The 144,179-nt window shown below is 37.5% G+C and overlaps 1 long non-coding RNA gene and 1 pseudogene across 1 annotated transcript; both read left to right on the top strand.

Annotated features, from left to right (window-relative positions):
• The first annotated feature begins 25,405 nt into the window (after positions 1 to 25,405).
• Positions 25,406 to 106,684, top strand: LOC150020306 (uncharacterized). Its single transcript, XR_016509342.1, has 3 exons — positions 25,406 to 25,476; positions 39,557 to 39,666; positions 106,073 to 106,684. It is a non-coding gene; the product is annotated as an uncharacterized LOC150020306 (long non-coding RNA).
• Positions 75,864 to 76,329, top strand: LOC150020307 (calmodulin-1 pseudogene; annotated as a pseudogene).
• Positions 106,685 to 144,179: the final 37,495 nt, after the last annotated feature.

The following is a 144,179-nucleotide window of genomic DNA, read 5'->3' as shown; positions in this document are numbered from 1 at the left end:
GTTTTAGGATTTTTCGGGTATAATCCTAGTAGTGGAGTCACTGGTTCAAAAGGCAGTTCCATTTTTAATCTTTTGAAGTAATTCCATACTGTTTCCCACAGTGGCTGCACCAGTCTGCATTCCCACCAACAGTGCAGTAGGGTTCCCGTTTCTCCACATCCTCGCCAGCACTTGTTGCTTGTTGATTTGTTGATGATGGCCATTCTGACTGGTGTGAGGTGGTATCTCATTGTGGTTTTTATTTGCATCTCCCTGATGGCTAATGATGTTGAGCATTTTTTCATGTGTCTATGGACCTTCTGTATGTCCTCTTCAGAGAAGTGTTTGTTCAGGTCCTTTGCCTATGATCAACTAATATTTGATAAAGGAGGAAGGAACATAAAATGGAGTGAGAAGAGCCTCTTTAACAAATGGTGCTGGGAGAACTGGATAGGGATCTGCAAAAAAGCCATGACAGACTTTTACAGTCTTCCTGGTGTCTGCTTCTTTAGCCATATTCATATCCCCTATCCAAGAGTCTCCCTTGGATTTGCTGTGACTATGATTTTTTTTTTATTCCGTCAGTGAATCATGGTTTTTCAAACCTGTATGCCCTGACTCATATTACTCCATCTGTCTAAAATGCCTCTCTTGATTTTCCATCCCAGCTCCCTGCTTTATACTTCACACTGATACTTTATTTTCATATTTCAGTTAAAGCATCCCTTGTAACCAGAAGGCTTCCTAAATCCCTCAGAGTTATTCCAGTGCTAACACCATGTACTTTTATGTCGTCCTGATGTAGACCAATCTTAGAGGTCATTCCTGGTTTTTGTCTATTCAGAATCCATGCCCTCTTTACCTAATTTTCTCCCCCCCACCCCTTGACAACTGGTAAGCTGAAATGAAGATAGGCCATTTGAACTTATCCTCTTGGAAACTGAGATTTTGAGTGGAGAGACACAGGATGGAGAATCGTTACTGCTGATTAATACCAGCCCTGGCAGTCCTAGAGAACCGCGAACTGGTCCCTGACTTTTATGATGGATCCCCTCTGGCTCCTGTGCATGGAAGCCTTGGTTACTCAGACTGCCCTTCAGAACTGTGAGCAACTTCATAGTGCTCAAACAAGTTTCTTTTTGAATCAAATGAACTACAGTTGATTTCTACTGTTTATAACCAATACATCTTAACACATACCGCCCTTCAAGAACTTACCTTAATTTTTTTTTTTTTTTTTTTTTTGGTCTGGCTCACATTATAGGCTGTCTTCTCTTTGAGGGCAGAAAGCAGGCATTAAACATCCTTTTATATTCATCATCCGATATATACATGTCTTATGATCGGTGTTCATAAATAAGTAAATGAATGATTTCACCTTATGGAATGAACATGGGCAAAGAACAGTAATTAATACCAGCCTAGAGGAAGGATCCTAATGTCACCATCCTGATTTACAGCATTCATCAATGACTGGGGAACAGATTTAAATGACATATATATCACATCTGCAACTGGCATTAACAGAGCAGGATAAAAGAAAATACATTAAATGACCAAATCATATCCCAAAAGGATGTAAGAAGGCTAAAAGAATAAAGTGCATTTTTAACAACTATTGAGAAATAAAGATCCCATAAATTTACCCATTCATAGTATATAATTCATAGGTTTTTAGAATAATCACAGAGCTGTAAAACCATCAGCAAAGTCTAATTTTAGAAGATTTTCCTTATTCTAGAACAAAACTCTATATTTATTAGGAATCACTCCTATTTCTATCTGCAGGCAATCGCTAATTTTCTATCTGGCTCCATATATTTCCCTTTTCCTGGAAACCTCATATAAATTTTACACACACACACACACACACATATATAGTGAAATCTGATGTTTGTGACTGATCTGTTTTACTTAACACAATGTTTATCTATGCCGTTTCCTGTATTTACACTTTCTATTGCTGGATAATATTTCACACCACATTTTGTATGTATGTCCATTCATCACTTGACAGACATTTGGGTATTTCTATTTTTGACACAATTATAAACAATGCAGCTGTGAACATTAATGTACGAGTGTTTAATCGATACATGTTTTCTTTTTTATTCAATGTGTACTGAAGTGGAATGGCTGATTCACAGGGTGCCTCTATGTTTAACTTTCTGAAAAACTAGCGAACTGCTTTTCAAAGTGACTTTGCGATTTTGCATTCTCACCACCGACAATGTGTAAGGACTTCGATTTCTTCAAATCCTTACCAACACGTGCAGTTGCCTTTTTTTTTACTGGAAGTAAGCTTGGGTGTGTGAAGTAATACACCATTAGGGTTTTTTAATTGTATTTCCCTATCATTAATGATGTTGAATATCTTTTCATGTGCTTATTGGCCATTTCGTATGTTTTTTGGAGAAATATCTATTCAAACTTTTTATGATTGAACTATAAGAGTACTTTATATAATATTGATCAAAGTCCCCTACTGGAAACATGATTGGCAACTATCTTTTGCCCGTTCTCTGAATTACCTTTTTACTTTTTGGATAATATCATATGCAGCACAAATATTTTAAATTTTTTATTTACCTATGTTTTGTTTTGTCATGTGTGCTTTTAGTATCATGTTTAAGAAACCATTATTTACCCAAGATTTACTCTTCTATTTTCTTCTATGAGTTTAGTAGTCTCAGCTCTTGATCCATTTTGAGTTAACTTTTTTATATGTTGTGAGGTAGATGTTAAACATTATTCTTTTGCATATAGATATTCAGTTGCTCCATACCATTTGTTGAAAACACTATTCTCCCCTCACCCCAACCTCATTGAATTATCTTGGTGTCTTTGTCAAAAATCAACTGACCAAATCTGCATGGGTTTCTTTCTGGATTCTCAATTCTATTGCATTGATCTAGATGCCTATTTAGGTGCCAGTACCACACTATTTGGATTATAATGGCTTGATGATAAGTTTTGTAACTGAGATGTGTAAGTATTTCAACTTTGTCCTTTTTCAAGATTATTTTGGTTCCTCTAGGCCTCTTGCATTTTCATATGAATTTTAAGATCTGCTTGTAAACATGTGTAAAAATAAACAGCTTAAATTTAGGAGAGTTATATTTTATATTATGAGATACAGTATATTCATTTTAAACAACTAAAAGCATTATTAATGGGTAGGAGCTGGGAGGATTAAATTTTCTGTCAATTCTGGGATACAAGATTCTGAAAATTATCCATGTTAAATGATAATATATTTTCTACTAATATAGGTGGCAAAAAACATTAATTTAATTAAATCCTTAAGGCAATAATTTCCTTATCTTTTTGCTAACATCAAGCTTCTGATCCATCTCCTTATTTGTTTATGGACCATTATTATTATCATCATCAGATATTAATATTTATAGATATTGAGGAGTGAGGTACTGGTTTATTATTCTGATTCTAGCTAACTTGTAAGAATTATAATACATTTTATTTTCCTTAGAGAGGTGAGAAAGCTTTCCACTCCTGAGAGGACAGAGACTATGTTCTATTGCCCTTTCCAGAACTAGCATCTAGTATCTTGTATTTAGCACTAGCAGACCTCAGATTGCCCAGGTTAAACCTGATGTGTGAAAAGGTTGGCTTATAGCAGCCCCAAATGACCCTTATGCGGTGGTTTCCACATAGATTATTGCAATACCTCTAAATATTTTCTTAAGACCCTTTCCACATCCTTCACTGACCTTTTACTGAACGGTCCCAGAAAATGCCTCGAAAGTGTCCAGGAGGACCAACATATTGGTTGTTAATTATCATCTGTCATTTTCATATTATCCAGTTCTAACTCATGGAGAAGTGTCTGAGACTTCAAATGCAGAGAATCTGAAAAAAGTCCGCACAGTTCTGGGGACAGTTCTATCCCTTCAATCCACAATTCTATTCCATTTCTGAAGTTCTGCTACTGCTGCTAAGGTCTTCTTCTGCTTCTCTAGGCTAGAAATCTTAATAATAATAGTAAGGATTTTAATACTACTATTAATAACAGTAATTTATTAATTTTTATTTCTATTAATTCCTTACATGTATTAACTATTTTTTAAATCTGTGATTTTCACTGTCTTTTCTCCTTGGCTTGCAGGAGTTCCTTTTATAGTCAATATTAATCTTACATTGACTTTTGATGTTTCAAGTACTTTTCCCAGTTTATTTTCTGTCATCAACTTTATTGGTGGTTTCTTTCATTAATCAGATATTCTTAATTTTTAAGTAGTCTTAATTAACAATTTCTCCTTATGATTGGCTTTTATAAATTAATGTTGTGTCAGATAAATTAACAGACTACTCAGGTAAATCTAGTATTTTATCTTAGGAGTATGTTGAATTTCCTGTACAATTTGTCTTACCTAAATCTTAAAGATAATCTTAACATTTTTAATTTTTTTCCCATCGCATTAGGTGGGACATTCAGTACCATGTTAGATAATAGGCATTATAAAATGCATTATTACCTGATTTATAAACCTGAAGGAATGTGGTTCTAAGTTTTTCCATTAAATAACAGTTGTAGGTTTTAGCTATATGAGCTTTATTAAGCTAGGGACTTTTCATTCTACAAGTGATTTTCTTAGTCTATGTTAAAAACAGACATTGAAATTTAGTACATGAAAAATTTTTGTGCCCATTAAAATAGCTGTATGATTAGTCCTTTGTGTGGTGAAAGATAAAAGGGATCTATAAATACCTTATTTTGTACTCTACTGATCCAATTTAGAAATCAATACACTAGTCTCATAAAAACTTTGGTGTCGGCCTCTCTTTTTTCAGTTTTCCGAAAAGTATTAAGATAAGAACAATCTGCCCCTTGAAAATATGGGAGAACTCAGCTGTAGAGTTATTTGAACCTCAGGCATCTTTGGAGGAGAGCCTGAAATTACCATTTCATTTTCTCTAATTATTTCTGGTCTATTCAGCTTTTTATTCTTCTTGCTCCAATTCTGGTTTTCATGTTTTATACAAATTTCTCTCTTCTTTCTAGGTTTTCAAATATGTCAGTATACAGCTGTTGTAATAAATTGTTATTGTTTTTAAAAGTTTTGTGTGTATATATATATATATATATATATATATATATATATACAAATCAACAAAATATAAAGTGGAAAAGAGGTTTTATATATAAAACCTCTTTTCCACTTTATATTTTGTTGATTTGTATATTCCCTTTATTTTATTTTTTTCCTTAAATTACTCTTGTCAGAGTTCTTTACTATATAGATCCCTAATAATAAAAAAACACACACACATAATTTTGGTAATATTCTCTCCATATTGTCGAGGTTTATTTCTTTGTTAAGTATTTATGAAGTACCGTACATGGTAGACATTCTTATAGGTGCTCTGATTTTAGCAGTGAATAAAGCCGACCCCACCTTCATGGAAGTTCTCTAGATCCAGCTCAGTTCCTGATCGGCTCCCCTCTTGCTTCATTTGCTTACTTCTTTTGTTTGTTTAATTCAACTTTCTACCTTGGATCCTTATTAATTTCCCTCTTAGAAATGCATTTAAATTGTCATCAAGTGCTAAGTATGGTGTGATTTAATTTCCATTATGATTTCTTCTTCATTTACATTTATTTTTAGTCTGTAGTTAATTATGCCTTATTTATCCACTAATTATAAATAACTATATCCCTCTATTCATAGTCTTTGCTTCTTTAGACATTAAACTTGATTGATTTTTTTATTAATGATGATTTTTATTGATGATTATTTACTCACCCCCAATATTACATATATATAAACATTGTACATACATATATTATATCCCCTAGGTTTTCTCTTCTTATCTGAATACTTTCTTCAAAAATATTCTCAAATAGGAAAACGTTATGTGGGGAAAACCTTATGAGAAGTAAAAATAGCTTTATTTGTTATATATATTTAAATAATTTCTTAGCTTATCACAAATTTTAAGTTTGGTGTTCTTTTTTTTCCCATCATCTCAAAAATATTAATATTACCTCATTATTTTTCCTTGTATTGCTGATTAAAAGCTTAATGTTCAATAATTTGTGTTTTTCTAATCTAGTAAATGATAGCATACTTGCAGCTTTTTATTCTTGATATTTATCATAAGTTGTTTACATGTGGGTTTCTCTTAACCATTTGGCACTCTGTAATTCCTTTCAAATTGAGGTCTTTCATTATCCATTAACTCTAGTAAATTGTCAGTTTCATTATAGGTTTACTCTTCCATTTATTATCTTTCTTGCCTTTAAGAAATCATGTAAATATGTTAAAGCTGCTAATTTTATTCTCCATATCCTTGAATACTTTTTTTTTTTGCCTATTCTTTTTTGTTGTCTTGTGGTAACATCCCAAAACTCTGTATTCTAGGTCAGCAATTTATTTTGGATGGATAAATTTTTACTTATTCTTTGTAATACATTTTTAACCTTAATTTCTCTTTTTTGTTTCTTGTGTGTGGATGACACGGATTTTCCCCTCTCTGGTCTGTCTTTTGCTCTTTTCATCAGTTGAAACTACTTTCGACCTCCTAGAGATTGTTCACATTTTTAAAGTTGCTTTTGTGTATTTAAAATTTTTTTTTCTAGTGCGTGGTATCACCAGGGTGCACCTCATAGATAGCTATACTAATTCCCAATCTTGTCATAAAGTAAAAAATGAAGTTGTCTCTTTATATCAAGAGTAGGAAGCAAGAGGGGGCTGTGTATTGAGACTTGAGTCCTAGAAAGATATTCCCCTGGCCAGGCTGGGTCTCATCCGAGAACATCCTAACCATCTACCTGGGACCTGCCAGTACACTGACTGTGTCTAAAGAAGATTGAAGACCTGGGGAGAGTGACATAAAAATCAAGCAACAGGGAAATGAATTCCAACAGCAAATAACATTTTGACTGAGAAACCATTATCACCTTCCAGGGATCGATATTCTTATTTTATACCTACAAAGGCAGTGATTGAAAGATAAAAAGAAAATATTGTCTGCTTTCACTCAGTCAGCCACCCCGGAGGGTTTCAGGAGGGACACAGATTGATCCTGAGCAACTGGAAGCCTTCAGAGCCTGCTCTCTGCCTTCTTCTCTCCTCTTTTTACTACTCGCCCCTTATTTGCACACACACCTGCACACCAATGCACAACACTTCTTTCTTTCTTCCTGAATTCCATGCTACTGGAAAACTGAGTACCCAGGAACAACTTGTTACTATGGATTTTTGTATTTTTTCCTACATTTTCTTCCACCTGTTATAAAGAGCAAGCACCTCTTGTGTATGCTAGAGAAATATACAGTAAAAATAGATTATTATTTACTTACTATATAATGATAAAACATTAAAAATAGTGCAGTATTAACACATAGTATTATACTATTGTATCGTCGTCGTCGGCGGCAGCCGTCCGTCTCGAGAGACGATGGTGTAGCTTCTTAAGAGTCTATCTGCACCGCCGAGAATGGCTGTGCAGTCCGACTCGGGAGTGACACGGTATCTGTCTCCTCCCGTGTTGAATCGACATCTTGCGATGACGCTGGAGTGTCCTCTCCAGTGAAGCTGAAGCTACAGAGCCTGGGCAGGGTGATATGGAGGGTCTGCTGTTGCCCATGCAGCAGACCTCCCCCCTCTTCGCAGCTGAAGGGTCCAAGGGAAAGACGGAGTCAATACAGCTTGGCTTCAGGTGCGCCGCAGGAGCTGCCGGTGTTGACTACAACGTCAAACCGCCTTAGGGACTCCGGCTCCGGATTTTCTGTCGGGGTTTACTCCCTTAGCCTTTCCCCTGAAGAGGTATGGCGCAAGGCAGCGGAGGTTTTTTGGAGTCAGAGTTTTCCTTCTCTGATGTGCCCTGACTGGAAGATCGAACCAGCGACACTTAGCTCGCAGGCCGACGCTCAATCCACTGAGCCAAACCAGCCAGGGGTACTATTGTATAGTACATTATATATTACATACTATGGTATAAAATATATTAGCATATTATTTACTGGACTAATAACAACAATAATGTATTATTAGTCTGTATAATATAGTAAAATCTAAGGGCACCTGTTTTTCTTCTGATGCGTTTTCTAAGGGTCTTTGGGTAGCTATATATGTATATTATAGGAAATAAGGTGTTGAATTCCCAGTAGTTTTCCTCTGTTAACGTGTGTTGAAACTTGCCAGTCCCATATATTCAAAGCCCAAGCCAAGCACCTTTTATATTCTCTGAGGGTTGCAGGGCCGGGGGCAGGGGGTGGGGGCGGAGGGACATAGGGAGAGAAAAGAAGCAGAGCCAACCATTGAGCTACCATTTATCAGGTGACTCTTATTCCACTTGTATCATGCTCTGCTAAAATGATACAGCCTTTTCTTCATGTGTTGCTGAGGCAGGACAAGAGGCAAAAAACTAAATCATATGTGAGGCCAAAGGGGGATGACTGGGCTCAATGTGGGCTAGCATTTGGTCTGCGTAAGGGGCAGATACTATAAATATTATTTCATTTTCTCTACCCAAGTACACTGGTAGATGTGTGTTATTATGAACCTTTTTCAGATGATAAGCCTGAGCTTAATGAGATTCAATATCATCCCAGCTTCACAATAACAATGGGGAGAACAGATTTCCCCAGAAGCATGTCTGAACCGGAAGTTTGTTCTCAGTTCACTCTTCCACAAGAGCAGAGAAGAGAGGATTTCAGCCCCAGAGCAGAGCTTGCTACACAGGGCTTCTTCTTCCCACCCCACCCCCCTTTTTATCGACTTTATTGGAGTGATCCTGATTGACAAAATTATACAGTTTTCAGGTGCACAGTTCCATAGCACACCCTCTGTGGTCACCACCCCAACCAAGTCAAGTCTTGTCCAATCACCATTTATCCCTTCCTATAACCTCCCTCACCCCCACCTACCTCACAATCCCCACATTGTTGTCTCCGTCCATAAGTTTTTTTTCTCTTTTTTTTCTTTTTAGCTTAATCCCTCCACCTCACCTCCCAGCCCCCCAGCCCCCCTCTCCCACAGCTGTCAGCCTCTATTAGTCTGTGTCTACTTTGCTTGTTAGTGGTTTGTTCTTGACTGAATATGAAGTAGCCCAAGGTTGCCTGTGATACCTCCCACATGTAGCATTCCCGTTCTAGACTTCCTTCTGGAGAATCCAACCCCCCACTATTTAAGACGTCCAGTGTTCTTAGCTTACCTGAGATTCCCAGAAGATAACCATCTCTGATAAACTAATTTTCACTTAGGTGTTAACAGAAAAGTTGTTCTTGGTTTTTTTTTTTTTTTGTTTATTTGTTTATTGATTTTTTTTGCCTCACCTACAGAACCATTAATAAAAAAGACATTGATTCTTTAATAGTTGCTATTGTTTAATTCAAAGGAATAAATCTCTATATGTAAAGTTTCATTCTCTTGAACCAAAGCACAGATCATGTGAACGTTAATTTTCTGTCATCACAATGAAGTAAAATCTAGCCACTTATCCATACCCCATGTCCATTTTGCACCAGAAAACCTAGTATCTGAAAACAAGAGAAAGCCAGTCTGGTGGTCTTTAAAACCATTTACTTGAGACAACCAAAGTAGAAATGAAGAAATCTCAAAGTTTGGTATGTGGATGTTTATCTTGCTAGATACTGTCGGTAGTTTTCTGTAGCTGCTTATTGAGCTGCTTAATGTTTAATTTGAGTAACCTTGTAGAAAGACCTGTTTAAGTGGCCCTATCAAACAATAGCAGCAAGGGAAGAGATAAGAAGAAAGTATAAAAGGATTATTAAAGAAATGCTAGGGTGGGTGGAATTTATCTCTCCAAACAAATCAGGGTGTCTGGGCTTAATAGAAAAGTCCTATAATAGGTGGACAGATAGCAAATTATTATTTTTCCGAACTTAGTAGCCTGTGCGTGCTTTTGCTCTGATTTGGTGGCAGGGAATTAGGAAGGGGAGACTGACTTTAAGGTCATTATTTCTTTAATATATTTCCCAAGATCTTGAAAAAAGTTGGGGGATGAAAGTGGAAGAGAGGGACAGGGTTTTGAGAATGCCTCCCTTAATTTTTCATCCATAATTTTGTTATGTAGGCAAAAAAAAAGTTCCCCTTTGCAGTTCTAATATAGCTCATAGCAACATCTGGATAAGCATTGGCCTGTTGCATCACGGTTGTTTTACTAGCAGCCAAGGTATAAAACAGAGGTACAGACTAGAGAAACTAATTACTGAATAGAAGCTGAGTTTTTCTGTCAATGTCTCCATTACCTGGCTGGACAAAGTAAAATCTCCAGCCTGTATTCTTTGCATTTCTCTGTCACAGAAAAGAATTAATAATGTATATGTATTGATTTTTTATTTGTGTAGTTGTTGAAGCAAAAAGGTTGAAGTAAAGAATCCAATATTTTATTTGATCAATCAGCTTGTATTTGTTAAGAACTTAATAAGTAACCACCTCTGTGGGGATTTGGAAAAAGCTACAGAAATAAGGTGACTGGTGACTTTCCTTCAGGTACTTACAGAACGGGGGGGCTGACAAGACATACACGATCAGAAGAGTGGCAAAAGATGCTATAGCTTTGATTGGTTTTATTTTCTCCCCTGTGTTAACTAGCAATACAAAATTACTAGAATTTTCCATAGAAATAAAAGGCCAGGACAAAGGTTTGAACAACAAGTTGAACATCACAATAACCTATGAAGTTCTAAAAATTCAGAGGGACTGGCTTTGCTCTAGAGGAAATAAATCAGAATCACTCTGAGTAGGTATAGGACCTTAATGCTTGCATTTTCCGCAAATTTATATGTCAAAGCCCTAATTCCAAATGCAATGTTTGAAAATGGGGTTTTTGAAGGTAATTAGGGTTCTCATGATGGGATCCAGTACTCTTACAAGAGGAGGCATCAGAGAGCTTGGTCTTGCTCTCTATGCTCCCACAAAGAAGAGGCCCTGTTAGTGCACAATACGAAGGAGTCACCTGTAACTCAGGTGGAGAGCGCTCGCCAGAACCTGACCTCTCTGGTGCCCTGATCTTCTGAGCTCTAGGACTGGAAGGAAGCAAGTTGCTATTGTTTAAGCCACGTGTTCTATAGTATTTTTTTATGAAAGTCTAATCAGACTAATAGAATGAGTCTTGGAGTCAGTGACGAACTGCGTTTTTGGTCTTTCTCCCTCTATTTAAACTATTTTTGCAAGGTAGTCATGGGATATTCTTTCAGCTTTTTCCTTATGGTCTCACTGCCTTCCAACCATGAGAAGGACAAATATGCCCCGGAGGGTTGGGGGCGGGGAACAGACTTAACTGGGTCTCACCAAAGCAGGATAAGGTGAGTTCTAACCTCCAGAAGATGACCTTATTTAAAGTTAGGTTCTTTACAGAGCTAATGAAGTTAAAATGAGCTCATAAGGGTGGGCCTTCATTTAATATGACTTACATCCTTATATAATAAAAGGAAAGTTGGACGCACAGATGTAGCGAGGACACCATGTGAAGAATGGAGTTACACTGGCCCAAACTAAGGAACACCTAAGATCATAAACAAATCACTGGAAGCTAGGAAAGAGACATGGAAGAAATTCTCCCTCTCCATCTTCAGAAGAAACAAACCTTCCTGACACCTTGATTTCAGGCTCTAGCTTCCAGAACTGTGCGACGATAATGCAGTCTGTCTTGAAGCCACCGAGTTTGTGATACTTTGTCAGTGGCACCCTGACCAGCTTACTGCAGGTCATCTAATAGCTAAAGCACTTTAAATTTCTAAGAACCATGATGATGAGGAAAGATAATTTATTTGTTTGTCTAGGTTTTTTATTTTTAATTTTTTTTTGATTTGCCATTTAAGATTCAAAGTCCTGTAACACTTAGACCAAGTTCTTAAGATAGAATGTATATTAAAATGACAAAGTATTTGCTAAAATAGATTGATGGGCTCACCCTCAGAGTTTCCGAACCTGGGATAAACCCTGAGAATTTGCATTTCTAATAAGCAATTAGATGATGCTAATGATGCTAGTTGGGGGACAAAAAAGAATATTAGATGACAAAGGACATGAAATCTGGACCAGTTAGTAGAGGAAAGAATTATGAAGTAAACACAGACGTCATGCCAACTGAGGTACAGGGTTGGTATTAAAACTATACAAAATGAGAGCTTAAGCAGTGGTTTTCTAAAGAGGGTAAAAAATAAATCTTAAGAGTATCACATATTTAGTAGCTAGATTACTAAAGATGGGGTTAGAAGGGTCAGCAACAAGAAAATTTCACACCGAGTGGAAAAGGAAGTAGAATGTGCAACGTCCTACAACTACAAAATATAGCGCACATTCCGGCTGGAAGGCGGCCAAAGTGTGGAGCTCTGATAGGGTGGCAGCTCACCTATGTAACCTTAGAGGTGGAAGAGCACTTAATAGACATGGATGTAGATTATAGACTGAGTGGGTACCCTAGGAAGCATCAGTTCAATGAATTATCTCAGATTGATTATTTTACTAGTAAGAGAGACCTCTATCTCTCTGCCAGCTTTTCTACACCCATGCTAAGCACAGCAGTTGGGATATGATAAGGCTTTCCTCATTGACTTCATGCTATCTCCTGAGTCCAACCTCTTTCGCCACCCTTAGGTCAAAGGTACAGATATGCCCTTTCTCATAGAAAACATTTAAGCTAGGTTCTCTAGGAGCAGACCCTAGGATAAAACTTGTGTGCAAATGATTTTTAAAGGAAATGCTCCTGAGATAAACTGTCAGGAAGTGGAAGAAGCACAAGGAAGGAGAAGCCAGGAGTGCAGGCCTCATCCTGATGCCAGAGGAAAACTCTGCAGTTTCAATTTCATCTTCCAGTTGTCCTGATCTCAATGAAGCCAAAAGCACTTCCAAGAGCTGTCCTTCAAAAATACAGCTGCCTGATAGCCAAAAGAGGCCAAAATACACTGATACTAGGGGAGAAATACAAAAATAAATTTAAAAAAAAATTTTTTTTAAGGTAAAAGGGGCTGTCTTTGTCTGCTCAGGCTGCCATAACAAACAGACTCGGTGATTTGAACCACAGAAATTCATTTTCTCGGGACTCTGGATATTGAGAAGTCCACGATCAAAGTGCTGTTCCGTTTGGTTCCTGGGGATGTCTCTCTCCCAGGTTGCAGATGACTGACTTCTCACTACGTCCTCACGTGACCCTGTCCTCAGTGTATATGCACATGGGGAAAGAAAAAGAGAGAGAGCTCCTCTTCTGATAAGGGCCCTAATTCCATACTGAGGGTCCCACACTCATGACTTAATCCCATTTCCTCCTAAAGTTCTATATCCAAATACCATTACATGGAGCACACAGTTTTAACAAATGAGTTGGGGGTCGTCGTCGGCAGCCGTCCGTCTCGAGAGACGATGGTGTAGCTTCTTAAGAGTCTATCTGCACCGCCGAGAATGGCTGTGCAGTCCGACTCGGGAGTGACACGGTATCTGTCTCCTCCCGTGTTGCATCGACATCTTGCGATGACGCTGGAGTGTCCTCTCCAGTGGAGCTGAAGCTACAGAGCCTGGGCAGGGTGATATGGAGGGTCTGCTGTTGCCCATGCAGCAGACCCCCCCTCTCTTCGCAGCTGAAGGGTCCAAGGGAAAGACGGAGTCAATACAGCTTGGCTTCAGGTGCGCCGCAGGAGTTGCCGGTGTTGACTACAACGTCAAACCGCCTTAGGGACTCCGGCTCCGGATTTTCTGTCGGGGTTTACTCCCTTAGCCTTTCCCCTGAAGAGGTATGCCGCAAGGCAGCGGAGGTTTTTTTTTTTGGAGTCAGAGTTTTCCTTCTCTGGAGTTGGGGGTATGGGCTCAAATATTCAGTCTCTAATAGGAGCCAAGCGGATATGGTTGAAGTATGGACAAGAGTATCTGGTGTAGGGAGTCTTCCCTTGTCTGCTTCTGCTCTTTCCTGATATGGCCTCCACCGGGATAACATCAGTCCATCAAATATGTATGTTCTAAATGTTTGGAAACTCCTAAACTGGTCTGAGGGACTCTTTTATTGATGCAAATTGTCCTGATCCCCAAAATCTATGTTGCTGTGCGTACGGAGGAGCACCAAAGGCTCCTCCAAAAATACCATCAAAGCACCTTACTTCAAAAGAGCAGGGAGGATATTTCTCTGGGAAAGTATTTTCTTTTCTTTCCCCAGATTACTATAGTTCACTTCCTCCCTGAAGCTTATTTCCAACTGAGGATAGAAGAGAATCACCCTACTAGTGGTTGTGTTATCATCAGTCTTTTCTAGAAGAAGGGAACAAAGGGAACTAGACATTGAGCTCAAAAAATGGGGAACATTAGCCTGCTTGCTATCCAGGAAGCTACGGCTTCACACCCCAGGGGATTACAGCATTGTGCTCCAGCGGGGGATCAGCCCTCCTACCTTCCCCCTTCCGTAAAAGATTGTCAGGTGGAAGCAGAGGAAGGCAGGCATATGTACCATAGAGATCAAAATGGTGTAGGAAGTTGCTGGAGCAGAGAGGCCTGCCAATCTAGCTTGAGAAGTAAGCCCATCCCAAGCCTGCAAAAACTTGGAAAGTTAATCAGTTCTTTTGAAAAGGTACCTGGTTCATCCTAAACTCAAGCTAATATAATCCCAGAGGAACAAAGATTCTCACTCTCTCACCCGCTTGGTAATGCACTCCCCCATTCATTCATGCGTGCTCTCTCTCACCCAGGAGCACATGACTGTGTAGGTCTAGTAGGTATTGGGGTCTGCAGCAGACTGCGGGGGCTCCAAAGAGAACAATGGACTGCAGCCGGAAACACACACTAACCTAGCCAAATGCTGGACTGGACTGGACTTTAATATGGAGCAGACACTCTGGGCACCAGCTTTTGTCCTGGCCTTGCTGAGAACTCATTTGGACTTTTCCCACGGATGGACAGAGGATGACTGGACATTGGAAACCAAGGGGGCAGCTTCTATTTCCACAGCAATAAACCATGCTGCACACAATCTCCAGTGAGTGGGTCCTTGGAATGCTTTCCTTGTTATCTCTTGAAAGAGTCCAATTTCCACCTAAAACAGATGCAAACATCATTCCGTGCAAAAACCAGAAGAATCCTTCACAACCAAGTCTTCTGAATGCTGGTTTTGCAGTCTTCAATTTTAAATTGTTTCTGGTCATTACATTTATATATCTACACTGTATAGGTATCTATATAGAGAGAAATATGTTGATAGATGATAAATAGATAGACAGATAGTAGGTTGACTATTTATTTTGCTTTATAAACCTCTGATAATCTTCATACTGACTATAAAATTGAATAAATCATACTAGGACAAATATGGTCACTGGCATCACATAGATCTGGATTTGAATCCTAGCTTCACCACTCTTGAGTGCAGTGTTAAACTCTACTGAAATCCAACATATTTCATCTGTAAAATAAGGTTAATTATATCATATCTCAATGAGTTGTATAAGAAATACATTAGATTACATTTGTAAAACTTTAATCACAGTGTTTGGTATGTAGTTATGAGTAACATAAATATTTACTATTAGAAAAATAGCAATATTTTAAAAAAGGAAGTCTGGAAATATGGTAAATAAAGAGGGCTGAGAAAATAGATGCATATGCCTAAAACAAACAAAAATAATCTGTTTTCTCTTAACTCAACCATGCCATAAATCAATTTATAATTGAGGGAGAGTTCAGTTTGACAATCAAGTTTACAGAATGAACAATTTTTAGTGTTTGAAAATACCTTAGAATCAAGTATTCTTCACTTTCAGATGATCAGATTAAGGCATCAAAGATGCTCTAACTTTTTCAAGGTCAAACAGCCATGAGGGAGAGCCAGCACAAAACACAGTTCTTGTATCACTCTACCACAGTCTATTAGACATCAATTCCTATTTGCTGAAAGAGTGGTTCAATTTAGAATTCATATGTGGATGAATTTACAAAGCTGATTCAGGACAGGTAATTCCATACTATAACATGTCACCCAAACAATTGAGCATTGGGTTTGACACACATCATTTCTATCCATCAAAAAACTTTATGTTGATGCCAGAACACATTCCAGACTCCTGCAAGTGCAAGAGAAGGGTTTGAAAAGCAAACAAACCCTAGTCATATTATTAAAGGACACTTGCTTTGGAATGGAACTCTGGAGTGTTTAATTATCAACATGTGCCTTTCCATCCTGGGCCTATTAAATCATCTGGCCTGCTAATAATAGCCTGTTTAGCCATCAGGAGAAGATGGATGAGTTTTAGTTCCCATTTTCAAATCCAAGGGATCTGCCCTGTTTCTGAATTATCTGCAGATGAAGATTAGTCACTGAGGCATCTGTAGGTTGTGCAGAGGACATTGGAGTCTTGGCCAGCACATTTATCCTCACAAGTGCACCCCTCCCTCTCCTCAAGGGCTTCCACTGGTGAAGAGAGACTAAAAAAGCCAAGGTTAAATGTGGGAAAGGAAACCTTACCAATCAAAAGCTGGTTTTAGCCTTTGTAAACTAGATTTATCGAAAATTACTTCCTGTGTTTAAACCATCTGTAAATAGATCACCTATTTAACTTTGCAAAGGAAATTGTACATGTAATGTGACTGTTTTTACAAAGCCTGCTGGCATTTGTTAGTCTGTTTATTTTTTCTTTTTAATCCATTTCTAATGCTCCTGTTACCTGTTGATGTAACAAACTCCCTCAGAACTTAGTGGCTTAAAACAACAATTCACTTGGATTGTGATTTTCACTTGGATGAGAGATTTGGAATGTTTTCCTGTACCTGTCCTCTCTGTTCCTTGAGATCTAACTGGAGTGGCTTGAGTCGTGCTTGATGACCCACATTCAAGATGGCTCACTTACATGGTTAGTAAGTTGGTCCTTGTGTTGGCTGAGGTTAGGCCTAGACTTTTGGCAAGGTAACTTAGTTGTAATCCACAAGGACCTATTCACAGGTTGTGTGGACTTCCTTATATAGAGCAGCTGAGTTCCTAGAATGACTAATCTTTCATCTGAGTGACAGCTGCAAGACTTCTTTGGACCCAACCTCAGAAGTCCCAGGCAGCCATTTTTGCTGTATTCATTGGTCAATCAAGTCACCTAGGCAAGCTCAGATTTAAGGGGATGAAAAAGAGACTCCCTCTTTAATCTGTTGCATCAAGGAAAACAGTAATCACTAGATTTTAACTACCTTCCCCACTCCACAAATTTTCTGATCTTTCTCAGAAACTTAAAAAATATCTTAACGTATTTCTCAGATCTCTCTCCACTCATGATATTGAATAAATATATTGTGCTGTCTTGAAGTAATGGTTTCAATCTATCAATCAAATTCTATTTATTTTTCTGATGATTATCTCTTTCCTTTACAAGCCCATTTCCATATTGAATGTAATACTGCAAATTCCAATGAGTCCTGCATAAGGAGTCAGTAACAAATAATGAAAGCTTTGACACAACGTTCTCTGCGACAGAGAGCAAGACAAACAATGGAAGAAACAATTAAAAACCACTTTCCAAGATGAAGAAGGATCTTAACAATGGCAGAGCTTTTCAGATAGTTAGGTGGCTTTCCTGCTTTCCTTTCTCTTTTATGCCCCAAGGAGCAAGGATAAGAAAAAAGCAGTTTTGCAGATCTTATCAATAGACCCAAAAGTAGAAATGAACTAGTAGTAAAAATCTCATATATTAAGCCCCTTTTAATTTGCATATGTTTGCATATGAATACCCAACTAATTGTTGTGAAGTAACAATTAAGAGAACAAAGGATGAAAGAAAGGGGGCTTGAGGCTGCACCAGACACCTGGGAAACTTTACTTAAAAAGCTTTTTACATATTTCCATTTTATTTTAATAAAGACAAAGGCATTGAATTATGCACACAAATACTGTCAAACGAATTAAAGTGAGAGAAGATTTCTGACCTAGGGATACCACTTTCTGATAGAGTTCTCTAATTCTTTCATTTTGCCAAACCTTGCAATGCTGTGGTTAGAACCCAAGGTGCTAGAGAGAGTGCTAAACCAAGTTCTGAGTTTCCCCTGCCAAGATCATGAGCTTGCACGACCCCTTCCTCAACTGATATTTTTCAGTAGTTGTTTAATGTTCCTTTAATGGATAACTTTTTTACTCTACTTGGGACAAATTGGCCTTCCTTTCTCTTCTCTGTGGTTCTGAACAATTCAGTTCTGTTCGCAAATTGGCTCGCTCCACTCAGCAAAACTCAGAAAAACCTGCATTAAGTTCTTTCCATTCTTCTAAAAAGCAGTGAGCAAATATTTGTGTTATCTTAAGTATGTATAGTCTTTGGGATTTTCCCCTTTCGTAGGCTTTTGGGTTTAAATTTTGCCTGCCTAACATCTATCCCTTCTTCTGACAATAGCAGAAGAGGGAATTCTCCTTTACACAATGTCATCCCATATTGTTAGTCATTGTGGCTTCTGAAGAGACTTGCATTCTCAGTGGTAAGAATGAAGCCAAAACTGAGGTAGGTGTTATTTTGAAGTAGAGGGAAGTGGGTCAGAACAAGGGAAACATGAGAAAAGGAAAGGGCGAAGACAGAGGGGAGGAAAGAGAGACACAAAGAGACACAGATACGCTCCCCACGAAACACTGCTCTTCACAGTCTTGCTCAGTTTGCTGTATGAAAATGAACTCACCCTGATGTGTTAGGCATGATTAGCAAATATTTTAACTCTGCCGTCATATTCCTCTGACTCCAGGTTTTACAAATATGTAAAATAGGCAACCTTGAAATTGTAACTGCTCAGAAACTTTATTTCTTTAATCTGACCTTTTCTCCTTCTTTCCCTTTGGTTAAAATTGGCCTAGTCCAGTCTAGGAGTACCATGATTCACCCACCTCCCTCTCCCCAGCACATGCCCTCCCTTAAATCATTAAACCATTAGGACGATGAGATTCTTCTGGTCAGTGTCAAATAACCTTAGGAACAAAGCCTTATGTCTTTGACCACAAAGACAGAGTTTTAGCCAAACTAGAGATAACATCTAGGCCTCAGTTGGGTTTCAGCTCCAGACACAGAAAAGCTGACCAACCCTGGTGATTATACCCTTGCAAAACCAGACATCAGGACTAGATGTAAATTATCAACTACCCCCCACTTTAATGTAGACTAAACAATAGAGACCATGACCGTAAACCCCTTAGTCATCATGATTAATGATTTTTCTTCTACATAACCCATTCTCTAGAAGCCATGGGAAGCCAAGTCTTAAAGCAACCACTCACCTGAGACTCTGGGTCTGGTGCCATTTCCTTAAAAATAAACCTTTACTTTCTTGGCTGCAAACTCCTGTTTACATTTGATTGGGCTCTGATGAAAGCAGGCAAATGAATCCCTCTAGTTCAGTAACAAAGCGTTGATTCGTAAAGATGTCGTGGCAATCCGTGAAACCTAGATTCACTAGATCTATTCCTTTGCTGATATTCTCTAAAGCATTCCAGTGAATACAATTTAGTCCATCTTACTCATTGCCAGTGATGTTTTTGAAATTGTTAAGTGGACACAGTTATAGTAACTGTGGCTGCGTAAGAAACCACCCTAAATTTTAGTGGCTTAACCAAAAGCAATTATTTATTATCCCTCATGATTTATATGAGTCAGGAATTTAAGAGTAGCTCAGCCTGTGGTTCTGGTTGAGTGTCTCTCACCAAGTTGCCTTGTGATGGTGACTGGCACTGCTGTCATGAAGGCATCTTCACTTACATATATGGAACCCCAGCTGGAAAGACTTGAATATCTGAAAATAGCAGGGGTCTCTCCTGTGTCTTTCTGTAATACTAGGTGCTGCCTTCTATGAGTTCCAACATGGCAGCTTCAAAACTACTTATATGGCAGATTAGATGTTCAAAGGCACAAGCCAAGAGAGAGAGAGAGATACAAAGAAAGTTATATAGCTTTTTAGAAGTCAGGCACATGTCAAATTTGCCATGCTCTCATAGTTGAAGCAATTAAAAAGTTATGCCCAGGTTTGAGAAATGCACCAGAGACCTCATCTCTCAAGAGAAGATTGTCAACATCACTTTGTGAGAAGAGTGAGTCGGATGGGATTAACCCTGGTGTGATCACCATTGGAAAATCCAATTTGTCAAAGATGCCTTGGCTGCCCTGCCCCTTAATCTAGTTCTGATGAGACATACTGAATCTGAATCAAAAATGTTTTAGCTAAAAGGAAAAGACCAGAAAATAATCTCATGCAACTTTTCCTAATTACCAACTCAAGGGATTTAAGTGATTGACCAAGGTAAGAGAGATAATCAGTTATAAAAATTAGAGTAGGAGTCCCTATCCTGAACCCTTTTCACTAAATCACAGAGCATGATTCATTTTACTGTGCTCTTATTTTATAGATTATAACCATGGTGTAATTAAAATGATAAAAGCTGAATCTCAAGTTCTTTTGAACTAAAAATCAACTGTTATATGCTCTTAAATAATTACAATTTTTTTGTGTGTGTTATTTTTAATTTGTTAGCTGGTAGTGATAACTACTTAAATCATTGATCAAAAAAACAGAATATATATTTTACACCTACATGAAAATTAACACAAAATGTATCATAGGTTTAAATGTAAATATAAAACTTGTAAGAATAAAAGAAAGATTAAATATAAGATTGCTAAAGTACATAAAGTGATACTTGGTAAGATTTTCCTAACATTCTTAGCTCAAATCTGTATGACAAAGCAGAATTAACTCCTTTTGTAAGGACTTTGAACTCAATTCCTTAATAGTTGAAATTCCTTGATAGTTATAGGGTTATAACAGTCAACTATTTTATATTGGGTGAATAGAAGTACTTTGTGTTTTTCAAGAAAGTGGTCCATTTCATCAAAGTTGTCAAATTTATATGTGCAAAGGATTCACATATTATCTTTTTGTATCCCTGCAGGGTCTATCGTGATATTCTCTGCTTCATTTATAATATTGGTAATTTTGTATTTTTGTATTTTTACTTTTTTTATTTTTGAGTCTCACTGGTTGTTTGCAAACTTTATTGATCTTTTCAAAGAATAAGCTCTTGGTTTCATTGATTTTTTTTCTATTGTGTTTCTATGTACAAGTTCATTGATTTCTGCTCTTATGTTTATTATTTCCTTCCTTCTCTTTGTGTTGACTTTATTTTGTTCTTACTTTTCTACACTATTGAGGTAAAAGGTTAATTATTTATTTGAGATATTTTTTCTAATATATGAATTTATTTTTAAAAATTCCAACTTAGCACTATTTTAGCTGTGTCCTGCAAATTTTGATAATTTGAGTGTTCACTTTGATTCAGTTATTTGTACATTTTAAAAATTTCTACTGAAACTCCCTTTTTGAACCACGGATTACTTTTAACATGCTGCTTAGTTTCCAAATGTTTGGAGAGTTTTTGTAATCATTCTCTTATTGATTTCTAGTTTGATTCTAATGTGATTAGTGAAAAGAACTGTATACATCAGTTAGTTTAAATGTTTTAAACTTTATTTTATGGAGTTCTACCTTAGGATATGATTAATGAGCACATGAAAATAATGAGTGCTCTATTGTTGTTGGTGTTCTAAAAATATTGAATAGATACTGTTGGTTAATGCTGTTGCTGAGTTATTCTATATACTTGATTTTCTGTCTAGATTTTTTAAAATAAATTTTTGAGCAAGAGGCAGTGAAGTCCAAGTATAATAGTGAATACCTATTATTTTTGTTTTAATTCTACTAGTTTCTGCCTCACACATTTTATAGCCCTGTTGCCAGATGGACACATATTTAGGGTTTCTGTGTTTTGTTTTGTGGGGGGGGGGGGTGGGAGGATTCACTCTTTTATCATTATATAAAGTCATTCTTTCTGGTAATTATTTTTGTTGTTCTTAAGTCTACTTTATCTGATACTAAGAAATACACTTTTCTGACTGATGTGGCTCAGTAGATTGAGCACCAGCCTGCAAACCAAAGGGTCACAGGTTCTATTTCCAGTCAGGGGACATGCCTAGGTTGCAGGCCAGGTCCCCAGTTGAGATATGCTAGAGGCAACCACACATTGATCTTCTTCTTCCTCTCTTTCTCCCTTCCTTCCCCTCTCACTGAAAATAAGTAAATAAAATGTTTTAAAAAATGAAATACACTTTTGCTTACCTTGATCAGTGCTTGAACAATATATATATTTGAAATTGTTGAGTCATATTATGATTACTCTGCTCATCTCTGCCTTTTAATTTTCATATTTATACCATTTACATTTAATGTAGTTGTTGGTATATTAGGGCTTAAGCCTACCATTTGACTTTTGTTTACTGTTTATACTCTTAACTTTTTATTTCTTTGTTTCTGTTTACTTGCTTTCGTGTGGCCACTTGAATTTATTTTAAAATTTTATTTTGATTTATTTTTGAGTATATGTCTTTGAGTAGCCTTTTAAAGAATCTGTATAATATATGTCACCATCCACCTGTGTCATTATTTTACAAGTTCAAATGTAGTATTACAGGTTTCACTCCCTTTTTCTTTTGACTCCTCTATTTATAATACAATTTAATATATAAATGTATATAAATTTCATATTTTATTTAAAATATAACATAATATAATTTATAAATATGTCCTCAGCATATAAATATTTAGAACTATATAAATAGTGTTGAAATTTTAGCTTCAATCATCAAAAAAAGAAAAAGAAAGAAAACTCAAGGAAAGAAGAAAGCCTAATATATTTTTTCATATTTTCTTACTTTGTTGTTTCCTTTTTCCTGATATTTTAGAGTTGCTTACTTTACAATTTCTATTATGTTAATAGAACTTCGTGTTGTCATTCTTTAAGAATAGGTCTGAAAATGAGATCATCTATTGGTTTTTCTTGATCTAATATTTTGATTTTTCTTTTATCCCTGAATATTATTTATGCCAGTTATAAGTTTCTAGGTTGGTGGTTCTTTTTCTTTTCACCACTTAATAATGTTGTGCCTTTTTATTTTGGCCTTTGTCATTTTGAATGAGGAACCAACTATAAATTTAATTGTTTTTTTCTTTCTTGCAAGGTATCAACCCCCCCCCCTTTGGCCACTTTCTGGACTTTTTCTTTGTTTTTGTTTTTAAAAGTTTAATTATAATGTCTTTGCATGGATTTCTTTGGGTGTATTCTATTTGGGGTTCACTCAGCTTCTTAAATCTGTAGGTTTATTACTTTTGACAAATTTTGGAAGTTTTGGTCATGATTTCTAGATGTAAATGTTTCAGCCCTACTCTCTTTCTTCTCTTTTTCTTTGACTCCAATGGCATAAATGTTAGGTCTTTTATTAAACACACACAGTTCCCTAAAATTCTATTACATTTTTCCCAGTACATTTTCTCTTTGCTGTTCAGAAAGAGTAATTTCTATTGCTCTATGTTCCATTCATTGATGATTTTCTCTGTTCCCTTCATTCTGCAATTGAGCCTATTCACTGAGCCTCTTACTTTAGTAATTGTATTTTTCCATTCTAAAATTTCAATTTAGTTCTTTATAGCTTTATTTCTTTGCTGAAGCTTTCTATTTTTTCATTTATTACAAGTGTGTTTATAATTGTTCAATAAAACATTTTTATCATGGTTGCTTTAAAATCTTTGTCAGATAATTTTAACATCTCTGTTACACCAGCATTGACATCTCATGATTGACTTTTTTAAATTCAGTTTGATTTCTCTCTGGTTCTTGATATGAAAAATAATTTTTTACTGAACCCTGGACATATTTGTATTATGTTAGGTACTTCTTGATATTATTGAACTTTTTCACCTGGTTTCTATGAATGGGGCATAAGACTGTCAGAGATAAACCCACACATTTATTGCCACATGGAGACAGAATTCCAGGTTTGCCACCCAGCCTCTATTGACATCAAAGTTTGGCAGGGCTCTTCATTACTGCTGGGTAGAGGTGTGAGTTTTGATTCCCCATGTGATCTCCACTAATAGCAGAGGGGTGACCTTGTTGCCATTGGGTAGTGATTAAAGGTCCCATTCTCCACTAGGACTTCTCTGATACCACCTAAGTGGGGAGTGGGAACATTACTGCCATGTTGACTGGAAGTCTAGGTTTCCATGTGGTCTGCACTGACTGTGTGTGTGGAGGTCTTATTACCGGCCAGCCAGAAGTAAAATTCTGCCCCCCTCCCTACCTTTTCCAACTCCAGCCAGGGAGGGGTATTGGAGTTCCTTATTACATTCTGGAGTGGATCCCTACTCAGCTTGCTAGTATATGGAGGGTAGGGCTAGAGATTTTCCTGTGTTGTTCAACGGGAATAGAGCAGTTATTGTGTGAAAGTTTTCAGTCTTGCTAGGCTGCCCCTCTTCCTAGTCCTTTGGCTAGAGAGAACAAGCTTTTCTGAAGGCTATTTTTGTCTGTGCCGGCTGGTGTTTCCAGATTGCTGACTTCATCAGCTCCGAGTCAGCACATAAAAGGCAAGAAGAAAACTCAGGTAACTAACCACCATGTTATTCCTTAGATCCTAAGCTTTCTTGTGAGTTTGCCTTCTTTTCTCTATATTTCAGTTTTCTTATATTTGTTTTATATATTATGTCCAGTATTCTTAGTTCTACTGAGTGGGATGATGAAGTAAGTATGTCTACTCTATCTCCAAGAAGCAGAAGTCTCATTAGGAAAGCTTTTAAAAATAATAATTTCATTTATAGTGTTTTTAATGAAAAATACACAGTTCAGTTCATTTGAGAGATTTCCCAGGAAGCAACAGAATCACAAACAGAGTATTTGTTACTGGGGTGAGGCTATCCACACAAATGAATTCAGAAAAGTACTTAAAATATTGGCATCTAGGAAAACTTCAGTCCCCAAAGAGCCAGAAGGCCAATAATATACGTGTGCCCTTAGGTAATTCACAGAGACACTACTTGAACCAGACCCACCTAGGAAAACCTTGGGGCAGATGTTAAGACCAAGCAAGAAATTATAATCACAGGTAAGCAGACTGTCCTGGGAGAACAGACTTGCCAGTAGCCTTTTATTATCTTCTCATCTCACTTTGCCCTGACAACACCTCTGGGAGGTAGGTAGGTACTATTATTGATTTCCATTTTACAAAAGAGGAAAAAGAGACTTAAGGATTCAATACGTTTTTCAAGGTTTTACTGCTAATAAGTAGAAGATCTATTCTCCAAAATTTATTTGTCTGACTCTAGAATTTAAGCTCTTAACCAGCAGACATTACAGACGCTCAGATAAAGTGACTCTAATATTAGTGTTCCAGTCTGGGAAACATAGCAATGATATCCAAGAATCACAATAATCTCTGTTCTCATTCAAAATGATCTGTTGGAACTAGGGTTCCAACAGATGAGCTGAGCCAGCTGAGCCTCAGTAAATAGAACCCTAGCAGAAATTATTTGTAGTTGCTAAAGAGGAACAGATAAGAAACATTAAAAAAAAGTACTCAAGGACAGAAAAACCTGAGTTCATGGATTAGGGTCAGGGTAGAATATTTCAGACCAATCTGAAGTGAAATGGAAACCTAAGAATTGGAAACAAAACTCACAGGGAAAGGGGAGAACTACCCAGGTAAGTTCATCATTGACTTATAATTAATGATCATAATGATAATACTGACTACTAATTATTGAGTTCCTATAATGTGTCAATGGCTGAACTAGAACTGAAATTTTTTCAATAATTGGAACATGCAACAGAGGCTTAGGATTGAATTAAGTGTGCTGGGTTCTATTATCCCAATGGAACATCCTATATGAATATACTTGGGATTCCAGCATTCAGCACCAAAAGTTTTAGAGTCCTTACTAGGAAGGACAATTTTGGAAGAAATTCATGAGAAAGATAATGGAAATTCTTTTAAAAAAAATGTTTTTTTCTTAAGGGGAAGGGACTAAACAGAAGATGGAAATTCTTATGTGCTGTCTGCCTCAAGTCAGGATTGGTCTACAACATAAGATGGAACGAAGGCTGTAGTTGAATATATCAGTGATCTATGAGAATCAGAAATAAAGAATTTAAACATGAGGAATCTCACTAGGGACAGACACATTGTTCCAAGTCTAAGGGGGAAGAAATCAATAAAAGTATCTCCCTTGCAGGACATTTGGTCCTGTCCAAAATGTCCATGGAGACATGTGGTCCATGCCAAGAGTCTTGAAATTTTGTCCTGTTCAAAATACTTATGGGAATATTTGGCATGTACCAAATGGGCCTTGAGATTTTCTTCTGTCCAAAACATTTGTGCTTAGAAAACATCCCTGGGTTCAAGTAGCCCACAACGTTTATTTGTACTTTGGGTTCATAGTTTATTACATTTTTTAAATACTGTACTGTCATGTATTCTTGGTTTAATAATCATGATGTGGCTGTATTGTCAATAATAACTCTTCATGTCTCAGTGCCCTAGCTGGTTACATACAGCACATGAGGTTAGATAGACAGGTCAATGTGGACCAAATGTCTTCATGGACATTTTGGACAGGAACATATTCCAAGGACATTTTGGCATGAACTGAATGTTTACATGCATGTTTTGGACAAGATCAAATGTCCACCAACCTAAAATTTTAGAAATCCATCCTCTCATCAATGATTCATTTATTCATTCAAACTACTAATTACTGAACGTCTGCTCTGTGCCTGGTATTACGCTGACTCCTCCACACACAGAAGACGACAAAGCAGACCTGATTTCTTCTGTTGTCTGCTAACACTAGAGAACACAACACAATGGACTGATTAATGAATCACAAGAACACAGGTTTCACCGGATTGGCTGCTTAAAGACAAGGTTGTCCCTTGTTACAAAGGATGTAACATAAATGTATAGCAGAGATACACAACCTCACCTAGGGCAGTAGTAAAGCCTTCTCAGAGGATGCAACATTGTAGCTAAGGCCTTCATTTTGAGACGTGAGGAAGGTAAATGTTAAGAAGTTCCAGTTAGAGCAGCGGTTCTCAACCCATGGGTCATGACCCCTTTGGGGGTCAAACGACCCTTTCACAGGGGTCTCCTAAGACCATCAGAAAACACATATATAATTACATATTGTTTTTGTGATGAATCACTATGCTTTAATTATGTTCAATTTGTAACAATGAAAATACATCCTGCATATCAGATATTTACATTATGATTCCTAACAGTAGCAAAATTACAGTTATGAAGTAGCAACAAAAATAATTGTATGGTTGGGGGTCACCACAACATGAGAAACTGTATTAAAGGGTCGCGGCATTAGAAAGGCTGAGAACCACTGAGTTAGAGTAAATCACCTGTGCAAACGTACAGAGCCTAGAAGTTACATAGCACTCCAAAGACCAGAGTGGCTGAAGTCTGGACAAGGCAACAGCTCACCTCTGTGACTGTAGATGTGGGAAAGAATTTCTTAGAGGCGGAACATAAGGTATGGGTCAGGTGGGCCTCTTAAGAAGTATTTCTGAAGTGGCCGGCACAGTGTAGTTACATTGTGGGTGACCAGAACCTCTCTCTCATGCTGTACTGCCTTTTCTGGCTTTGTACTACACACAAAGGGTGACAATGTGAAGGGGGCTCTTCTTATATCTTGAAAACCTCATCTTCCCCACAGCAGGAGCTCTCAGATGGCCCCGAGTTGGTATTTGTAGAGCAGTGCTAACGCTGCCCTTGTGCAGAGTCATCTATGAGCAATGGAAGTTATTTCTGTGTCAGCTCCTCAGATCAGAGGCAGCTGGGCAGCCAGGATCCACATGCCCGGTCCAGGGAGTCATGAGGCTAATGAAAAAGAGGTTGGAACTCAGCCATCTATAAGACTTAGTACTGAGCAGCCAAAGGATGTGTTTTACTCTGCTTTGAAATCTGTGGATGTTATTTTCTCCTTTAAAACTCATTACAGCATGGAGCTAACCATTTAGTCATCCCACTGAAGTCTAATACCAAAGAGCAGTAGAGAGGCATAAATTACCAGCCAACTCAAGCACCCTGTTTTGCTGAAACCCACCTCTTGTAAAACTACAAAATACCATATGTTATGTATTCCTTCCACATTTATTTTTGGAAGGATTTGGGTAGGGATTTTTATTTGTTTATTTATGTAAAGGATGGATGTCATAATTTTGGTAGAGTAACTGCCAACCCTATATAAATAGAATAATTAAATTCACAGGCTTATTTCATTCACTCAGTACATATTTGCTGGTTTTAAACATCTATGAAGCACACCTCTGTATACCAGAGATCAGTGGGGAAAGAGATACGCAAAGTTCTTGTTCATGTGGAGTTCGTAATCTAAAGAGTTAAATAGTAACCAAGTAACAAAGAAAAAGATGGAGAGAAGAAAAAGGTAAAAGAAAGGAAGGGGAGAGGGAGGGATTGAGGGAGAAAGAGAGACGAAGGGAGGCCATGAAGGAGGAAAGAAGGATATTTCCAGTGTTAACTAGGAGGATAATGTGACAAATTATACTCTTCATGTGTCTGGTTAACTAGTGCTATGTAAAACACTACTCAAAACTTAGCGACCTAAAACAACATTGTGTCTTGTTTCTTTATGTACTTATTATTAGTTGGAATATTCAGCTGGGTGGTTTGTCTGTGATCCACCTAGTAGCAGCTGGGCCTGGAAGATATACCTCCCAAATCATGTGTAGCCCCTGAGAACCTCTCTCTCTCTCTCTCTCTCTCTCTCTCTCTCTCTCTCTCTCTCTCTCTCTCTCTCTCTCTCTCTTTTTTTTCCTTTTATTTTTTGATTTTTTAATTACAGTTGTCCCATTTTTCCCCCATTGCTCCCCCCACCCAGCCCATCCCTTCTCCCACAATCATATCCCTCCCCATTGTCCATGTTCATGAGTCATTCATATACGTTCCTTGACTAGACCCTTCCCTTACTTATCCCCCTTCTCTCCCTCCCCCCTCCCCCCTACTGACTACTATTCTAGTCTTTGCCTATTTAGTTCGTTTGTTGGTGTTGCTCTTTAGTTTCCTGTATTAGGTGATATCATATGGTATTTTGCTTTCTTTGCCTGGCTTATTTCACTAAGCATAATTCTCTCTAGTTCCATCCATGTTGTCGCAAATGTAAGCCGTGACACCATAAAAGTCCTAGAGGAAATCATAGGCAGGAAAATTTCAGATACCCCACATAATAATATCTTCATGGATACATCTCCTAAGGCAAGAGAAATAAAGGAAAAAATAAACAAATGGGACTACATCAAACTAAAAAGTTTCTGCTCAGCAAAAGAAAACATCAGCAAGATGAAGAGGAAATCAACCATATGGGAAAACATATTTGCCAATGACATCACAGACAGGGGACTGATCTCCAAAATATATAAAGAGCTTATATGACTCAACATCAAGAAAACAAACAACCCAATTAAAAAATGGGCAAAGGACCTGAACAAACACTTCTCTGAAGAGTGCATACAGAAGGTCCATAGGCACATGAAAAAATGCTCCCTCTCTTTCTCTTCTCCCTCTCTCCCCCCTCCCCACCCCTTTCTCCTTTCTCTTTCCACATAGTATTTTATCCCCTACTGTCTTTCCATGTGGCTCAGGCTTCTAACAGTATGGGTGATCAGAGGGAGCTACACGACTTATGTGGCAGCCTGCTTCTAAGTGTAAGTGGAAATTGCCAGTCTCTAGCCAAAGCCTAGAGCATCACTTCTGCCTCATCACCTTGATGTGTGCAGCCACAGAACCCACTCAGACTCAAGGAGATGCTGCATGGACCCCACCTCTCAATGGGAGAAGAGCCCAAGCACACATGGCCACCTCTAACTGACCACAGAGTCCCTGCCATGATGCTGAATGACCAAGGATAGCTTTCCTCAGGAGGCAATGTTTGAACTGAGTCCTGCATGACAATCAAAAAGCTGAAATGTTAACTTCCGAAAGTATACTGTATGCTAGGCAGAGGAAATCGCAGTACAAAGCCCTGAGGCTCAAATCACTGATATATTTGAGAAAAGCATGAAGGCTAGTATAGCTGGAGCTTGAAGACGGAGGCAGAAACTTCAAGGCGATGAGGCAAGAAAAGTAGAGTCAATTGTCCATGGGCAAGAACTTGGATACTATTATTAGTGTGAAGGAAGGGATTGTAAACTTTTGAAATTAGCAGGAAGTAATGTACATATTTAGAATATTATAAAGGTTCAAGAATAGCAGTTGGAAGGCCAGTTTGGAGACTATCACAGTAATCCAAGTATGAGATGATGATGACCTAGACTAGCTTAGATCCTATGAAGGTAGATTTGAGATGAGTACAGACATAGGTTAGGGTATAAGTTTAGGGACAGGTGCAAGTGTGTGTACAGGTATAAATGTGGATATAGATATAGATTTGGAGATAGACCTATATAGGTTTAGACTTAAATAGAGATGGAGATCTCCATACACATATGCATATAAAAATCGAACTACTTATATAGATTTAGAGACAGAGATATGCACATAAAATTTATGTAGAAATAAACATAGACTTGAAGATAAGATATATAGAGATAGATACATTTAGATACAAATAGAGATAGCTATCAACATCGAAATAAATGTGTTATATATACAGACAGAGTGCAGACATAAATACATTAGAAATGGGCATGGCAGAATTTACTGATGAATTAGGTAACAGAATAAAGATGCAAAAGACCTCTAGGATGACTTGAGCAACTGGATGCCCAGCAATGCTGTTGTCTGAGTTAGATGAGACTGGTTTGTGGAAATGTTTCCACTAAAGAAGTAAAATAGTCCCCAAATCAGATGTATTAAGGGAGGAAACATCACATCTGTGTAGTTCCTCACTGCTTTTTCTCTTCTTTTCTCTCCCATGAATGCCTGTCCTTGCTTCTCTCCTCACCCCATCTCTCTCTTTCCCCTAGCATGTCTCACCTCTGGAACAATGTGATGGGAGGGCATCACAGACTTTGGAGCAAACCTGGCCTGCGTGTAAACAAGAGCGGCCATGTAAAGCTGTGGACAGGGGGCAAGTTTGCCCACTTCTTGAAGCTTTCATTTCTCCAACTTCGTAAAGATAATTGCCTATTTCATTGGACTGCTAAGAGAATTAAAGTTAGAAGAAAATGTATAAGATACATTCAGCACCATATTTACACCTAGTAGGCAAGAAATGTTCATCCTTTTCCCTATATTCTAGCCTTTCCAAATCCTACTTGTGTGTCAAGACCCAGTCTTTCTTAGCTGCTTTATAAAACTTTTTCAATCATCTCCACTCCTCAATGCATTATTTCAAAATTATTTCCATTAAGCTAATGCAAGGCCCCAATTAAACTGTAATTTCCTTGAAGCAGTGACTCACTCTTACTCATCCTCTTTTTTTTCATAACATGTAGCCCATCGCTGAGCAGTCCACACCTACTATAACAATCCTTGTTGACTGATTCTTTTTCCTTTCCTTTAGGTAAATTAAATAATTCTTCAATATTGAAGGTCCAGTGAGAAAATGACTCTAAAACAAGTATTGTATTCAATATATGGAGTCTTGTATTTTTTGTTTGCTTGTTCTTTTTAGCTAAACAGTAAAGGAACTTTCGTTATTTTTAATTTTCTTATTCTTTGAGATTGGTTCTCATATTCAATAGAATGTTATAGATGTAAAAACAAAGGTATTTGTAATGATGATTTTCCCCCCAATCCAGTTGTCTGAAAAGTAGACAGTCAATATCTACAAATTACATTGACGTGCCAGACTTAAATTAATTGTATTATGTTACAACATTTGTAAATGCTAAGAATATTGTTTAGTACCCTTGGAGTAAAAGTTAGCTTTGAAAGTGTGACCTCATGAGATAGAAATTATATATTATATATTTGTTACAAATAATTTTTCTTAATTCTAAGTGTGGGTTCTAGATAACATTTCCCATTCGTGCAATAGCTTGCTCTCCTCTGTCTCTGCCTGTGACCACCAACTTGCTGTCCTACACGGATTGTAAAGGCATGTGCAGAAAAGCTGCAGTCTTTCTTATTGCTTAAAAATTACAACCATTTAGAATGAGACTTTATTTCCATTTGTGATAAAAATATAAGCACTGATATTTTTGTCAGACCTTTTTAAAACTTGATTTTAGAGAGAAAGAGAGAGATTTGTTATTCCACTTATTTGTGCATTCATTGGTTACTTCCTGTATGTGCCCTGACGGGGATTGAACCCACAAACTTGGCATATCGGGGTGATGCTCTAAGTAACTGAGCTACCTTCAAGGGCCTGTAAAACTTTTTAAATTGAAGAGAATTTCTTTTTTGGTAGATCTTTAATCATCTGTTTGTAAAATTACGCTTCTATGATTTGAGAATCTTTAAAGACTAGCTTTCATTTTACTCCATTATTGCTTTTCTAGTAACTTACTGATTTTGGTACCCAATAATTTTGTACATTGGATGTTTTCATGAAGTAATAACCCTTAATAACATAATCTCATATAAGATATTTCAAATAATACATGGACTAATAATAACTCTTTACTACAATACTTAAATCCTATTGTTGTTATATCCTTTTTATCAGAATCACAATAATGCTTCACACAACCACAAAAAAACTAAAAAATATTGAACAAAACATTTCTTTTCCTAATACAAATATACCATTTTAATGAATTCTAGATTGTAGCTATTCCTCTATTAAAACATTGGCACAAAAATCTATGCCACAAATGGATAATTCAATAAGTAAATAACTTGTCCCAAAATGCCCAAAGTTTTTTTTAATTTTATCATTTTTCACCTGCACCTGATGTGATGTGGACATCTAGATGTTTATTTCTAGTCCATCCTTATGTCAGGTCACCCCTTGCCTTGCTTGGGATGCTCCAGACACACTCGTCTTCTGATTCCTTCAATGCATGTAGCTAGCTCTCTGAGCTTAAACACTTGGACCCTCATATTTCCTCTACCTTCGGCATTTCCCAAACAGTTCTTCACATGGTGCTATCTTTCCATCCTTCAGTTTAAATATCACTCCACAGTCAGACTTTCTCCACCTATTAAAGTTTGGTCTCTTGTATTCATAGAGCATCTAGATGTATAGCTGCATCTCATAGAACATCTTCTTTCTTTCGGAGTGCTTACCACAATGGTTTACTTTTTCTCCTCCTCACTAGAATAGGAGCTCCATAAGCATGGGAAGTGTGTGTGGGAAAGGAGTGTATTGCTGTGAATCTATACTTTCTAACAAGCCTCCAGATTCTATTAATCAGACAAATTTGAGAAAACATGCTCTTAAGTCCCTTTAAAATATAGTAGTTGCCTAATATTTACTTCATAAGCTATCAATATTTAGCAATTACCTGTATCATTCTGCTGGACGAGTGAATAAACTTGTCAAGATGATGTTCTAACCCAGGATTTGGGTTCTGACGCCAAAGGGCATGATTTTATCACACACTAGCCAGGGTAATGGAAACATAAGAGGGGAACACATTGGATAAGGAGGATTTAGGGCCATGTCCTTGGCACCTGATAATGGGGTCACAGACACCTATCACTTATTTATTTCTATAGTGTAACTGTATGACTCATTTCTAGATGCAGAAAAAAAATGTGTTGGCTATCCACCTTGTGCCAGTCATTTCATAAGCCCCAGAGATATGTTCAATACAGGTCCACTAATGGCATTTGTTGGTGAACCTTCAATAAATAGATGACAATAGAAATCATTATGTTGAACTCTAATATGTGTGAAATAAGGATACAGATACCTGAAATATTTAGTTTCTCATCTACAAAATGGATATAGTAATACCTTCTTTGAAGGGCTCATGTGAGGATTAAATGAGCTCGTGGTCTTCTAACACAAGATAACCAAAAATATTTGAAGGAATATATTTCTTCAACATTTTCAATACAAGGGCTGGGATTCCATATTAACTCAGTAGGATTTAGTTCAACTAATAAGGGTTGAAAGAAAGGACTCCATTAATTAATAAAAATAGTGACTCATTCTGCAATTGTTTATTAATAATGGTGACACAGGATAGTGTTTTTGAGCAGGAGGGTTTATAAATTAATCTAAACAAAGTATGTGAAAACCCTATCAAAAATAAGTAATAATTTCAGTTACTTCGATATCCTTTAGAACAAAATGATTCCCTTAACAAAACTGTATGTATGCAAAACTGATATAATATAATCAGTTTATATTCAAGAGTCCGTTCTGTGCTCCAGCCCAGCATTACAATGATGTTTATTGTCTAGTATTGTCAGGGAGAAAAAAATTATAAGGCAAATTATCACTTGTTAGATAATTAATTCATTTTGTTCATAATTTTGAGGGCATTCTATGAGTGAAGCATGCCTCACCAATGTTGTACGTGTTTTTAGTTAAACTTGACAATCACTAAATGGCAGAGGTTTCTTGCTTCTCAGAAGGTTCTTGCTTCTCTTTCACAGATGTGAAAATGGAGGTTCAGAGAAAGTAAGACTGTTGTTCAAGACACACAGCTATTCAGAAGTACTTGAACCTTGAAATTAGTCTCTGATTCTACTCCTAAGCAAACTAGAATGTACATTTCCTTTGCTCTCAAAAATTCCACTATAAAAAGCAAGGCACTGATTTTTAATCATGGTTCAGCCTCCATCAGAAGTATCTACTGATTATGTGCTGTGGACATAGTACTCTATAAATATAATCTGTGCATGTTGATGCATATAATATTGTCCTTTGCTCATTCAAAAATGAATGAAATACTGACACACACCTTCAAAGGACTTATTATTATTGGTTAGGACTTTGCAGTACTACATATGACAGAATAAGAGTTGTATCTGTCTCTAACTACAACAATTTGGAGGCTAGAGATTTTATCCACATTTGGGTCCCACTTTATTCTTGAACGATGCCTTGTACAGAGTTGGTACCCAACAGTGCTTTCAGGAACTGAGAATTTGGTAAGGACGATGAATTACTGTGATGCTTAGACTCTAAACAATCTATGGATCTGCTCTTCCATTATGTGTGGAGCCAGAGCGGCAAGAGCTGTGTGTTGTTGGTGAGATGAGTAGGATTTACTTTAAAATATTTTAAATATCCCTGTGCTGCCATGGGTTTGTTAACTGGGTAAGCCCTAGCCCACATGCAGATGGCTGCTTTACTCAGGAATTCACACTCAGAGCTGTCTAGTTATCCTTCTAATTAAAAAACTCTTCCTCTAGAATTGGCTTCCCCCTGTGTTTCTGTTATCCATATGTAGATTAATAACAATGCTTCGCTAAGCATTGCGATTGTCACGGAAAAAAAATTGTCAAAATGAGTATCCTGTTAAATATCATAGTTAATATTGAAAACGAGTTCTCACCGGCAAAAATACTCAAAATAAGTGAATTGGCAAAAATACTTTAGTTAAATTTTAATTCTTGCATTAACAGGGTGCATAAATCCAGAAATGGTTTCTAAAGTTTCCGTGCCAGACCACTGGTTAGGGAGTTTTCTGGTGGCCAGATATAGACCATAATGAGCACCACTCTCTACCTCTGGCCTGATATGACATTTACCCTAAGTGAATGTGTCAACTAGGCGATGGTCAGAGAACCTAGGAGAACAAAGAGCTGGAATTTCATTACCCATTATGTGGACTTTCAAAGCCTGCCTCCAAATAAATTTATGAAGAACAAACAAACCCAGTAGTTTATGTGGGAGATATTGATCCAAAACTTACTGTTACTGGGTAGCACGCTTATAGATTAGCCAGCCCTGACCCTTCTCATACTCCTTGGTTGGCCAGTTTTCTACTAGTAAGAAACTACAAGTTACACGTGTTGAAATTAGCTTAAGGCCCTGTATGTAAAACCAATGCATGTGGACCAAAACATGGTGGTGAGCAGTGTTTTTGACTATTGTGAAACAACAATACCTTTCCACCACAAACATCTTCATTTAGGTGTGGGAAAACTGAGAGGCCAACCAGCCTGTCTCCCATGACCCCAGCCTTTCTCTCCTCTGTTTCCTCTAGGGTCAGTCATCTTTCATACGCCCACTAAGACAAGTGTCTTTTTTATACAGTTCAAGGTTCCACGTAAGCATTACAACAACTGCTGGCATACATTTCTGATATAAAAACACTTATTAAAATAGCCCCATATAAAGTCACGCATTTTTCGAAAGTTTTTCAAAACCACTTTTCATGCTGCTGTTTACATATTACAAATACATGTCTTGAAATATTATGATGCTGATTTTCCAAACTAGTTTGCGAGTCTAAAGTGCCTTATTCTGGGTTGAATATAGTTACTAATGAATTTTAACAGGAAATGTGGTCACATGTGTTATGGCACTTCATATCTTTTTAATGTTATACTCACAGGCCAGTATGGAAAATTGAAAGGGGTCTCCAAAATGAAACAAAAAAAAAAAATTACACAAAGTTTTGGCTTAATGCTGTAAAGATATAGCTATATAATATTTAATGGTATTTACACTCTATCTCTCGGGAACACCAATCATTAACCTGGAAAGAATATTTGTGCATGGACAGAGGTTATTCCATAGTATTTAGAGGAGAAACATAATGGAATGTGGTCCATTATTGAATCTATTTTTTAAATGTTTGATTGGAGCACCTGTTAACTCTCTGTCTTTAATTTTGCATATGGATAGCACATTTGGTGCCAAGGCAACTCAAAGTTTCATTTTTGCAAGAGGGAATCAATGTTAGTGATGGAACAGGACAAGTTCATCTGTCTACCCAATACTGAAATATGACCAATGTGGTGAAACTACATCTACTTGGAGGGAACAGAGATATCTGATATCAAAATAAGTGGGATCTTGCCAAAGACCTTTTTTTCCCCCTCCTTCTTCTCAGTGACATCTGGACCAGAACCAGTGTATGAACTATCATGTTTCTGGAATGTTCCAAGGTCACCTTCTGGTAGCTGCTTCTTTCTCTCAAATGAAGTTAATCTAATGAATATGTTTTTTACTAGGAATTGTGCATTTTAAAGCAAAATTATATAATTTAATGGTGTAGGGGAGGAAAGAGACTTTTTTACAAGGCACTGTTCCAAATTTTCTAGTCCTACAAACTACTTCTTCCTCATTTCGAATATATTCTTGACAGAGCCTGAGGTTAACCCCAAGGCATAAATGCACGTTGTTTAAGGGAGAAAAGTTTGCATCCTCCAATGCAGATTTGCATCAAGATTTTTTTTTTTTTTACCTGCAAATGAAGCATTTTTTAAAATGATGCATTAAAAGTCCTTGACATAGCAGCAGGCAAAAATGGGGAATGCGGGCACAGGCAGAGTGGACAGCTAAATATATCTCACCTCAACGGACTCTTTGGTATTTAGGTTTTCAGTGATCTGTAAAATGCTCTGCACATTTAAAAGCTGTTTGCTGTTTGTGGCAAATTCATCACGTAAGGTGGCATAACCAGCAAAGGTTTGGCTTTGCAGAACATGCGTATTTGATAAGTTTAGTTTTGCTTCAGTGAGATATTTTGGCATATTATATTTTTATAACTTCAAGATTTAGAAAAGTTTCTTTAGTAGCCTTCCAATTTTTTTTCTACAAAAGAGTAACAAGTGTTGTCTTTCCTGGTAACCTTTTGAATGGTAGTCTCACAACAGGCTTATCAGGATTCCTTTTCCTACTATAGAGTCCCAAATCAGCAAAATGTGCAGCTTTGCTGCATACTTAAAATAGGTTGGCATGAATCTAGTCCGAGAGTGCTGGCATGTGTTATTATTATTTTTTAATCTGTAAGGTCATCAGAATATGACCAGTGCGTGGAAAGAATCTATCCTCCAGAAACACTTCAGTGTCTGCTGCTTTTCTCTTGCTTTGCCTCTGTGCTCCAAGAAAACATGGCTAACGATTGTGAGTTACGGTGGCCTGGTGACTTGTCAGTGACAGACAGAAATGATGGGCTCCGGAACTAGCTTGGTCTTCACAGCTTCCCAGTTTTGGTTTCTCCTTAGCAATTCATAGTCAAGGTCCCACATTCTTTCAGATGCTCTTAAATAGGCACTCTTAGATAACCCTTTAAAATAACTTTTGGAAATTGGGACAGGATATTGTCATTTGACGGGAAATACAATTTCTTTGGTAAATGAAAAAAAGCTTAGCTTGAAGACATACAAGAAAACAATTCAAACACAAAATAAAACAAGAACCAACCCAGAAGTCTTCCTTTGTTTTATTTCTGAAGTCCTTTCTTTTGCTGAAGTGGTAGGGTTCACTTCTCTGAATGAAGTTTGCTCCGTGGATCTGGGTGGCTGTGTAACATGTGTGTGTGTTTGTGTGTGTATAGAGACATGGGGGTGGTTGACTTTTCATTTGCCTCTTACTCATGGTCTCATTTTGAGATGCTTTCACAGTTTCTGTTCTCTGAGGATGGGAAGCATCATTGCGGAAGGTGCCCAAATGCTGTGGATATTCACTGTGCTGGCTGCCCAGCGTCCGTGGGTGCTTTCCAAAAGCCCTCATTATTTCCTTTAATGAATTCACTCGCCTTCATTGATTGCAATCTGGATGGGACTGTAAATCATTCATTCCCTCCACTGTAGGAGCCAAGGGAGTCCTTGGAGACACTCTAGGCTCCTCTGACGAGCTCTTTTCTCTCCAGCTCAGTACAGCCAGTGGGTAGGTTAGCATAATACTAACGTTTAACCAATCAGATTCTTTCTCCTGGAACTTTGAAACTCGGCAAGAGAGTTTCAGGATCTGAAAACATGGTTAATGCTCATTTATCTTAATGCTGGCTCCCTGATATCCAGCCTGAATAATTTCTCTAGCCCGTATTATTCTTGTTCTGTTTGAAACTGTGTGTGTGCAGTCTAGTTTTCTGTTGTATACACTGATTTTGTGAGCTACCCAATATCTTTCCAGTAAATTTACTTTTGCTCAAATTGCCCATTGTAGATATTTATTATTTGTTACAACAACATCAGAGCAAACAAAACAAAACAGGAGCCCTAAAGGATATATTCATCATATACCCTTTTTGGGACAAGTAGGATATATAAATATCATAATCACTTAAGTATTAAAATAAGCTTTGGCCATAATATATTTCTTTAGGTGCTGGGGCTGTCACTAATGCTGGACATCCTTTTTTAGGGCTGCCAGAAAAAAGTTTCAAACACTCTGTGGTTTCAGACAGTAAGAAAATTTCAAATAAAATGTACTAAGTACCTACTCTCTGTCACATTTCATATGGGAATAGATATGAAAGATGAAATGATGAAGAAGGTACTTGTTTATAATCCAGCCTAAGAAACAAACATAAACAGGTGATTTTAAAATATGAGCACAGTTTAGCTGTAGGGGATTTCACTATGAGCCACTTCACATCAAATTTGACCTAGTATATTTCATTACCTAGACAGAATCTACTCAAACCAATGTGTTTGTCACCAATACAGATCGTGTCAGAGATAACCTAAGAAGGAGTATGGGAGATTGTATATTGCATACCCCAAACAACAGCCTTGCTTACGAGTTTTCTACATGTCTTTTTGATTGAACCTCTTTTTCTGTCCTTTCCCTAAGGCAATGTTTGTCCTTTTCCATGTCTTGTCAACCATTGTATCCATTGACATTTTCTTTTCTCTCATCTACACCTTTTTATCTTGTCTGCAAAAATGATTACTCCAAATTTGCTTTAACCGACCCATCACCCTTCTCAACTAACCAAAGATCTTTGGTAACAGGATCCATCATCCTTCGCAGACATTAATGGAGTATGAAGAAAGGTTTTTGGAGAAGATGATGACATCTGATCTGGATCTCAGACGGTACCTAAAATATGCAGATAACCTGGGTCAGTGCAAATCTCTTATCTTCTCTGAGTTTTATTTTTCCAACCCAATCCAGACCTATTTCCTTCAAGGCTCTGCTGTGAAGATAAAGTACATGCTGTATAAAATATTCTACATTATAGGTATGTAAGGAAACAGAATGCCATCTATGCGGTGGTTTGACAAGATCACCTTAAGTTATCTTATCCCAAGATGTCATCTGTTACATGAATTATTACACAGAAGAAACCCAAGTGAAGCTAAGTAAATGACAAGAAGGGCATCTAAGTTGTCATCACCCAAATTTCCAAAGCAACAATCTTTGCCTTGCGAAGGTTGGTACTTTAATAGCTCCACCGATATCCTCACTTAGAAGGGTTCACTTGGATCACACTAGGCTATCATCACATACTCTGACCCATGGTCACCTCTCCTTGTCTGTTCAGTGGAACCAGATCTAGAAGAAGGAGGTCAGGACCAGGGAGGAAAACACATCAAATACTGAAAACACTCCTGACAACTAAGACCCTCCAAAGAATACATACACAAATTGCACTTTGGTGTCAGAAGCTCTCCTGGGGCTTCTAGGAGCTCATTGTAATGAAAAAGAATCTTTCTACTCTTTTTGAAGACTCACCTTCCAGTAGTGGTGACTTTTACAAGAACCAATCAAACCTCAGCACGAGAAGTACTTAAAATCCAGTGGGAGAGCCACTATATTTACAGTGTTAGACTAAATCTGGGGCAACCAGTTTTTCCCTTTTACTCTTAGAAAGTTTCTAGATTTTGGAGTGACATCAGATCCTATTAAACATTAGGTATAGGGCAAAAGCTTTGTGGTTTCCCAGCCAGTGGACTTGGTGGCACAGAGCAAGCACTTCTACAGCTAATGGACACATAGGCTTTGGTCACAGTTCATTAAATTGCTTTGTCATGGGGTGTGTATGTTAATGATAAACCCTGAGCAATCAATTCCATCTGTAGTGGACTCAATGTGAGTTAATATTTATTATTTGATTGAACATATACACAGTGTACCTCCCTCATATCTGCACTGACATAGGAAAGTAAAAGTGAGGTATTTTGAAACCTCTAAGATAAAAATTCTGGGACCCAGTCACTTTATAAGAAATAATGGTTATGGTAAACTCTGGCCCCACTAGAGAGAATAAATCAAGAAGCTTTAGGCAAACATAATTCTACATGTAGCTTACCAGAAGGCACTCCTAAGTAGACCAAGGTATTCTTTTCAATTACTGTGCCTCAACCTGACAGACTCAACCTTGTCCCACGTAGCAGGTCTGTGTAATGCATGAGACAACTATGCCTTTGTACATTTAAATCTGGTGTCTTCACAGACATCCATCATCTGTCTAAACAAGACTGTCCAGGCAGAATCCCAGGGAGGCTTGTGAGAACAGGGCTGACTGATTCCTTCCCACTGTGTGACCTGCCAGCCCAGAGCCACCCGGTCCCCCACTGGTGTCATCTGTGCTACTTGAATGAAAACCTAAGACAAAAAGATGGCCCTAACAGTGTGACTTGAAATTCAAACAACTCAGGTCTACCAAAGTTTTGAAATGAAGAACAACCTGCCCTCCTGAATATTTATTAAATTACAATATATAAGAATATGTTTTAAATCCTAAGGGATCATTCAGTCAAGAATCAATTTAAGAGACGTCTCCCACACAACTCAGAGTTAGATGGGAAGGCCAGTCATTTACTTCTTGCCCAGTCCCCCACTGCATTCAAGATTCTAGCTACATAGACAAATTTGAAACAACCTGATGAGCCCACCCAAGTGCTGCCAATTATTACAGTTTTCTAATTCCATCAGATTCTGACACTTGAAATAGCAAGAGGGTCACTCCTAAGCTTACAAGTTGCAAATATTTTCTTAAACCCAAGCTGATCTTGGTACACTACAGGTTCTCTTTGCTTCGTAACAGCAGGCACGCAACACAGACCTAGGCGACATGAACTTCCTGGGAAAGAATAAATTCACAACATGAGGAACTATGGATACATATCCTTACATGTGTTTGAAAAGACAATAACATGCTTTTCTGTTGCTTTCTGAATGAACTCAGAAGTGAACGACACAGTTTTATATTAGACATGAGTTACTCATTCCTGCCCTCTTCTTTCTGCCTTTCCTCTGCAGAGGGTTGTGCTGGAAAGAGCAAATTATACAAACCAATTAGTTGGCCAAATCAGCCTGAGGATTACATGCAGATGCTGGTGTTGGCACAAGGAGGTCCTTCACTCTTTATTTATGTTGAAGCATTGAATTAGGTTTCCTGAAACAAAGCTTCTTAGACATCATGTATCCAATATATTTTAATCCCCTTGGGGGGCATTCCCAACCTCACTTTTCAGTTTGCTGTGGGGGCAGTGGGATGGACGTTACTGGTTGAGCGACTCAGTTTTCTATACTTAGACATTCTGGGGTCTCTGACTGTAAACTAGACTTGAATGCAATTGCTGCGGAGTGCGCTAATTAATTACATTTATTACACATCATTGGCATTAGAGCTCTTTGAACAAAAATGTAAATTTATGAAAATTGGTTTAAATACTTATGCAAAATAATACAAAATGGACCCCTAAGTTGTTAGAAAAAGAAGATAGTCTTAATTGAACAGCCAAAAGATTTGTATTTCGATATATGATTTCATCTAGTAAACTCAATTTGAAAAGTAAATTCATTTGCTTTTATCTAAGCCTCCCATATCTTGCTCAGTATAGTTGGTATAATTATGACCAATAAAGGACCAATCTTATTTTCTATCTCTTTTTATATCAAGTGCTGGTTCTGTAAACAGAAACGGAATATGTTATTCTTTTGAACAGAGCCTTGTGCATTACAAATTAGGAAGCATCAGGCCAAAGAGTTGTAAAGAGTTGCTTAAAGGGGACGTGCTGCAGCCTCCCACTTGCTGTGTTGCAGAGGGGATGGCTTTGCTGCAGAACGAGATGGTTCACAAAAGATCCCTTCAAAGCAGTGGTAAGGCAAATGGCTTTGCAATCACCAGAGTATATCTGGCCATGGTGGGCAGGAACGTGTAAGGAAACAGACATGCTGTTAGCGGTGCAATAAAAAACATTAGGATGCTTGTGACATGGGACTTGTGTACCCATCTGTGGGCATTTAATATAAAAAAAAGTGTCAAACACTTTGAAATATGGATAGGTAAACACCCAATGAAAAGAGAGAGAGAAAAACATCATCAGGTTAAAGGACATAGACATTTACATACAATTAACAAGCTGTTAATTATTGATGGGCAACTCCCAAAATTCAGAAATTCAATTTAATATACATTCAACTCATCAAGAAATTAGACTGACCCCCAAAACTAGTGTAGAACTAGTTTTACAAGATGCAGATAAGGATGCAAATGTGTCATCTTTTTTATTAGTATTTTTTTTTTTTCTCAAGGCTAGGGTAGTGTTGGAGCAGATTAAGGTGGGGCTCCTTTCCTGGCGCTATTTTACTGCCTCTACTTGCATAATTATTTCTTATTTCTTGGGATTTCAATTGAATACTTTACTCTTTTTAGCTTCCTACCATAAAATGCAATGAAAGTTTTCCTGAGACAATTTAAAGCTTGTCAACCTCTCATCCAAAAAGCTAGGTGAATTGATCTTTATAAATAGAGGGCTACATTCTCAGACCTTGTTCCTCTGGAGCGATAACTCACTAAAGGACAAGCTTCTTCTAGTAACTTAAAGTGGCTAAATAAAATTAGTAAGACTTACAAATGATTTTCCGAGTCAGATTTTTAAAGCCAAAATGGAGTTGTGATCTTGATTCCTATCATACAGTTTCTGTGATGATACATCATTTCTCCCTTTTTCCTCTTGATTTCTCCATTTAATGTACTGCATGTTTCTTCTTCTCCTACTATGTGCAAAATAGTACAAGTCCTGAGGAGGAATATAAAAATGTAATTTGTGGTTCTTGCTCTTTCATCCACATGCAAAACACAACATATCCGACAATGTATGAAAAGGTCTATAATGAAAGAGGTAAAAAGTGAACTTTAAAGACAATTAACTTAATTGTTTTTAGATGAGATATATAAGAAATCTGACTTAAAAGTTTGTCTTTGTAAAAAAATGTTTGTCGTTATATAACTAGTAATTAATATCATATATTTCACCTAACTATTATGTTGTAGATGGCATTGAAATAATTATATCACATTATTTTTCACCCTCCTTTTTGCCTCTACTTATTTATTTATTGTTTTATTTTTATTTTTTGCATGAAATTTCCAATTTATTTGATAACCCCAATCTGCAATGTCTTTTCTTTCTTTTTTTTTTTTTTTTTTTTTTTTTTGGTTTTTCAATTACATTGTCCCATTTTCCCCCATTTCTCTCCCCCACCCAGCTCACCCCCTCTCCCACAATCATATCCCTCCCCATTGTCCATGTCCATGAGTCATTTATACACGTTCCTTGACTAGACCCTTCCCTTACTTATCCCCCTTCTCTTCCTCCTCCTCCCCCCCATTGACTGCTATTCTGCTCTTTGTTCTATTTAGTTCCTTTGTTTGTGTTGTTCTTTAGTTTCCTGTATTAGGTGATATCATATGGTATTTTCCTTTCTTTGCCTGGCTTATTTCACTAAGCATAATTCTCTCTGGTTCCATCCATGTTATTGCAAATAGCAGGAGTTCCTTCTTTCTTTCTGCTACATAGTATTTATTCCATTGTGTAAATGTACCACAGTTTTTTGATCCACTCATCTACAGATGGGCACTTAGGCTGTTTCCAGCACTTGGCTATTGTAAATAGTGCTGCAATGAACATAGGGGTGCATAAGTTCTTTTGAATTGGTGTTTCAAGATTCTTCGGGTATAATCCTAGTAGTGGAATCGCTGGTTCAAAAGGCAGTTCCATTTTTAATCTTTTGAGGTAATTCCATACTGTTTTCCATAGTGGCTGCACCAGCCTGCATTCCCACCAACAGTGCAGTAGGGTTCCCATTTCTCCACATCCTTGCCAGCACTTGTTTATTGATTTGTTGATGATGGCCATTCTGACTGGTGTAAAATGGTATCTCATTGTGGTTTTTATTTACATCTCCCTGATGGTTAATGATGTTGAGCATTTTTTCATGTGTCTATGGACCTTCTGTATGTCCTCTTCGGAGAAGTGTTTGTTCAGGTCCTTTGCCCATTTTTTAATTCGGTTGTTTGTTTTCTTGATGTTGAGTCGTATAAGCTCTTTATATATTTTGGAAATCAGTCCCCTGTCTGTGATGTCATTGGCAAATATGTTTTCCCATATGGTTGGTTTCCTTTTCATTTTGCTGATGTTTTCTTTTGCTGAGCAGAAACTCTTTAGTTTGATGTAATCCTGTTTGTTTATTTTTTCCTTTATTTCTCTTGCTTTAGGAGATGTATCCATGAAGAAATTGTTAAGTGAGATATCTGAAATTTTCTTGCCTATGTTTTCCTCTAGGACTTTTATGGTGTCATGGCTTACATTTAAGTCTTTGATCCATCTTGAGTTTATTCTCATGTGTGGTGTAAGTTGGTGGTTTAGTTTCATTTTTTTACAAGTCCCTATCCAGTTCTCCCAGCACCATTTGTTAAAGAGGCTCTTCTCACTCCATTTTATGTTCCTTCCTCTTTTATCAAATATTAGTTGACCATAGAGGCCTGGGTTTATTTCTGGGCTCTCTATTCTGTTCCACTGATCTATATGTCTGTCCTTATGCCAGTACCAGACTGTTTTGATCACAGTAGCTTTGTAGTATTGTTTGATATCTGGTGTTGTGATTCCTCCTGCTGTGTTCTTCTGTCTCAAGATTGCTTTTGCTATTCGGGGTCTTTTTTGGTTCCATATGAATTTTTGGAGTATTTGTTCTAGGTCAGTGAAATATGTCATTGGTATTTTAATAGGGATTGCATTGAATCTGTAAATTGCTTTGGGTAGTATGGGCATTTTTATGATGTTGATTCTTCCCATCCAAGAACATGTTATTTACTTCCATTTATTTGTATCTTCCTTAATTTCTTTCTTCAATGTTATATAATTTTCAGAGTACAGGTCTTTTATCTCTTTGGTTAAGTTTACTCCTAGGTACTTTATTTTTCTTGTTGCTATAGTAAATGGTATTTTCTTTTTTGTCTCTGTCTCTGTTATTTTATTGTTGGTGTACAGAAATGCGTTAGATTTCTGTATATTTATTTTGTACCCTGCTATTTTGCCAAATTCACTTATTATATCAAGTAGTCTTTTAGTGGAGTTTATAGAATTTTCTAGGTATACTATCATGTCATCTGCATATAACGATAGTTTTACTTCTTCTTTCCCAATTTGGATGTCTTTTGTTTCTTTTTCTTGTCTGATTGCTGTGGCTAGGACTTCCAACACTATGTTGAATAAGAGTGGAGAGAGTGGACAACCTTGTCTAATTCCTGAATTCAGGGGGAATGCTTTTTAGTTTTTGTCTATTGAGTATAATGTTGGCCTCAGGCTTCTCATATATAGCCTTAATTATGTTAAGATATGTTCCCTCTATTCCCATTTTGCTGAGTGTTTTCATCATAAATGGGTGTTGTACTTTATCAAATGCTTTTTCTGCATCTATTGATATGATCATGTGATTTTTGTCTTTCATTCTGTTTAGGTGATGTATTATATTTATTGATTTGTGAATATTAAACCATCCTTGCATCCCTGGAATGAAGCCCACTTGATCGTGATGTATGATCTTTTTGATGTATTGCTGGATCCTGTTTGCCAATATTTTATTGAGGATTTTAGCATCTATGTTCATCAGTGATACTGGTCTGTAGTTTTCTTTCTTTGTTGTATCTTGACCTGGTTTTGGGATTAGGATAATACTGGCTTCATAGAAAGAGTTTGGGATTTTCCCCTCTTCTTGGATTTTTTGGAACAGTTTGAGGAGGATAGACGTTAGTTCTCCCCTAAATCTTTTGTAGAATTTGCCTTTGAAGCCATCCGGTCCAGGGCTTTCGTGTGCAGGGAGATTTTTGATTACTGTTTCAATTTCCTTCTTTGTTATTGGTCTGTTGAGACTTTCCACTTCTTCTTGATTCAGTTTGGAAAGTTGTATGTTTCTAGAAATTTGTCCATTTCTTCTAGATTGTCAAATTTCTTGCCATACAGTTGTCTGTAGTAATTTCTAACTATCATTTGTATTTCTGTGGTATCAGTCGTGATTTCTCCTCTTTCATTTCTGATTTTGTTTATTTGGGTCTTCTCTCTTTTTTTCTTGATTAGACTGGCTAGAAGCTTGTCAATTTTGTTTATTTTTTCGAAGAACCAGCTCCTAGTTTTGTTGATCTTTTGGATTGTTTGTTTAGTCTCTATGTCATTTAGTTCTGCTCTGATCTTGATGATTTCGTTCCTTCTTCTTGCCCTAGGCTTTGTTTGTTGCTATTGTTCTAGTTCTTGTAGCTTTATGGTTAGGTTTTTTTATTTGAGATTCTTCTATCCTTTTCAGATATTCCTGTATTGCTATGAACTTCCCTCTCAGGACTGCTTTTGCTGTGTCCCACAGGTTTTGGGCTGTTGTGTGCTCATTATCATTAGTTTCTAGAAATTTCTTGATTTCCTCTTTGATGTCATTGTTAACCCATTCATTATTTAATAGCATGTTATTCAATCTCCATGAGTTTGGGTGTCTTTGATTTGTTTCTCTGAGGTTGATTTTTAGTTTCAAGGCATTGTGGTCTGAAAAGATACTTGATATGATTTCAATTTTCTTGAATTTGTTGAAGCTAGTTTTGTGTCCTATCATGTGGTCTATCTTTGAAAATGTCCCATGTGCATTTGAAAAGAATGTATATTTTGTTTCTTTGGGGTGGAAAGTTCTATATATATATAAGTTAGGTCCATGTGGTTTAATGTGTTGTTCAATGCCTGTATATCCTTGGTGTTTCTTTGCTTGCATGATCTGTCTATTGTTTATAATGGAGTGTTGAAGTCCCCTACTATGAGTGTGTTGTTGTTGATATCCTTCTTGTTGTCTTCTAGTATTTGCTTTATGTATTTGGGTGCTCCGATGTTGGGTGCATATATGTTTATCAGTGTTATATCTTCTTAATGGATTGTTCCTTTAAGTATTATGAAATGTCCTTCTTTGTCTCTTTTTATTGTCCTTGCTTTGAAATCTGTTTTGTCTGATATGAGGACTGCTACCCCGGCTTTTTTTTTCCGGTCCATTTGCTTGGAATATTTTTTATATCCCTTTACTTTCAGTCTGTGTAAATCTTTTGTTTTGAGGTGTGTTTCTTGTAGACAGCAAATATGTGGGTCCTGTTTTCTTATCCATTCCGTTACCCTATGTCTTTTAATTGGAGCATTTAATCTATTTACATTTAAGGTTATTATTGACGTGTATTTATTCATTTCCCTTTGTACCTCTGTTCCTCTCCTCTCTTTCTTTTTTTCTTCTTTTTTCTTATAACACTCCCTTTAGCATTTCTTGTAATGCTGGTTTGGTGGAGATGTATTCTTTTAGTCTTCTTTTGTCTGAGAAACTCCTTATTTCACCTTCTATTTTGAATGAGAGCCTTGCTGGGTAGAGTATTCTTGGTTGTAGGCCTTTGTTTTTCATTGCTTGAAATATTTTTGACCATTCCCTTCTGGCTTGTAATATTTCTGTTGAGAAATCAGTTGATAGCCTTATCAGAGCTCCCTTGTATGTTATTTGCTATTTTTCTCTTGCTGCTTTTAGGATTCTCTCTTTGTCTTGGAATGTTGCCATTTTAATTATGATCTTCCTTGGAGTGGGTTTTTGGGGGTTCCTCTTCATTGGAACTCTCTGTGCTTCCTGAACTTGTATAACTTTTTCTCTCATCAGGTTTGGAAAATTTTCTGTCACTATTTCTCCTATCAGTTTTTCAATTCCATGTTCCTTTTCTTCTCCCTGTCTAATTCCGATGATCCTGATATTATTGCTTCTCATGCTATCCTGTAATTCCCTTACATCTTGTTCATATTTTTTCAATCTTTTTTCATTTTGCTGTATTATCTGGGAGTTTTTCTCTACATTATCTTCTAACTCACTAATCCAATCCTCTACTTCGTTTAGTCTGCTTTTGACTGATTCTACTGTGTTTTTCAGTTCAGAGATTGAATTATTCAATTCTTCCTGGTTCTTGTTAACAGTTTCTATGTCTTTTTTTATGCTGATGTAGTTCTCTGCAAGTTCCCTGTAATTTTCTTGGAGCTGTTGGTAACTTCCTTGGAGGTTGTCATAGTTGTTTTCAAGGATGTCGAGTATATTGAGCTTCTTTACCACCATTGTTTTGAATTCCATGTCTGACATTTGGGCTATGTCTATTTCATCTACCTCTCTTTCTGAGGATTCCTCTTTTCTTTTCATTGAGGGTTATTTTTGCATCTTACCATGTTGGATTCTTCTTGTTTTTATTTATTTATTTATTTATTTATTTATTTAGGGGGGAAGGGAATGGTCTGCTTTGACTTCACTCCTTTGTGGTGTGAGATTCTTTAGCGGAGATCTGGGGGTTGCAGTGGTGCAGTCTCTTTGATGTCCTGAGCCTGATGTTCTTGGGTTACCCTTTATGTCGTTTGTTTATGCTGTCTGGTTACATTTCAGATGTTCTTTGGTAGGATCTTCCTTCTGGCTAGTTGATTGAGAGTCACTTTATCCACTTTGTCTTGAGTTCTTTTGTGGAGATGCTGTTAAAAACATAAACACACAGCCCAGGCAGGAGACCCACACCCTCAAAAAATATCCCCCACCCTCTATCCCACTATCGTCAGCCAACGAACCAATATTAATATAAATGTAAAGAGATTAGAGATTTTATACTGTAAGAAGAATAGATAAGAGTTATTTTTAGGGAGGAAAAATATGATTTTTGATAGAGATGGTGATAGATTAATAATAGTTGAGACTATGCAAGCCAGTAGGTAATAGTTACATTGTATGTTAATAAAAATAGAAGAAAATGGTGGAAAATGCATAATATAGTAAGAAAGTGGAATTGTATTGTATTGGGTTTACATAGTAATTATATTCTATTATTTAGAGTGATGGAGGGCTAAACTAGACACACAAACAAATAAACAATGATTGAAGAGAAAGGATGAGAAGGAGAGGTTATATGAAACACATTAGAGATATAGTTTGTTTTTCTTTTCATTTTTTCTTCCCCTGCTCTCCTCTCCTCCTCTCTCCTTTTTTTAAGTAAGGGAAAAAAAAAAACAAGAAAAAAGAAGAAAGAAAGAAAGAGAGAAAAGAAAGAAGAAAGAAATAAAGAAGAAAGAAAGAAAAAAAAGAAAAAAACAAGAAAAAAGAAGAAAGAGAGAAAGAAGAAAGAAAGAAAAAAGAAAAAAACAAGAAAAAGTAAGAAAGAAAAGAAGAAAGAAAGAAAAGAAAGAAGAAAGAAAGAAATAAAAAAAGGAATGTTTTTACTCAGTTCAGCCTTGGTGTGTCGCCTTCTTTTTCTGCGTCGGCAGCTGGTCTAGTGTGGCGGTTCAGAGGTTCTTGTTTCTTTCAGCACTGGTGTGCGCCCGCGGTTGCCGCAATGGTGTGCGCCCCCGGTTGCCTGCACGGCGGGCTCCCTTGCTGCCCGCTGGAGCCAGCTGAGGTGTCCTTGCATGCACGCCCCTGCACGCATGGTGCGGCCCGAGAGCTTGCCCTGCCATTGGCACCTATTGTCCCCGGGCTGAGGTGTTTTCGCGCTCTCATGCCCGTGCCCTTAGTCCCGCTGAGCCGAGCTCCGGGAGTTGGTCTCTCACCTCTTAGGGCGGGGCCCCGGACACTTGTGCTCAGTGGAAGTGAGCGTCAGTTGAGTCGCCGCCTCCCGCTGTTCCTGTGCTGCAGCCGCCCGCCTTCCCGTCTGGGTGGGCACAAACAGAGCCTGCGCTAATGGTCTGCTTTCCGGCCTGGGGCCAAGCGCCCTCGGGAGCTGACTAGGGGTGTCTGTGCACAGTCCTCTGCGTGTTCAGTGGGCCCTCCCTGTGCCCGTTGGGGCACTGATCTTATGTCCGTTGGGGAGTGTCCGAGGGACGCCTGGACTCATGGCCCCGCGCACCTGGGCCAGTGAGTGAGAGCACTTCCCTATGTGCGCCCCCCGCGACCCAAGGGTAGGGTTGGGGAGTGGATGAGCGCGCCTCTGCGCCTGCGCTCCTCAAGAATGGCCTACCACCCCCAAATTGTCCTCCCCTCTCCACCATCCACTAGAGAAAAATACAAAGGAAAATTATATTCTCACATGCACAGCAGCATGCTGTCTCCGTCCTTCAGCGCCAATGCCACTTGGTCGAGTCCCGTCTCTGCCAGCGGGCAGAGGTCCGCTCTCCTCCCGACTCCTCTCCGGGGAAGCCTGTGGTCGCCAAAAAGCCTTTGTGTGCTTCCAGCCGCAGCTCGGACAGCAGCCCCAGACAGGAATCCCGTTTTCATCCCCTTTTCCTCTGCTACCCTCACTAAACAGGTTGTTCCCAGATGGATTTTCTCTAATCCAGCAGTGCCTTGGCTCGACTCCTGCCAGTGTCCAGCTGCTCACTGAGATGTTCTGTCTGCAATTAGCCCAAACTGCAGACGGGTCTCGGGAGCCTGAGAGTGCAGCCTCCCCTCACTCCCCCGCCATCTTCCCGTCCCCTGTTATTTATTTTTAAGTTAAAGCTGTTTAGTTGGTCAATGCAAGATGTCCAGAAAAACTGTCCTCTGGCAAAATCGTGGGGTGTGCAAACCTAGAAAGACATGCTAAAAATCATTGAATTGTTCAGTTCAAATGGGTGAACATTCCGGTATATAAATAAGATCTCACTTAAGCTGCTAAAAGAAAAAATAATAATAAATTAGCTAGTCAATTTATGCTAATAAAATCATCAAAATGATTAGGGTTGGAGTTCACTCATATCACTTACAAATTCATTAAGTGTATCGTTCAGCAAATACTTGTTTTGGGTTGGAATTATATCCTTGAATATAAATCTGTCCGTAACTCCTATTTTCAGTGAAGGAAGAAAGTCAGAAAAGTGTGCAACATGCCCATACACTGAATAGGGCTGAGCATGACAAGAGGAACACCTTCCAGGGTCTGAGGTTGGAGGGTTTCAAGACAGGCTGAGAGTGTCAGGATGGTCAGCAGTATGAAGGAAAAATTCTTCGGTGAGGTGAGCACTGAGCTAGGTTTTGGTAGAAAAAGAAACATTTTTTGGATGAAGAGTATGTACATTGGAATTGGGAGAGTCTACATCAGACACAAAGACAGGAGGCATTAACTGTATGGGAGAATTCAAAGATGTTAAATATTTCTAGAGTACATTTCCAGGAGGTGATCAGCTGGAGACAGTGGTCAAACTCTCAAAGATCTGCATGCCAGAGCAGAGAGTTCTAACTTTTTAACCTGTTAATCATTTTCCTAAAAAACTTTCTTCAGGTTTTATTTTATATTTTATATACATCATACACCTGCTTACACAATGGACCTTATCAGAGTTTTCCAGTGAACAGACAATTTTTTTTAAACCAAATCTTCCTACAATATAAGGTTTGTTGTCCTTTATCTATCCTGCAAAAGAAAAATTAACTTTGATTAAAGTTTCTCTTCCCTTTACTAAATCCAGAGTTCTGCCTTTAATTAATTGATCAACATCATTTTTATTAAACATCTACTATGTGCTCAATAAGAATAAGGAAAAGACTGTTATTTTATTAACTTAATTAAATTCATACATCAAAAAAGAGATTATTCAGAATACAACTAAATATCAGGACAGAAGAAGTAAGTTACACAGAAGTCCCAGTTGTTTTAACCCAGAATTTATGGCCATGATACATCATGCATTTGTACATTTCTTTCGGCATACTGTAAAGCTTTAATGAACTCATTTGAGAGTAGTGTGTAAACCAAGATTCATTAATTTCACTTGCTATGTCAATATAGTAAGGTCCAGAAAGGGATACTTGCCACAAGCTTCACAATTCTTTATGAGCATAGCTTGATCTGAAAATGTAGTCCACTGACTCTAACTCAGGGTTCTGTCACCAACCTAAACATTCTCTCATCCTATCCTGTGGGCCTCAGAAAGAAACTGAAATGAAGAGAGGATCGGAATATAGTATTCTAAGTAAAGAAAAATCTAAATTTTAGTAAGTAAAATCTAAATTTTAGTAAGTATTTGTAGGCTTTAAGAAAGTTTAATTGTAAAGGATTATTTCATAGGTCATAGCTCCCTTATAATAAAAGTTAAAAGCTTCTGCGTTGTTTTTATTATGTTGGTACATTTGTAGGAAAAAATGAGGGGGGAACTCAACTTTGATAGTCTTCGTAAGTTTTTATGCTGCCTCTCAGGAGAAGTGGGTTCTTGACCAACAGTGCATACCTGTTGTCATTATTTATATTTGAGCCTGTATTCAGTGCCAGTCACTGTGCTGAGTGCCATGTGTAATTACAGGCTCATACAGTTCCCACAACATTACTGAGTTTAATTTTCTGAATTTGGAAAGTGTAAATAATATATGTTGAACATGAATCTGAACTACAAATCTAAGCAATAGCAAAGAAAGGATCAGAACCTCCTCAGGGTGGTTTTTTATTCTTTTTTTATTTTGCACCCTTTGTCTGTTCAGCATCAAGGCAACGTTCCCTGTTTCCTCTGTGGACAGTGACTTCCTGTTCACTTTTATTTTCCCCAGTTAAGGTGGAGATGTTAACTGCTCAATGTAGCATGGGCCCCGCTTGACAAACCAAAGGCCCATGTTTGCCAGCGGTTACGAGTGCCCTGCGACCAAACACTCCTTTATGCCAGTGCAGGACACCACTTATTGTTCTACATACCCACAAATTTTTGTCATAGTAACACCTCGCTATCTTTTCAGCTCTCCAATACTTGGAAGAATATTTTAATATATTATCTAGCGAATTTTGTCATTTTTAGCCAAAAATATTGATCCAAAGAAATTGAATTTATATTACTGAAAATAAAGTCCTATTTTCTTTATTCTTGAAGGTCAATTATATTACGAATGTTTTAATATCAATAATCCAAGGACAGGGAGAGTGTGTACATTTTTTAATTTGCAAGTATAAGTCTTTTCTGGTATTTCAAGATTATTTTATTTACATATTTTTATGTTCCATATGTTCTATTCTCATGTTCAGGAACTTCATTTTTTACATGTATTTAGTTTTGTTTTTTTCTGTCTTCCACACTGAGTATGTTTCCTGTAATTAATCTCAAATGGTCCTTTACTATTGTTTCATTTTGTGCAATTTTCTCAAACCCATTTACAATTTCCTGACAGCACTTTCTGTTGAAATCGTGTCTTATTGTTGTTTCTTGTGTTGCCTTTCTTTCTTCTGCATTCAGTTTTCTTTGTTCTCTTCCATATGCTTCTTGAGCTCTGCTTGCTTGGTTTTTATCTCCAACTTTGTTTTGTAGTTTTCTCTTTAAATGCTTGTGTCCTTTGCCTGATACCTGTTTGTTTCTTTGTTTTCATAGATAAACAATGTCTGTTACACTTTTGAGTCTAAGGCTAACTGTCATAGTTGTCTAAAGTTGTCTAGTGTTTCCTTGGATAATTCTGTTAGCCTGTGAAACCAGGATTAGACGCAAACTTAATATTCTAGTATTGGAGGACAAGGAAGAGAGTTTTTTTTATACATCACATAATTACACAGTTTTCTCCCTTAACATAGCTAGAAGGTCATCTCTTCCGTATCTTAATGAATCTAAGGCTCACTAAAAGTTTATAGATTACTTTACAGTGTAAAAAGTCACTTTGATATGGTGTGTAGTGTATGAATAAAAATATGTTGAAAGTACCATATTGTTAGTATTATAAGCATTCAAATGATTGAGTGGAACTATTTCTTTATTGTAGTTTATAGGATTTTGCTTTGTTTTAGATCAGAGAACTAGAAATGGCATGTGAATTCATTTTACATTATATTGAACAAGATTTTGTTCAACTTACCTTGACTTCTCCAGTAAGGTAGAGACTTCAGTAACTTCAAAGTTCTCTCTGGGTAGAGGAAATAGCCATTCAAGGACCCTATGGTGGTGACATAACTGGTATGTCTGACAGATTTCAAGGGGGTGGTTTGAATGGAGCAGAGAAAGGGAGATGGGATGATGAGATCACTGTGAATGAAATAAAGAGCCACTGGAGAGATTTGGGCAGAAGAGTGATATAATCTGACCTGTTTCAGAAGGATCACTTCCTCTGCTGTCTTAAAATTAAACTACAGGTGAAGCAATGTAGAAGTGGAAGACCAGTTGGAAAGCTACTGAAAAGATACAGGTGAGAGACTGTGGCCACTCATACAATAGCATTTGCAGTATGGGGTATGAAGAGTGGCCAGATTCTAAACATAATTTACAACCAAGCAAGAGAAATTTCTGATGCATTGGATATAGGCTGTAAAAGAAGGAAGTTAAAAGAAATAATTCTTAGTTTCTAAGTCTGAGTACCTGGAAGCATTCAGTTACTATTGAACCAAAATGGAAATGACACTGGATGGAATGTGTATCTCAAGATAGAAAATCAGGTGTTCAGATTTGGACACGTTAAGATTGAGATGCTTCTTTGATGTGTCACCTGAAATGGAACTTGCAATCTTAGTGTACTGGGTTAGATAGTATTCCCTCCAAAATGCATGTCCACCTGGAACCTTTGAATGTGACTTTCCTTGAGAAGTGGGCCCTAAATGCAACATGACTGTCATCCTCATAAGGAGAAGGAATTTTGGAGACAGACAGGGACTCAAACATGCAGAAGAGAAGGTTGTGTGAGACAGAGGCAGAGACTATAGTGTTGCATCTACAAAGCCAGGAATGCTGGTGATTGCCAGCAGCCAACAGAAGCTGAAAAAAGAAAGGAAGGATTCTCCCCTAGACTTCAGAGAGAACATGGCCCTTGATTTGAGATTTCTCACCTCTGCATCTGTGAGAGAATACTTTTCTGTTGTTATAAACCACCTAGTTTGTAGTAGATTGTTATGACCGCCTAGAAAACTAATACACCCACAGATGTTAGTGTGGGTAGACTGTCTCAGTAGTTCAGAACCATTATCTCCTTCTGTCTAGATTCTCAAATTCTCTGCCTTCAGCCATGGATCATGTTCACTCCAGAGGGCAGGACCTTCCTCATATATCTGACTCACATTGAGCTAAATATCTAAAACCACAAGTTGGAAGGGTGACTGATATTGTTACTGTCCTAGCTGGTTAGTCCATTCTCAGTCTTGCTCAACACAAAATATGTCTATGCGAGAAAAATCCTAAGAAATTCAATGCTCCCATATAATGAATTTTAGAACAATATGGACAAGATTTTTTTTAAAGGAAAATTTAATGACTTGGCTGATGTTCTAATCACTGACTATAAAATGCATTTTTTAATGAGTTAAGGGAATCAATAAATTTTTTAAAATTAGTTAACATTTTGTCATGTTCTGGGATCCTAAGTCATGATCATTTGAATCACGATATATCTAAAATATTAGTTTATGAAACAATCTAATTTTGCTCTTTAGGAAATGAAACAGCTTTATTTACTTCCTTTTCTTATAAGTGGCAGCATCTTAGCCAAGAGGCCTTTAGTACCCCATTTTAAAATTCTGTATCTGAATTTTCTATGGCTGGTAAAAAAAATAATGCATGTTTGTCTTTTGCCATGTGTCCTCATCATTTTGAGTTATATGCAGTTGTAGAAAGAATGAAGCTGAGAAACCACCTTAGAAACTGGAGAATTTCTCTGAGTGCCAGAAAGACAATAGGCTTTTTGGAAAAGTAATGGGAGACCCTCACATGGTGAGGGTAAGTTGATGGGGCTGAGCTGAAAGCTAAGCAGCTGGCTTATGAAAATTTTTGCTGTCACTGCTAGAGCTAGTCAGCATTATATAGCTCCTTGATCACTAGGGACTTTACGATCTGTCTTAAGCTATTTGTGCACTAACAATAACTCTAACTGTTTATTCCATGATTTCTACTATTTGTAGGGGAAAAAAGAGTAAATGGTGTCTAAAAAATATGAACATAAAGAGATGTTAAAATAAGGAGATTGGATGTTGAGAAACAAGCAAAAAATGCAAAAGAACAATGGGAGATGCAATAAATCCAAATTGTTTTCAAAACAAGAGGGAAAAAATAGTTAACACAAAACTGAACTGAAAAATGCAAGTAAATAAGTAAATTTCCCATTCAGGATCCATTTGGAAGCTGTATTTCCTGGCAGAGTTACTGCTTATTATTTTCATGTTTCTAGTTTCCCATCTCCTTTTGTCAGTCTATTGAAAGCTTGTTAAAAATCTTATTTGCTTTCCCTGTTCTATTGTTGTTCTTGCCTTAACTTTAATGTAAAATCATGCAGAAGTAAGGAAAAAGAAAGAAAAAATCACCACAAATAGTCACTGCAGTGACTCAGTCTTATGGCTATGTTATATATTGATTAGCTTATGTTTTATTCAGACTTGATGGTAGAATAATAAAAAATAAGAAGGAATCTCTCCCTTAAATATAAAATTGCAGTGCTGATTCAAAACATCTAAGGGTTTCCTGGAGACACTGATTCAAGTCTAAAAGGGACAATGATGTAGAAAAGAAATAACTTGTCCATGGGTATTCCAAGAAGAATGAGAGGTTAATACACTAATTCTTTACTCTTACCATCTTTTTGGAAAAGATGTTTATATCTTTTATCCCTGTTGTCCAGAACCCAGTGTAATGCTTGTCAGATAGATCTTCAATAAATAGGTGGTAAAGGAATCTATGAAGAAGTAAATTCACCATGCCCCGTAAGTACATACTCACCCAATTAAAAGTAATACCATTAAAAGTAACACTGGTTGATGGGAGTTCTAGTGATCGGAAATATTGGATTGCCAAGACCCACACCAAAGACTATTTGAGAGCAAATATTTCGCTGTTAGCCACTGTCCAAAATGATTAAGAAAATACTTACTAAGTAGTCTTGAACAAGTAGCATGACTTCTGTGAGCCACCATTTCTCATACTAAAATGAAATGAGATAATATCTCAAGCTGTGGTTATGAAGACAATGAGTAATAACATGTATGATGTGCATGTGGTACTGTGTCCAGCACATGGTAAACCCACTGGGAATGATGATGATAGAAGTAATGGTCCAGCTGTATTAACAGCTCTCCTCTCTACAGTCAGCTGCTTCTCTAGCATTCTTTTTTTCTTGTTACCAACATCTTCCAGAGAATTTCCAAACTCATATTCATCCTTGGCTGCCTCTCACGATGTTGTCATCTGCATCATGGAGAGTCATGAGCCATTTGACATTGCTCATTCTCTTCTTATAACTGTCATTCCTGTCCCCGATTTTAATCCTGTCAAACTCTGTGTTGCACTAGACACTCTAGGAACTACCGTGGGGCCTGTCTGGTCCTATTAATCACACGCTTGGAATCCAAATAGAACTCCACTCCCTTGCGTGCAGTGTGCTTGTATTAAATATTTCTTTTTATTTGAGTGTTTTTGCTTTACTTTCACCAACAATCTACACCTTGTATTTGAATGTGAAGACAGATTCACTCGCCTATTTTTTTCTTCCTCATCCCCGATCCTAAGTTTGAGTATAGATGTGAGCAGTCCAAAACAAGCAATCCATTGACCCTCTGTCAAAACTCACAGAGAACTTAGCTACATTTCATGAGAACCTCGAGACAACCTCTGACGGTGGTTTACCAGGGAGATGAACCATTTATATTTTTCAGAAACATTTTACACTACCTCTTCCTAGAAGATGCTATGGTGAACATTGCTCTGTATGGGAGTTCTAAATGAAATTGGCCACACTATTCTGAAAGCAATGAGATGAAATTAATCTTTTAAAAATTAAGATTGTCTCCCCCAACCCCACCCCCACTCCAAGCCATGAGTGCTAAGTATAATCTCTTACCAGTGTGAGCTCTGCATATCTGAAAATCATGCATGGTGATCTTCTTGAGTCTATTTCTTTTTTTCTTTCTTTATTAATGAAGGGTTTTTATTTGTGCCCTCCATTATTCCCCAAAGTACAACACAAAACAAAGAAGGAAAACCATGATTTATCTTCTATTTGATAAAAACATCTGCAGAATAAAATGAGCCTCCTGATGCCAAAGTTGTCATCAATGATGACTTTGACAAAACGAGCAATACATAATTTGCTAGCTCCCTTGCGAAGCTAAAACAGATTGTCAAATAAAATACTGGAGGAGATGTATATGGGCTGAGTAGATCATCTTTGAATAGGAACACAGGCAGGGGGTGGTTCAGCCGTGGTTGAAAGGAGGACTGCCCTAATCTGGAGGGTTATTTGTATTTGGAAATGCTCTTTGATAAATAGTGAGTATTCCCTATGGGAAAAGAGAATGGGAATTGCCAAAACATCAGCTATGTCTGCCTTTTGGTGACTTAAATAAACCAGAGATCCCAAGCAAAGCGAGAGAGTAGACTACACTCACACAAACTGTCCTGTAATAGTGGGCTTTATAGAATACAAATCAGTAATATATGAAAAGAACGCTTATGAAAATCAATTGCTTGATGGTTAAAGATGGATTTTCCATCAACACGAAGCCTGGAAAGTGTACTAATGGGTATATTCAGTATGCATTTTAAGAAATGGCAATCAAATCCTTTTATTGTGTTTTATATCTGAAAAGTACAGCAAAAATCATTTAATTATTTTAAGTCTGAATTTCACAAGTCAATATTAGTTGCCAAGATAGGCAATCAAAACTCCTATACCTGAGAGATTCTGCCTTTACTGAAATTTCTGTTCAGTTTTTTTCCTCAAAAGAAAGAAGCTATTGCTGTTTTGCCATAATAAAATAGTTACATTATTTACTCAAAGTATTATTCTCCCCTGGTGTATATATATTTCTAATAATTTTTTTATTTTACAATAAATTTAGATTTACAGAAAAGTTGTGAAGATAGTACAGAAGGAGAGTTCCCATATAGCCCGCAAGCAATTTTTCCTTTTACTGGTATTTTACATTAGTATGTCACATTTGTCAGAATTAGTGCATTAAACATGACAAAATTTTATTCTCTTACAGGTTTTCTTAGTTGTTACCTAAATAAACTACTTCTGTTATATAATCTTCTGAATAAATTTCAGTCCTTCAATGGACTTCTCCCTCCCACCCACCAGGTAATTTCTACCACCAGCCCTTTATTTCTTTTCATGATTGCCATGTTCCCAAACTATTTCCTTGAGGCACTGAACCGTGCAGATTATATCTCCCCTTCAGGTGAGACCAGAATGCTGAAGGGGGCTGCAGTGGGAAGAAATTCAGTTCTCAAGCTGGGGAGTCATTAAACTCTGGCAAAGCTTTTCCCCCAAGAGTAGGCCTCTGTGATGGAGAAGGCTCTAGGTCCAGTTCACAATGATTGCTCTCCCCTTCCCTTTGCCATGGACACAAGAGTATCTTTCCTGGAGATTTACCAAAAGAACCTGGTTGAGGCCATGGAGGAGGTAAAACCCAAAGAATTGCACGTCCCACCCCTCCACCCGGAGACTGTGGCCACCAGGGTTCCTCAGTCTCATGCTAGTCAACACTCAGGCCTGAGCAATTCATCACACTGTCACCAAGCAAAGTGGGGCTCATTCATGCAGCACTTTGGTGTACGACCCAACAATTAGTATTGAGAAAAACAGGTCTTTCTTTACAAATACTCCAACCTTGGGGCTGCTGGGAGTACTTCAGCTCAGAGTCCTGTTCTACCAAGAGACCCAGCCCTTCTCTTGCTCCCCAAAAATTTATAAACCAAAATCTAGCCCAATAGTTCCTCAACCTTATCTGTCAGCTCTGTCCTTCAGGATCTGAGGTATGTTGTTACCAGCATCTATATTATAGTCCAGGAAAGCATGTGGCATGTTATATTGGATCATGGTAAAGTCCTCTCTATATGACCTGACTTCCAAGAGTCCAGATAGAGTCCAGGTCTGCAAGGAGGAATCCTTGGTGGCTTCGGAATCAGCTAGAGTGGCACAATCAAAGCAGCAACATGCTTGCCTTCTTACCAGCCCAGGCTGCATGGCCAAATCCTGACTACACACTGCATAGCTACTACTCACATGGCTGCTACAACTTGGTCCTCCATGATGCTCCTTCAACGTGTTCCTTTTTCTTACTCCAGCTCTTAATCCAAAACTGCATGGCACCTTCTTTCACACCAGACCTCATGGCAGATGGGAGGGCCCTTCTACATCCTTCTGAACCATGTGGCCCTTTCTTTCATGGCTCCCCCCAATTTTAAATGCTGACCTCAAACACCATACATGGTTGTTATGAAAAGCACCTTAAGCTGTATTATCCACCCTTTCACCCAGGCAACAGCAAAGCTATTATCTAGCTGTCAGCTTGCCATAGATATGCAAAGTACTTTAAAAGCTGTATTATCTCTTCCCACTATCCCCCCAATCATGAATTGTGGGGACTTTGGGGATCCCTCCCCTGCTCTGTTACAAAACTACCATTTAAGTGTTAACTGCCACTGTGACTTCAGGACTCTGTCCCAGGTAAGGAGATCCAGGCTGTATCTCTCTAGATGAACCTACCTCTAGAAATCCCAGGGTGGTGATTTGTCCTGAGACCTCATCTCTCTGATTGGTCCAAGAAAAAGGCATTGATTTTCAGGTTGTCCAACTTTTTCTTATCGTAAGATCAGAAGTGATAAGTTTCAATCACTTTACATGTCAGAACTATAATTTTATTTTACTCATATAATTTATGCTAGTCTTTGAAATTAGAATTTCTGAATGACCATGTCATTAAAACTGCCTTTACCTTATTTTTCTTCATGTGGGCACCATTATCTAAAAAATATTCTGTCCCTGCCAATTCCCTGGGAGGAATTTCTGCAGGTTCCTCGTCTACTACATGAGTTGTATCAACTCTCCACTAAATACTAAGGATTCAAAGATAGAAAATTTCTTATATTCCTCTGATATCCAATAGTAAATAACCATAGCAGTTGGTGATTATTAAAATGTAACTCCAGGTGTCGTTAAGGGAACACACTGCCTAGAGGCCAAACTAAAATGACAGTCCAAGGAGAGAGTGGGAGAGTGAGTCATCAGAACTGCAGTGCACATGGCTTATGGCAGATATATTTTCCCCTCTCCTTCACTACTTCTAACTTGTGTGTGTGTGTGTGTGTGTGTGTGTGTGTGTGTGTGTGCACATGTGGTACTTTATGGATTCAGTAATTGAAAATTTAGAGTCTGTGCTAATGAATGTGTCAAAGCATGGGACAAAGTGCAGCCTGGTGCCTCCTGACAATAAATGTTAATCTGCCTTCCTTGTGAGAGTTCAGAACACTCTAGTAATTGAGGAAGCAAGAATATCTAACCCTGGAGTACAGCTTTTTATGAACACTGTGTTGTTCACGACACACAAGGGATCTTTTAAAAACAGACCATTGGTGTTCAGTAAGTTTACCCTTTGACAAATGATTGTTTTACTGTATACAATACTCTCCACAAAACTTTTACTACTATTACACAGAAGAGTAATAAAATGAGATACACCATTTTTTCCCCTCTCTATTTATATATCTCTTTTGTTTCTCTAACTGAACCTCATGTTTACCCGAGAGAGGGAAAAAAAGTGTCCGTGGAAACTCTGTGCAGGGTTGATGAAATGAATGAAGAGCCAACCATGGAGCAGTTACCGATTTCCCATTGAATGACCCAAGTGCTGTGTGTGCAGAATCACTCTTCCCCCCATATTCTGCCAGTCCACAGCTGGAGAGCCAGTGATTCGGACCCTTCCAAAAGGATTGTCACTGAGCTTAAAGGGGAGATCTCTCTATAAAGACAAAGGGGTATTTCCCAATTAATTATTGCTGTTCTCTTGTACCATCCTACTGGGAGGATGTTCAAAATGAAGGCAGAAATGTACAATTATGTGTGTTCCCACTCGCCTCCCCACACCCCCACACCCCCACACTGTGTGCCTAAAGAGAAATCTTTCCAGAGATGATATCATATTGAAATAACAATATACTCCATTAATTACTCTCTCTAAGGAAGAGACATGTGATACGTCTTACAGAATCAGCTCAAAAGACAGAAAATCCAGAGCACTCATTATGTATTTTCTCCTGACACAGCACACTAAAATTTGAAGAAAAAAAGACCATCTTATCATAAAGTCAGCAAAAAAAGGAAAGAAAAAAAAAAAAAAAACACAATGCCTCTCTTTGCACACCTCTGGCCATTTGGAAGATTAGGCATCATGCTATGATATTGTTTTCCAAAGATCCCACAGGGGGGAGTGGAGGGAGTATGGAATTGATAATTAAGTCTCTGTGACTTCTTCATCCGTGTGATCTAAGAGTTATTTAACTGCTCAGTTACTTATCCTTAATACTTGTCTTCCAAGGTTGTAGTAAGAATTTTTATGAGATGGTGAAAGTAAAACACCTAGAAAAGCTATTAGCACAGAAATAACTGAGCAAATGTTTGTTTGTTCTTGCCTGACAGTCTCTCAGTAGGAAAATGCAACCTAAAGAGTGGTAAATACACAATACAGCGAACAGATGATGTGTGGTAGAAATATGCACCTGACATCGATATAATTTTTTGAACCAGTGCCACCTTAATAAATTCAATAAAAAGGAAAAAATTCTTAAATAAAAAAAAAAAAAAAGAAAGTATCTGCAGTGGCTTAATTACTTTAGCCACTGTTAGGTTGAAAGTCCCTAGAAATATCAACTATTTCATCTGGTCAACAATCTTATACGATTTATTTGGTAAATGCTTGTTTTCTCCTTCTTTTTCCAGGCTTTTCTAGTCAGCATATCAAGTCATAGGTTTTCAACAGAAGCTGGCATCTTAGATAACTAGTATTCTAGGTATACTGGATTGGTCAAAGCTAGACCAATCTGAGAATACCATCTTCTCAGCCAAAATGACTGGACTAAGGGTTTGAAAAAAAATTCAACCAAGGAAAATCAGAATATTCCACAAGGATTTTTCAAATGGTTGCTGGAAAGAGAGTTCTTCCCTGTCTAAAGAAATGTGAGCCTGGAAACTGGGTGAGGCAGTAATGATCTCTGGATGAGGGGAAAACCAGTTGCAATAGAAAGGAGTGAGCTGATAAACAAAAAGGCAGTGTCAGGTACTCTTAGTCCACAGTCATGTTCCTGACAATGAAGGCATTTAGTTAAGATTCATTCCAAGTGTCACCTCCTATAGGAAGACTGCCATGATTCTACCAACCTGGATTTAAGGCTTTACCTTCTGTCTTCCCACACAATCTTACGACTGCCTTTCCTCAAACATGGATCACTTCAGAATGATTTAACAAATGCTCTCTGTCATCACTTCCAGTTCCTTAGAGTCGAGAGGGACTTGCTTTATCTTCTAAGACCCAGGACTTCTCTGAGTGTTGAACGCATCCCAGTCCCTGGGTGACAAGCATACTACTTGATTTTAACGAATGCTTTTGACTTTAGTTTAGCTCTCTGTGGCCCAGCAGATTTCAGCTGTGCCACAATACTTGAAATTTCATCTCTGTTTCTTGATGGTTGTTTAGATCACTCTAGTTGAAATTTGATGACTTAAGTACATGTGTGGTTTTATTTTAACATCTTTTTACTATTCTCATAAGCTACTGGAAATTATTTCAGCAAAGTAATCCTGAAAAAAAAAAAAACCAACTATCTTTCTTGGAAAATATTCATATCATGATTAAAAAATCCTGCTCCTCTAAAAATGCTTTGCGTTTAATTTTGGCAAGAAAAGAACCATACTTCTACTTGAATGTCTCATTTTTAAAAGCTATCCTGTTTGTTTGTATTAATTATGAGAGTATTCAAAGCACAAACAAAATATCACGTTAAATGTCGAAGTTTGCAAAAAGTAAAAAAACACAGCTCTTTGTTTATCTATTTAGATTCTCAAATGTGTAGATGCTTAAATGCAGTGAAGTGAACTCAAAGTGAAAAGGTTTTCATGCTCTTGAAACTTTCCAACAGGAAGCAGTAATCAGAAACCAACGATTAAGATGTCCCCAGGCAAGGAGCAGTTGAAAAATAAATGGGAAAATTTCCTAAGAAGGGCAGAGGAATATTGTTTTGGCTCCTGCATTTCCAGGTTTTTACTAATTCTCTATGAAGCCATCACCAGGATCTCAGCACTTCACAAAGGTACTTACAACTTGGGCCTTTCTCTTAGATTCAATTTCCTAAAAATGCCTTTGAAGCTAATCCACGTTGAGTGCCATTGAGAGTGGATTTATGATTGATCTTTGCATTTGGATTGCTCATCCAGTTCCCCAGATCGGGAACAAGGGAATCAGACCTGACTTTGGAGCCAAGGGGTCTTATCATTGAAATAATTTTCCCCTAAATTCAAGCTGTGATCATTAGCAAGTCTCAATTTTCCTAAACCTCGATTTAATTTTTGAAAACTTCAGCTTAGTAACACCAACCCCTCAAGGTTGTTGCATAGAAAATGCAGATTTGTATATAAAGTATATAGTACAGCGCATGGCTTACAGTAGATGCTTTAAAAGGATAGTTGTTATTCAACACCATTCAGAAATCTAATATTTGTTTGTGCCAGGTATTGTGTTGAGTACTGATACATGAAACATGAGGGCAAGTTCTTTCCCTCTGAGAGGTGCCATCTATAGGAGACAGAACCAGTTGGCAGGTAAATGAGTGAACGAATGAATGGAGAATTACGGGCAATAAAAATATTATGAAAGGGAGCAGCCATGCACAGGATATTGGCAAGGTAAGGGGAGATGATGATCTAGATAAGGCCTTGTGAATATGTGACATTTAAATTGAGACACTTTGAAGACTGCGGTCTACCCAGTGAAAGTCACCTAAGGAAAAACATTCCAGGCAAGGACAGATGCAAAGACCCTGGGGAAGGAAAAGGCTTGGCTCTCAGGATGCTGAAAGGAAGCAGTCATGGCTGAAGCTTAGAGAACAGCTGGATTTCAGAATTAGATTAGGTTAGAGATGGGCAATGTGAAACAGAAAGCAATGGCGAGAGCTTGAATTTGATTCTCAGTGCAATGGGGAAGGAGGTCTTGAAAGACTTAGACAAAAAAAGGAACTCGCTCAGAGGGATCTGGTGTGTGTACAGAAGGATGAGGGTTGAACCAGGGGACACCAGCCAGAAGGTTATCAATGTAGTCCAGTGGAGAAATGATAATAATTTGCACTAAGGTGGTAGTGACGGAAATGAGGACATTCTCATTAATACATCACACACATTTGTAGCTAAGATGTTGTGATTAATAACATCGACCACAGCACACCAAAGGCCTACACTCCTCACTGCCATGCAGCTTTTCAAAGCCCCGCTTCCTCTGCTCTATTTCCTTTGTACACATCAACCTTGCTCTGTCTTAGATAGAAAGCACCTGTGAGAGGGGGAACTCCACCTTGCCTGTCTTGCTTGCCAACTGTCTCCATACCCTCATTTCTATCCTAATATTTGTGTGACACCCAAAAATATGGCCAACATAACTAAATGATGAATGTCACAAAGGGCAATCTGCAAAGATTACAATTCTCTCTGGTTCTCCTCCCCACTAGAAAAGAATTGCAACTTTGCTTCCCATACCGACGGTGCAGAAAATTCAGCCTGATCATCTAGTTCAGAAGTAGTTTCTTTGAACCACCTATCATCATCAGAGGTGAGTTCTTGGCTCTGGCAATATTGCCTGCTGTAATTAGCTCTAGTTAAACTGCCTCCGTGCGTCCTGGCAGGCAGATCACCTACATCAATACAGCTACCAGCTTAAGCGTTCTCTGGGGAGACATTGTGTGCGACAGACTTTATCTTCAGGGCAGACTGCCATCGAATGCGGTGGCAGAATCCATCGCTCTGCCCAGTTCAGCTAGAACCGGATTTGATCGATGGGCCTTATGGGCGAGTGTCAGAATAATAAGGATACTAATCATTTGCAATCGCATGGCACCATTTATCTAGGCATCTCAGGAGACTTTGCCTGAGTTAATTAATTCAGACAATGCCTCTGCGCTCTAGGTAAGTGTTATTATCCCCATTTTACAGATGAGGAGACCAAGTAATGGAGAAATTAAGCAGCCTGCTCAAGGTTGCTCAACAGGGAAATGAACGCTAAAAATTACCTCCGAGCCCACTGAGCCATTGTCTCTGCCTCGTCAGTGAAGTGCACCAGCTCATCATCACTTGCTGCTTATTAGATGATCATGTTTTATTAATGTACACGGTTAAGCAGCTGCCACATTTTACCCAAGAGGTGGCCACCTTTTAGTCAAGGAGAGAATAATTCTGGTTTATAGCAACCGTGGTCGCAACTGCTGAGGGAAAGTTAAGCTGCCTGCTGTCTTTCTATCATATCACTCACTCTTTGCCCTGAATGACTTCTTGTCTGGGAAAAAATATCTGGTGAAAAAAAAAAAAAAAAAAAATCCGGCACCTAAAGGTAACTGGGGGTAATTTTTGACACAGGAGAAAAATGCATGGCAAGCAGATTTCTCAAGAGGGGAGGAAAAACTGCCTTGTTAAAAATAAATAAATGATTGTTTTACATTAACAATAATCAAAAAGTTACTGGAATAAATATTTTAAATGTCCCACATAATGGATCTGAAGGGAGAATGAGAAACTGTCTAAGCTGAAAAAGAATATCCAGGTAGAAATTTTGAAACCCTCCCCTTTGGGTAGGGTGCAATCCAATTTCTGCTCTTCGCAGGATTCCGGAGCTAATGGAAAGGTGAGGGGCAGAGAAGCCAAGCCGGAGACAGATGTGAAGAAAGGGAAATTTGTTTCCAAGGCCCTGCCCTGACCTTTTCTTTATTTGCTCTCTTGCAGGGTAGCATATGGCTGTGAAAAAATTGGGGGCTCAGAAATAGGAAACTAGTTTGCCACTTGTTGCTAAAACACCTTGGGCGAGATTTTCAGTTTTTCTAAACCCTTGTTTACTCATCTGCAAATTTTGAATATAATCCTCCTTGCAGGATGATAGAGGACAAGATAAAATAATAGTTAAAATAGTCTAGTCTGATGCTTAGCAGTTAATAGACACTAAAGGAAGAGTAAATAACTCAGCTGTTGTTAATAGCGTCTCTCTCTAACATGGGCCCTTATAAGACTTCAAACCCTCCCACCGGTCTTAGCTATTCGGTATGCTCACTACTCGTCCAGCAAGAACAGACCCTCTTACACGGTACCTCCATGTTCTTCTTCCCTCTCCTCACTTGTTCCTCTACCTATGGTATAATCCAGCCCTGTCGAATGTCCTTAAACAGACAATTGATTCGCCAATCAGAGCCTCAGATTCTTCATCAGTTAAATGAAAATTACCCTCTCCTCTGCTTATCTTATCTCATTAGATCATTAAAAGAAACACACCAGTGAATAACTCAGTTGGCATTGAAAACTCTAGCATGCCATACAGCTTAAGTTTTTCCACATTACCACTATTATTTCTTAAGACTTAGCTAAGAAAAGAAACCTCATTTTAATTATTCACAGTAAGACATTAACGATAAAGAGTAAATGCCTTATCCCTGCTAGGTAACAATGGTTCCTTTTAATAGAGGCCTTCTATGCCTTAATCCAAAATTGGAAATACTAGTGAAACTTCAAGGCAGAGAAGGATTCATTTTAATGAGGGAACTCCTGGAGGGACCCTCCATCTGTTTGGCCTTTAAACAAGGGTCGTCTGTCCTGGCACTTTTCTATACTTCTGCAAACCTTCTGCTCAGTACACAGAGGTGATCTTGATAGAGAAATTATAACAGAAAAGAGGTTGATCATCTGCCCACCAAACACCCAGCGTTCTATTTCTCTCTCCTCTGTCCCTGCTCCCAATACCGAAAAGGTTTCTCAGTATGACAGCCTCAGTTTAAGCTTCTTTTCCCTCCAAGGCTAAGAAGAGTCTTCTACTGCAAGTATTAATTGTCCTGACAAGGATGCTTGGCCTCTTAATTTGCAACAGTGGCTGTGCTAAATGGTGCAAAATATACAAAGATCTATAGTTATGCCCCACCCCCGGCCCAATAGAAAATGCTATTAAGAGTGGTCTTTTGCTATTCATATAAAAATCCCTGCTGTTTCAGCAGTAGAAATGTAAGCCCAATACAAATACAAAATCAAAGTGCCAAAAAGCTAATAAAATGATAAGAAGATCCTGGCACAGATTTTCAATGCTTGCAATGATGTACTAAAATATGCCAAGTCATGCTCAGGAAGAGTATTAAACTGTTCCTATAAATGGGACCTAAGGATCAGCTAAAGCAATAGAGTCTAATTACTATTATTAATAGCAAGAGTATATTAATCTTGCCTATCACCAAGCAGGTACAATATTGACCTTTTCTTTCAATGACAGTTCTAATGCTATTATTTACCATGCCAGGTATTTTATTCCGCAGTACTAGTCACAAAACGATTAACACAATGATGTCCTATGCTTTATTACCAAAATTCTCTTGAATTCTGTTGGACGAAAGGATGTTCGTGCCCTTCACCTGAAGAGCATCAGGGTCAACTAAGTTAAGAAGTAGGGTTAAAAAAAAATAAACATCAACCTAGCTAAGAAGATCAACTAAAATAATGAGGGTAATGAGGTAGAAAGTATTTCACATCTGTCTATTCATCCATCCACCCATCCATCCATCTATCCATTTATCTGAATCAAACAAATAAGTTGTGCCACATGACCACCAGCAGGCATTGAATACCCATGGATAATAGAGATAGGATTCCCAAGGGAGGTCAGGTGTGGCAAAGATAGTTTGTACCACATAATCTCATGTATTCTTATGCATTTCTTTTATTGAGGCAATAAGGCTTGTGGATGTCAATGAAGCTTGACAGGAAGTGCTATCTGTCTCTTTCAGGGAAAAACAGTAAGGGCTAATCTGTCTTCTTTACCCTTCTCTTTCCCTACTAGAACAGTTTTGGAGGCTATGTGTTGCAAATGGTATACCCATCAGTTTTGAATGAAGGAGGAGGGAGCACCTTTTGTTGTATTGGGCTAGTGAAAGGAGACTGTCTATTGCAGCTGCTAGCGTTAATTTTCCTGACTGATACGTAAGACCCCAGCATTGTTTAACATGCTCAATGATTTAGGGAAAGTCACTCAGTCTTCAGTGTCTATTTCCTCACAGATAAAAAATAACTACTCTTACTTCTAGCATTCTACAATTTTTAATAAGCTTCTTGAGTATATAAGGAGAAAAAAGCATTTGATTATTGATTTTAGTATTGTATGCAGCTCTTTTTTGCTTTATAGACAGAATATGTTTCCCTAGCATTAATATTCTTACAGTCTTAGGCATATCTCTTATATAGTATTTACCTACTGTGTTATAACTATTTGTTTATGTATCTCTGCTTTTATTGCATAGGATTATGAGCTTTTCAGGTGCAGAAATTGTCTTTTTGATCACTTTGTCACTACAACCTTAGGAGTTAATAAATTTTTTTGCAATTATGAATCTTGGGAAAAAAGCTTGCAATAGCTTATCTGTCTCTTTCTTACCACAATTGAGGGATAAACGCCATATAAGGTATATAAGAAGTTTTAGAGAATGAAAACACATACGTAAGAGGGACAGAGGATGAGAGATGAAAGAATATAAAAAGGAATTGAGAATACTAGGGAAAAGAACAGGAATAGCTAGCTTATTGATGTCAAGAGGGACATAGAGAGAGGATGAGGGAGTCAAGCTTGGCAACATAGTAAAAAGTCCAGGTCAGAGCACAAAGACCATTCCTAGCAGAGCACCTAATCATTTTTGAAGGAGAAAATGAAATGTGACTGAGAAATGGGAGTTCAGAAATGGGATGATCATATACCCAATATCGTTTCCTTTGAACCAGGGACATGCATTGCTGGGACTTAGAGGGAATGAAAATTTGAGATCTGATGGCAGGGCCTCTACTCTCCAGATGTCTGGGGCCAAGAAATACAAGGCAGGGTAAATTGGTCAGGATGCTGGTGACAGTTTCAAACTTGTTTGACATGTAGAACAAGACAGGATGATACGACTAGCTGCCAAGTGTAGTATCAGGCCTCTGGTATTGTCTCTACTAATATAATGAGGGAAAGAAAAACATTTCATTCTCCCTATTGCTCAAAACAGCCACCCAAAGGTGGGAATCTCAACCAAGCTACCACTACCCCTTGGCATGTTACCAGGGTCAGTAAAAGGTCATTTGCTCTAACTCTGGTTAGCAAACAGCCTTTACCTGTTTGTTTCCCATCATACAAGCAAGGAACACCACTTTCTACATGAAAGAGTCTTCCCTACCTCCGAAACTGACTTTTTATATACCATCCTCAATCTGGGGAAAGTGACAGAGCTAGGGCAACCACACTTGATAACTGCAATCTGTCTGACCCTTTATCAAATCCCACCCAGACTGGGTTTGAAGCAAACCACGCCAAGGTGCCAGCTACCCAGAACTATGTCCAGGTTTGGGATAAAATTGCAGGGTGCAAAAGTATAAATAAACAAACAAGCAATCAAAACACCCAAAACAAAGAGTGAAAGGCTATTAGAGGCAACATGCTTAGAGAGTGCTCAGAGTCAGGCGAAAGCCCTGACCCTAGAAGGTAGCAGCAAAGGCAAATAAACTCATGTATGAAGAGACAGGGGGCACTGGAATCAATGGGTAAGGGTGAATAGTGAGGGGGTGATGATGCCACATCAGTATTCCCCAGGACATAAATGTCAACCCCTAAAAGTTCTGCCTCGATACTCTAGTTTAATGTCATGATGTCCTTTTTTAGCACTTCAATCCCCCAAATGTCCCAGAATAGTTCTTTGTTACCTACATTCCTTCCGTAGATTCTATTATACTTGCCCCCTCAGGTTTACTGGCTGCTATTTGTTTATTTATTTGTTTATGTACCTAAAGATGCCTCTTAAAAGCTCTAATCCCACTTTTGAATTTCACAAACCCAATGGCTTAATTCTTTCAGTCACTTTGTGAGTCACCTAGCAAGAATTATCTGCTGACAGTCCAACTCTCTCTACTAGATGGCCTCTTGTTTTCCTGCCTTTCTCTGCCACGTCTTCTCTGCACTAACTGCCTGTTCCTCCTAACCCTGTCCACTTCCTTTGGAACCACTGTGCAGCAGGTCCAGATTTTGTCTTGTCAGTCCAGCTAGTTCAATGTGCGTCCTGTCTCCAGGTACTGACTCTTCCATTTCTGTGTTTCTAGCTGAGTTCCAAGTTCCAATTACTGCAGTCAATGGAACTTGCTAACTCTAAAGCATCAATATATGTGATATACAACTAGCTTAAGCCGGTAGTTGATTTCACCTGTTTTCTCCACAAGTTTAAAGATATTCTGCATTATCTAAATCCAATATTGCCAGTACAATATGTGTAGGGTTTTTTTTTTTTTTTTTTTTTTTATTTTGGGGAAAAAAATCTCCAGTTACCAGTCCTTGAATTCTTCTGCTGTCTCATTGTCTAGAACTGCACAACATGACTGGCCAATGGGAATATTACAATGACTAAATCACATCAGTCATGATGAATTCTGGGTAATAGTTCAAATCTTAAGCAATCAAAGGACTCCAGGTACTACCTGAACAAATAGAGTTTGTTAGTAGGGAAGAATGGGGGAGTGACTGTTGAACATGCAATGGACTTTATCTGCCATATTTTTATAACAACATCATCAAGTTAATTGAAAAAAATTCTGAAAATTAGAATTATCCAACAATCCAATGAAGTCCTGGGTTTTTTCTCTGGATATGTCCAAGCAGAGGTTAGTTGGCCACCTATAGCATAGATTGTAAGCTAGAATAAGTGCAATTTCCTTGTCCTTCATAGCAATAAATGTCACTAAACATTTGAAAATCATGAAAACACTGGAGTGATGGCAAATGGAAAAGAAGATGAAGACTTCCAAAAAAAAAAAAAATAGCTTGGTTCACTTAACCACTTCCTGAGACCCATAAATATATAGTTCCTATTGACTGAGGAATAGGATGTTGTTTTTGTCTCCTATTTGTAAGCTTGCCTTCCTACTTTAATAAGGAAACCATTAAGTTTTAATTGTGCATATGGCTGCCCAGCTAAAAACTCTAGTTCCAGCATCCTTTGCAGCTGGGTGTGACCATGCTGAGATTTCTGTAATAAAATATGAAAGAAGTAATGTGTTCAACTTCCTTTGAGTGGCCTTAATGACAGCAGGAACTGTTCTCCTTCTGCCCTTCACCCTCCTTTCTCTTGCCTGGACTGTGGACATTGTGGAAAGTAATTTTGGATGATGTGGGTTAGGACAAAACAGAGAGCAGTCAAACAGAAAAATTTAGCTCCCTAAGACTATGGAGTCACTATATAAGCCTAGGTTGCTTATGCAGAGATTGTTCCATGAAGAGGATAAACATTTCTTTCTTGTTTAAGCCACCACTATTTTAATACTTATTACAGATACTTACGCTAGTAAAACAATAACTTGTGTCCATTGGAAATAGTAGCTTTTACAAATTTTTGCCAGCTGTCTCATATCTCAAACCCAATCTTACCCCTCTCACTCTATGTAAATGACCTCATATCTTACTTTTTTGCTGACAGTTTTGGTAATGAAGGGAAATTTGCTGAAATTCTTGAACTGCCATACCTGCTAACGTATTTGCATCTACATCAGTTTTGAGTTACTACCTCTTGCCATTACAGAGTAAGGGGCACAGAGCAAGAAGAAAATTACTCTATTTTTTTTATTATTGCAGAACGTTAATATTACTTTCTTTGTTGTTAGAGTATGATTGTCATTAATATATGTTCAAGTTCCCCATGTGTGTATGTGTGTATGTGTGCGCAGACGCACATCCATGAACAGTTGGGAAATAAAGATGGGACTGAGGAGAGAGCAGCTTAACAAAGTGATTGAAGAGCATTCCTCATTGTAGATTTTGTGATTTTTATCACAAAATATCTAGGAAAATGCAGAAGGAGATGAGAGTGCACAATAAGCCAAGAAACTAAGATTGACAACTAATCTACTGGCAGAATCTTAGAGGAATTTCCTCTAATTACAATATTCATGGAGTGGAAAAGATAAACGCAATTGTCAGGTGGCATTAACACATACCTTGTCAGTTGCAGGAGCTCAGATCTGCCAACGTGAAGGACAATGCAGAGGCACATCAACACGCTCTCCTTTGCCTGGGCTTAGGAAGCAGTCTGTGACAATGACCAATCATAGAGAGACTGGATAGCCAAAGCTCTAATGCACAGGGAGGTGACCATAGGTGTATATACATATGTAGATGAAAAAGATTATACAGCCACATGCACAAATATACACATTCTACCTCAGATTCCCCAGTCTGGGCATTTCCTAAATATTTTCAGGATTACAATTTTCAGGAATTCTATACACACCAAGGAAGAGGAGTTAAGCTATGGCAAATTTTTATCTTAGAATACAATGGAAAAAAGACAAAAAACAAAAAAACAAAAACATGTAAGTAGAACACTGAGCTTTGCACTTATTTATTTCAGGAAAGGGAAGAACTACTCACTACTTTCAATTATTCATAAATAAATGTTCCTCCTGGTAATAATAATAGCAAACATTTATCAGACTCTAAATACAAAGCATTCAGTGGAAACCTTCCTAATATCTAGATTCTAATATTAGTTCTGCATATCAAAAGCTGTGAAACGTTGGGCAAGTTACTTAAGATATTGCTGTCTCAATTTTTTCACTTGTATCATGAAAATAAAAATAGGTGGGAAGATTCTGTGAGGTAAAATACTTCAGTCAACAGTATGTCTGATATCAGTAACAATCTTCATAAGACACAGTGAAGTATGTGCTATTATAGTGTCCATTTCACAGATAAAATGTGTCATGAAGAGGCTAAGTGACTCTTCTAATAATTGATAAATATAAGCCATGGCCAGATAGCTCAGTTGATTAGGGTGTCATCCTAATATGTCAAGGTTGTGGGTTTAATTTCTGGCCAGGGCACATACAGGAATCAACCAATGAATGCATAAATAAGAGGAATAACAAATCAATGTTTCTCTCCCTCTCAAAAAAATCAATAAATAAAAAAATGAAAGCCATAAAAAATTGGCAAATCCAGAATTTGAAAGCATCATTAATGTACATAACTAATATATTCATCACTACAATATACTGTCTCTTTACAGCAAGTCAACAATACCTCAAGAATGGAGAGTCCCTCCTAAGACTAAAAACACCTTTAAATAACTCACTGCTAGACACCATAAATGCGGCACTGAGCCACGAATATCATCAGCCAACTCCTTTGCTTAAGATCTGAGAAAGGATTTTAACAGTAATCTAGGGCTGAGTGGAAGGGAATGATACAGTCCTCCATCACCCATCAGTAGATACCCCTCTGTGTAAAAATGACAACATGGAAAACAGAAAAATATGTGGCTCCTGGGAAAATATTTTGCACATTACAAAGAGGAAAAAGCAATCAAGCTGCAGAAAAAGAACAGTTTAAAAGTCACTAAGGGAAACAGAAATTGCAGAAATTGTCTGCTTTGTAATCTAAATAGAAGTGAAAACTACAGTCTCTGAATAAAGAGATGAAAGATGAGATTATATGAAAATAAGGTGAGATAAGAAGGGAGTTGGCTGAGCGGCAGGTAGAAATAAAAACAGGAGTTTGACATGACAAAGATTATAAGGAGATTAAAACTGCAATAATAGAATACAAATCTGCATTAAAAGCAATAAAGAGCAGAATTAACACTATAGACTTAGTGATGATGAGTTTAAACCCTAGAATCTGCAAAAGAAATGCAGAATGAAGAAGAAAAATTTGAAGTGCAGACATTGATGGCAAGGATGAAGAACAGAGAAAGAAGTCAGGCATGGGGATACATGGTTTTTGAGAAGCACGTATAACAACAGAAGCGGTATGAAAGCCATGTTTTAAGAAACATTTCAAATATATGTTTAATGAATTTACAGATCAGAAATGGTTACTTAATACATGGAATATACATGGCTGACATTTTTGTTCCATAAGTCGTTACCTCTTATTACATGAGCATAACATGCACATTGAGAAAAAATTGAAAAATGCAGATAAATACTAAAATATTTTTAAAGTCGACTACAACCCTATTACATACATATTACTAGGTCTATGCTGTATGTTATTTCACACCGTAAATGAACATTAATTAGATCATATTCTTATCCATACCTGTGCTATATACTGTCTCTTCAAAAGCAACATAATTTTTGTCAATGAACAAAGCATTTTTACAGGTAAAAGTTATGAATAAGGAAAAAAATTTACAGAAGCCAACAGAAGCTGAATTGCAGGATATGATCAATGAAGTGGATGCTGACGGTAATGGCACCATTGACTTCCCAGAATTTTTGACTATGATGGCTAGAAAAATGAAAGATACAGACAGCGAAGAAGAAATCCGTGAGGCATTCCGAGCCTTTGACAAGGATGGCAATGGTCACATCAGTGCGGCAGAACTACGTCATGTCATGACAAACTTAGGAGAAAAACTAACAGATGAAGAAGTAGATGAAATGATCAGAGAAGCAGATATTGATGGAGGTGGACAAGTCAACTACGAAGAATTCATACAGATGATGACTGCACAATGAAAACCTACTTTCAACTTTTCCCCCCTCTAGAAGAATCAAATTGAATCTTTTACTTACCTCTTGCAAAAAAAAAAAAAAAAATCATTTACTCATTCTGTTTCTATATAGCAAAACTGAATGTCAAAAGTACCTCCTGTCCACACACACAAAAAATCTGCATGTATTGGTTGGTGGTCCTGTCCCCTAAAGATCAAGCTACACATCAGTTTTACAATATAAATACTTGTACTACCATCAGAGAAGGAAAACTCTAATTCCAAAAAACCTCCGCTGCCTTGCGGCATACCTCTTCAGGGGAAAGGCTAAGGGAGTAAACCCCGACAGAAAATCCGGAGCCGGAGTCCCTAAGGCGGTTTGACGTTGTAGTCAACACCGGCAACTCCTGCGGCGCACCTGAAGCCAAGCTGTATTGACTCCGTCTTTCCCTTGGACCCTTCAGCTGCGAAGAGAGGGGGGGTCTGCTGCATGGGCAACAGCAGACCCTCCATATCACCCTGCCCAGGCTCTGTAGCTTCAGCTTCACTGGAGAGGACACTCCAGCGTCATCGCAAGATGTCGATTCAACACGGGAGGAGACAGATACCATGTCACTCCCGAGTCGGACTGCACAGCCATTCTCGGCGGTGCAGATAGACTCTTAAGAAGCTACACCATCGTCTCTCGAGACGGACGGCTGCCGACGACTTGTACTACCTTAATGATAAGGAAGCACTTAGTGGACTCCTCGCAGTTCCATTGCTAATGATTAATACACCGTTTGGGCTGGCCAGTTTTTCATGCATGCAGCTTGACAATTGAGCACAGTCAGGCATTTGTATTAAAAATGAAAAACGAAAAAACAAATTCAAAATCTATTCAAATGGGTTCTAATTAGGTTTGTTAGTATAAATTGTAGCAGGTTTACTGAAAGCGAACACATTTAAAATTGGTTTACCTCAGGATGTGTGTAGAAAAATGGGTGAAGGATAAACCATCCCGACGAAGCCCCACAAGCAGGGTGGTCCTCTTGTACTCCCATGTGCCCCGATCCACGGTGACAGCTACGCATCATGATGGCGTGCTCACGTGTGTTGGTTTAGCGTTGTCTGCATATCTAGAGCGAAATGGGTGTCAGGCTGTCACCAGTCACAAAAATTTTTTAAAAAGAAACTTTTACCAAGGGAGCATCTTTGGACTCTGTTTTTAAAACCTTCTGGACCGTGACCCGGAGCCAGCAGAGGTAGGCTGTGGCTGTGGCCTGCGGCACAACCATCAACATTGCTGTTCAAGAAATGACAATTTACGTCCATTCCAAGTTGTAAATGCTAGTCTTTTAATTTTTTTCCAATAAAAAGACCATTAACTTAAAAAAAAAAAAGAAAAAGGAAAAAATTTTAAATCACCCCAAATTTTATCAACCCAGATATAAACAATGTTACAATTTTGAAAAACACTCTCCCAGGTAACTATGCAAATGGTGCCTATAATCATAGATTAGATATGGATTTAACCAGAGGTAAACATAGAAATAGATAGAAATATAAATAAATATATAGAGAATTTTCTACATAAATAAATTATATAACCAATGCTATACTGATACCTACTATTTCATTTAACAATATGATGGACATATATCCATGTCAATTAATAGAGATTTATTTTGCCATGATGATTCTATAAAATCAACTTGTGTGGCTATGCAATGATTTCTTTAATGCATTGCCTATTGATGAAGATCTATATAACTATTTAATATTTTATTAATATTTTATTTAGATTATAGCTCAGTTTTCCACCATAAGCATAACTATGATGAAGAAAAATCTGTAAGTGCACATTTTTATAAATTAGTTTGATTTTATTCTAAGCAGGGCCAGAATCAGATTTTAGAGAGGGCCTAAAATGCCATCTTTAAGAAGTAAATTTTAAATTTAAGCACAAAAATATATAAGGTTTTGAAATGGAGTCATGAAATGAGGCACTCTGAACCTTAAAGTCTGTTGCCACGATGAAAAAATGTGCGTCGTCCCTTAAGAAAATATTTTGGGTCCAAGAAGGCAGGGAACATATTTCTTGTATTCACTTATTTTTGACAAAACCTATCACAATGCCAGGTACATATTAGATCTTTAATAAATATCGGTTGCATAAACTAAGCAGAATTACTGTATCAAAGAGAATAAAATTTTAAAATCTTGGCATAATTGGCAAACTCACCTCCTCAAATTTGTATCAATTTATACTTCTCTCCAAAATGCATATGGATGTTTATTTTCTCACCTCCTTACCAACACTGAGTATTTTGTTTGGCTCAGTTTTGTTTTGACACACTGAAATTGTAAAGATATTATGGATTTGAATTTGACATTTTTAAAAATGACTTTCAGGTTTTGTATCATGTTTAGAAATGTCTTCTATACTTCAAAATGATAAACCATAAAACCCACATTTTCATCTTGATATGTTATGAAAACATGTTTTATTTAAATATTGATCACTCCAGGATCCATTTTATTATAAGAAATTACTTACCAATTCAATGTTTTATATGCTTAGTCAGTTTTTCCTCTGAAATTTTTAATTAATTTGTATTTTCCTTAGTGGTATAAAATGCCATCTATATCATACACTAAATTTCAATATATATGTAAGTTGGTATCCGGATTCTCAATTTTGTTTTAATGACCTATTCAGATTTCATCTGGGATTGCTTGGATTCATAAATTAATTTAGAAAAAAATGACATCTCTACAATATTAAGCTACCCTACTCAAGTATAACATGTCTTTGTGTTTGTTGGCAAAATCAAAAGGTTAGAAGACAATATACGGGTATAATCTTTTGATTGAGGAGGAAGAGGAAGGGAGGTATGGAGAGGTGGGAAGGAAAAGAATAGGAGGAGGAGGAGGAATAGTGTCAATGTGAGGATTGGTGAGGGTAGAGAACATGAAGGGGTTAAAAGTAAGTTTCAGCCCCTTTGTGCCTTGCTCAAAGTCTAGAATTGCCTTTTATAAACATATAACTTAGATCTATTTCCCTGACCACAGTTTGTCTTGGTTCTTCATTTGCAAAACAGGAATGATCATAATAGTGTGTCCCGTACAAGGCTGTTTTGAAGTTTAAATGAATTAGTATGTGTAACAAATCACTTAGATCAGTGCCCAGGACATATGCAACACTAAAAATTATGAACTGTTATTTCAAAGTGGGGAAACCAGACATGCATATGTCAAAGGAGGATTAGAATCCTTGGCTTGTAGAATTACGTTTACTGGTTAAGGATGCACACTTTGAGCTCTACTGCCTAGGTTGAAATCCTGCTTCTCCTTCTTAGGAGCTTTCTGTCTTGGAACGCGTTATTTAAACTTTCTGTGTCTTGATTTTCACACCTGTCAAATGGGATCACAGCAATAACTACTTTGAAGAATTCAGTGAGTTAAGTGTTGAACAGAGTGCTTGACGTATAGGAAGAGCTAGAATAAAGCCGCCTTGCAACTAAGCAGATTCTCTCTGAGAGTAAAACAAGTTTTATTGAATTTATTGTGTGTGCAAGGAAGAGTGCATTCATGTGTTTTAAGAATTTAAATTGGTTATTTAGTAAACCTTTCAAAGTTGAAAATTTTAGCAATTCTATTACATGCAAACATTATATGTTCTTTCCTATTTTTTGTTAAAGGTTGACCTATATAGCAATTTCTCATTATTAAGTTGTCTTTCTTTCCTTCATAGTCATAAATTCCTTCTGCAATTATGACTTTTCTTGTTTTTAAACAAATACTTATTCACTTTCCCATTCCTCATTTCTATACAGAATTTTGTCATTTAAAAGTTAAAAAAAAAAAAAAAAAAAGGAGTATTGAACACCTGTGTTTTTCTACAGTTCAGTTAAAAGTTTACAGTGAGAAAGTAGATTTTTCTGACCCACATTTGCTATGTAAGGTATATGTGACATGTAGAAATCATGTCATCCAGACTCAGAATGATCTATCTGCTTGACCAGGAAAAGTGTACTTGAGATTAAAATTTTGTGCTAGTTTGCATAAGGTTTTCATTATAAGTAAAATTCTTATTAACATCATTGACATGATTCCTATGGAACACATAAGGGGACCTTTCTTGTTTAACCTGGCCTGTCTTTGTGGCTGGTACTATTCTGGCCTCTGAGAATACAGTGTTGCACAGCACAAACAAGGTCTCTGTCTTCCTGGAACTTGCAAGTCAAGGGGGAAAAGGCAATCATACAAATAGACACAGGCAGAATATTTGCAAACTGAAAACATTTTAAACAAGAATTTAATATCTGTTACCCATATACATTCACTTTTCAACTTATAAACTACAATAAAAATCAATTTAAAAATGAAATTTCTTCTTGCATATCAAATTAGACTCAATACTAATAATAATACGATTATTCACATAAGCAAAGAACTGAAATCAACCTAAATATCCAAAAAGAGAGAAATGCTCAGATGAATGATGGCGCTCTCACACAATGAAAAATTATGCAGTCCTCTGCTCTGAGGGAACCTGAGATTAAGTAGTCACAGGGTTCTACCCTCTGGGCATATCAATGGTAGCATTATGAATTGGATATCATTTCAGCACATTTAAGACTGAAACAAGAAATAGATCTCAGTTAGCCACCTTGAGTCGCCTGATCCTATTTATCAGCCTCTTGAACATGAAATGGCTCTTTGAGAACAGTCTCTTCGTACCATAAGTGCAACTTGAATCAGAAACATATATATTTTGTAGCTATTTGAATCACAAAGATGATTGAGTTGTTGTCAGTTTAAGAGGGATTATCAGCCCTGCACATTATGTCTTTCAGTGCCAATGGACTCTCTTCTTTATGATTTTTACTGGAAGAAGCACATACTTTATCGTCAAATACAACCTGGTCTGCATTGCAGCTTTACCCATGTATCACCTTTGTAAAATTTCTACATTCCCTTTAGTGAATTTTACTGACCTATATAATGGGGATTACAATAATTGGTTTGAAATATCAAATACGTTCAGGTTTACAAAATACCTAGAACTATATTTGGTTCATGGTTGATATTTTTAAATGATTGTATTTGTTTTATTATTTTTCCCCTTATGGGTTGAAAAATTAAATCTTCAAGCAGAAAGAGAGAAATATATAATGCTGTCTGAGGAGGCAGGTAGCTTTTGCAGTGGCAGAGATAGAAGGCAAATAGAAGGGGACAAAGACAATTTGAGGTTCAGACCAAGGGGGTGATCCAGGATCATAATAAAGTCAGACAAAAAAATAAGAACCCAAATGTGTCATTCAAATGGTCTGGATTTAAAGTCAAAGGTTTAACTTCAGTCTTTCTCAAAGTAAGGTAGGATCTCAGGCCACTGGTGACATAGGATGCAATTTTAGGTGATACAACACTAATTTTTAATCAATAGCTACTTTCTATGACCAAATAAAATGGTTTTATAAACAATATGCTATTTTAATTATAATAAATTGATATAAATTTTTTTTAAATGAGTTGATTTGGGGAAAAAAATAAAAATAAATAATAGTCAGGTGGTACTCGGATACGACCAAAGTAGTAAGGATAGTATACCCGAATGTCTATAAAGTTCAGACACCACTATTCTAGGTAAAGTCAAGAAAAAAAGAAGGGCTTGTCTTAGTTCTTTCAGGGTCCTAGACCAAAAATACCATAAACTGGCTGGCTTTTAAATAACATTTATTTCTCTCAGTTCTGGAGGTTGGCATGCCCAAGATCAAGGTTCTGGGAGAGTCAGGATCCGGTGAGAACAGCCTTCCTGGCTCATAGACAGCTGTCTTCTCACCCTGAGGTCACATGGTGGAATGGCCTGCTTCTGTAAGGACACTATTGCCATTCATGAGAGCTTTGCCCTCATGGCCCAAAGGTCCTACATCCTACTACCATCACTTTCAGAGGCATGTTTCAACACAGGAATTGTTTTTGGTTGTGAGGAGGCAGGGCAGAGGGACACACACATCCAGTCCTTGGCAGGCCTTAGGAAGTGAAGAATTAGGATATTTCTGAACCAGTGCTGTGTTCAAGCTGCTAGGCATTTATCGCTCTATTCCTCTCAGTGTTACTGAAGGACTTCTGACCTGTCTCAGCACTGAGCCGTGTCCACAATATATACCCGCTGAATGGTAGTTTCTTTCTCGCTCATTTGGTGCTTGCCTTGTTCCTCAGTCCTTTAAATGCCCCCATTGAGGATGAGACCTCTCATCATGTTTGTCCAAAGGACCACGACTGAAGAGCTAAATTCCATGCCTCCCCCTGGTCCTGAGTCCCAGGGCCTTGACAATGCAGAGAAATACGGAGCGTGGTCAGAAACTTGCCCAAATTGCACCATTTTCTAAACTTCCAGGAGGACAGGCAATTCCCTATCTCAATCTTCGACTATTGCTCTGCAAAATCTGAAAGAAAATCAGTGGTGCCAGGACCTTTCCATTTGAAGAATGGGGAAGTCAAACAGGCCTGAATATCTTTGATTTCAGTTGAGAGCACCATTAAGTCCTGACTGGCAAAATGATAACTACCGAGGGAGATGCTGTTACGGGCTGGAGATCCGTCTGTGAAAGCAAATGCAGAGATGTCCTTTCTGCTGGCATGGGGAAAGCAAACGTCCCAGATATAATTGGACACATGAGCATACACAGGACCCAAGAAATCAGCATGATTAATGACAGAGAAGGGACATTTAAAAATGTTGTGGCTTCTGGTCAAGTGCAGAAGGGCCTGGGCCAAAGAAAAATGACACAGAGAACATGCAGTTCAGCAAATGAAATCAGATTACTTAGGTCTTTATCAACCAGAGGTCAGAGACGTAGACTGTAGGGCAGAACTAAGATTTATTTTACATGTGTGTTAGTGTTACCACAACAATAAATCACTTCTTCAGTAAAAATGAAAAAAGAAGGTACCATGTCTTAAACAATTACTGTGTGCCAAGGAGTTTATACAAACTATGTGGTGTCAGTTTATTTACTTATTCCCTCAACAAATATTTATTAAGCACTTACTACATTGTTATAAGCCTGAAGATATCGAAGTGAAGAAGATAGCGTCTTTCTCCTCAGGGAGTTTAGATCTCAGTGAAAAAGAAAACAAGTAAAATAATAGAATGCAGTAGAATTACAGATATAAAGAAGTACTATGAAGAAACATAAAGCAGGTTAAGAGTGACTGAGAAGACAGGCTAAGACATACAGAGAGCTCAGGGAAGGCCATCTGACCAAGTGCATCGGAGTCTCAACTTAAGGAAATCACACAGCAAGTTGAGTAAAGATACAAGGGCAATTCCAGCAACCGGAAGACCAAGTGCCCAGGACGGAAGGCAAGAATGACCTTGACCTATTCAAGGAAGAGCAGAGAAGGTCAATGTGGTTGAAGCTAAGTGAGAGAGGGAGAAATGGTAAGAAGGAGGCACGGACATGGTTAGAGGCCCCGGCAGAAACGGGGGGTCATCTCATTTTCATAACAATCTGGTGAGGCGGCTCTCTGATCCTGGATTCTAAAACACAGGAGGCTCGGAAGCCGGTCTCCAGGTTGTTATCTGTCTTAGTACATATGACTCTGAATAAAGACAGTCTATATATACATAATGCATTGTGTAGTATTATAGTATATATAATTATATTATGGTACATATAATTATTTGTACTTAATATAATTGCATTACATGTAATTATTTATAATTAATATAATTATGTGTACCATAATATATAATTCAGAGAAGGAAAACTCTGACTCCAAAAAACCTCCGCTGCCTTGCGGCATACCTCTTCAGGGGAAAGGCTAAGGGAGTAAACCCCGACAGAAAATCCGGAGCCGGAGTCCCTAAGGCGGTTTGACATTGTAGTCAACACCGGCAACTCCTGCGGCGCACCTGAAGCCAAGCTGTATTGACTCCATCTTTCCCTTGGACCCTTCAGCTGCGGAGGGGGGGGGGGTCTGCTGCATGGGCAACAGCAGACCCTCCATATCACCCTGCTCAGGCTCTGTAGCTTCAGCTTCACTGGAGAGGACACTCCAGCGTCATCGCAAGATGTCGATTCAACACGGGAGGAGACAGATACCGTGTCACTCCCGAGTTGGACTGCACAGCCATTCTCAGCGGTGCAGATAGACTCTTAAGAAGCTACACCATCGTCTCTCAAGACGGACGGCTGCCGACGATGACGACGAATATATAATTACATTAAATATAATGGAATATATAAATATCTATTATGTAAGTAATAAATAGTATATAAATATATAAATATAGATAAGATTATTAGAACTGAGGTTTTAAGATTGCATATCCAACGCTCACTTCACTGCACTATTTCACCTAAATTTCATCCTGAGTTGTTTATAAGTCTTGATAACAGATCATTTATAACAAATCTTCCTCTATAATTTTAAAACTGGCATTTGTGCAGTTGGAATCCATTCAATATATAATTATTAAAACTAACTATGTGTCCAGAAGAGTTCTGCTAAAGGTAGGAAAAAACTTTTCAGAAAGCATTGTATCCAAAAAATTTGTAGTCTTAGTGGAGGAAATATTTCCATAGCAAGTGAAACCATTTTGGAAATTGAGGCAACTACAGAGACTAGAGAAGGGAGATACAGGTTTTGTAGATAAGGATCGGGAGCTAGTTGAAGAGTCTAGTGTGAATGGACATTAAAATAGAATATATTGCAATCCCGATAAAATTACCAACTTCTCTTTTCTGGAGGAACAGCATTTTTATTTGTTTGATTGCTTGCTTTAATAACTTTCCTGTGGAAAAATAAAGTAACAGTATGAAGAAAACATGCAACAAAGAGACAATTGGAGAGGACCGACAGCGAATTTTAAAACATAGTATAGACCATCTTTAATTAAAGTGTTTTGGTGTGGTTATATGAGTGGGAAAATAATCTAAATGGAACAGAATAGAAAGTTCAGAAGGATACCCAATGTGCAGGTGAAAATGCATGATAAAGATGATACCTCAAATCAGTGGCTATACTGGTTTCCTCGGGCAGCCACAAAGCGAGTGGCTTAGGAAAAGAGAGCTGTCTTGCCTCACAGATCTGAAGGCCAAAAGTTCAAAATCAGGGTTTCGGCAAGGCCATGCTTCCTTGAAGGCTCCAGGGAAGGATCTATTCCAAGCTTCACTCCTTTTTTCTGACAACCTCCAGTGTTCCTTGAGTTCTAGATGGTCTCCTGTGTCCCTTTGTATTGTCTTCTCGCTATCTGTGTCTCCATGTTCTAATTCCCTTTTTATAAAGACACCGGTCGTATTGGATTAGGGCCCACCTCGATGACCTCACTTAAACTTGATCATCTCTGTAAAGACCATATTTCCAAGTCAGGTCACATTCTGAAGTACTGATGGTTATGAATTTAACATCTCTTTTTAGGGGAGCACAATTCAACTTATGGAAAATAGTTATTAAGAAAATGATCAGATCACACCCATACTTCACATTGTACATTAGGATAAAAACTAAATAAATCAGAGATTTAAAAGTAAAAACTAAACTCATAATGTCCTAGAATAAAACATATATGAAAACTTTTAATATTGAGAGTGATAAACACTTTCCTAGCTAAACTCAAAATCCAAAATAATAAAAGACAATATTGACATATTATAGGAAAATATTTTTAAGAACATTATGACTAGGAAAAATTTCTGCATTCAAATGAAAGTCACAATACAAAGGACAAACTGCAAGAGATATTTTCAGATTTTATCATAAAAGAATAATCTCTCCAAATAAAAATAAGATATTAAAATTTGAGTGAAATAAAAGACCAAAACATATGAAAATATGCAAAATATAGAAAGTGTATTTTAAACATATGAAAAGAAGATCAACCTGACTTGTAATTATGTAAATGAATATTTGAACTATGCTGAAATACTACTTCTTCATTATCAGACTGGCAAAACAGCATAGTTTCTTGACTATTCTGGGGGAAAAGAGGCATTTTCATACATTGCTTATAGGAAGGTGATGATTCCACCTCTATGGGAATAATTTGGCAATAATTAGACATATTACGTATTACCCTTCAACCAAAAAAATTATTTCCAAGTGTTACCCAAATATACAAGGTGAGTTATGCACAGAATGACTTAGGAATAAGGTTTTTCACTGGGATGCTATTTACAATGGCAAATGTTTATCAATCAGAGATTGTAGAACAAACCATGAAGAAACACTAACAACCATAAAAATTAATGGTAAAGACCTCTATACATTGATATGAAGTAAACTCCATAATATTTATTCAGTGAAATAAGATATAGTATATAAAATATAGTGTCATGCTGTTGTGTAATACAGGAGAAGAAATATGCATTTGCTGTTTTTTGCAAAGAAAGATAGTAAAGAGAAACCACAAATTAATAAAATGCTTATCACAGGAAAGATGAAAAACAGAAAGAAGTCAGGTATTTTGGGAAGGTAAGTTAGATTTTCTGATTATACTCTATTTTCTGTATTAAGGGTTGCATACTGCACAATAAAATAATATTTAAAAAACAATTGTTAATATTTGTGAGCAAAATAAAATGAATGTGTCTATGTATCAAGTTGATCAACACAATCACAGAGATGTGAATTAAAGTGATTTTAAAGCACAATATTTTGGCCATTCATTCTCAGTAATCAATGTGTAAAGGATAATAGAAACTGAAAGTTAGTTTTAAAGCACATCTAGCAATCTAAGTGTGGCAATGTTCTACTGTGATTTTGAAATTATTTTATTTTATTATAAAAAATGCAAATGCATAATTTATAAAAATTACTAGATCAAGCTTTACAGAGTAATAGGAAAGAAATGAATATACACAAAGATGCAAAAAAACCTATAATAGTAAATCTGAATTGGAATCAATAATGTATAATCATTATATTTTCTTTTAAAAATATTTATTTTATAGCCCTATCCAATGAAAAAACACTAAGGCCTCTGTAAAAAGAATGAGGACTCCCTTAAAGTTGAGGATGAGGTATCTTTTGCTGTGTCAAAAACAAAGATGAGAATCAGTTTTCTCACTGGTAAGTTGGGAGGTAACAAATTAAGCCAGTAAAAAATAATAGAATGATTTATGCTGTAAGGGATTACAGTTGGAGCATCAGCATGAATTTATGTTTAGCTTAATATAGATACAGATGGTCAGGCATGGAAATATTTATAGATATATGTAAATACACAGGTTAATACACACAAACATACATTTTCTCAATCTGTCAGCTGAGTGTGTCCAGAAGCAACCGTAGCAAGGGGTACATCTAGAACCCAGATTTTTGTTTCTAATGCCGTACTCCAAAAAATGCAACCAGGGTTTCTTAAAGAAATGTTGATTTTAAAATTGGGGTAAGAAACATACAACATGGACCTGGAGCATATGGTAGTGACAGATGCTAAACACACAAACACACACATACGCAAACGTGATCCATAATGAAGACACGTGAAAGGCATCCAGGACCTTGCTGAAAGAGCTCCCTGGAGACAAAGGTGAAACCCTTCAAACAACACAATAAAGCAATAATGGATTATAACTTAAAGTATAAAATAAACACCCACAAGTCCAAACTGATATAAATAAATGAAGGAGAAGAGATAAATCTCCCTTGCAGGAAAATTCCAAGTAATTCATATAGTTACTCCTCCCTCCAGGATGTGAAGCGTAACTCCTCACTTCTTAAGTGTGGGTTACCCATTGTGACTTCCTTTTAAAGAGGGCAGACAGATGGAAAGAGGCAGGAAAGGGTAACTTTACAGTGGAGAAATGACAAACATTAACAAGGTGATCAAGGTCAACAGCAAAAATGATAAACCGTGTTGACAGAACATTCTCTTGATATGATGCATTGGAGATGTCTCTTTGATCCTGTGGTCTTCACCCCATACTCATTAGCCCATTCATGAGAAAAAAACATCAAACAAAATTTAGGAACAATCTACAAAATACCTAACTAGTACCCCTCTAAACTAGTATGGGGGTAAAATATATGGCGACAGAAAATAATTTGACTCTGGGTTGCGGGCACACAATGCAATATACAGATCACATATCACACAAATGTACACTTGAAACCTAGATAATTTTATTAATCAAAATCACTCCAAAAAGTGTAATTAGAAAAAAGAAAAATAACTATAAACTATCAAATTTATCAAAAACAAGCAAAATATGAGAGTCACAGCCAAGAGAAGCCTAAAAAAAAATACATGACTACTAAATGTAATGTAGTGTCTTGAATGAAAGCCTAGAACAGAACAAGAACATTAGGTAAAAACTAAAGAAATATGAATAAAGTATTGACTTTAGTTAATAATAATGTATCAATATGTGTTCATTAATGGTAGAAAATGTACCACACTAATATGTTCACAACATGTGAAATCTTTTTATTATGTCCCCATTTTCCTGTAAACCTAAAACTGCTATAAAATGACTAGTTTATTATTTTTTTAAAGGACTATTGTTGCATACAGTCACATTAATTTAGAGCTAGCAGAAACCTAGGGATATTTATATGTGACTATACCCTCTTATTTTGTATTAAGGAAAACACATGCCCAAAGAGAATAAATAACATGTGTGAGATCACATACCATCAAAACTTACTCTGAACCATGACCATTTCACTTTATTCTGAAAGGAATGCAAGCTAAGATACTAATTCAAAGTGACTTGAATCAAAAAGTTTCTTTTAAAAATGTTTAAAATTCTTTCTCATCCAGCAACTCTTTCCAAAAAGTTAACAAAAATTAGATTCTAAAAAGAGGTGTCCAAAATTGTTGGGTCTGCTGAGATAACATTTAACCCACAGAATTCGTAAGTGTTTCCAATAGATATGTCCAGAAGAAAGCCCCAATGCCGTGGGCACATGGAGAAATGCTGCACTTGAATTCTTATAGTTTGACCTGGCCTAGAACCTTAACACCCAATGTTTTTAGAGGCTCAGAACTAAGCAGGTGTTGGGAAACTAACTGTACCGATTGATCTTAGAAATGACTAAAATCTAATTTAGAAAACCATTCTATTGATCCATAGGTAATGAGACATATATATGTCCCATACGCCTGAGCAGCCTGAACTTACTCATTATCAGACCAACAGTGAGAATCTATGTTATAATCAAATGTATGTTCAGTTAACATAGAACCAGAGCAAGGAAGCATACACTGACCAGTTGAAATAACTGATGGATCTACACTCACACACCCTGTTCAATTTGCCCCTGGAAATGACTTCCTTAGGCAATGTGAGGTGTCCATTGCACCTCTACCTCCTTGGTTCCTCTGTTCCAGGGTTTAGTCTACCTGGCTGCTCCTTAGAATCACCTGGGGAACTTAGAAGGGAAGCTGACGCTGGAGCCCTACCCCAGAGCGTCCTGGGGATAAGACTCAATCCTTGCCACATTGATACTTGTAAATGGCTCCATAGATTTTTCTAAGATGAAGCCACAGCTGAAGTCACCAATCTCTATTATCCATCACTCCTGCTAAACTCCCACATACCATTTCTGAGGGCTGGATTACTTTATCTTGGAACTTTTGATTTCAAAGAACTGCAGAAGCTAGAATGATAATGCAAACTTTATATTTTATAGACAAGTGCTGCTACCAGTATAACAACACACGCATACTGTATGCTGATGAATTACAATGTTCAGTTCAAATGAAATACATCTTTATTCATGTATACTTTTATATCACCTGTGTAAGAAAGGAAATTATACTTCCTTCAGTCATTTCCGTATGTTAGCAATTAACTCCTTCCAGCTTCTCCTAGATCTAACACAAGGGCAGCCCGCGTCAGGGTCGTCATCACTAGAGAAAGAGAGAGAAGGGGGCAAGAAGTGGGCTCAGCATTTTTTAGTTTGTAAAGTGTTACATAATTATTTTGTAAAGTGCTATTCCTGGTTTTCTGTGGTTCTAAATGGTCAGTTTTCTATGCCGTCCCTTCCCTCCAATTCCCAGCACTAGAAAGGGGGCTTGGAGGTGATGAGAGGCATTGAACGTGACTCATGCATGGGCTTGTACATATAAATCACCATCTCCTCCTCCTCCCTGCATCACTTATGGTTGTGAAGAGTTTATCAGATCCTCACGTCAGCAAAGAGAGAACGAGGACTCAGATGAGAATGAAAACATGATCCAAACACGGTTTATTTAGTAGTTATAATGTTTTCTGTTTCAATAAGAGAAAAGAGATGAGTATTGTGTTTGAATTTAAATTTTTAATTTTGTAAATAGTTACAAAATGTTATTGCTTAAAGTAAGTTGCCCTTAACAAAAGGCTTTGAAAAATGACAACTAATATTAATGGAGGGGTGCAGAAGAGGAATCTAATACGTTACAATAAACACATCAAAGGGCAATGGTTATTGTTACTATTTTGGCAGTACTCTAGTATTGTGAGGCCCAAGGAGTAGTCTCTTGAAGCGCCTTCATACATTTCCCTCTTCTCCAAGGCTGTGGATTGTGTGGTTTGCTACTCCAAGGATAACTGAATTTTCCCTAATGACAGGGTTACCTTGATCACCATCCACATTTATTTGTGTACCTACTTTTACCTTTCACTTCTTCCTTTCAAGTCCTCAGCCAAGGCGACACACACACCTGACTGCTTTTATATGTCTGCCTTCATCGACCCCACCTACCATCCTTCAGCACACCTGTCCACAAATACATCTGCCTGAATCAAACGCATGTAACATTTTTTCCACAAGCACCAATTTCCATCAAGCCCAAATTTTAAAACATTTTGGAAATAAGATAGAGTATCTGTTTAAGTTCTATTTTATTGCCTTTCTTTGGCTTTCTACATCATCTCGATATAATTTTTATTTCATGAATGGTGGCCTGGAAGGTGTGGTCCTACCTTTTCCAAAACTTACTGGGAGGAATTTTTATTCCACAGCTAATTCTAGGATTTATCTCCAAAGTGTCCAGTCTCAGTCTTAATGGTGTTTCAGGACTCAGAGGGGGAATGCAAAGAAAGTGATCATGGAATATTCTCCTTCCTGAATTTCTTTGTTTGTGGTATACTATCTTTTACCAGCTACAAAAATATCAAAAGAAAATAACCAAGACACTCTCTAATTATCTGTAAATTCAACCTGCTTTAAAAATAAAGGAAAAGGGAAAATCTAGGTTTTGAGTTGTTTCAATGAACAACCATTCAGGGACCTTTTCTATGCCTCACCTAACCCCATTCATACCTGGTAATACTCCCTTTTCTTATAAATTTCACTCAAGTGCTCAGTTCAGAGAAGTCAAGTCCAAGTAGCAAGCTCTGGTACATGGGAACATGACTGTGGATTCACAATGTGTGACTGTGTGCATTAGTCTTTATCTGATTGTTCTCCCCTTCAGTCTCACTTACGAATACCTCGCTTCAGAAAGCCTGCATTTTGTACAAGGAGAAGAACCAATTTAATGGAATACCAGTGGGCAAATAGAATTCATGCCTGCAGATGAGCAACATCTTCCTGTTTTCCACAGAAATCTTTGGGTTCTCAGTGCCAACACAGGCATTGGTCAAAATTTTGCCTGATATCCTTTTTGAAATAAGAAAACTAAAGTCTAAGGAGTGCTCTCAAGGCTCCGTGAGGATATTCTCTAGTCTTTCTATCTCTGTTTCTCCCAATTTTCTCCTCTCTCTCTCTCTTTCTCTCCCCCACATGTACACATTTTATCTCTTCTAAAGCCACTCACTTAAGAATCAGATAAATCTGGTTTAATCATTTACCTACCCATTTACTAGCTGTTTTCTTGTTTTTGTTTTTTTTACGTGAACTCTCAGAAGTAGGGAAGCAAATCACAGTTACCTTTGATACTTGTTTTGAAATTTCAATAAGATACTATGAGTAAAACATTAAGTCCAAGGACTGGCCTGGTATCAATAATAATACTAACATTGACAATGGTGATAATAATGATATGAGGGAATACAGATGTGGTAATGGTAACTTCCGTGCATAGACTTCAGGAAGGGAAGCCTATCAATAATTGGCATGTGATGTCCTGTCCCTCACCCTAACCCTGGTTAAATGGAACATTCTAGGACAAAGAAGGACTGGTAGCAAAATCAATGACTCACAGTGTGAGGTACTGAAATGTTGCCCAATGAAAGGAGTCAAATGAGGTTCAGCATAGATTGAGCCAACGTGTGTTAGCTTTTGATTCTTGTTTATGTTTTGAAAGAACATCAGTTGATAGATTAGTCACACCACAGACTGACCACACGTGGAAGGGAGTCACAAGGCCGTGAAAGACAATGCCTGGGATGCCTTGTGCTTAGGCATGGTCATGCTATAACAGTTGGGGGGCACTGGGCTGCTCAAATTCACACAAATGGTAGGAAGTACAAATATGACCAATATTATTCATTTGAAGGGAATGCTAAGAAGGCAAGCCTGACTTGGAGGCATGAACAAGCAAGATTGCTGGGGTGAACACAGGAGAGAGAATCCAGTAGGTAAGTCATGTAGGAAGACTAAATGAACCATTGAAATGATGTTTTTGGAAGTATTTATGGAGTGAAACAAAGCTTAAGGTACAATTTTAAGTTTAAAAAAAGCAATAATTTGAAACATATACAGTCTTGCTCATTTCTTCATTACTTCTTTATTCCTCATCACATCCCCCCTCTGGAGTTAGAAGAAAATGTGTCATAATGTTAATGGTTAAGGGTATTTGGATGATTGAATTTACGATAATTATCTTCTTTCAAAAAATCCACAATGTATGTTAATTCACTATGCAACTGATGCAAATAACAAGAAGAAAAAACACTATTTCCTTGGTTTGTCAAACTCACCTATTTCATCTAGCTACTTCCAACTTTAATCTCCCTGATTATTTAGCTCTTAGTTTCTTGAGGACAGATCTGATTCCTGCCATGGAGATTAAGGGCCATTGTCATTATCCCTATATGGCCCCTGTTCACCCCAGTCCCATATCACATGCACTGTAATTAACTTTCTGTCTCTACTAGATGGTAAGCTCTGAGGACAGGGACCATGTGTGACTTTAGCACTGTTGCATTTCAATGCTTATCATACTTGATCCACAGTAAGAATAGTAAAAAACAGAGCATTTATGCAAAATTATACCTAAAAAGAGAGGACATGGTGGAGTTATGACTTCAGTGGTGAGTAGCACCAGAAAAGATTCCCAAACAAAGGGATGTCTCTGAAGTAAAGTAGAATGCCGGGGAACTATGGCAGGAAGAGAACTGTCTACTTGAAACAGCCACAGTCAGCTGAGGGCGAAGGGAAGTGGAGAAAGCCCGGCTGGACGCATACTGTGACCACTGAGGTTCAGTGACAAAGTCTTTCCCTGAGAGAAGGGCATGAGAAGGCACCATCGAGAACATGGAAGAGAGAACTGACATAGCTGAAGAAATAAACAAGAAAGAGTGTCTTAGCCTTGGGACCAGGCATAACTGCAAGTGGTAACAGAAAGGGCATTACCTGTGCTCCCAGAAGGAAGCAGAGGCTCTTTGTTGCCTGGGGTCCCCAAACTGCTGCGTCAGCCTCCTTTTGTAAGGGCTTCCGAGGACCTGCCAGCAGCACCAGCCATTCTCACCCCAGGTAAACTGGGAGGGAGGGTGACAGAGGGAGATGAAAGCAATCACAAGCTCCCCCAGCCTCCTCACACCATCAGGACCTGCCTCTTGCCCCACCCCTGTTTTTGAAGGGATGATGGCTTTGTTTGTATTTTTGAAGAAATATATTTGCAAGTCAAACATGTTATCCTGCTTAACCCCCTTGCTAAGTAAATAGACCCAAAGCTGACAAAACAACTCCTCAGGACAGAACTTAGAGCCAATTACATCAGCTTCCTGTTTTAAAGGCAGCTTTGGTTTCTGGACGCAATAAGAGAAAGCTGGGCTCTTTGAGTTAAAGCTGCTTTAAGATCTGAGAGTCTGTCCTGGGGAATGTTATTATATAAAAGAATGGAGGAAACAGGCTGGTGACTTGGGTCTTCTGCTTGGCTTCATTATCATGAGAGAATTATCACAAATCCAATGCACTGCCTCAGACAGATGTTAATTACACAGGAATTGGGGCATCAGTAGGTTATCTTCAGAACATAGAGAGTAACTTAACCTGGCCAAAGACTATGTCTTTTCCAGCAAAAGGTCTTAAACAACAGCCAGAGTAATAAGCAAAAAAAAAAAAAAAAAAAAAAAAAAAGTTTCTGTGTCTAAACTGCTGTGAAAACTCAAGAGCATCACATAATTAGGGCTCCTGCAATGCACTGTGGTCTTCTGCTTCACATTGGAAACTGACATTTGATCTAAGTCCAACCATTTGTGGCTACTATGAGAGTTAATTCTCAGATCATACTGGAGCCTAAAGTATGTTTATGGCATTAAAACACTTTTAGCTTTAAATTGGTATATTGTGGCCATTCCTGTTTTTACTAGGTCCTTCTGGGTGAAGGTTATGTTTCAGCAGGTGGCCTTCACTTTTGCTAACTTTTATGGAACCGAAGGAAAGCTTTTGCCAATCCTCACGATGTAGAATGGTTGTCAGTGTGTGTATTAGTCAGTGTCCTGGACTAAAGGCAATGGAAACATTCAATGGAAAGGGATTGACTGGAAAGATAAGAAGGGAGTCACAGAACTGAGGGAAAGCTTGAGAAGTAGGCGTACAACTTAACTGGCATAGGAAAAGCTCTGAAGTTGTAGGAGAAAAAGATGGCAATCCTTTTATAGCAGGAAATATCTGGTCCTCTAGAAATTAAGTGATATCCACCTGAGGCTATATTTTAGGGCCCACTGGGTCAAAATTGAAAGCCTCAGCTAATGGATAGCATAGAGGAGAAGAAACGGAAAGGCCGCCCTACCTCACACCCAGACTACACACAATGACAAATTGCCCCAAGGGGACGCGCGGGTGCTCTTAGGAAGGCAGAAGTGGAAGTGGTGAGCCCAAAGATGGTAAATCATCACGCTGGTTCAATAGTGATAGGGAATGGGGGCAAAGAAGACCATGGGAGACCAACTGGGTGGCACAACCCAGAAATTGAACACAGCTAGTTTTCCTGATCTTAAGAAAAAGTGCTAGCAAAAGTATCACATTAGTACAACAAATGCTTTAACCTTATTTTTAAATGCAACTTTAACCTTTTAATTTTTTTATTTTAAATTTTAAAGAATAAAGTAGTCATTTTAGAAAACCTTCAAAATTCATACAAGCAGAAAAAAGAACATATTACTCATAATTTTATCAGTTTAATTGCTGATAAGATTCCATTTAGTTTCTTCTACTTCCTTTGTAGGCATCTTTTCTAAGTGTATATGCTTGTACATTCTGCTTTTCTTATCTTCATAACATGAACTCTCCATATTATTGAAAGCTTCTTTTATTTATTTATTTTTTAATAATTTATTTGTTTGTTTATTTATTTATTTTTAGAGAGAGGGGAAAGGAGAAAGAGAGGGAGAGAAACATCACTGTGTGGTTGCCTCTCACTCGCGCTCCCAACTGGGGGCCTGATGTGCAACATAGGCATGTGTCCTGACTGGGAATTGAACCAGCGACACTTGATTTGCAGGCCGACACTCAATTCACTGAGCCAAAGCAGCCAGGGTTTTGAAAGCTTCTTTTAAATGTTATTTTAATGGTTGCGTAATATTCCATTGCTTTGTCTACCATTAAGACACCATACTCTCTGGGAAATTTTTACCTTTCATTACTATTAAAATTAAATGTCAACACACATCTTGGGTTTATAAACTTCTTTTTCCGTTTTAACTGAAATGTGGATTAGTTATAGTAAAATTAATAGGTAAAAAATCTGAAACTTATCAAACTAGGATACATGCAAACTTTATTTGACTTTCAAATTTCTAGGCAAATGTGAGAATAAAAAATCTCATATCTTCAGAGTTGAATATTATAATTAAAAATGATTAGTAGTAAAAATAGAATCTATAAGTTTAAGTTACACTTTCTTCTTCTGAACATCTGTGAATATTGGTCATCTTTGAAGAGTTAATGGGAGATAAGCTAAAGACAGGGACCTAATTCTGAAGTCTAGCTTGTCCCTTTATTAGTGGTGTGGCCCAGGGAAGTAATTTAACCTTCCTAAGCTTCTTACTTAACTCACAAAATAGAGAAATAATAACAACCATCATAGAATTTTGTGAAGATTAAATAGAATCATCATGCATAAAATTGCTTTGTAAAATATAAAGCTATCATCTATAAATCAAAAGGGTTCCTTAGATGCCAATATATTCTGGAATTTTCAGTGAGGGGTGTCCAGAAAAAGCCCATACATGTGCAAACCCCCTTTCACCTAAGTCCAGCAGCATAACAGGAAGTACAGGAGTCCCTGTGGTGTTTGCGTGTGCCAAATCTATCATCAGAGAGTATCTGGCTGAAAGTAGGCCTGGCAATGTGGTGGCAAATTAACTTTTCCTTATAGCTTCACACAGAGATTTTCCACCTTTTTCATCTCATGGCACACATAAACTAATTACTAGAATTCTGTAGCACACCGAAAAAATATATTTTATTTTGTGTTGATGTGATGAAAAAAATAGATACACCTTTGATTCGTTCACCCCGGATGGCTACTGTTGTGCTGTTGTCATTTTTTCATTTGACAATCTAAAGGAGGAGAAGTCAGTGTCCCTGACAAAATAGTCAGGTATTGCGTGTTTTAAAAATTCTTGCCACACACCCATTGAAAATTGTTGGTTTAACAGAGTCTCATCTACTTCTCAGGATTTAACCAATATCAAACTGTAGTGCAGTATTGTAAAGGAATGAAGAGAAATCCTAACCTCAACCCAGTGTATCTCCAGCAAGTTACGAATTAAGAATTCTTTCAAGAGGACCTTCTCCTCCCTAATTTCTCCCATCACATTCCTAGAAGCTAAGGATGAATTAGCCCAACAGTTACAATGCCATACAATTAAAAACATCATGAGGGACAGAGATATACGAACCAAGTTACTCAGACTAGTTATCACTAAGAGCACCTTAGTCTCCTGATGTTATGTGCCCATTGAGTCAGGACGCTTATAACTATCAACAGGCCAGGGATTTGAAGACATAATCAGAAAAATGTTCATGATGAGCTTTGTGTTGGAAATCCCAGTATGCTTTCTTCTACTAAAACCTAGAGTTGCTGAAGCTCAGGATAAAACTTGTCCTGCCTGGAATGTGATCTGAAAAGGATGGTAAGCCAAGGAAGAGTGCAAATGTGTTCTTGATTTTGTGTTGTAGTGAGGATGTAGACAGTCCCCGAAGATTCATTTTCAAAGTGAATTAATTACAAATCACCCTCCTCAAGGTGAGGGACATAGGAAAACAGCTAAGGCTTTCGGTGATGTTTAAGCATGCTGAAGTCAGGGCCCATATTCTCCATTTCATTCCCAGAGTTCAGTGCAATGCTTAGCACCCTGGGTGTACAGTGAACATTCGTGTAATGGATAAATGAATAACTATAACTTACAGTCCAATCATGCCCTGAATATATAACATTTTCTCATGCTCCTGTGCTGTTGTATGTGTTACATGCCACTTCCCAGGTTCTTTGCATGGGAAACATTTGCTTCTGTGTTGTGCCAACTCATTGTCTTCTCTTCTGCATTGTCCCAGACTTCCAATTCACTCTCAGAAGCACAGAGGCTTCCTCGATGTGACCCTAATCACCCAGAGTGCACTTCCATGATGGCAGACCATTGAATTTTCTTGTAAATTACTGTAGCTTCTATTACCTACTCTCACTGTACAGTGAGTTTAAGAACAACTAGCAAAGTGCATGCAAGATCGCAGTTAGGTAATGTGTTTCTTAAATTAGTGAACGACATGAGAAAATAATACTTTATTGCTGAAAGGGGCTATTGAGATTCTCTTATTTTCTAAATAAGGAAGCAGAGTTACAAAATATTCTTCTTTTCTCTTCTAAATAAGTCAGAAGTGAATCATGTGTCTCTTTTGCCCATCGGTATATCCTTAATGCCTTGTTTGGTACATATGCATGTCCAATAAATAATGCTTAAATGTAATAGTTTAAAATATCATAATTAAGTAGTGTTGATGCCAGTTCAAGAAGAAAGATGTTCCAATGCCAAATTTATTGTCTCATCTCTGTCTCTCTCAAGGTGCACCCCCTTAAAGAGTGCTGACAGCCCTCCTGTAGTTTTTTTCAAAGTTAAAAGCACCTGTGTTTTTGCAATTTAACATAATCTACTTTGACTCTGTTTCTTCTTTTATCTCTCTATTCTAAGTTTGATCATCCTTCCTTAAAAAACTGGCATAATCTAAACTCTCCAAAGATTCAGTTCAAATCCAAATCAGATAGTCAATCATGAACATAGAGCAGCCACCACTATGGTTCTTGGGAAGCAACTCAGAGCAGTGAATATTAATATAGAGCTGGTATGCAAGCCTTTGTGTTCTCTTGTCCATTTGTAAAATACCACCACATCTTTCAAAATTCATCTCTAGCACCCTCCAGTAAACTGGTTAAATAAATTATAATGGTTCTTCACAAGATATTTTGCAGCCATTGGAAAATTTTCAAAGAATTTTCAGTGAATTGGTGAAATAGTAAACTCTAGGTGACAGGTTGGGAGAGAAAATGATATCTATCATATCTTAATTTTTAGATAAATAAATATGAGAAAAATATAAAACATATCAAAATATTGGGTGGTCTTCAAGAGCGGTAATTCCTTAGAAAATGTTTTCCTTTCATTTTTAACTATTTTCTAAATGTTTTTCCAATGAGCATGTAAAATTCTCATAACCAGTCAAAGTGATGTCACATTTAAGTTCAATTCTTTCTCAAAAAAAATCTGCTATTAGTTATTTATACATCGGTGTGGTTTTATTTCAATAATTCACCCCTCCAGGGGCATACTCTCCCAAACTCTCTTCCTCCCTGCAAGATAAAAGGCTTTATCTCTAGTCAATGGGCTTTTGAATATAAGAGAAGAGGTAATAATATTGTGAACAATTTAGTACAGTGGGAAGAGCATGAGGTTTTGCAGTCAGAAAGATTTGGGTCTGCCTCTTACCAGGAGGATGATCTTCACTGTTGAGATTCAGTGTCTTCATTTGAAAATGCGAATCCCTAGTGAGAGGAAAAAATAACAGAGCCAAGAGGAATAGATACAGTAAGTTGAAAATAAGATATATTGGGTTAGTCAGATAAAGTGGGAGAAAAAAGAAACAATGGCCTGGACTCAACATAAGACACTACTAAAGTTTATTTAGTGTTTATTATATCCTGCAGTTTCTTTTGCTTTGAATATATACTCTACTGGGGTAAACTAGACTTCAGCAACAATTGTATAAGCAGTGTGATTGAAGTGGAGCAGGAAATCCAAAGCTGAAATACTTATAGGTACCCTGTTATACAAATAGTGACCTAGATTAGGATTTAGGTGTGTCAGCATTGACTCTACATTAGAATCACCTGGGAACATTTAAAAACTGATGCCAGGGATTGTACTCAAGTCAACGAAGGTGAGGAGGTGAGATTCACCATTTTTGAAAGACTTTTCAGGTGACTCTATTACGTAGACAGGTTTGAGAGCCTCTAAGCTGGGCTTATATGCTCTCTTATTTTTCTATTTGTGTGTGGCTCCCTTTTAATTTCCCTTTCCTTGTGATTTAAAGAGTGTTTACAGCAAGAAGCTTCTCAATGGGAATATACAATTCAGAGCTATTATTTCAATAGAAACTTATCCTACACTTTATATCAAGAAGGAAATAGGACAAGGCATGGACTGGAATAAATTGGAGAGCATGTGCCCTGTCTGAAATGGAATCTGCTTCTCACTCAACTATGCCAATTCTTGGAAGTTGGAAAGCCTGTCCACTGTTGGAGATCTTTATCCTTTTATAAAAAAAAAAAAAAAAAAAAAAAAAAAGAAAACAGCAGAACTCAAGATTTTGAATAACTTTATTTGGTTTTTACATGTTGGTTCAATTTCATGTACCATTGTAGGGTCCAGACAAACCATGTCTGTGGGCAAATCCAACCTTCTAGCCACTGGTTTGTGACTGAAATTAAAATATGGCACAAGCGTCTATCACAAAACCCTTGGAGGGGCTGGAGAAATAGGATATTTTAGTGAAATATACCTGCTATGATACTGAGTCTATCTTTAGGCCATTGAGGAAGTGGTTCTTATCTTTGCATCATTAAAAGAGCTCCTGCCCTGACGTTGGCAATGTTTAGTCCACCTGGCTTGGGTTCAGGCCCAGAGACCCAAGCCAATTCCTGCAGGAGCCATAATGATAATTCCTAGTACACTGCAGGTAACATATGTAATGTGCGCATCACAGTACCTGGGCATAGGAGGCATGCAATAAGTGTTTGCTTTCTCTTCTCCTCCTACTTTGCGGACTTTCCTCCTCTCCCACTCTCTCCCTACCTTGAAATATAAACACTTGACATGTCATCTTCTTCTCTGGATAGCCTTGGTCAATGCAATTGACAGCTTTTGAGTATATGATTTAAACATTTATTGAGTTTTCTCTTTCCCACCCAGAGATCAGCAAGAGGTTCTGACAGTGTGGTTCTAAGGCAAAACAGGTATAAAAGAAGGGCAATTTGGCAAAATCTATACAAATGTGAATTACACATCCTCTTTGACCTGGGAGTTCATCTAGGAATTTACCCTGCAGGTAATTTATAGGCTTATACATTTATTCAGATAGATGGATTTGATATTCTCAAAGCAGAAAAAATTTCTTTTGTGATTTAAAAAACTGAAAGTCTAAATATTTATCAAAAGGGAATACATGTTTATACAATAGGATCATCTGAAGCAGCGTTTCTCAACCAAGGGTAATATGGCATGCAAGGGAAATTTGCCTATTTCTGAAAATATCTTTGGTTTTCATTACTGGGGAGGTGCTATTGTTATGTTGTAGGTAGAGGCCAGAGAGGGTGCTAAACATCTTACAATTCACATGACTGCCCTATCTTTAATTTTAAGAGTTACTCATGACATTTTCTAGTTAACTGATAGCCATTCTATATGACACGAAACTCTAAAATATGTAAATACTGTCCTAATTGAAAAACACATGCCCCAATAAGTAAAAAAGTCTTCAAAGCATCTTCAATTTTTGTCAATAAGGAAGGAAACAATCTGTGACTGATGTAGTTAGATGTCTGGAAAAAAGAAAACACAAAAAAATTGGAGGTACACAGTGGGGACTGGTATCAGAGATATTAAATAATGTTGACATATAAAGAACTTTATGATTCCATCAGCATTTATGTTGTGCATATTTAGAATTTTTCAAGGCCAAAAATACTTTTTTAATATGCCACCTCTTTACTATGTAAAATAGTCTTTTATAAATTGGCCTCTTGGTTATATCAGTCCTTCCAATCAAGCATCCAATTGTAATCCTGGCTCCCTCCCCTGAATCAGTTTTCACTAGTTGTATATTAAATATACAGCCAATACTATATCGTAATGATCTCCATCTGCAGACGCTGATATTTTCAATGGCCCTAGGAAGATTTCCTTAGGGTACTTTGAACAGAGACAAAATAGATACTCGACTACCCTGAAGCAATTATAAAGCCGGGTTGTTCAATTTTGTATGGCGAGAATTCATTTGCCTTATTTCTAACCTAACATCACTGCATATAAATGCAATAAAACTATAGGCTCAGACTCAATCCTGGCATCACATATCAGAACATTGTATCTTATCAAACACATTTCTCAGGTGAAATAAGCTGCATATAGTTACAGAAATGCTTCAGCCACAAATGTGATTGCCATAAAAAATCACATTAAGCAAAAGGTCTACTATTTAGTGAGTCAAAAAAAGCCATCTAACATGCGCTCCAAAAAGAAATTCTCAGTTTTTGCTGGTGAATCCCCCAAACTAAAATACTTTTCAGTGAGCCAAATACTATGGGTAACATCAGTATAATTACTTACCTCATATGACCACTACAATAGCCTCCTAATTGTTCCTTGAATGGAGAAGAGCAAATCCTTCCAAACTAGCCTCTACATGTCTGCCAGTGCAATCTTTCTAAATGGCAGTCTCCCCTGGTCACTCCCCAGTTTTTAAAATCATGACTCTTCTTTGTCATCCTCAGGGTAACATCTTTGGAGATCTTCAGAGGACAGTACAACTTTTCATAATCTTATCCCAGCCAGATTTTCTAGCTTTTAGCTTTCCTCTCTGCCATTTTATTCACTCTCACCTTACATTTCAGCAATACCTAAATAATCACAACTCCCCGGGTAGCTCAAGGCCACGACCAGGGTCAGGAGGGTGAGGCATTTGCCTTAGGTGCCAAACTCAAGAGGATTCCCAATCTTCCCGCCTCTGCCAAAAAAAAGCAGTAATCAAGATAAGTAATGTTTTAATGAGATATTGTAAATAATCAAAATAAATATAAAATTTTATAATAACTAAAATATCAAACTATTAAAATATAATTGTATTAGAGAGGTCAAAAATATTTACCCACTGGTGATTATTCCTCTTGCTTTGCCTGTCCGTTCTGTATTTGTTTATCTTATGAATCTTGCTCACCCTCCAAGAAAAACATCTCCTAGGAAGTTCTCTGTAATTTTCCCCTTTCCAGAAAGAATTGGGGGCTCCTTCTTCTGAACTATCATTGTACCGTATACATGCTTCTATGTTAGGGACTTATCACCTATGTTTAACTGAGTGTCTCTGTGTTTATTTATTTCTACACCAGCTGAGTTAGAACACTGTGGATTCCTTTCACACGTTTCTGTCAAGACACTGTGCTTATTGTGGTCGCCATCTCTTATACTGACCACGGTAAGCAGATTCCAGAGATGGCCCAATGACCTCTGCCCCCCTGGTGTTATGCCCATGACTAAGTCATATTACATGGGAAGGTTAACAATATCTCATGCCCTTGAGTAGGTTACAGTATGAGGCAAAGGTAGAAGAATTTTGTAGATGTAAGGCCCCAAATCAGTTGAATTTAATCAAAAGGGAGATTATCCTAGGTAGTCCAGATTTATTCAGTGGAAAGACCTTTAAAAAGATGGCATAGGATTTGCCTGAGGTCAAAGACTGTCCTACTGGCTTTGAGGAACAAGTTGCCATGCGTTTTATAGCTATAAGAAAATGAGCCCTGACACAAAAGAGTGAACTTGCAAGAGAAGCCTAAACCTCAGATGAGACCACAGCCTCAACTGAAATCTTGATTGCAGCCTTGTAGGACCCTGAACTGAGGGCCAAGCTAATCAGTGCTCAGTCTCCTGACCCACAGAAACTGGTTAAAATGACTATTTTGTGTATAATTGTTATGCAAAAATAGAAAACTAACACAGAGACTATCGTAGTAACCCTCTAAATTAATTTTTCTGAAGGAGACCTATGGTTGTTTTATTCTCTGCTCAGAGACCTTCAATAGCTCCCAGTTTCCCATAGAATAAAAAATAAACTCCATATTCTATATCACCGGTGATCTTCCAACCCTTCTTTCCAAACCTATCTCCTGCTAGTCTATAAAATAATTACTCCCCTTAAGCAACCATTCTTTCTCCTAGAACATGCCCTACCTGATGCTTCTATCTACAATGACAATTCTTGCATTTAAAAATGTAGGCCTTATAGTTGATGACAAATGCCACCTATTCTTAAGATCTCAGAACAATTCTTATTTTTGATTTGATAATTGACTTGATACTTTCTCAATTTTAAAGGTAATATAAGGGTCCATGCCTTAGAACAAGATAATTTTTACTACCTTCCTGCATTTTTTTCCTCATATGCATACTTTTCACAAAGCTTACATTGTATTCAACATAGGATTTTATGCAAATTAATTTGTACAAGTTAATATAACAGACATTTATAGCAATTATTTTTTAATTTCCATAAGCATAATTGTAGTGTCTGGAAAATGTTTCTTGAAGATCCGTGCCATATTTATTAAATTGGTATATCATGAGCTAGCTTTAAGGTTGATTTCAACTTCTCATCATTGTAAGTAACATTGCAGTATATGTTTAGTTTGTAAAAAAATTATTTTTATTTTACACATTTTTATTAAAGTAGATTCCCTGGAGCGTAACTGTATCAAATGTATGTCACCATCTTTTTACACTTTCTTTATCCTATTCCCTGTCTTCTGATATAATCTCTTTCTATATTTTAGGATGTTCTTCTATTTTGGCATATACACTACTATCTGTATTTACAATGTGCTGTATATATTTATATCTCATAGGTAATTAATATCCACCCAATACGGGAGTATAGAAGGTGGGTAGTAATCTATGCAAGGGGTCCTAACGAGAGTGTTATGACATGAGGCTAATGGTAAAAGACTAAGCAGGGGGCTTCAGCCTGTGGTACTTCTGCTTCATGTACTCTTGCTGGTAAATAAAGTCTAAGAGTTTCTGAGTTCCCAGGTTCTTTAGGTGCTCTTTCCTAAAATTAGCCTTCTTCGGAACATTAAAAACATCATGTAGATTTTTGATTTCCACCTCCTCTAACACAAGCCTCTTTCCTTTTACTTTATAAAAGTCACACCTCTCACTAATCCTAGAATCTACCTATGATGAAATGTCCCAGGGTGTATAAACTCCTCTGACACCAAATAAAGGGACACCAGTTGGTGGAGATGCTGAAAAACCGAACGTCTCTAATGATGAGGTGACAATCTTTTCTGAAAGTCTGGTGGTTTCCAGTTCTTCACTTTCAGCAGAATTGAAGAAGACCTAATCAGGTTTTCAGCTAATAGATTAAGACTAATTTATTATGCTAGATGACTATGTGAGTTCTGACATACATCGCTGAAGAAGATCAAAGAATTGAGTGGCAGTACTCCTTCTGTTCCTGTTCACTTATTTATGGGAACAGGATTTCTCATTGCTTACATCTATAAAAACCAAAAATAGGAGCAGAACTTATACAGTATCTATACGACTCTAGCAATAAGTAATCTTCATCCATAGACATAGGAGCCAATGAAATGATAGAAAGACATTTAGCGCATTAAGAGATGAGTTCGCAATAAAATACTATTACTACTTTTATACTCAAATTAGAAGTATAATACATTGTTTTGATCAGTGGTGTACTTATGACTATTACAAAAACAATGTAAAAAACTATTTTAACACTTAATTTTATGATTACAGGAAACATTTAAAAAACTAAAATCTTAATTTATGTACATGGTTTATTGTACAAGAGTATGTGAAGTCGATAATATAGTCCTAAGCATAAAGTACATGAAATCAGGATAAAAGTTTTTGGAGGAAGTAGAATAAAAACTACTAGTTTGAGTAGTAAGAACAATGTTGTTTTAAAGTTATTCATGTATTTTGAATGCGTGGTAGGAAGTATTTATTATTATAATATTTACACTTCATTGGAAAATTTTAAAACATAATGTAACAGTTTTATTCTTAAGTGTTAATATTTCTGCTGTGCAGGAAATCACATTTGTGAAAGTATGTAAACATGTAACGAAAAATTTCAGCCACCAACTGAACAGTGTACAAGCTTGTATATAGTTTCCCCAAATTACTCTAGAGGCGTACAGATGAAAAACATTTCATGAATCCTCCGTAAGCCTCAATGATTAAACTGAAGGTTTTAGAATTATTATTACCAAGTTGTGTGAACAACAGACAACCTCACCTCACACTTAAGCCCCACCCCCCACCTGTGATACATCCCATCACTAAGCCTCATGCCAAACCTCAGACCATCCCTGACCTCCACACAAACTGATGAGTTCAATGGCGCATAGTTGACAAAGTTGACTAATATAAACTGTTGAAATTTTCAGATGCTATTGTCAGTTTTCTCCTTTAGTGCACGGAATACCCATGTGAGTTCCAGTGAGCTCAAGGCAGCTGCCAACCCAAGCATCTCTATTGCAGAGAATTGTCTCCTTGGATGGTCGGGCCACTGAACTGCCATCGTTCCTGCTGCTCACAGCCCTAGCTGTAATGATACTATGCTCTCTCGGCTTCCCCAAAGAGTCTACGCCCAGGAGGGGAAATAATTATACTTTTGCTGTTTTCTTTAATTTAATCCTTCACACATCTAGCATGTTTGCTTAGATAGTATACACCTCTCCAAAATATAATGATAAATATGCAATCAGAACTAGGTTATCTGATTTAAAATTATAGTGATATTAATGCTGAATTTTAAGAAGTGCTTTAAAAATAATGATGTGACTCATTTCCACCTATCACACGCATCTAGAACTTGAATTCTCTACCTTTGCTATATAAAATAAGCTCTAACACTTTCATAAGACTCTTTTTACACATAAAACCTACCCAGCAACGTCCATGGTATTGGGGATTTAAGATGAATTAAAACCAATACTTGCCTTAAAGAGCTCACAGTCTATAAGGGAGATAAATGTATAATTGTAAATTGATAGTTGTTAAATGCCTAAAGTAAATTTATAAATTGTACTGCATTAAGCATGTTAGTGAAAGAAATAATAATAATCTTCTACTGTAGATTTTCTGTTCCTTCTACATAGTACATTCTGCCAAGCATGTGATTTCTTGTTTCTCTTTTCTGAACAGAACCCCAAAGTAGATCTGGTTATCTACTGCAACTGAATTTGAGAGAAGAAAAAGTAATCTATTTTACTTAATGAGGATACAACTTCATGTAAAGTGCATGGTATCGCTGCTGGTACCATGTATTTAAGTATTTAATAAGTTAAGCATAGTTGCTTTATTAACACAATCATAAGCCAATCAAAAAATGGTTCCTGGGAGTCAAAGGATGATAAGAAAACGCATTCCAGAAAAAAGGCTGCCCACGCTAGGAGCTGAATTTTGGACGGAGGCCCACAGGACTGAGAAGGATGAGTGAAATATCGTCTTCCTGACTTTCACAAAAACGCATGCTGCCAGAACTCCTTCTGCCTCTTTCCTTGTACTTATTTATGATGTTTCCTTGCAGGAATTTCTTCTTGTACTTAATTGCTAATTCTGAAAACTTTCCAGGACTTAGTCCTCCACCCTCTTTTTCCATTTTGACCCACACTCAGGAAGTGCACTTCTCCCATGGCTGTGCGTGCTGTCTTTACACAGACGACTTTCAAATTGGTATTATAAAGAGTTGCATCCCTCTAAGTCCCAGACCTGTACACCCAACTACATACTTGTTCTCCCCATTTGGGTGTTTCACAGGCACCCCAAATGTGTCTGCTCAAACCTGATCACTTGGATTTTCCCTGTTTGTTCCCATAAAGGACTCTGCCTCTGTCAGCCATTGATGCTAGAAACTGGAAGTCATTCATGTTTGCTTCTTTCTTAACCAACATTAAATCCATATCAAGTCTTCTTAGTTTCTCATCCAAAATTCTGCCTTATCTTTACTATCAGCACCGCCATTACCCTTGACTCAATACCATGGTAAAAACTTCCTTCTTGGTGTTTCTATACTTAAATTCTTTCCTTTCTAACCCACTCTGCCTTCAATCTATCCCCAATGCTTTAGCCAACATACTCTTTTTTAACCTATATTATGATTATATCACTCTTCTGTTAGAACTTGCAGTGGCTTCCTAGGCTATTTAGAATGAAGTCAAATATCTTATGATAACCTGAATCTGACTGATATGACCCCTGCCTACTTCTTCTGTCTCCCCTCATGGCCGACATTGTTATGCTTCAGAGACACTGGCCACTTTTCAGGCTCTTCTGCATATCAAATGTTTCCTTCCTCAAAATGTTCATACCCATTACTACTTCTGCCTGAAAATATCTTCACTTGTGCTTTGCATAACTGTTTCCCTCTCCATGTTGGTCTAACCTTAAACATAATCTTCTCAGAGAAGATTTTTCTGATTATCGTAACAAAGAAAGGCCCTTGCTGCCATTTTTTTCTATTGTATCCAATCTCCTTCTATCTCCTGATTCAATGTGCAAATACACATTTGTTTACTTATTTCCTGTCTCCTCTACTGAGATGTGAGATCTACAAGGCCTAGGATTATCTAGTTTACTCATCGAAGTATATCTAGGGTGCATCATAATGTTTGGCATATAGTTGATACTCACAAATATTTGCTAAGTGAAAAAGAAAAAAAAAATGAATGTCCCATTGAATAAAGGAAGCATCGTGTATGGGCTTCTGACCGTGTGAAGAGCAGTCAAACAAACTGAATCTCTTTAACCCACTTATAAAATAGGGATAAAAATGATTTTTTTTTTAACTCATAAGGATACGGTAAGTATTATATGAAAGAAATTTATGTGGAAAGTTAAAAGCATCAAATTATTGACTTATATTGTTATTTAATAGTTACCCTTTTGATCACCTTGTTATCCTAGATGATATAAACTCTGAGTATTGATAATTAGAAGTCACCAAATGTTGATGTTCCTTTTGAAAATCGTATGTACAATATTCTAGTACTAGTGCATATATAGAATTTTCTATGTTAATAAGAAAACTGAGTCAGCCTGATGTCATGAACAAAAAAGATTTAAAAAACTGCCATGCTCCAGTTTCTGCCTAATCCAAACTTAATGTGGAGATCTAGGGCAATTGCTTAACTGTGGATCTCAGTTCCCTCATCTGTAAAATGGGCCCTGCCTCTAGGGCTTTGTCAAATAACTAATTAATGAGAGCGACCACTAATTGTTGAGAATGAAGTTGGAGATGAGGGACAATCTGCCTGTTAAAGGCAAACATCATTAACTTACATCTCTCTCCTTTGAGAGACTCGGCCAAATGGATTTGGAGTGCTTTTGTAAAAGTTTCTATTAGATCCCTGCATTGACCTCACAATGTCCCTGGGGACTGGGGAAGAGAAATCAATCATTCACGATAATAGGTGTCCTGCAAGGGTAATAATATATTTCAACCTTCTCTTTATGTAGTCCTTTGATAATCCACAGAGAATGCTTGGCAAGCAACAGTCGAAATAAAGTGTCCTATTTTAGTGATTTTTTTTTTGATCACTGAAGTTTAAATATTATTATGATGGTGAGTCAGTGTTTCTAATACCCTACAGGCTGGACCTTAACCACACTAAAGAGCTACCTTGCTTTCAGGTAGCTTCCTTCTCCTGAGGCCCAATTTATCTTCTGACCCTGTTGCTTTAAATGATCACTCCCCCATTTAAAGCCCCTCAGTGCCAGTTACCCTTGTGGGTTTCCAGGTACATTAAAATATCAAGCCAACAGAGAGCCTCAGCAGACATTCAAGACTCCCCTCCACTTGATCTGGCTTTCTTCTGAGACCCCCTTGGAGCCCTCACGCTGTAGCCAAACTAATCTGAGACTGTTTCCTTATGCTTCAATTCACATTGTTGTGTATGCTGATGTTTCTGGGCATTTCATTTGTCGCTAAATAAAACCCTTTCTCTCATGACCTCTAGAAAGCCAACACTCCCTGCTCTCCTTGGCTAGAATTCTCCTCAATCATTCACTCATTGAATACATGTTTATCAAGCGCTATCATGTGTCAGGGCTTGGGCAAAGGAGAAAGAGACAAAAACAGACAAACTTCTCAACTCATTAATTTTAAATATTGCTGAAAAATACTCAATAAACAAAAGAATAGTATGTCCTGAGGGGGATAAATACTATGAAGATAACTACTATTTTCAGACCCATGGTTGGGAATGCCCGTATGTAGAGGGCCAATGTAAGTTATATGCAGATTTTCAATTACATGGGTAGGGGGTTGCCCCTAATCTCTGTGTTGTGGAAGGCTCAGCGTTAGATACTTGATTTGATCTAGCATCGAGCAGCAATGTGAGATAAAGGGTGTGGCAGAAGATGCTAAGCTGGGGGAAGTATGGAATGCATAGTGGTTATAGAGGGCCTGTCTCTGGAGATAAGAATTGAGTGAAGACAGGAATGCAGGGGGAAAAAAATCCATGTGTGTATGATGTCAGGGAAGTGGGGATAGGGGTGGGCGGATGGTCTTAGGGAAGGAGCCTCAGGAAAAGGTAAAATAAGGAAAAGAGCCTGGCTTGTTTCAGGGAAAGCTTGGAGATTCAGGAGCCCCAGGAACTCCGAGATGAGTGAACCAGGTGGAAGGCAATAGCTCAGAGAAAACGGTGAGGAGGGAGGCATTTAGTGCCTAAGAGATGCTTTTTTCTGGACGTAGGGAGCCACAAGTGTATGTCTGGAGAGGAGAAGTGGCGTCTTGTGACTTAGTGTTTTCACAGGCTCACTGATGTTTTCTTCTCACTCAGCAAGACTATACTGCTCTGCTAGCTGGGTGCTAGGTGCCCGCTCCCTGCACTATAGTCCAGAAATCACTTCTACATAGAAAGCTTGAGCTGTGTTGGAGCTCACATCATTTGTTTCCCGCTCTGTCCTCCATGGCCTGTTTCCCAATGCTTCATACACTTGGACCAGTTTCCTTCTTATTTACAACAGGAGGGCAGGTCTAGTACCGATTAAGGGAAAGTTCCAAAATGATTTGCTTTTGAAAAATCTCTTTATGACTTGAATGCTTATAAATATTTTGTTGTCTGTTTTTAAAAAGAATAAGAAGTGTTGGAAATAAAATGTTTAAATTGCTCAAGTAGTCTAAAAACTATAATTCCAAGAGAAGTGTGTAATAATCCTAAATTAAGGACTCATTTGTCTTACCTTTCCATAGTGGGAAGAGGTACATTCAATCGCTTATTAGATTTATACATTTCTAGACTGTCTTATTGTGTGTGATGTCTGTTCCATGAACATTCTCCCTCCACCTTCCTTATTAAGGGCTGACACTGAAATTATTTGCAGATGAAACCCCCTCTTGTGGGCACATTGCCCTCTTCTCTTGTTGTTGGGGTCATCATTTTCCACCTTATGGCCATTATTGCTTTTAATCTCAATGGGGTATTTTGAAATAAAATTTGATTGGAAAGGGACAGGCTACTAGATGCTAGATCAAGTCGAGTGCCTCATGCCACCGATTACCTCAATTAATATCAGAATCAACTCATCTGTTAAAAGCACTAGCCCACTGACCTCACTCTTTCTACTCACCCACATACACATATTCTGCCTGTGTTTCATTTGTTTTTAGTTTTCTTCCATAACCAATTTATTATTCTTTCCTCAAGATTTAATGCATGCCCCAGCTCCATCAAAAAGACTTGCCAGTTACTAGTACTTCCTGACAGGTATGCTTATTTTCTACAGTATATATTTGTTCCTTAACCCTGGCTGGTTTGGCTCAGTGGATTGAGCGTCGGCCTGCGAGCTAAGTGTCGCTGGTTTGATCTTCCAGTCAGGGCACATCAGAGAAGGAAAACTCTGACTCCAAAAAAACCTCTGCTGCCTTGCGGCATACCTCTTCAGGGGAAAGGCTAAGGGAGTAAACCCCGACAGAAAATCCGGAGCCGGAGTCCCTAAGGCGGTTTGACGTTGTTGTCAACACCAGCAACTCCTGCGGCGCACCTGAAGCCAAGCTGTATTGACTCCGTCTTTCCCTTGGATCCTTCAGCTGCGAAGAGAGGGGGGGTCTGCTGCATGGGCAACAGCAGACCCTCCATATCACCCTGCCCAGGCTCTGTAGCTTCAGCTTCACTGGAGAGGACACTCCAGCGTCATCGCAAGATGTCGATTCAACACGGGAGGAGACAGATACCGTGTCACTCCCGAGTCGGACTGCACAACCATTCTCGGCGGTGCAGATAGACTCTTAAGAAGCTACACCATCGTCTCCCGAGACGGACGGCTGCCGACGATGATATTTGTTCCTTAGTGTTGTACTCTACTGTGAATTGGGTTAAGTTATCAGATGAATTGACAGCTAGCCACTAACCTTATGAGGTCTGTGGAAGTTACATATTTTTGTATCTTTCATAAGTCTGCATGCAAGAAATTATCAGTAAATATTTAATGACCTGATTAACATTGTTATATGTAATTCCATGGATCAATTGCACACTGAAAGTATAGGAACATTTTTTAAAAAGAAGGTACTTGGAAAATGAAGGCAAAACACATAAATCAACAATTCACAGAAGATACATAAATAGGCAATAAAACTTACTAAACTATTTAGCTTTAATAGTAATCAACAAAACACAAATTAAAATGGCATTGGAATATCCATTTTCAATTAAAAATTGGCAAATATATTTTTAAGTAATAATATTGAATGTTGAAGAAACCATAGGAAAAAAGAGGGAATATTCTTTTATTATTAGAGGGAGTGAAAATTAGCTCAACCTTTCTGAAAGTCAATTAGCAATATATATTACATGCTTAAAACAAATCATAACTTTTTATTCTGTACCTAGGAATCTACCTTATGAGACTAATCAGGGATTTGCCAAAGAAATGTGTGATAAAGGATGTTCTTCATTAAATTACTCATAATAGCTCATAAAAAAAAGCAAATATCAACCAATAAGGAAGAGGATAAATAATAGTATATATAATGAGATTTTTATGTTGCCATAAAAATGATGTTTTCAAAGAATATTTAATGGTTTGCAATATAACATGAAGTGAAGAGTTAGACTACAAATCTGTATATAGAAATGGTAACAATTTTGTTAAGAGTCTAACCATACAAAGAGAAAATAAAAAGTAAAAGAGGAACAAAATTAGAGAGATAAGTAAAAATAATGAGATTATCTTTTAAGTCCAAATATATCAGTAATTACATTAAATGAAAATGGATGAAATACTTTATTCTTTCTGAATAGGAATGTCTATTGTGGTTACCTTCTATTATATTAACTTGTTAATTACTATTCTTTAAGTGCCCACCCTAGAAATTACAACTTGCATTCTTGACCTTAAATTAGAAACTTTTGTCTCTCAGACAATGTAGGTAATAACACTTTAACACCACTTCCTGTGCTGCTTTAACATTTTAGGATATTTCAGTATGCGCTGCAGAAATTATATGCATACATATGTATATATGTTTGCTATAATTTTTCCTGGTTGAGAATGTGCAGTACTAAATTTACAAATAAAAATAAAATATATAATTCTGTTATAAAGTTCATATAGCAAATTGATTCTCCCAACATGCTTACATTGAACTTTTTCAAACACTTGTATCCTTAGAACAACTATGGCTGAATTTGATGAATAAGTATAGTTATGACATGAATGGGCTCATATCTCAGTTATATTAACATTCATGACAAAAATGAAATAAAGATAACAAAGATAAATGTCAGAGCTTGACACACTGGCATGAGCAACTTCTTTGCTAAATTGGATAACAGTTAATCTGCATAATTAACATTTTTGTTGCTTTTTAGACAATCAACTAAAACAATAAATCAAGCCTTGAGTTGTAGTATTTGCCAGTTTTTATAATATAAATACTACCATGATAACCAAATCCAAATTACAATATGACATCACTGAATAAGTGTTGGGAAAAAAATGTGCATTAGTACACAATTATGGAGTATTTTCTTCTTGCATATATAATAGACATAATTTCAGGAGCATAGGCAAAATAAATTGTACCAAAATAATTAGAAACTAATGACTTTTAAGTATTCATTGCATTTGTTTTTGCTATAACTTATTTTATTACAATATGTTATAATTTAATTTTTAATGATGGTTAAAATAGTGTGTTTAACAACCAACTTTCAGAATTACTGAAAATTTTTCAGTAAGTTCTTAACAAGCCAGTGCTAACTGGCTCCAACACATAACTGGACTCGGTATTTTAATTCATCAAGATATTTTTATCATTTTCAACAGTTATGCTTTCTACATACCTACCTTTTTAATGATTTTTGATTCTTCCTGCAATATCATAGTTATTATTAGAATTCTGTATTCCCCATCTTAGTTTAGGGAGATCTGCTAGAAGCCAATATTCAAAGTTTTTGTCTGTTTGTGGTGGTAGGCAAAATAATGGCCCCCAAATATGGTTCAACCCAAATGCTCAGAACCTGTGAATATGTTGCAATAAAGTACCTTTAATGATGAAAGGGACTTTGCAAATGTGACTAATGTTATTCACCTCAAGATGAGATTATCCCAAATTTTCTAGAGTGTCCAATCTAATCTCTTGCACCTTTAGAACTAAAGAACATCTCCCAATTTCAGGGAACCAAAGGGAGGGCAGTGAGAGAAAGACTTGCCATCTGTCATTGATGATTTTAAAGATGGAGCAAAAGCTCCACAGAACAAGAAAATGTTGGTGGCCCCTAGAGACTTGAAAAGTCAAGGAAATTAATTTTCCCATAAAGTCTCCAGAAAGAGATTCAGCCCTCCTTCACTTTGATTGTAGTTCAGTGAGATTGATGTTTGACTTCTGATTTCGAGAACTATAAGACGATTATAAATTTATATTGTTTATGCCACCAGATTTGTGGTAATTTGTAATGGCAGTAATGCAATACTAATACAATTTGAAATACCTTTACCTCACCTTCATTTTTTGAGGCATGCTTTGGGTGGCAATTAGATTCTAGATTGACCATTTATTTTCTTTATGCAGCTCAAAGTCACTCCATTATTTTCTGGTTGTATCATTTCTGTTTAAATATTAGCTATATATTTTTAAAATCTCTATAGTTCTTCCTTTGAAATTAAAGTGTCTTTTGTTCTCTGGCTTTAGATTTTCTGTTTGTTCTTGTTTCTTATTTTTGTAATGATTTTGCTATGATGTGACTAGATACATCTTTTTTTTCACATTTATTCTGTTTTGCTTTTCTAAGCTCTTTAAATCTGTGGCTTTATATCTCATATTGATTTTGAAAAATATCAGTGTCTATTCAAAATATTTTTGCTCTATTCCATCTCTTTCTTTTCCCTACCCTGAAACTCAGTTGCAACTATGTTAGACATTATATTTTAGATATCTATTAAGCCCTTCTTTTGTATTTTGTTTTTCATTTTTCTCTATGCTAAAAACTGGGTATCCCCTACTATTCTATCTTTCCAATCTCTAATTGTATCTCCTATTGTATTTAATTTTCTATTTTAAAAATCTTCTGATCTCTTAATATATGCTATTTTTTTAGTACTAGAATTTCCATTTAATTTCTTCTCATATATTTAAGATTAATGTCAATAACTTTCTTTCTAATTTTAACATAGCATTTTCGTTATCTTAAAGTTTTTCTTGGAAAACTCTAATAACTGTTTCACCCAAGGTCTTTTTTCTATTTTCTGTGTTTCTTCCGTTTTTGGTCATTTAGTTGTTTTATAGAATTTATTTAATTCCATGCTAGTAGTATATGTAAACAACATTAAAAATTCTGATAATATTATCTTTCAAATAATTTATTTTTTCTTGTGGCCGGTAGCTAAAATATGATCATATTACTTTAATCAGTCAAGGTCACTTTATTACCATTTTCCTCTACTCCCATAGCACAGCTCTGCTAGGATCTCAAGAAAACCTGGACTGTTTACCTAGGCTTCTCTTCCTTCATCGCCCTGAATTTCATTTTTGTCTCCCATACGCTACAAAACTGCCCAATTTGTTATTCAGACTGTCAACCTTTTAGGACCATCTTTCTGAAACCTTGCCTCACAAATCTCATTGCCTTGCATGTTCTCTGTATCTTTAAATAACAGGGAGTTCTGATGAGAGTTTCAGCCTCATACCAGCTATTCCATTAAATCCAAGGAGCAGAACTGAAGAATGGAATAGGCTTTACTTCTATACGTACTGAATAATTAACTTAATGCTCTCAAATGGTAGATACTCAATGTAAAGTGATAACATGATTATATTAATGAATTAATAGAATTTATTATTTCTAAGTTAAAAAAAAAAACTATTTTCAGCAATTTACACAGTATTCATTTGAACTGCATTTACCAGATTATGTTGGATTTCTTACCATTTTTACTGTTCAGTACTAAAACTAAAAGTCTTACAAAGTATTATAGTGCATACTTTTAAACACATTGAAAAACTTGCTGATTATGATACTATTATTCTTTTTAGGACAGCACTCAGGGAACATACTTCTTTGGCTATAGTGCCAAAAATAGTTGTTATATGCCTTATTGGTGTATTTTATTTTATTCTGAACATACTATATTGTGTAACAATCCAGGTTTGGTTTGTATTTTTTTTTTTTTTCTATTTTGTTGAGAGAAGTCTTCGAGGAAAGCTTGTGGTCTAGTCCTATAAGTTCACATGCTATATAATTTAGTCGTATCCCTCACTACATTTTATGTTCATGATTTTTTTTTCATACTGTACTAAATTTAAATAGTTTAGTTTAGTTTATGTGTTTTTCATTACTACCTCAGGTGGTTGTTTTGGAGTAAGATAGAGAGGACAGGTAAATTACTTGAATTTTTTGCAAAGTGCTACAACATATATTCTTTCACAAAACTCTGCTTTGCCACATTTACATTGGGAAAAAGGTCTTGGTAAACATAACATATACATATATAATACATATTTTATACTTTAAATCGATTTACAGATTTACTTATTTGACATCTAGTGAATAGTGTAAATATTAACTCTGCCACCTATTTAATAAATAAGTAAACCAAGGTTCAGAATCAATTAGATAGCATGTGAACAAGTTAGAACTCAGCTCAAATATTTTGATTCCAATACAATATAAGTAGAAAATAAAAAACGGAAGTGTTTTGCCTCTAAAATACGTGCTAAGACCTTGGTTATTTATTCACATTTGTCTTTCTCCTTTGCTTATGTGTCTTCAATTAACCAATACAAATATTTTCTTAAGTATGATAATACAAATTTATTTTAGCTTAGTACTTACAAATCCTTTCTTTGCTTATCACCACACTTTTTGTAAAATAAGAGCCCTTTAATTTGCCTTTCACACATTTCTGCTTAAAGGTACACCTTCAAATGGATCAAACTTAATTGCATCATGGCCCTTAGCTAGGTCAAATTCCTCAATCAATTCACCTCAGACTCATCTTCTTTCAAGACTAAACAACCCCATTTTTCTTAATCTCTTCTCATATGTTCAGTAATCCCTTCCATTCCATTTATCATTTCTGTTGCCCTATGCTCTCTCCAATTTAGCTATAACATTCTTCAAATAAGGTCCTCTATCAGATGGGCACATGCTTAAAACTTCCCCTTCTACACTCATATTAGCCCAACTGAAAAGCTGTCCTAATAATTTCAGCTTGCACAATTATTAGGAGCCTCAAATCTGTGGAATGTTAAATGCAGTATTCTGATGAGGTGAGAACAAATGATATTTCCTTGTGGTAATATTTTGAGGCAACCTGGTACTTTGCCTAATACAAAAGAAAAGGTGAGTCTTCAAATTCCCAGAAAGTAAGTGTGTTGTCTGCAATATTGAGTTTTTAATATTCATATTAAAGATCCATTTGTAATTTCAGGACATAATGTCATAATTATAAATAATTAAGTATGGTCCCTTTTTCCAAAATGCCCAATGACTCTTTTCAAGAGGTTATCTATCATTATCAAAGCAATGATTCTGACGTGAAGTCGGGGTATTTATCATAAAAGTCCAAATTCATTATGAGATGATATTTGCTTAAAAAATTAAATAAATATAAAAGCAAATGCTATCTAAAGAAATTCATCTGCAGTTCTCTGAGGCATCTCTTAAAGGAAAGAAATACTGGTGTAAGAAACATCAATTACAAAAGCCCCTGAGTGATAAACAGCTACTTCCATGCAAGGAGTAATTACTGTCTCCTGGAGCTGACCCAGAGAATCTCTGTAGGGAGCGAATGTAATAGTGTAGTTGGAGCCATATGCCATGGGCACCTCTATGCACTGATGGAGAAGACTCATTTGGGAATGAGTTGGAAGAAGCCATGTGTGTTTTCACAAAACAATCTTGCCATTCTATAATAAAGAGCTCAAATCCTATATTCAGATTTTTTTTCTGTCATTTTAAAATTGTTTTTCTATTACAGTTGTCCCACTTTTGCCTCATTGCTACCCCTACCCTGCCCACCCCTTCTCCCACAGTCAATCCCCACCGCATTGTCCACGTCCATGGGTCATTTACACACGTTCCTTGACTAGACCCTTCCCCTTCTTACCCCCCTTCAGCCCCTCCCTCTTTTCCCTTGTCACTGTCAGTCTGCTCCTTGTTTACATGCCTCTGGTTCAATTTTGCTCATTTGTTTGTGTTGTTCATTAGTTTCCTGTATTAAGTGATATCATACGGTATGTGTCTTTCATTGCCTGGATTATTTTGCTAAGTATAATTCTCTCTAGTTTCATCCAAGTTTTCAAAAATGGTAGGAGTTCCTTCTTTCTTTCTGCTGCGTAGTATTCCATTGCATAAATGTACCACAGTTTTTTGATCCACTCATCTACAGATGGGCACTTAGGCTGTTTCCAGCACTTAGCTATTGTAAACAGGGCTGCTATGAACATAGGGGTGCATAAGTTCTTTTGAATTGGTGTTTCAGAATTCTTTGGGTATAATTCTAGCAATGGAATTGCTGGTTCAAAAGGCAGTTCCATTATTATTCGTTTGAGGTAATTCCATACTGTTCTCCATAGTGGCTGCACCAGTCTGCATTCCCACCAGCAGTGCACCAGTGTTCCCTTTGCTCCACATCCTCACCAGCACTTATCGTCTGTTGATTTGTTGATGACGGCCGTTCTGACTGGTGTGAAGTGATATCTCATTGTGGTTTTTATTTTCATCTTTCTGAAAACTAGTGATGTTGAACATTATTTCATTTGCCTGTGGATCTTCTGTATGTCCTCTTTGGAGAACTGTTGTTCAGATCCTTTGCCCATTTTTTAATTGGGTTGTCTGTCTTCTTGGTGTTGAGTCATACAAGTTCTTTACATATTGTGGAGATCAAACACTTGTCTGATGTATCATTGGCAAATATGTTTTCCTATATGGTTTTTTCCTTTTTCATCTTGCTGATTTCTTTTGCTGAGCAGAAACTCTTTAGGTTGATGTAGTCCTATTTGTTTATTGTTTCCTTTATTTCCCTTGCTTTAGGGGATATATCAGTGAAAATTTTGCTACACAGGATATCTGAAATTTTCCTGCCCATATTTCCTCTAGGACTTTTATGGTGTCACAGCTTACATTTAAGTCTTTGACCCATCTTGAATTTATTCTGGTGTGTGGTGTAAGTTGGTGGTTTACTTTCTTTTTTTTTTTTTTGCATGTCCATGTCCAGTTCTCCCAGAACCATTTGTTAAAGAGGCTATTTTCACTCCATTTTATGTTCCTTCCCCCTTTGTCAAATATTAGTTGACCACAGAGACATGGGTTTATTTCTGGGCTCTCTATTCTGTTTCATTGACCTATGTGTCTGTTCTTATGCCAGTAACAGACTCTTTTGATTACAGTGGCCTTGTAATATAGTTTGATATCAGGTATTGTGATTTTTTCCTGTTGTGTTCTCCTGCCTCAAGATTGCTGTGGCTATTCATGGTCTTTTTTGGTTCCAATTTTTTTTTTTTTTTGAAGTATTTGTTCTAGGTCTGTAAAACATGTCATTGGCATTTTAATAGGGATTACATTGAATCTATAAATTGCTTTGGGTAGTATGGACATTTTAATGTTGTTGCTTCTTCCCATCCATGAACATGGTATATACTTCCATTTATTTGTATCTTCCTTAATTTCTTTCTTCAGTGTTATATAGTTTTCTGACTACAGGTCTTTAACCTCCTTGGTTAACTTTATTCCCAGGTACTTTATTTTTCTTGTTGCTATAGTAAATGGGATTTTTTTTCTAGTTTCTATCTCTGATATTTTATTGTTGGTGTACAGAAATACCTTTGATTTCTGAATATTGACTTTGTACCCTACTATTTTGTCAAATTCACTTATTAGGCCGAGTAGTTTTTTCATGGAATCTTTAGGGTTTTCTATGTACACTATCATAGTAATGACAGTTTTGCTTCTTCTTTTCCAATTTGGATACCTTTTGTTTCTTTTTTTTTTTTTTTTTTTTTTTTGTCTGATTGCTGTGGCTAGAACTTCTAAGACTATGTTGAATAGGAGTGGAGAGAGTGGACATCCTTGTCTTGTTCCTGATCTTAGCAGGAATGCTTTCAGTTTTTGCCCATTGAGTATGATGTTGGCTTCAGGTTTCTCATATATGACCTTTATTATGTTGGGATATGCTCCCTCTATTTTTGTTTTGTTGACTGTTTTCATCATAAATGGGTGTTGTACTTTATTAAATGCTTTTTTTAGCATCTATTGATATGATCATGTGATTTTTGTCTTTCATTTTGTGTGGTGTATTACATTTATTGATTTGAAAATATTAAATCATTTTTGCATCCCAGGGATGAACCCCACTTGATCGTAGTGTATAATCTTTTTAATGTGTTGCTGAATCCGGTTTGCTAATATTTTGTTGACGATTTTAGTATCTATGTTCATCAACGATATTGGTCTGTAGTTTTCTTTCTTTTTTATGTCTTGACCTGGTTTTGGAATTAGGGTAATACTAGCACCAAGGGTGGAGCAGATTAATTCCTGTAGGCAGGGCTATTTCTTCCCCTCAGACTGATGCCACTTGGAGGGAAGTGGTCTGCCAGCAATATGGAGAATGAGTCAGCACTGGGACCCCATCAGCTGCTCCCTCAGCTCTCTCCTCAAAGCCACCCTCCAAACTCTCCTTAAGGGTCTCTAGTCCTCTGCCCTCCCTCTGCTTGGAGCCCAGGGTAAGTAGATACCAATATATTTTTGTACATGATCCCTTTAAGAGCATTGTCTCCAGCTGTTTCTTTCAGGCCAGCAAGAAAAACCAAACAAACCAACCAAAAAAAAAAAAAAAAAAACCCTGTGGCTTTTTACTTTTTAAAGCTAGATGCTATCTTACTTTCTGCTCTGTTGCTGTAGGCTGGGAAGCCCAGCTGGTGGTTTAGACCGCATCCTTCTCAGGGGGACCCCTGGCTGCTGAGCTGTTTCTCAGTCCCTTCAGCTGCCACCTGTGGGAACCCAGCCAGCCCTTTCACGTCTCTGCACTTCCTATGGCCTTTTCTGTCTGTTCATGGCTATAAGGCTTCTCTCCAGCTAGTGTTCACTTGGTTATTCCAGATGATTTCTCCACAATTAAGTTGTAATTCCAGATTGGTCCTGGGAGGAGGTTAGTGTAGCTTACACTTATTCCTCCACCATCTTGGATCTCTCTCTATATATATTCAGATTCTTAAAACAAAGACAGAATGCAAAGATTAGACATTGGGCAAAGCAGTTCACTGGTTATATCTTGAGAGTAAGCACTCAACTGAGACAGACATGCAGGGCATAGCTGAGCAGTTTAAAAGACTTGGACTATTTGTTGCCAATGGTGCTGAACATTTAAAACACATTTGGCAGTTCCAACACTTGGAAGTCAAGAGAATAACTATAGTTGTATTGTTTAGTGACAAGTGATATGGTACTGATTTTACTAGTTTAGGAAAAAAATGATAATTTGTTGGCCAGGATGACTGAAAATTTTGATCATATTCTGGATCAAACATAGATGGTGCCACAGGAAGTCCATGGTATCCTTTGGACTCGATCTTTATCCATTTCCTAACAATACTTACCTGGTTCCACTGTCCAGCAGAGTCTTCAGCCATAATGGCAAAATAGCTGTCAGCAGCTCCAAGGTGAATTTATAATTTTTCTTTCAGCAATCTCAGTAGAAAAAATTCATTTCTTCCCCAACAGTTATAAAAGAAGTCCAAAATTAGTCTCATTGACTTAGATTGGCCTGACTTGGTCACATGTCCATCCCTGGACCAGCCACCTTGGCTAGGAAAATGTAATGTCTATTGGTCACTCATGGGTCTCCTCTAATGCCCCACAAATTTTACTCCTGGGAGCTAAGAGCAAGATCAGCCCTCCTCCTAAAAATGGTATTGCTTAGAGGTGCTGAGTGGTGCTTCTCCAAAGGAAAATCATGGTGCAGATATCAGAAGAAGAAATTAAAAAAAAAAAAAAAAAAAAAGTCTGATGTTTAATTCACCATAAAATTAAAGGAGAAGAGGTACTCTGAAGGAAAGCTCCACAGGACTTTAAAAAGTAGGCAGTGAAATTTTTGGCCACATTTAAATCCTTATGCATATTTCTGAAAATTACAACTGCCCCAGAGATGTTTAAAATGTTACTGAGTACAGAAATCCCAAAAGATGTCTTTGATCATTTAACCCATCTCTTTTTTTAGGAAAAAGAAAAAAGTACAGTTTGCTACCACTACTAAAAACAAAATGCTATAAATAAAATGATGTCATTTGTTTCCAGAAGCTATTGATATACCAGAGCAATGCAAAAATAATAATAAAAACGAGATATTGTGGGTAAGGTTAGGACAGTAATCTGCAAGTTATCTCTGAATAAACACTGCAGCCACAAGCCCCACTGGCAAGTGTTCTGGAGGAAAATGGGGAATGGGTTAAGGTGAGTTTTACATCACCCAACAGATGTAGGTTCTGTTACCCAACAGCCTTAGAAATCACTCGTGTGTTTTGTTTGCTTGTTTGTTGTGAGAGATGGGTATACTATACTAAGTGCTTTATAAACATTCGTCCATTTAATTATTAAAACAGTCCTGTGAGGTAGTGATATTGACAGCTTTTTACTCTTGGTCACATAAGGTTCAATGACTTGCCTATGGTTCCACAGCCATTGATGGAAAAACTGAGATTGAAGTACAAATTTTTTGACCTTTCCTTTTTTCTACATAATTACTAGTCCCACCACTCTAAGTTAGCAATTCCATTTGATAACTGTAGACTATAAATTCTAGTTTCATTGTCAAATAGAAAGCTCTTTTGAAATCACTATATACAACTTTCCAAATCCTTGTCTTTCAGTAGGTGCCGACTCTTATACAACTATTGGAAGAGAACTAAGAGTTTATTCAGAGCTCCACAGATTTAGCTTTTATACTGTTTGGCGGTCATTTGTGCAGCATGGTATGGTCACTTGTGAGTATGGTCAAAGCAGCTGGGTAGTATGAGTTTAAAGCCCACTTCAACCAGTTTCTAGTTGTATAAATTTGAATAAGATTTTTTAAAGTCTCTGTTTTCAATTTTCCCACATACTAAATAGGTATGGCATTTTCACCTACTTCTGATAGCTGTTTTTAGGATTAAAGGCATTATACTTTAAAATTCTTTAGAACGCTCCCTTGTATACAAAATGCACTCAACACGTTTAGTTTTGTTATTGTTGTTGCTGCTGTTATTGTTGTTGAAAGTAACCCCTTGTAACATAATTACCAAGAGTCAAATAAATCAGGAAGCAGAGTCTATGTGTTCTGGCTAATAAAAAGATGAATATAAAGCAATTATTTTTCTGTGATTTTGAAAGCACTAGTGGAGCTTGAAATATACAAAGCCAAATATATACATGGGGAGTTGATGACTATAATTTTTTCTCCAGACCTCAAGAATGGATTCTCAGCAGGAAAAGAAGTTGAACAACTATATAAACAAAAAAATTAGCCATTCAAATTGTATCAACTCTGTTAACTTGTCTAGTTACTTAACTTCTTGAATCTTTGGATTTCACATTTGCTCATTTGGAATCATATCTCTGCCCAGTCACTTGTGGAGGCTTATGTGAAATAACATGAAAGGTTGTGATATGTATGTGGTGTACAACATGATGTAGAGGTTAACTGGAATCCTCATGGATGCAGGATTCTGTCTGAATTTTATGACCCTAAATGGTGTTCTTTTCAATAAATCTGTCTTTCAAAATTAATATAATTTTCCAGGTAGAAAAACTAAAATTCAGAAAGATTCTAACTTAATTCAAAATATTTTTTTAACTGAAGCTATTAAGTAACTCTAAAGTACATCATTATTTTTTCCTCTATTAACCGTTCTAATTTTTGTTTTTATTTTGGCTGCACTTTTCACTGGTCTTGGTGGTTTGCTAGGTGAAATGAGCCAAACCTTCATCCTTAAAGCTTGCCATAAACTCCACATGTGTCTTTCACCAACATTAACATATTTATACCATAAAATTAGCTAGGTCATATGATCTAAGTGGTGGGACCTGAACCCACTACAGAGACCTTTTCTGCTTTGAGTTTCACTCAGATATATCTACCTTCTAGGTCACCTACCTGAGATATGATTGGAGAAAAATTTCCAAGTGTGGTATCTGTTGGCTGTCTCCAGAACATGAATATTCCTGTGAGATAGTGGGCTTCCTTCATCACAGGTGGGAAATGTAATCATCCCTCTTTTAGTTTGGAAAGTATGTCACAGCATGTCCCAGGTCACTGGAACTTTAAAATCCCCATGGATATATCAGAGAGGAGTCTTCATCACGTTACCTCCTGTTTTCTTAAGAAGATATTGAGGCCTCTAATATACTTATCACTTCCTGCTTATTTATACCAATTAGCACAATGTCATTATATAACGGACATGTGTGATGTTCTCAAATATGTCTAGATAGTTCATCTTTTTTTATTCTAAATTTTGACAGAACATAGCGGAGTTTTATATAGCCTTTGGCAAAATTATAAGTTCATACTGTTATTTCTTTTATGTGAATGTAAACGGTTTTTGTTCCACCCTTTTGATAGGGATGGAAAAAATAACAATCATTTCCTAGATCAGTGGCTGAATACCATGTACTTGAGGCTATTTTTATCTGTTTTTGCAAATATACCACATCTGGTATTATTTATGCAATTGTGGTACTACTCAGTTGAGTTGGCACTAACCTACTATTACCTTTCAGAGTTCATCTGACTTTTATAAGGTACAGACTAGTAAAGTAAATGGAGATGTGATAGGATGCACTACTCTATATTCTTCAGGCTTTTAGGTGGCACTAATTGCCACCATTTTCCTGATTTTTTTTTTTTTTTTTTTTTTTGAGCTCTCTTGGCAAGAGAGAGAGGTTCAGTTTCAGAGTCTTCACTTAGCCTTTCTCACTACAATAGTTCTAATTCCACAAGCAAGAGAACCAATATGGAACATAACTACTGAGTGTGTCTATTCCAATTATACATTCAGAGACTGAAAGATGACCACTGGGTAGGTGCTTGAAGCCACTGGACACACTGTGCACCAGACCTGGGCCAGAATACCACTTATTACCTGGCTGCCATATGCTTCACTTCAACAGGAGAGTCTCTCTGAGTTTCCATGTTAATTCAGATCCTCTGTTCTTGAAATACTAGATATTTCCCTTTCTCTCTTGTACATGGTTGAAGACCACTTTGGGAATTACTGGGGAAACATTACTCGGTACTTGATGTGGTATTCTATGTTTTATTGATTATGCTGTTACAGTGGTCCCGGTTTTCCTCCTTTGCCCTCCTCCACTCATTACTCCCACACCCATAGACAATCCCTCCACCACTGTTTATGTTCATGGGTCATGCGTGTAAGTTCTTTGGCTGCTCCATTTCCTATACTGTACTTTTCATCCTAATGGCTATTCTTTAACTACCTATTTATACTTCTTAATCTCCTCACCTCTTCATCTAACATCCCCCTGCACTCCCCCATCTGGCAAACATCAAAATGTTCTTCGTATCCATGATTCTGTCTCTGTTCTTGTTTGCTTAGTCTGTTTTTTAGATTCAATTTTTGATAGATATGTTTTGGGGGGATTTTTTGGCCATTTTATTGTTGATAGTTTTGATCTTCTTTTTCTTAAATAAGTCCCTTCCATATTTCATATAATAATAATTTGGTGATGATGAACTCCTTTAGTTTTTCCTTGATTAGGAAGCTCTTCATCTGCTCTTTGGCTCTAAATGATAGTTTTCCTGGACAGAGCAATCTTGGCTGTAGGTCTCTGCTTTTCATGACTTTAAATATTTATTGCCAATCCCTTCTAGTCTGCAAAGGTTCTTTTGAGAAATCAGCTGACAGTCTTTTGGGAACCCATCTGTAGGTAGATGCTTTTTTCTTCTGCTTTTAATATTCTCTCCTTATCTTTAACCTTTCATGTTTTAATTGTGATGTGTTTTGGAGTGGGCCTCTTTGCATTCATCTTGTTTGGGATTCTGTGCCTCCTGCACTTGCATGTCTATTTCCTTCAACAAATCAGGAAATTTTTCTTTCACTATTTTTTCAAATAGATTTCCAATTTCTTGATCTTTCTCTTCTCCTTCTGGTACCCCTATGATGTGAATGTTAGATCTCTTAAAGTTGTCCCAGAGGCTGCTCATACTAGTTTCATTTTTTATTTATTTTTATTTTTTGATTCTCTTTTCTTCTTCTTGTTCTGATTAGTTGTTTTTTGTTCCCTTATGTTCCAAATCATTGATTTGATTCTTGGCTTCATGAACCCTACTGTTGTTTCCCTGTACATTGTTCTGTATTTAAATTAGTGCATCCTTCATTTCTGACTGGATGTTTTTTATGCTGTTGAGATCCCTACTAAGTTCCTTGAGCATTCTGATAACCAATGTTTTGAACTCTGCATCTGACAGATTGCTTATCTCCATTTTGTTTAGCTCTTTTTCTGGAGTTTTGATCTGTTCTTTCATTTTGGCCATGCTTCTTTGTCTCCTAATTTTGGTAGCCTCCTTGTGCTTCATCCTATGTATTATGTAGAGCTACTTTGATTCCATATCTTGGTAGTGTGACCTAATATAGTAGGCATTCTGTAGGGTCCAGTGGCACAACTTCCCTTACCACCCAAGGTGGGTACTTAAGGTATGTCCTTTGTGTGGGCTGAATATACCTTCCTCTTGCAGTTTAGCCTTAATTGCTGTTGACAGGTCAATGGGAGGGATTTACCCAGGACACTCAACTGCAAGGATTGACTGTGACCGCTGACCACCAGTTTCCACCCTTCATGGAAAATCAGCTGTGCAGGGACAGGGTGGTGGTGCTCTGATGTGGTCTGTAGCCATCCACTGGGTGCACAGGTCCTGGGGTTTTCTGGGTGGTGCATGCCAAGGTCAGCCCCCATCTGTGTTTTGTCCAGGACTCTCTGCTTGAGCTATAAAGCAATCTGAGATGGCTGCTACTTGTGCTGGATTTGGAGATTCCCAGGCAAAGCCAAACTGTGAATCTAGGCTGGCTGCTGCTAGTGCTGGGCCTGGGGCTCACTGAAGCTAGTTGTTGCTTGTTTGAGAGGATTTAGAAAGTTGTGAAACATGAGCCAAGACCAAGTATTCATGTGGAAAAGCAACTTGGGTGGGCCCATACGTTGGGTGAGGGGTAAAGTCTCTGGGGATCTCCAAGGTGGGTCAAATAGTATTAGCCAGGTTGATGGAGTCTCAGATATGGCATAAGCTTGCCAGCTCTGTGTGTGTGTGTGGTGGGGGGGGGGTTAGAAAAAGGAAATGATCTCTGCTCACCTTAATGCCAGACACTTCATTTTCTCCCTGCATACCACTGGTGACCTTCAAGCTGCTACACCTGTGCTGAAGCTTAGAGGAAGTGAGTCTGAGTAAGCAAGTCCCTGTGAGGGTTCCTTAAGAGGAATTGCTTGGGGCTCCAGCAATTTCTTCCACAACCTCTATCCTGCTGTTTTTTGCAGTCAGAAACTGTGATGACTTATCTTCCAATTACTGGAACCCTAGGTGGGGGGCCTGGTGTGGAGCTGGGACTTCTTGCTCCTGAGATATCCCTCCCGAATTTTTTTTCACATATTTTAAGTGTATTTTATTGATTATGTTGTTATGGTAGTCCCATTTTTCCCCCTTTGCCTCTCTCTGCCCAGGACCCCTCTTCCCTCCAGCAATCCCACCCCTTCTTAGTTCATTTCCATGGGTCATGCATATAAGTTCTTTGGCTTCACCCTTTCCTATGTTATTCTTAACTTCCCCATGGCTATTTTGTTCCTACCAATTATGATTCTTAATCCCTGTAGCATTTTCTCATTTCTCCTTCTTTCCCCTCCCAGCTGCTAACCCTCCAAATGATCCCCATACCTATGATTCTGTTCTTATTCTGGTTTGCTTAATTGGATTTTGTTTTTATTTTTTAGATTCAGTTGTTGATAGTTGTGAGTTTGTTGCTATTTTAATGTTCATAATTTTGATCTTTTTCTTAAGTAAGTCCCTTTGACATTTCATATAATAATAGCTTGGTGATGATGAACTCCTTTAGCTTTACCTTGTGTGGGAAATACTTTATCTGCCCTTCCATTCCAAATGATAGCTTTGCTGGATAGAGTAATCTTGGTTGTAAGTCCTTGCTTTTTATCCCCTTGAATACTTCCTGCCAGTCCCTTCTTGCCTGCAAAGTTTCTTTTGAGAAATCAGCTGATAGTCTTTTAGGCACCCCTTTGTAGGTAACTCTCTGCTTTTCTCTTGCTGCTTTTAAAATTCTCTCTTTATCTTTAACCTTTGGCATTTTAATTATGATGTGTCTTGGTGTGATCCTTTTTGGGTCTAGCTTGTTTGGGACTCTCTTTGCTTCCTGGACTTGTATGTCTAGTCCCTTTGCTAAATTTGGGGAGTTTTCCTTCATTATTTTCTCACATAAGTTTTCAATTTCTTGCTCTTCCTCTTCTCCTTCTGGAACCCCTATGATTCAGATGTTAGCATGTTTAAAGTTGTCCCAGATGTTCCTAAGCCTCTCTTCATTTTTTTCAATTCTGTTTCCTTATTCTGTACTCATTGACTGTTTTTTTCTTCTTTATGTTCCAAATAATTCGTTTGAACCCTGGTTTCCTTCCCTTCACCATTGGTTTTGCGTGGATTTTCCTTCGTTTCATTTAGCATAGCCTTCACTTCTTCCCTTATGCATTTGCCATACTTAAGCATATCTGTCAAGCCTGTGAGCATCTTTATCACCAGTGTTTGGAACTCTGGGTCTGTTAGGTTGGCTATCTCCTTGTCTGTTCGGCTGATTATCTCTTTGTCACTTAGTTCTCCCACTAAGAACCTTGATCCATTCCCTGCTTTGGGCCATATTTCTCTTTTCCCTCATCTTGACAGGCTCTTATGTTTATTTGCCTCTATGTCCTAGGTAGAGCTGTCACCCCTGTTACATTGTGAGGGGCAGAGCCTTAGGTTTCTCGTCATTACAGGGTGACCTGTTTCACCATGTTGTGGCGCTGTATATGGGGGAGGGGTCTGAGAGGGAACAATGTCACTTGCTCAGCACTCGCCTCTTTTCTAGGCAATTCTCCCACTTTGTATGGAACTGGTACCTCTCTAGTTGTTGCCCTGGCTGTTGTTCCCAGAGTGAGTGGGTATGTGGACATTCTAGGACTGTTGGGGCCCTTTAAACAAGCGAACTCTGATGAGAGACTGGCAGTTTCTTCCTCTGCCCCAACCCCCACTGGTTTGCACAGTCAAAAGCAATGAGGCTTGATTTTCCCTGGTGCTGGGATTGTGAGCTGTGCGGTCTGGTCTGGTTCTGGGAGTGCTCCCCAGGTGTCCCTCACGACTTTTTTAAATGTGTGACTGCACTTACCACCAGTCTGCTGCTGCTGCCACCACATTGCATCCTCTCCACCCTGGCTCCACCCCTCCTACCTGTCTGGATGAGTATTTCTTCTTTATATCTTTGTTTGTTAGACTTCCATGCAGCTCTGTTTTCTGGAACATCTGGTTGTCTCTAGTTTTGAAGTAGTTGTATTCTTTCTTAGTTGTGGAAGGAGATGCAGCGTCTTTGTCTAGGCTTCCATCTTGGCTGGAAGTCCTTTATCCCTCCTGATATTCTATCCACCACACATGGATGTGGGACCAGCCCATTCTGTGTCTGTGCACCTCCAACCAGTCTGGGCGGATTGGTTTCTTTAATTCCATAGTTGTCAGACTTGCATTCAATTCAGTTTCTGATGGTTCTGAGTGATGGTTGTTCTGTATTTTAGTTGTAATTTTGATGTGGTAGTGCAAAGAGGTGAGCCATGTATGCCTATACCACCATCTTGACTGGAATCCTAGGGTTTTTTTCTCTTGAAGACTTCATTTTAAGTCAAAGGATTCCAGATATAAAAATTGATTTCTATCTAAAAGCTGGGCAAGAGATCATGACTTTAACTGGGTGCCTATTCTCAGTCTTCTGCTCATCCACTCTTCATTTATTTTGTTAGTAAAGATTATGCAGCATGCTTTTGACCATTGTTCTGTGTACAATGTTTATGACATTTTATCGGTCAGGCCATCCTGGCTGCCACTCCAACCTTGCTGTTTGTTATGTTAATTACAGACCCCTGGGTTCTGAGAATTAAGCAACCACTACCTGGCTTCTTTTATTTGACACCCTATCATTCCCCATGCTATAAGTCAATTGTTTAACAGTATTGCTTGATAACAAGCCTGGGCAGAAAACTATCACTGAGTTCCTCAGTAATGCTGATAAACTTACCACCAGTAAACTCCTTATTAATTTGGTGAACAAAATGTTCTTTGCCTTCTCCCATGAAACATAATTACCCAGAAGGTTGTTCAGGCTTAATCCATTTCACCATGCCTATTCTTGGAGATTTTTTAGCTCTTCTTCTATGGAATGCCATGAGAGTTATAGTATTCCTGCCTCACTTAATGTGCATCATAACTTTCTTCAAGCTTCTAAGAGCCCTCCTCGCAGCATGCTAGCTCAGCCTCCTGCATTCTTGTCTGGGTGTTAAATCCTGTACTTCAGAGCTACACTCACATACATGACAGCATTGAGAATCAGGTAAATCTGATATCAAATCGATGTTCTGTGATCCATTTCCTGTTCTGCCCAACTATGAGTAAAGACCAATGAGCATGAATATTCACTTCCTTGTCTGATTTCTGTGATTTTCCCTCATGTACACATGGGAAAATATAATTAAGAGAATTTTATTTATATAAGATTAAATATATTTCTTCTAACAGAGTATCTGAAATAGTTTAAATGATGGATTTGTTTGTTGGATTAATAAATTATTAAATACTCGCAATTTTATTATTTTTTAAATTTTATTTACTTTTTAAAGAGAGAGGAAGAAAAGGAGAAAGAGAGAGGAAGAGGAGAAAGAGAGGGAGGGAAACATTGCTGTGTGAGAGAAATATCCATCAGTTGCCTCTCGCATGCACCCCACTGGGGAACTGGCCTGCAACCCAGGCATGTGCCCTAACTGGGAATCAAACTAGCAACCTTTTGGTTCATAGGCCAATGCTCAGTCCACTGAGCCATACTAGCCAGGGAAAATAATCGCTATTTAAATAAATTAAATGATTGAATGAATGGATGAATGAATAAATGGGTGTCACATATGTTTTGTTGGTTTTGTTCATAGGTTAATTCCAAACATCTAGAGCTTACCAGAATAGACTAGTTATAACTTAAAATATAATGGACATTTCTTTTTAAAAAATAACCTTTGGTAACATAATACTTAATTATAAATCATTATTTTAATAAGTTGTTGGAGCCAATTTGTTAATTTTTAATCTAGAATTTTTGTTCATATGTGATTGAACAGTTTTATCTTTTTTTTTAATTTCTCATTTTCTGGAGTTTGTATAAGGATTGTGGTATTTTTCTGATGATATTTCTTCCTCTGTTGCAGTCTGCTATGATGTGTATAAGTTATATAGTATTCACCTCACTCTTGCAAATTAGAATTAATGGTAACCTTGTAATTTTGTTAGGTTGAATAGAAAGACTTTTGGAAGCTGGAGAAGTGACAATTGTATCACGTTTGTTTACTAGGTGGATCTATTCATGTGGGAATTATTAGTCATCTTATATATAATCATATAACATATAATCTAAGAATCATAAAGTAATTTTAGCCCTGAATGGTGTCACTCAGTTGGTTGTACATCATCTCACAAGGATGCCAGTTCAATTCCTGTTCTTGACACATGCCTGGGCTGTGAATTGGGTCCCTGGATGGGAGGCAACCAATCAATGTTTCTCTTGCACATTGATGTTTCTCTCCCTCTCTTTCACCTTCCCTTCCCCTCTCTCTAAAAGTAAACAAAATCTGAAGTAATTTTAAGCTGCATGTGAGATGGTCCTTGTCCTTGCTTTTTGAAGAGTCATTTTCAAAATCTGTGTTCTAGAAAAATCTCTAACAGCCTGATGTTGAGATGGTGCTTGGAAAGGATTTCCACCACTATGCACAGTGTCCAATATATGTCAGCACTGCCTAGTTTTAGAACATGTGCATCTTTCACCACCCAGATCCCCGCTCATGATAAGTGACATGTGGACTTTTCGTGCTCCCTGCACTGCGGACTGTCTCTCCCACTCAGATTGTGAAGTCCTTTCAGAACCTGGCAGCATTACTCATCTTGATTATGCCACCAGTCTCTTTGATGGGAGGCTCACTGCTTCCTTTAAGAATAAGGATGCAATTTAAGGTTTAACTTCAAATGCTTAAGGCACTTAAGGTGCCAGGTCCTATCTATTTACAGCTTCTGATTGATGTCTATTTTCTGCATGGAGCATGCACTTCAGATCCAATTGCTTCCCTCAGTTCCCCCATCCTTATGCACATGTGAATTGGACACCCTTCTCTAGAATCACCCAGTGCCTTAGTCACCTTTTGATATCAGATCTAAGCAAAATCTTTAAGATTTTACTTTGGATGGCAGATGCAGAAAAGATGTTAAAATTGAAGGCCCTTAGGAAACTTGAATGTGTATTTGCCACTATGAAGTCCAACTTTTATTAAGGTTTTTAAAAATATCATTTAATCTGGTTTAGGGCCAATAATATATGTAAACCTAAGTTGTTTACAGAGGAAGAAAAACCAATCCCCTTTGAACAATGTCATTTGTGTTTTGTTTATGATTCTTGCTTAGTTTATAATATTATAATATAATCTTGGAGAGAAAACATGGAGCTTTGTGGTGGAATGATGACTAAGCAAGGAGATGCGTGACATGGCTTTTAATCCTCAATATGTCACTAACAGTTGCCTGACCTTTGCCAACTATCCAGCCCTGAGCTTCTACAGCACTGAAATAATCTTCACATTTCCTCTCATTTCTAAGAATCTGTTTTCAATGCTACTGATTATGCTTTTTGTTTTATGATTAGGCGCCAAGAAAGTTATGAAAATTCCTGTGCAAGTAAATAGACAATCATAATAATGACAAAAACAAAAATTAGAATCTACAACTTCATTTTTTTTCCTCATAGCAAGTTTGTAGTTATTCCAGTATTGGCTACAGGTATCTGATTTTATGGGAGTGCCATATTTAAACATTCACTATCAACTCATGCAATCAGCCTTAAGTGCACCTAAGTATACCATCTGTCTTTTCCTTTCTTATGTATTCCTCTGTAGTCACACACAGATATCTGCTATTCTAGTAGCGTCTGGAGCCTATTATAGCTGCACCAGTTACAGTGCAATCAGCAGAGGAGGCATTCCCTTCCAAGTCCTGATTTTTTGGAATTTAACAGCCCCAACGTTTATAAAGGCTCTGCCCTTAAATGTGATACTTTCACACTTTCCTACACACGTGTGTGTGTGTTTTTCCCCAAAGCTCCAAAGGCAAAGTCTGTCTTTGCGGGGAACAGTTCAAAGCTTGGGCCTCTTTTTAAAAAGCCAAAGCATGGCAGAAAATGTTTTGCAAATCCAAGAGGCTTCTTCTGGTCAAGTTGCATGCACAGTCATGCAGACCATTTCAGGACTACAATTCAGACAGTGAATGACTGGACTTCTGCCAACTGTTTCATCACAATAATCCCTGGGGCAAGAACCTGGTCCTTTTTATTGGGTTCTACAGCCATGTTCATTTGAACAGTGTGCCTGATCCTGACCCAAAGAGGCATCAGTTCATTCTCTGCAAAGCAAACTGGAACACACCCTTTCAACACATCATGATGATTTGGCCCATTGGGACCCAACCGTATAGAGCAGGCAGGCTCAGTGGTAGGTCCTGCATTTTGGCGGCCTAGGCATATAAATGAATAGAACATGGAGCTAGAGTTGAAACCAAATAAGATTCTGATGAGTTTCTGTAATAATCAACCATATATCATTGAAATAACATTTTCCAACGTCGTTGGCTCCAACCACTCAGCTCTTTTACTATCTACTGCCTTTTTGGACTGGAGTAAAATGGAGAAATTGGCCTTTGAAATCAGTCAGCTTTTATTTTGGGTCCCAACCCTGCCGTTTACTAAATGTGTAGTTTTAAACAGGTTGTTTAACCTTCTTTTAGCCCTGATTGCCTCGTAGGTGGTATGAGGATCACAATACCCATTGTCCATAGCTGTTGTGCAGGTTAACAAGACAAACTATGGTATGCCAAGGGTATGGTTAACCGAACATAAATGAGAAAAGAAAAAAACAGTACAATATAGTACTAACTATATGCCAGGCAGCAGTCAAACAATTTGTCGAGATTCTCTCAGTTAATCCTCACAACAGCCAAGAGGTAGGCATGCTTAGTATCTATGTGATATAGATGAGAAATTTGCAAAGAGGCTAAGTCAGATGCCTGAGTACATTCAGGCTGTTCTTAGTGGAATCAATATTTGGACCCTGGAAGTCTGATTGCACAGTCCATGCTGACATCTACTACTCTGTATTTCCTTAAAGAAAGCCAAGCAGCCTGCCAGCTGGCTACCCTCCTTGCCCAGGGCACAGTATACTAAAAAAATATAATTTACGATGCCCACCTGTCCCCAACTCAGTGGGAGTCACATTGCCTTTCCTGGCCACAGTAGAAACAGGCACACAATTGATAATTTGGCCAAATGCCAAATGCCAAAAACAAAAAAGGTGGTGGGGGTAGACAAGAAAATTTTCTCATTGAGGAAGATGAATAAAGAAATGCAGAGACAATCTGTCCTTAAACAATGGGAATAAGGATTGAGACAAAAAAGAGCCCAAGATGGTTGAAATTATCATTGTAACATCAGTTTTATTAACCCACCTTGAGTGTACCATGACACTTTCACATACCAAAACACTGGTCTTTTCTTCTTATGTCATCATTTTTTTAAAAATCTGAAATCTGTATTTTTTTTTAAATTTTAGAAGTTCACAAAGAAATTCATGGAACCAAGCAGTACTCAGAAATGTACCCATATTCCTTCCTTGTTTAAAATTCTTCTCAGGTATTTTGTTGATGTTTTCAATTCTCCCCAAGATAATCTTTTTATGTGTTTATTAATATTTTCACACACACCAGGACTCATTTAGTTCATAGTTACTTCTGGCGGCCCTGATAGGGTTGGCTTAGAGTGGCAGCAGGTGCCTTAAAGAAATCAGAAGGAGGGTGAATTAAGGAGAGTGGAGTAGAAGGGGGCCGGGAAAAGGTGGGAAGGCTCTCCCAGGCCCAATTTCTAGCTGTTTCCCCAGAGCCAAAACATCCCCTTTCTTCTAATGACCAGTTTCCTTTTTTTTTTTTTTTCTGCTCTTTTATCCTCACAAGAACAAATCCATTTCCCAGGATCTCATCATTGCCATCCCTCCAGCACTATGAACACTGGCTAACACATAGCTTAACGGGGGCCATATCACTCCATCAACTTTCCTGAGGATACTGTCGCCAAAAGGCCAGAATAAACTTAGTCTTCTCTCAGGTGGAGCAGAATCTGATACAAAGCGTATAACTATTCTCGTTCAATGCATGAATCTCCACCCACAAGGCTATCGAACCTTTAAAATGTGGCTGGTCGAAACTGAGATATGCCATAAGTGTAAAGTGCTTACTGGCTTTCAGTAATTTAATGCAAATAAAGGCATGATTTAAAGTCTCAGTGGCTTTATACTAATTGCTGAAAAATATTTTGGAATATTTGTTTAAATAAAATATAATACTGATATTAATTTTATATGTTTCATTTTACTTTTTTAATGTGCTGAATAAAGTTAATAATTAGATATATGGCTTGCATTATATTTATGTTGGCATGAACTGGTATAGAAGTTGATAGCAATCATATTTCATTTTTTATTGAAAAATTGGGATTAATACTAGTTTTAATATAGAGATTTTAAAATTTTATGAAATATTTACCAGAATGCTGTTTTGGTCATTTTGCTTTATATAAGTTCTTACTGGGAAGTATTATATGCAAATCAAAATTATGAGAAATGAGTCAGCAGAAGCTCTGAATGAAAATATATAGAGCAAGCAGAGGGTCAGGAACCCCAGCTGCATAAAGAATAGATGACAGACGAGAGATAGACTAAGAAGAGAAATGACTGACCATACTGCCTCCCACCCAAAGGGCAGACATCCCCAACATCCCCAGCTCAGAATGCCCTGACTTTGAATCTGGAGCCCTGTCTCATTTGTGATCTTTCCGAGGCTCTGCATGTGTTCCTTCACAGAAAACCTTCTATTCCTGGAGGCAAGCTCTTCTTGTCTTCATTAAGCACCTTCGACATACAAAGCACCTTTCCTTCACTTGGGGATATAATAGTGGACAAACCAAGCAGGTGTCTGCTTGCACTTTGGTAAAAGAAACAAATATTATAGAAGTAATCGGTATTTAATAACTGTGAAAGAATAACTGAGCAAGACAAGTTGATGTAGTGAGAAGATCACTACAGGCTGTAAAACTGGCTGATGCTGCAGAGAGTTTTTGTCAGGAGATGGCTACTTCTTGTTTAGGAAGTGACAGCCGAGCTGAGACCCAGGGAGTGAGAAAGAGCCATTCACCTGAAGAGCCTGCAGCAGGGAGAAAAAGGGGAGGATGCTCCAGGCGGGAGGAGCAGCAGGTGCAATACCCCTAAGGCAGAAAGCTTTCAGTCCGTTGGAGAAACCCTGTGACTGTGTTTAGAGGGAAGAAGAGTGATGTGTGAGACCAGATGGGAATCAGACAAGGGACCGGGGCTAACAGGACTGTGTACACGATTTGCATTTTATTCTGAATGCGCTGGAAAGCCATTGAAGTGTTCTAAGCCCTGGAATGACATCACCAGTTAGGAATCTCCTGCAGCGGTCCAAGGGAGATATGATAGAAGCTTAGATTTAAGTAATCCGTGATACTTTTGAATCAACATAATCTAGGGTTGTCTCATTTAAATGAGATTTATTGAATGTGCCAGAAACAATAATATTCAACTAGTTTTTTAAATGTTCAGTTCTTTTTCTTACTAATTATAAAAGTTCCAAAAGTTGTATATATTATTAAACAAATTATAAAAATTGCATATAAATAGGCACAAGAAGTCACCCCTATTTCCACCACCCAGGTGAGCACGGTTGACATCTTGGAGTGCATTCTTCCACAAATTTCTAACATCTACATGTTTGTGTGTACAAACAGGGTTGAATGGTATAGTGCCAGTAACTTTATCTTACTTATACTGGGGACATATTTTTATATTATTAAGTATTCTCCCATAATATCGCTGGCTGAATGGCAAATTCAAGTGTATTTAATAATCAACATTTGAGAATTGATCTAATACACTAAGGAAATTAATTTACTTCTAATAATTTTTTATCATTATATTTTATTAATATAGTACAATGTGATTACCATTCTTATAAATAAATATTTGTGTGCACACTTATTTACAAATGATAAATTCTAAATAACGTATCTGTATCACCAGTTTAAATTGCTTCCATATTTTCAAGACTTTCGATATAAGCACTATTTTCCCTACAAGTTAAACCAACTTACTACATGCATACTGGTAATATATAAGAATACCTGTTTCTCAGAACTTTTGGACACAATGTGTATAATAATTTTAAAGTTCTTTGCCTACTTAGTAGCTCATTAATAATATATCATTGTTATTTTGTCTAAACCACATGTTTTAAATTTCTATTTCTTTCTGCCTAAAAAAGTTAAATATTTTTTTCATATGCTTATTGACCATTTACCTATATTCTCTTAAAATTGTTCATTCATATCGATTTTTCTGTGGAGGTGCTCATTCAGCCTGGTCATAAAATGAATGAACAGATGAGAAATTGTTATTGAAAGGGGTTTTTTTTCTGAACCATAAAGTTGGATCAGGAAAGAAATTCTATTAAGTAATGGCACAGCTAATGCTCATTTAATTCCTACGAAAGTGATAGCATCATGTGCTGACAATTCCAAGAGACCCACCTACAAGTAAATGGTTAGACACAATGTTTTCTTCTATACAATAATGTTCGTTGAGAATATTATCAGAAGTTTCTAAGGATTCCAGATTACCATTTACGTCATGTTTCATATACTCTTAGTTGCAGGAGGCTCCACTGATAACATCTGCTCAACTTGTTCAAGGTTCTAATCTCCTTGAAAACAGCTAACAGTCAAAGGTCCTAAATTGGAGAAAGTCCTAGTGAAAAAAAAAAAAAATGCACATCTTACCAGGTGGAAATTTAAAATGGTTATTTTTCTAATTGAACATCAGAGAAATGTTCCTACGGGTAAAAACATGTCATCATATCTTGTTGCCTGGCCATTTATTATTTTTCACATAAGGCAAATTGTCCCAAGATGCCAGTGCTTTAGGGTCCAGACAAAGGATATTTACTTCACCTCAGTGCGTGTATTATTACTTCAATGAAGGGTTTCATAATTGATCTCAGACAACAATAAGCAAAGCGCGGTAGAAATGTTAGGAGATTATGAGTGAAAAGACTAAGATTCACGTCTTGACTTCTTCAGCTCCTAACTTATCTCCTTGGGTGAGCCAGTTAAATAGAGCCTCAATTTACTTTTGTATAAACTGTATTTATTCTATCAAGTTATAAGGCTCAAGTTAAGCAAGTTAAACTTTCTATAAAGCTCAAGTGACTTATGTAAATACCGAATGTTATTAGAGCTGGAGTCACAAACTCAAACATGTCCCAGTGCCAGGATGGATTCCAGTTGTATGAAATGGATCAGTTGGGTTTATGGGTGACTCCAATATCTGTTCTAGTTCCACAAGATTGTTGCCCAGTGTCAAGATTTTATTTATTTATTTTTGGAGAGAGGGGAAAGGAGGGAGACAGAGAGCAAGAGAAACATCGATCAGTTACCTCTCATATGTGGCCTGACTGGGCACTGAACTCACAACGCAGGCTTATGCCCTGACCAGGAATCAACCCTGCAGTCCTTGGTTTTGCAGGATGATGTCCTACCAACTGAGCCATACCAGTCAGGGCTGATAGTTCCTTTTTTGTGTGTAAAATCTTCATCTTTAAGTGTTAACAGCTGATTAAAATACATTTCAAGATAAATTTTCTGCCAAATAAATTAAATATGTAGACCAAAGCTGGACTCTGGCTAGTCGGACTATAAACTGCTTTATTACTTCCAATGTAAATAGTTGCTAATACCCTACCAAACTCCATGTTAGCATCTGTAGTTAAGATTATTTATTGTACTGAGTCTATCAACTGTAGTCCAATCTTATAGTAACCAATTATTTGTAATTATTTACACGATAAGTGTTTTTCTCTTCAGGTGGCCAATTACTTCCTATCAAATTATCACTGAAAATCATTATTTTCATTTCCATGTGTAGGCAGCTCAAGACTTTATTTTGCATTTGGTATAAGTAAATGAAAAGGAAATATAATAATAACAGCCAATGCAATTATGACTGGGATCTTATCTGTCTGGATTGATTAGAAGTCCTTACCCTAATTATGCAAAGTCTTTGTGAATGTTAAGTTTATTAAAACCTAAGTTCAGATTTAGTGGGAGTTTTTATCTTTTCATTTTATAGGAAAGCAGGGTGTGCAGGATAGGGAAACCTAAGCAAAGCCTATTTACCAGGCACCTAGTCTTTCCTATAATTTAGCTTCACCATGCTGATCTCTGTTAAAACCTTTTCTCCATTTATCAAAACTCTATCTCTGGTAAATTACACTGAATTGCAGTGGAGTCTTGCTAACTCATACTAATGACTGGGATACCCAGTGCAGATTATTGAATTCTGAGAATGAACAAGCAAGAAAAAAAAGGAAAAATCACAATAAATTGAGGCCATTGCATCACAAACATGTCCTTTGTTCATTTGTTTTCTTAATTATGAGCTAGTTTTTAATTCATTAAGTTAATGTATCACTGATACTAGTATAAATTATGTCCATAGATCTTTCCAACATTAAATATTAGTTAAAAATTGGGTACAAGTTTATTTGGCAGTGAGTTAAAATAAAGCATTGGCAAAAGAGCAAGGTGAGATTTAAATTGGTACTAAATTCACTAAATTTCCACTTAACATAATATTCTTTTTTTTTCAACCTTGGCATCAGTAGTTGGTATTAAATATGCTTTTTGATTCTCACCCAAGAAAATCGACCAGTGCTCTAGGGCAGAGCTGTCCACTGGTGAACACTTACCTGCTTAAAGGAACGGCACCTGGCTGTTCACAAGGAGTTGGCGTGCTTGCTGCTTCTCCAGGTATTATCACAGATATCTCAGGGTGAAAACAACATCCTCCTCTCCAGCTTTTATTAATAGAAAAACAAAGAAAGTAACATTGGGTAGAATATAGTGAAAATATAATTAATTTTTTTTAATGTTAAGTTTTGGAGAACTCCTTATTTTATAGGTGATGAACATGCAGTTTAGAGAGAGAGAGAACTGAGAGGGTTAGAGACCAGTGTCATCCTCTTTTCAGTTTACCTCCTTGGGTGCTGGAAGCTGCCTCGTGCTCTTCCTGACATTTTGTTATTTACTCTTTTCTTTTTTTTTTTTTTTTTTTATGAGTAGTCTGTAAGATAGTATGGACAAGGGCTTGAATTTGTTTGCTGCTTACACTGTCCCCACATCAGATAGCAGAGTTTACTAGCAAATTACAATCGCTGAGTAAACTTGCATTAAGTGACTGAATGCTTACATTACATGGTATTGCAGGAGCTAAGGATACAAAGTTGTGGACCTGTCCTGTAGGGAGCTCATCTTTTTGAGAAGGAAAGAAATGACAAGCAGTCACATACAGCAGGATGTTTCTATGATAAAGGTTAGATTCAGATTGTTATGAAAGAATAGAGCAGGTAAAACTAGCCTAAGATAGAAAGGTCATGAAAGCATTCAGAGGGCAATGGTTGAAATGAACCTTGATGAATGACCAACAGTTAACCAGATGGAGCATAGAAAACTCAACCCAGTTCATTATGAAGGGGGTATAGAAAGAAACTAATAGTAGATAAGAAACAGTTCATAGAGGATTTTGCAGGTCATGTGAACTCTTTAGTTTTATTTGATTGTCATTGGGAGCAATATTAAAGATGGAACAGAGAGGACAAGACTAGAGGTAAGAAGCTCAGTGAGAAGATTTGCAATAGTCAAGCTGACATTTGATAAGAGCCTCATGGGATCTGTTGTTGCTACCCAGAATATATTTTCTCCCTTGGTGGCACACAGGATTGATAGAAAACGACCCTTCTCCCAACCCTTAGCCTACAGTTTGAGTGAGATGACTTCATCCTCGGCTTCAAGAATAATTCTTCATTAACTTAAGCTCATTAGCAAAGTCCACCTACTTGGCCCTAGTAATTGGATTGGGACTAAATGTGTGACTCAAGTGGAGCAAATGAGGCCAGATAATATCTGGGCTGGGACTTTTGGGAGAGAATCTCCTTTGCTCTTCGGGGAGACCTACTGAGAGTAGTCGTGTTCTCTCCTCCAGAACCAGGGAACATGCAGCCTGGACATTATTGGCTGCCATATTGTGAACAGAAAAAAACCCCACCTTGGATTAAGCCAATGCTACAGAAGACAAACAGAGAGAAGCAAATAGAACAAACCATACTTTAAGTTTACTCTAACTTGGGGGGTCTTAGAGTTACATAGAATAAGGAATTACTTTTTAAATCATTTGTGCTATTTAAATAGGCTTTTTTTGTAACTTGGACATTTCTGTTTCTGAAAGCATCTTAACTGCTAAAAATGTGGCTGTGGCAGTGACCATGGATAAAATTAGGTGACTTCCAGTCTCTTCATTTGTACTACTTCCTCCCAGCCTTTGTTTATTAAGAAAATATCAAGCCTGTAGAGAGCACATTGATGACTGAAAGAAAATGGCAAAACATCACAAGAGTCAAATGACTTCTCAACAGTCCCCTGACAGCTTTTCTCCCTTCTTCTCTGTTGCCTGCCTGCCTTTGGCTGCCAAGAATTTGTTGTTTGCTTCTCACTTCCCTCATCCAATCCACACTGAGAAGATAACATGCCCAGTTGTCGCCAGAACAGAAAGCCGAATGTGGGCACACATTTCAGCCTTGAATGAAAATAACTTACTTGTGTAGAGTGGCCTCTGCTCTGCAGGGCTGAGAACAGATTGGGTTTGGTGGGGAATTCTTCAGCCTCTGGTCCTGAGATTTCAGCTAATGGCTTTGGAATTTTGCACAAGCTTTAACATCGGCTTTAATGTGGCCACTGTGGATGAGAGCTTATCATGTTGTATATTACACAGTTACTGCAAAGCAGCTTTCTGGCTAAGGGACAGCATGTGATATGTCTCTAATATTGACAGCAGTGGTGACTTTCAAGTATTCTATTTATTTTAGGTAGAAAGGAAACAGAGATTTTTAAATAAAATAAACATGTGCAAAGGAAACATCTAGTTCAGTGTAGTAAAAATGCCAAGGAAGTCAAGACTTGATCTGCTGCTTTCTAGCCGTGGACCACTGGGTAAGTGTAGAGACTCAGTATCTGCCGCCATAGAATAGAAATGATAATAATGCCCCCCTTGCAACATGCTAATTTTATTATCCAATGTGTCTAAGTGTCTAGTGTGATGCCTGGCTCATCACAGACAATCATGGTACATATGTTAATTGGGATTCCTGCCATGCCCATAACCTTTTCTAAGTAAACAGCTATATTCAAGCATTTTACTCTGAGAATCCTTAAATACCATTGTATTAACCATAAGGCTTAGCTCCCCTGGCCACAGATAATTACACCATTGGTAGCCAGGCCCAAACACAGGTGACCTATGAGGTTGCCAGGAAATTATGACCTGTCCTCGCACTTAAATGTGAACTACTCCCAAGAATCTAATGGATTCTTGTTTGAGTTTAGAAAATGTCAATGAACCAGTAACATGGATTAAAACTGGATGGAGTTACAGGGAGAAGCCATGTTATAGGGCCAAGTTATGAAGGGTCACTGAGGTTATAAGAAGAGAGAGTGTAGGCAAAGCGGCCAAGTTCAGAAAAATTTATAGACAGAAAGAATAAATGACTTTATGGTGAGGGAAGCAGATGGGTCCAGAAAGAAAGAAATGTATTAAAAGTAGCTGAGTTTTACGATGTCAAAACTTAAGTTTGAGACTAATGAGCCTTTTTGTTGAGGATCTTACCACTTCAGGTGGATCATCTAGAGGCAGAATGGTCCAGGAGAAGACTGTAGGGAGCCCAGTTGATGAAGACTGCGTCCTTTGTCAGCATTTCCTAGAATATGCAGCTTTCATCAACTTAGTGGCCGAAAAGGAATGGTCATAGAGAATGCGCAGCCTCTCTTACACCCCCTAAATGGAAGTGACCACCTCACTGTTACTATTAACCCATTGTTCCAATCCAGAGACAAGGCCCCATTTGACAGCAAGGGGCTGAAAAGTCTTCTCAGATAACAGAGAGCACAGAGAGCTAGTCATTTGTTCAGACTTTCTCATTTAAATTGTGGTTCCAGCCCTAATCCTTTTAAGTCGTTGTAACCATTAACATGCTAATTTAAGATGATCTCTTCTAAGTAGCATGTAAGCTTTTGGAAGGAAAGCATGATTGTGTATCTCGTACACTGATGCATCCCTAGCACCTAGAATAATGTTTGGCACAGAGAAGGTCCTCCATAAATAACTTTTACATTCATGAATTAATGAATTTGTCAGTGGCAAGAGATGGCAAGCATTAGAGGTAACAAGCATAAGAAAGACCCTGAGACAGAAAAGGACATGTCTTGTTGGAGCAGAGTGGGTAAGAAAATGTGTGACCCAATGTTAATACGTATTTTCTCTAATGCTGGCAAGACCCTTTCTAGGTAAGATTTGGTATATTCCTGGGAAACAAAAACAGAAGCTCAAAAAAATGAGCTTTCTCAAGGATGCACAGCTAATAAATTAAAGAACCATGATTCAATCTGAGGTTATGCATTTTCCACTCTCCCATGAAGGGGATACTTGTCTGGTTGATTCAAGCTGATGCAAAACTCCAGAAATTGGACCCATAAAGTAATTGTTATGTGGCCAAATGAGAATTACAGTAGTCCCTCTCTATATATTGTGGTTGACTTATCACAG

This window comes from Furipterus horrens, unplaced genomic scaffold (genome assembly GCF_987537825.1).
Source record: "Furipterus horrens unplaced genomic scaffold, mFurHor1.1.pri manual_scaffold_2, whole genome shotgun sequence".
NCBI classification, from domain to species: domain Eukaryota; kingdom Metazoa; phylum Chordata; class Mammalia; order Chiroptera; family Furipteridae; genus Furipterus; species Furipterus horrens.
The sequence above is the reverse complement of the archived record's forward strand: the minus strand, read 5'-3'. Positions and strand labels throughout refer to the sequence as shown.